This window comes from Pongo pygmaeus, chromosome 4 (assembly GCF_028885625.2).
Source record: "Pongo pygmaeus isolate AG05252 chromosome 4, NHGRI_mPonPyg2-v2.0_pri, whole genome shotgun sequence".
NCBI classification, from domain to species: Eukaryota; Metazoa; Chordata; class Mammalia; order Primates; family Hominidae; genus Pongo; species Pongo pygmaeus.
This window is the reverse complement of record NC_072377.2, coordinates 166,993,076-167,137,254: the sequence shown is the minus strand read 5'-3', so window position 1 is coordinate 167,137,254 and position 144,179 is coordinate 166,993,076. Positions and strand designations below refer to the sequence as shown.

Sequence of the window (144,179 nt, the reverse complement as noted above, 5' to 3'; positions counted from 1 at the left end):
ATATGTAATATCGTGTTTTTCCATTAATTTTGTTATGAGTCTACACAAAACTCTCTTCCTAAGAAAAGCACTAGAATGAACCAAAGGAAAAACAGCAAAACCTGATTCCACACAGCTGGAAAGCTCAAACCTCTTTCTTAACACCCTGGGGAAAATTATTATAAGCAACTAATTATACAACGACTTTTCACAATTATCTTTTTGGAAATATTGTATTAATGGTGCAAAATATGTTATAGTTAAATAAGTGAGGAAATTTACAACAATCTACTTGAAAAGTGGGCAGTATGTACTGCACTTCTACAATGAACCGTTTGGAAATCTTTAAAATTTCACCCAATGGATCACACTGTTACTGCATAATTTATGATGCTAAGTAATGTCATGCTTAGTAGCTCTAAAAAGCTGGGAAAATCGCCAAATAAGCAGGGAAACTATTATAAGAAATGCAATGTTCTTAGGCTTATTTATCTAATTCAATCAATATACTCTGGTTTATTTGTAACAAAGATAAACAAAATGATTGAATACATGGTTAAACTAAAAGGCAAGAACATTGACTGTGATCCAATCAATCAAAATGTAGATACTATGTTTTCTCCAACTCCTATCTGAAATTACTTTTCTCAACAGAATTACATTTAATCAACCAATTTGAGGAATTTTACTCTCTAGTGTGGCATTACTTGTGATGAAATGAATGCAATTGTCTTCTAAAAACATAACCTTTGGTACTATACTTCTAAAAACAAAGCGTAGTCCTCTAAAGTAGATGTTTTCATGCAGGTGGTATACAAAATTTTAAAGTAACCATGGCAGGACTAGATTGCAAATCTTACTCAGACAGACAGAGCAGTGTGTGGAGGCTCTCTCCATGAATTATTATTCCAGAACAACTATAGGAATAAATCAAGAAACCTGAGAGGACCCACAGACCCCTTAATAAAGCAGATTGATCCTGCAGGACCCAGGAGACACCCCAAATACTGTGAGTGTCCAAACTGTGGAAGTGGGAAACATCCACCACTGAACGTCCGCCACTCTCACTGAGGAAACTGAAGGCCTAGATTATGGGAGAAGATTTTGAACTTACCTAGAGCTGAGTCAATTTAAAGAGCAAAGCAAAATGCAGGGGTAGAGGAAGCAGCGGGAAAAGCCCTAGGATCTTGTAGGGTCCCCTATCAAGCTGTTTTTGCCCGGCCATACAGGAGTTCTTTAGGAGGGTGGCCAGTGGTGCTGGGAAACGGCCACAGGGAGAGGGAAATCTCCAGCTGAACTTCATAGCGATTTGAACTGATTGAGAAGTCTCCTGGTCAGAACTCAGGGAAAGACATGAATCCGGTGTGCAGACCTCACAGGTGGGGAAAGAAGGAAAGCCATATATGCTTTTGCTACTGGTAGGCAGGTAGTCTGGGGTAAGTTCTTAGCCCTGCTTGCCCACTGCCTGGAAACAGACTCGGTGCTGTTGCAGGGGACATGGTGGGAGTAAGGCTGGCGCCTTGGATTGAGTGGGAACTGGATGAGGCCTGTGACTACCGACTTTCCCCCACTTCCCTGAAAACCTAAATGACACAGCAGAAACAGTCATAATCCTCCTAGGTACCCAATTCCATTGACCTGGGAATCTCATCCCTACCCCCCACAGCAGCTGCAGCAAAACCCATCCAAGGAGTCAGCTCAGACATGCCTAGCCCTGCCACCACCCAATGGTTCTTTCCTACCCACCCTGGTAACTGAAGACAAAGGGCATATACTCTTGGGAGTTCTAGGGCTCTGCCCACCACCTGTTCCTCCACATACTACTGATGCTCTCTGGAAAGCACCACCTCCTGGTAGGAGGCCAACCAGCACAGAAATAGCGCATTAAACCACCAAATCTAAGAGCCCTCACAGAGTCCATTTCACCCACCTGCCACCTTCACCAGAAAAGGTGCTGATATCCATGGCTGAGAGAACCAGAGAGAGTTCACATTACAGGACTCTGGGCAGACAACCCCCAGTACAACCCCGGAGCCTGGTAGACTTGCTGAATGGCTAGATCCAGAAGAGAGATAACAATCATTACAGCTCGGCTCTCAGGAAGCCACATCCATAGGAAAAGGGGTAGAGTACTACATTAAGGCAACACCCTGTGGGACAGAAGAATCTGAACAACAGCCTTCAGCCCTAGACCTTCCCTCTGACAGAACCTACCCAAATGAGAAGGAACGAGAAAACCAGCTCTGGTAATATGACAAAACAGGGTTCTTTAACGTCCCGAATAAATCACACTAGCTCACAAGCAATAGACCCAAACCAAGAAGAAACCCCTGATTTACTTGAAAAAAAATTCAAGAAGTTAGTTATTAAGCTAATCAGGGAGGCACCAGAGAAAGGCAAAGCCCAGTGTAAGGAAATCCAAAATATGATACAAGAAGTGAGGGGACAAATATTCAAAGAAATAGATAGCATAAATAAAAAACAATCAAAACTTCAGGAAACATTGGACACACTAATAGAAATGCAAATTGCTCTGGAAAGTCTCAGCAATAGAATTAAACAAGTAGAAGAAAGAAATTCAGAGCTTGAAGACAAGGTCTTCGAATTAACCCAATGTAACAAAGACAAAGAAAAAAGAATAAAGAAATATGAACAAAGCCTCCAAGATGTCAGGATTATGTTAAATGACAAAACCTAAGAATAATTGGTGTACCTAAGGAAGAAAAGAAATATAAAAGTCTGGAAAACATATTTGTGGGAATAATTGAGGAAAACTTCTCTGGCCTTGCTAGAGACCCAGACCTCCAAATAGAAGAAGCACAAAGAACACCTGGGAAATTCATCGCAAAAAACTATCACCTAGGCACATTGTCATCAGGTTATCTACAGTTAAGAGGAAGGAAAGAATCTTAAGAGCTGTGAAAAAAGCACCAGGTAACCTGTAAAGGAAAACCTATCAGATTAACAGAAGATTTCTCAGCAGAAACCCTTCAGGCTAGAAGGGATTGGGGCCCTATCTTCAGCCACCTCAAGGAAAACAATTATTAGCCAAGAATTTTGCATCCAGTGAAACTAAGCTTCATACATGAACGAAAGATAGTTTTCTTCAGACAAACAAATGCTGAAAGAATTCACCATTACGAAGTCACCACTACAAGAACTGCTAACAGGAGCTCTAAATATTGAAACAAATCCTGGAAACACATCAAAACAGAACCTCTTTAAAGCATGAATTTCACAGGACCTATAAAACAAAAATACAATTAAAAAAAAAACTAAAACAAAGAACAAAAAGCCAAGGTATACAGGCAACAAATAGCATGATTAATGGAATGGTACCTCACATCTCAACATTAACAATGAATGTAAATGGCCTAAATGCTCCACTTAAAAGATACAGAATTGCTGAATGAATATGAATTTACCAACCAACTATCTGCTGCCTTCAAGAGACTCACCTAACACATAGGGACTCACAAAAACTTAAGGTAAAGGGGTGGAAAAAGAAATTTAATGTAAATGAACACCAAAAACGAGCAGGAGTAGCTATTCTTATATTAGACAAAATGAACTTTAAAGCAACAGCAATTAAAAAAAAAGACAAAGAGGGACATTATATAATAATAAAAGGCCTTTGTCCAACAGGAAACTATCACAATCCTAAACATATGCTCCTAACACTGGAGTTCCCAAATTTATAAAACAATCACTAATATACCTAAAAAATGAGATAGAGCATGACACAATAATAGTGGGGGACTTCAGTACTCCACTGACAGCACTAGACAGCTTATCAAGACAGAAAGTTAGCCAAAAAAATAGTGGATTTAAACTATACCCTGGAACAAATGGACTTAACAGATACACACAGAACATTCCATCAAACAACTGCAGAATATACATTCTATTCAACAGCACATGGAACTTTCTTCAAGATAGATTATATGTTAGGCTGCAAAATGACCCTCATAAATTTAAGAAAATTGAAATTATATTAAGCACTCTCTCAGACCACAGTGGAATAAAACTGGAAATCAACTCCAAAAGGAATCTTCAAAGCCATGCAAATAGATGAAAATCAAATAACCTGCTCCTGAAGGAGCATTGGGTTAAAAATGAAATCAAGATGCAAATTACAAAAATTTTTGAACTGAACAACAACAGTGCCACAGCCTATCAAAACCTCTGGGACACAGCAAAGGTGGTGATAAGAGGAATATTAATAGCCCTAAACACCTACATCAAAAAGTCTGACACAGCACAGACAATCTAAGGACCCACCTGAGGGAACTAGAGCGACAAGAACAAACCAAAACCAAACCCAGCAGAAGAAAGGAAATAACCAAGATCAGAACAGAACTAAATGAAATTAAAACAAAAGAAACTCACAAAAAAGAAATGAAACAAAAAGCTGATTCTTTGAAAATATAAATAAAATTGATGGACTATTAGCAAGAAAAGAAGAGAAAAATTCCAAATAAGCTCAATAAGAAATGAACTGAGAGATATTACAACTGACACCATAGAAATACAAAAGATAATTCAGGGCTGCTATGAACACCTTTATGTGCATGAACCAGAAAATCTAGAAGAAATGGATAAATTCCTGGAGAAATACAACCCTGCTAGCTTAAGTCAGGAAGAATTAGATACCTTGAACAGTCTAATAATAACCAACGAGATTAAAATGGTAATTAAAAAATTACCAACAAAAAAAAAGTCCAGGACCAGACGGATTCACAGCAGATTTTTAGCAGACATTCAAAGAAGAATTGGTACCAATCCTATTGACATTATTCCACACTATAGAGAAAGCAGGAACCCTCCCTAAGTCGTTCTATGAAGCCAGTGTCATCCTAATACCAAAACCAGGAAAGGACAAAACCAAAAAAGAAAACTACAGGCCAATATCCCTGATGAACATAGATGCTAAAATCCTAAACAAAATACTAGCTAACTGAATCCAACAACATATCAAAAAGATAATCCACCATGATCAAGTGGGTTTCATACCAAGGATGCAGGGGTGGTTTAATATACGTGTCAATGAATGTGATACACCACATACACAGAATTAAAAACAAAAATCGCATGATCATCTCAATAGATGCAGAGAAAGCATTTGCTGAAATCCAGCATTCTTTATGATTAAAATGATCAGAAAAATTGGCATAAAGGGATATACCTCAAGAAAATAAAAGCCATCTATAAGAAACTCACAGCAAACATGATACTGAAAAGGGGAAAAGTTGAAAGCATTCTCTCTGAGAACTGGAACAAGAAAAGAAGTCCCACTCTCACCACTCCTATTCAACATAGTACTGGAAGTCCTAGCCAGAACAATCAGAGAAGGGAAAGAAAGGGCAACCAAATCAGTAAACGGTAAGTCAAATTGTCACTGTTTGCTGATAATATAATTGTTTACCTAGAAAACCCTAAAGACTCCTCCAGAAAGCTCATATAACTGATAAAAGAATTCAGCAAGGTCTCTGGATAAAAAATTGATGTACACAATGTAGCACTTCCTTACACCAACAGTGACCAAGCTGAGAATCAAATCAAGAACCCAACCCTTTTTACAATAGCTGAAAAAAAAAAAAAACTTAGGAATATACCTAACCAAGGATGTAAAAGACCTCTACAAGGAAAACTACAAAACACTACTGAAAGTAATAATAAAAGACACAAACAGATGGAAACACATCCCATGCCCATAGATGGGTAGAATCAATGTTTTGAAAATGACCACACTGCAATCTAAAAATTCAATGCAATTTTCATAAAAAATACTACCATCACTCTTCACAGAATTAGAAAAAACAATCATCAAATTTATACGGAACCAAAAAAGAGCCCACATAGCCAAAGCAAGACTAAGTAAAAAATAAACAAACAAACAAACAAAAACAAAAACAAAAAACAAATCTGGAGGCATCACATTACCTGATTTCAAAATACACTATAAGGCCATAGTCACCAAAACAGCATGGTATTGGTATAAAAATAGGCACATAGACCAATGGAACAGAATAGAGAACTCAGAAATAAAGTCAAATACTTACAGATAACTGATCTTTGACAAAGCAAACAAAAGATAAAGTGGGGAAAGGACACCCTGTGCAACAAATAGTGCTGGGATAATTGGCAAGCCACATGTAGGAGAATGAAACTGGATCCTCGGCTCTTGCCTTATACAAAAATCAACTCAAGATGGATTAAGGACTTAAATCTAAGACCTGAAACTTTAACATTATAGAAGACGACATTGGAAAAACCCTTCAAGACATTGGCTTAGGCAAGAAGAACCCAAAACAAATGCAAGAAAAACAAAGATAAATTGCTGGGACTTAATTAAACTAAAGAGGGTTTGTATGTTAAAAGTAACAATCAGCATAGTAAACAGACAACCCACAGAGTGGGAGAAAAACCTCACAATCTATACATCTGACGAAGGACTGATATCCAGAATCTAAAATGAACTCAAACAAATCAACAAGAATAAAGCAAACTGTCCTATCAAAAAGTGGGCTAAGGACATTTATAGACAATTCTCAAAGGAAGATATACAAATGGCCACCAACCATATACATAAAAGGCTCATCGTTCCTAATGATCAGCGAAATTCAAATCAAAACCACAATGTGATAATACCTTACTGCTGCAAGAACGGCCATAAGCAAAAAATCAAAAAATAGTAGATGTTGGTGTGGACGCAGTGAACAGGGAACACTTCTACACTGCTGGTGGGAAGGTAAGCTAGTACAACCACTATGGAAAACAGTGTGGAGATTCCTTAAAACACTAAAGTAGAACTATCACTTGATCTAGCAATCCCACTACTGGGTATCTACCCAGAGGAAAAGAAGTCATTCTACGAAAAAGATACTTGCACAGGCATGTTTAGAGCAGCACAATTTGCAATTGCAAAAATATGGAACCAGCCAAAATGCCCATCAATCAACTAGTGGATAAAGAAACTGTGGTATATATATTTGTATGTGTGTGTGTGTATATATATATGTGTGTGTGTGTGTGTCTATATATGTGTGTGTATATATATGTGTGTATATATATGTGTATATATATACACACACACACATATATATATACACACACACATATATATATGATGGAATACTACCCAGCCATAAAAGTGAATGAATTGATGATAATCAAAGCGACATGGATGAGATTGGAGACTATTCTACTAAGTGAAGTATCTCAGGAATGAAAAACCAAGCATAGTATGTTTTCACTCATAAATGGGAGCTAAGTTATGAGGCTGCAAAGGTATACAAATTACACAATGGACTTTGGGGACTCACGAGGAAAGGGCAGGAAGGGGGTGAGGGATAAAACATTACAAATAGAGTACAGTATATACTGCTCAGGTGATGGGTACACCAAAATCTCACAAATCACCCCTAAAGAACTTATTCATGTAACCAAACACCACCTGTTCCCCAATAAACTATGGAAATAAAAAAAAAATTTTAAAGCCAATAAATCTGAAGGAAAAAGTAGAGAAATTAAAATCAGCTGGATATTTTAACATTTTTTCTATTATCAGTAGATAGTACCAAAAAAAAAAACACCCTGAATTCAGTAGGCTACAGAAGTGAACAATACTATTAACCAATTTGCTCTAAGTGACATGTACAGAACACTATACTCAACAGTAGAATGTGCATTTTTATAACTGCACTTGGAATATTGACCAATATAGATCACACCTTGGGTTATAAAATAAATTTCTGTACAACTCTAAAGAATAAAATCTTACAGAATATGTAATCTGACCACAAAGGAGTTAAACTAAAAGTAAAAAACGTCTAGAAAAAAATAATCTGGCCATATTTCCCTGTTTCAATTTCACTTAAGTCGTTTTAGAAAAATAAGTAAATAAGTAAATAAGCCAAACACCCATGAGAAGGACTAAAATCTTGAAAAGTGACAACTAATATTTAATGGATATAAAGCAACTGGAACTATCATATATTTTTGATGGAACTGTAAAATATTGCACTGTATTTAGAAAAAGTTCTGGTGGTTTCTTATAAATTAAACCTACATCTACCCTATGATGCAGCAATTCCATTATTAGTTTTTTACCCAAGATACATGAAACCATATGCTTAAAGGGATTTGAAGCTGGTGTTGTGCACCTGTAGTCTTAGCTACTCACGAGGATGAGGCAAGAAGATCCCTTGAAACCAGAAGTTTGAGTTCAGCCTGGTAAACATAGCGAGCCCTCATCTCTTAAAAAATTGGAAAAATAATATTCCCAGTGGCTTTATTTATAATAGTCTTAAAATAGATAAAAATTCATTTTCCATGAAAGAAGCAGGGTTAAAATAAAACTCTGATATATTTATATGATAGTATATGACTCAGAGATATAAAAGAACAACTACTCATAATGTGCAGTAATGTGGAAAAAGTCTCAAAAACATCATCCTGTGTGAAAGAAGCCATAAACCAAAGAATACATACGGTTTGTTTCCATTTGTATAATATCTAGAACAGGTAAAACCCACCTATAGTGAAAAAAAATAAAAAACAACAATGATTGCCTTTTGGGAGTTGACAGTAGGAATCTCCTGGGAAGGGGTAGAAGAAAATTCTCTGGGGATAATGGTAACGTTGTATCTTGAAATTAGTTTGCATTACACAGGTGTATGCATTTGTCAACAGTCAGATAATGGTACATTTTGGATTTGTGCATTTCAGTCTATAGACATTTTACTCTTAAAAATGAAAATGAATTAAAAGAATGATGGATAGGTTAATAGATATGTGATAAAACAAATACAGCAAAATTAAAAATGTACCTAACATATGACTGTATTGGTCCATTTTCATACCACTATGAGGAAATACCTGAGACTGGATAATTTATAAAGAAAAGAGATCTAATGGACTCACAGATCCACATGGCTGGGGATGTCTCACAATCATGGCAGAAGGCAAAGAAGGAGCAAAGGCACATCTGACATGGCAGCATGCAAGGGAGTGTGTGCAGGGGAATTGCCCTTTATGAAATCATCAGATCACATGAGACTTGTTCACTTTCATGACAACAGCAAGGGAAAAACCAGCCCCATGATTTAATTACCTCCCACTGGGTCCCTCCTATGACATATGGGGATTATGGAAGCTAAAATTAAAGATGTAATCTGGGTGTGGACACAGTCAAATTATATCAATTATATATTAATGAAGAAAATGACAGAAATGGTTTTTAACATGGAATTAAGTAGAGTTATTACTAAAAATTCTGTCTTTTGTGATTTTAGTATCATTTTTCAAATTAAAATTAAAGCCCAGTAATTTATAGTTATATTCTTTATTGAAAGCATAGGCCTGTGTTTGAAATGAGGATTTTTAACCACTAACTTCATTTTATTTGGATATATTTTTAAGAGATGGGAATCTCACTATGTTGTTCAAAAAGGAATCAAACTCCTGGGCTCAAGTGATCCTCCTGCCTCAGCCTCCTGAGTATCTTAGATTAAAGGCATGCTGCACATCTCCTGGCTTGAAAGATTAGCTTTAAACCAGCAATAAATAAATAAATGAATAAATAAATAAATAAATTAGAAGAAAATTCTGATATTTCTAAAGATTTTGATGAGATTCACCCTCATAAAGAAAAGTTGAGAACAAAGGATACTGTAATAGCATTACATCAATCATGGCAACATAATTTGTCTTTGTTTTAATAGCACCAGTTTGAAAAAAAAGAAAGTAAAAGGCTACATTGTATTTAAATGCTTATTTAAAACTGAAAATGAGCCTACATTTTCGTGTATCTTGTACATGAGAACATACCATTCATCAATTGTACAAGCTCATTTAACTTCCGATTCTGGCACAGTTCTAGCTGAACATCTTGAAATTCTGAATAACACAAATTAAAATTATACTGTGGACAAACTTAGGCTTACAAAAGAAAGGAAATCCACAGGTGCTACAAACAAAGATTAAATAACAACCAAGCAGCAGGAGGGGAGTGCAAAAAAATCCACCATTTTAATCTAGCGGTTAAGGTTTTAACAATGACCCAAGAGTGAGAGACAAATGTTACTGTATATAGGAATTAAGCTTCCTGCTTAAAGCCATGTCACACAATGAGTTATTTTATTGGCTGCTTGGAAATCTATATGTAAATTGTGTTAGTCCCTGCATGATCTCAGGCATCTTATCTTTCTCATCTAATTCTTGCTTTGCTTATTCACAAAATGGAAATTATAGCTACCAACTCTTGGATAGTTTTTTACCAAAAGAAAAATCTATTATATTGGAGAATGGAAATACACCAGGTTTTTTTCTTTATTATACTTTAAGTTCTAGGGTACATGTGCACAACGTGCAGGTTTGTTACATATGTATACATGTTCCATGTTGGTGTGCTGCACCCGTTAACTCGTCATTTACATTAGGTATATTTCCTAATGCTATCCCTCCCTGCTCCCCCCAACCCACAACAGGCCCCAGTGTGTGATGTTCCCCACCCTGTGTCCAAGTGTTCTCATTGTTCAATTCCCACCTATGAGTGAGAATGTGCGGGAAATACACCAGGTTTAATGCGAAGATACAGAATGACAAATCAGTAAATTTGAGATATATATATATATATATATATATATACACACACATACATATACATATGTTTACATTCACATAATTACTTTAATATATATTCAAATATATATTTTAAATGTGTATGTGTGTATATATTTTAGCATATACATTGTATTTAAGCTTATACTTTATATATAAATATTATAGCCATACTTTAAATATATGTATTTGAGCATATGTATATTTCAGCCTCTCTCCATGCTTAAATGAACACCATTACTTTAGCTGTTGGATATAGCGCATTGTATAGATTAGCCATACTTATAATAATCAATCCCTTCTTAATGTCTGTTCCGAACTTTACATTATTAACAAAATTGTAGCAATGCATTTTTTTTTACCTTTCCTTCAAGAGCTTATGTGGACATTGTGTTATACTGAAGTAGACCAATAAATCAATGAATTAGAACAGAAATTTTGGAAAGATACTTTTAGATGTATGCAAAATCATTAAATGAGGGAGGTTGCATACACTTTAAAGGGGAAAATGATTAATGAATAATTTTTGCTGGAGTAAATAATTGTACATATGGAATAAGTGAAATTAGGTCCTACTTTTAAAAATATAAAAATGTGTACATAAATCGGTAGCTCTGCTACACACCAACAATGACCAAGCTGAGAATCAACTCAGGAACTCAACCCTCTTCACAATAGCTGCCGATAAATAAAAAACATAAACATAAAATAAATAAAATAAAAGCTTAGGAATATGCTTAACCAAGGACATGAAAAACCTCTACAAGGAAAACTACAAAACACTGCTGAAAGAAATAATAAATGACATAAACAGATGGAAACACTTCCTGTGCTCATGGATGGGAAGAATCAATGTTATGAAAATGACCATACTGCCAAAAGCAATTTACAAATTCAATGCAATTTTCATCAAAATACCACCATCATTCTTCACGGAATTAGAAAAAAAGAATCCTAAAATTCACGTGGAACCAAAAAGAACCCACATAGCCAAAGCAAGGCTAAGCAAAAAGAACAAATCTGGAGGCATCACATTACCCAACTTTGTACTACAAGGCCGTAGTCACCAAAACAGCATGGTACTGGTATAAAAATAGGCACATAGACCAATGGAACAGAATAGAGAACTCAGAAATAAAACCATATACTTACAGTCAACTGATTTTCAACAAAGCAAATAAAAACATAAAGTGGGGAAAGGACACACTATTCAACAAATGGTGCTGAAATAATTAGCAAGCCATATGTAGAAGAATGAAACTAGATCCTCAGTTCTTGCCTTATACAAAAATCAACTCAAGGTGGATCAAAGATTTAAATCTAAGACCCGATACTTTAAAATTCTAGAAGATAACATTGGAAAAACCTTCGAGACATTGGTTTAGGTGAAACTTTATGACCAAGAACCCAAAAGTAAATGCAACTAAAACAAAGATAAATAGATAGGACTTAATTAGACCAAAAAGCTTCTGCACAGCAAAATAAATACTCAGCAGAGTTAACAGACAACCCACACAGTGGGAGAAAATCACAATCTACATCTGACAACAGGCTAATATTCAGAATCTACAAGAAACCCAAACAAATCAACAACAACAACAAAACAATCCCATCAAAAAGGGGGCTAACACTTTTGATGACTTAGACTATTCTTAAAAGAAGATATACAAATGGCCAACAAGCATATGGAAAAATGCTCAACATCACTAATGATCAGTGAAGTATAAATCAAAACAACAATGCGATACCACCTTACTCCTGCAAAGATGGTCATAATCAGAAAATCAAAAAATAATTCATGCTTGTGTGGATACCATGATATGGGTACACCTTTTACACTGTTCATGGGAATGTAAACTAGTACAGGCACTATGGAAAACAGTGAGGAGATTCCTTAAGGAACTAAAAGTAGATCTACCATTTGATCCAGCAATCCCACTACTAGGTATCTACCCACAGGAAAAGAAGTCATTACATAAAAAGATACTTGCACGCACATATTTATAACAGCACAAACTGCAATTGCAAGAATATGGAACCAGCCCCAATGCCCCTCAATCAACAAATGGATAAAGAAAATATTTTATATATATATATATATATAAATATAAAATTTTCAATGGTATTCTATGGTATATATATATACTCAGCCATAAAAAGGATGAAATAATGGCATTTTCAGTGACCTGGTTGGAATTGGAGACTACTATTGTAAATGAAGTAACTCAGGAATGGAAACCGAAACATCATATGTTCTCACTCATATGTGGGAGCTAAACTATTAGGACACAACGGCATAAGAATGATACATTAGAGTTTGGGAACTCAGGGGAAAGGATGGGGTGTGGTATGGGAATAAAGTCCACACATTGGGTACAGCGTATGCTCCTTGGGTGATGGATGCATCAAAATCTCAGAAATCACCATCAAAGAACTTACTCATGTAACCAAGCACCACCTGTTCCACAAACCTATTGAAATAAAAAAATAAATAACTTGTATGAATGCAAAAAATATATATACAAATTAATAATTACCTTAATATTAAAACAATGAAAACTACAGAAGTGTTACAATAAAATATATAAATAGAGTTTTGCGCGTGGGGAAGACTTTCTTTTTTTTTTTTTTTTTTTTTTTTTGGTATTTTATTTTATTTTATTTTTTTTTCTTTTATTATTATTATTATTATACTTTAGGTTTTATGGTACATGTGCACAATGTGCAGGTAAGTTACATATGTATACATGTGCCATGCTGGTGCGCTGCACCCACCAACTCGTCATCTAGCATTAGGTATATCTCCCAGTGCTATCCCTCCCCCCTCCCCCCACCCCACAACAGTCCCCAGAGTGTGATGTTCCCCTTCCTGTGTCCATGTGTTCTCATTGTTCAATTCCCACCTATGAGTGAGAATATGCGGTGTTTGGTTTTTTGTTCTTGCGATAGTTTACTGAGAATGATGATTTCCAATTTCATCCATGTCCCTACAAAGGACGTGAACTCATCATTTTTTATGGCTGCATAGTATTCCATGGTGTATATGTGCCACATTTTCTTAATCCAGTCTATCATTGTTGGACATTTGGGTTGGTTCCAAGTCTTTGCTATTGTGAATAATGCCGCAATAAACATACGTGTGCATGTGTCTTTATAGCAGCATGATTTATAGTCCTTTGGGTATATACCCAGTAATGGGATGGCTGGGTCGAATGGAATTTCTAGTTCTAGATCCCTGAGGAATCGCCACACTGACTTCCACAAGGGTTGAACTAGTTTAGAGTCCCACCAACAGTGTAAAAGTGTTCCTATTTCTCCACATCCTCTCCAGCACCTGTTGTTTCCTGACTTTTTAATGATTGCCATTCTAACTGGTGTGAGATGGTATCTCATTGTGGTTTTGATTTGCATTTCTCTGATGGCCAGTGATGGTGAGCATTTTTTCATGTGTTTGTTGGCTGCATAAATGTCTTCTTTTGAGAAGTGTCTGTTCATGTCCTTCGCCCACTTTTTGATGGGGTTGTTTGTTTTTTTCTTGTAAATTTGTTGGAGTTCATTGTAGATTCTGGATATTAGCCCTTTGTCAGATGAGTAGGTTGCGAAAATTTTCTCCCATTTTGTAGGTTGCCTGTTCACTCTGATGGTAGTTTCTTTTGCTGTGCAGAAGCTCTTTAGTTTAATGAGATCCCATTTGTCAATTTTGGCTTTTGTTGCCATTGCTTTTGGTGTTTTAGACATGAAGTCCTTGCCCATGCCTATGTCCTGAATGGTAATGCCTAGGTTTTCTTCTAGGGTTTTTATGGTTTTAGGTCTAACATTTAAGTCTTTAATCCATCTTGAATTGATTTTTGTATAAGGTGTAAGGAAGGGATCCAGTTTCAGCTTTCTACATATGGCTAGCCAGTTTTCCCAGCACCATTTATTAAATAGGGAATCCTTTCCCCATTTCTTGTTTTTGTCAGGTTTGTCAAAGATCAGATAGTTGTAGATGTGTGGCATTATTTCTGACGGCTCTGTTCTGTTCCATTGATCTATATCTCTGTTTTGGTACCAGTACCATGCTGTTTTGGTTACTGTAGCCTTGTAGTATAGTTTGAAGTCAGGTAGTGTGATGCCTCCAGCTTTGTTCTTTTGGCTTAGGATTGACTTGGCGATGCGGGCTCTTTTTTGGTTCCATATGAACTTTAAAGTAGTTTTTTCCAATTCTGTGAAGAAAGTCATTGGTAGCTTGATGGGGATGGCATTGAATCTGTAAATTACCTTGGGAAGGATGGCCATTTTCATGATATTGATTCTTCCTACCCATGAGCATGGAATGTTCTTCCATTTGTTTGTATCCTCTTTTATTTCCCTGAGCAGTGGTTTGTAGTTCTCCTTGAAGAGGTCTTTCACATACCTTGTAAGTTGGATTCCTAGGTATTTGATTCTCTTTGAAGCAATTGTGAATGGGAGTTCACTCATGATTTGGCTCTCTGTTTGTCTGTTATTGATGTATAAGAATGCTTGTGATTTTTGCACATTGATTTTGTATCCTGAGACTTTGCTGAAGTTGCTTATCAGCTTAAGGAGATTTTGGGCTGAGACAATGGGGTTTTCTAGATATACTATCATGTCATCTGCAAACAGGGACAATTTGACTTCCTCTTTTCCTAATTGAATACCCTTGATTTCCTTCTCCTGCCTAATTGCCCTGGCCAGAACTTCCAACACTATGTTGAATAGAAGTGGTGAGAGAGGGCATCCCTGTCTTGTGCCAGTTTTCAAACGGAATGCTTCCAGTTTTTGCCCATTCAGTATGATATTGGCTGTGGGTTTGTCATAAATAGCTCTTATTATTTTGAGATACGTCCCATCAATTCCTAATTTATTGAGAGTTTTTAGCATGAAGGGTTGTTGAATTTTGTCAAAGGCCTTTTCTGCATCTATTGAGATAATCATGTGGTTTTTGTCTTTCGTTCTGTTTATATGCTGGATTACATTTATTGATTTGCGTATATTGAACCAGCCTTGCATCCCAGGGATGAAGCTCACTTGATCATGGTGGATAAGCTTTTTGATGTGCTGCTGGATTCTGTTTGCCAGTATTTTATTGAGGATTTTTGCATCAATGTTCATCAAGGATATTGGTCTAAAATTCTCTTTTTTTGTTGTGTCTCTGCCAGGCTTTGGTATCAGGATGATGCTGGCCTCATAAAATGAGTTAGGGAGGATTCCCTCTTTTTCTATTGATTGGAATAGTTTCAGAAGGAATGGTACCAGCTCCTCCTTGTACCTCTGGTAGAATTCGGCTGTGAATCCATCTGGTCCTGGACTTTTTTTGGTTGGTAAGCTATTGATTATTGCCACAATTTCAGCTCCTGTTATTGGTCTATTCAGAGATTCAACTTCTTCCTGGTTTAGTCTTGGGAGGGTGTATGTGTTGAGGAATTTATCCATTTCTTCTAGATTTTCTAGTTTATTTGCATAGAGGTGTTTGTAATATTCTCTGATGGTAGTTTGTATTTCTGTGGGATCGGTGGTGATATCCCCTTTATCATTTTTTATTGCATCTATTTGATTCTTCTCTCTTTTTTTCTTTATTAATCTTGCTAGCGGTCTATCAATTTTGTTGATCCTTTCAAAAAACCAGCTCCTGGATTCATTTATTTTTTGAAGGGTTTTTTGTGTCTCTATTTCCTTCAGTTCTGCTCTGATTTTAGTTATTTCTTGCCTTCTGCTAGCTTTTGAATGTGTTTGCTCTTGCTTTTCTAGTTCTTTTAATTGTGATGTTAGGGTGTCAATTTTGGATCTTTCCTGCTTTCTCTTGTGGGCATTTAGTGCTATAAATTTCCCTCTACACACTGCTTTGAATGCATCCCAGAGATTCTGGTATGTTGTGTCTTGGTTCTCGTTGGTTTCAAAGAACATCTTTATTTCTGCCTTCATTTCGTTATGTACCCAGTAGTCATTCAGGAGCAGGTTGTTCAGTTTCCACGTAGTTGAGCGGTTTTGAGTGAGATTCTTAATCCTGAGTTCTAGCTTGATTGCACTGTGATCTGAGAGACAGTTTGTTACAATTTCTGTTCTTTTACATTTATTGAGGAGAGCTTTACTTCCAAGTATATGGTCAATTTTGGAATAGGTGTGGTGTGGTGCTGAAAAAAATGTATATTCTGTTGATTTGGGGTGGAGAGTTCTGTAGATGTCTATTAGGTCCGCTTGGTGCAGAGCTGAGTTCAATTCCTGGGTATCCTTGTTGACTTTCTGTCTCGTTGATCTGTCTAATGTTGATAGTGGGGTGTTAAAGTCTCCCATTATTAATGTGTGGGAGTCTAAGTCTCTTTGTAGGTCACTCAGGACTTGCTTTATGAATCTGGGTGCTCCTGTATTGGGTGCATATATATTTAGGATAGTTAGCTCTTCTTGTTGAATTAATCCCTTTACCATTATGTAATGGCCTTCTTTGTCTCTTTTGATCTTTGTTGGTTTAAAGTCTGTTTTATCAGAGACTAGGATTGCAACCCCTGCCTTTTTTTGTTTTCCATTTGCTTGGTAGATCTTCCTCCATCCTTTTATTTTGAGCCTATGTGTGTCTCTGCATGTGAGATGGGTTTCCTGAATACAGCACACTGATGGGTCTTGAGTCTTTATCCAGTTTGCCAGTCTGTGTCTTTTAATTGGAGCATTTAGTCCATTTACATTTAAAGTTAATATTGTTATGTGTGAATTTGATCCTGTCATTATGATGTTAGCTGGATATTTTGCTCGTTAGTTGATGCAGTCTCTTCCTAGTCTCGATGTTCTTTACATTTCGGTATGATTTTGCAGTGGCTGGTACCGGTTGTGCCTTTCCATGTTTAGCGCTTCCTTCAGGAGCTCTTTTAGGGCAGGCCTGGTGGTGACAAAATCTCTCAGCATTTGCTTGTCTGTAAAGTATTTTATTTCTCCTTCACTTATGAAGCTTAGTTTGGCAGGATATGAAATTCTGGGTTGAAAATTCTTTTCTTTAAGAATGTTGAATATTGGCCCCCACTCTCTTCTGGCTTGTAGGGTTTCTGCCGAGAGATCCGCTGTTAGTCTGATGGGCTTCCCTTTGATGGTAACCCGACCTTTCTCTCTGGCTGCCCTTAACATTTTTTCCTTCATTTCAACTTTGGTGAATCTGACAATTATGTGTCTTGGAGTTGCTCTTCTCGAGGAGTATCTTTGTGGCGTTCTCTGTATTTCCTGAATCTGAATGTTGGCCTGCCTTGCTAGATTGGGGAAGTTCTCCTGGATAATATCCTGCAGAGTGTTTTCCAACTTGTTTCCATTCTCCCCGTCACTTTCAGGTACACCAATCAGACGTAGATTTGGTCTTTTCACATAGTCCCACATTTCTTGGAGGCTTTGCTCATTTCTTTTTATTCTTTTTTCTCTAAACTTCCCTTCTCGCTTCATTTCATTCATTTCATCTTCCAGGGCTGATACCCTTTCTTCCATTTGATCGCATCGGCTCCTGAGGCTTCTGCATTCTTCACGTAGTTCTCGAGCCTTGGTTTTCAGCTCCATCAGCTCCTTTAAGCACTTCTCTGTATTGGTTATTCTAGTTATACATTCTTCTAAATTTTTTTCAAAGTTTTCAACTTCTTTGCCTTTGGTTTGAATATCCTCCCGTAGCTCGGAGTAATTTGATCGTCTGAAGCCTTCTTCTCTCAGCTCGTCAAAGTCATTCTCCGTCCAGCTTTGTTCCGTTGCTGGTGAGGAACTGCGTTCCTTTGGAGGAGGAGAGGTACTCTGGTTTTTAGAGTTTCCAGTTTTTCTGCTCTGTTTTTTCCCCATCTTTGTGGTTTTATCTACTTTTGGTCTTTGATGATGGTGATGTACAGATGGGTTTTTGGTGTGGATGTCCTTTCTGTTAGTTTTCCTTCTAACAGACAGAACCCTCAGCTGCAGGTCTGTTGGAGTACCTGGCCGGCCGTGTGAGGTGTCAGTCTGCCCCTGCTGGGGGGTGCCTCCCAGTTAGGCTGCTCGGGGGTCAGGGGTCAGGGACCCACTTGAGGAGGCAGTCAGCCCGTTCTCAGATCTCCAGCTGCGTGCTGGGAGAACCACTGCTCTCCTCACAGCTGTCAGACAGGGACATTTAAGTCTGCAGAGGTTACTGCTGTCTTTTTGTTTGTCTGTGTCCTGCCCCCAGAGGTGGAGCCTACAGAGGCAGGCAGGCCTCCTTGAGCTGTGGTGGGCTCCACCCAGTTCAAGCTTCCAGGCTGCTTTGTTTACCTAAGCGAGCCTGGGCAATGGCGGGTGCCCCTCCCCCAGCCTCGCTGCTGACTTGCTGTTTGATCTCAGACTGCTGTGCTAGCAATCAGCGAGACTCCGTGGGCGTAGGACCCTCTGAGCCAGGTGCAGGCTATACTCTCCTGGGGCACCGTTTCCTAAGCCCGTCGGAAAAGCACAGTATTCGGGTGGGAGTGGCCCGATTTTCCAGGTGCCGTCTGTCACCCCTGGAAGGGGAACTCCCTGACCCCTTGCACTTCCCGAGTGAGGCAATGCCTCGCCCCTGCTTCGGCTGGCGCACGGTGCGCTCACCCACTGACCTGCGCCCACTGTCTGGCACTCCCTAGTGAGATGAACACGGTACCTCAGATGGAAATGCAGAAATCACCCGTCTTCTGCGTCGCTCGCGCTGGGAGCTGTAGACCGGAGCTGTTCCTATTCGGCCATCTTGGCTCCTCGTGGGGAAGACTTTCTGAAGGAAAAGCATGTCAGTTCAACTACAATGAATTAAAAAATTCTGTATGCCATAGAAATCATAAAGTTTAAAAAACAGCTGGGTAGACTAAGAGGCGATATTTAAAACGTCTATACTTCTCCAATACAAGTAAAATATGCAAAACATAAAACAAACACCTATCAATGAATAGGACCAAAAAAAACAAGAAGAAAGAAATAAAAAACAACCAATGGTATGGACAATCAATTCAAAGAAGAAATCTGAATGATCACAAACATAAGAAAGGATTTGGAATCTCATAAATTTGTAAAAATGCAGCTTAAAACAAAGAGCACAATTCAAATCCTATGAATCAGAAAGAACATTAAAAAGTTTTAAATAACATTCATCAGCAGGAGTATGAGAAACATTATTCCCTTATATTTTTTCTGGTGGGATTCTAAACTGATGCGACTACTTTGTAGAGAAATGTCAGTGGATAGGAAAACTGATGAACACGACCACTCAGCATTTCTTTCCAACTGTACAGACTGTGGGCTCTCTTTTGATTTGAGTTGAAAACATAATGCGCATAAATTCAGAGGATTGCAGAATCCCTGAAATCTATCCATGAGTATTCTAGAGTGTCCATTAACTTCTGCACCAGTGATCCTTTGTGTATAATTATGTTGTTTGCAAACTAAATCATATAATACATATCTAATGACTAGTAGAGATCTCATAGGAGCTGAGAACAACTTAGACATCTCAAAACTACCTGTAGAGCAAGGAATGGACCTTTCCCTGTTATAAATTTTTCCCTTGTTATAAATTTTTCAAGCTGAGAGGCAAATCAATGACAATAATATTAATAGTTTTGGTATTGATTTGACTTAGTAAATTTATAGATTGAAAGCTGTCTAAAATGTCAATTAAGAAACTAAAACCTAACTTCAGGAAATTTTATATTGTGTGTGTGTGTATATCTACATATAATTATATATTATTATTAATAATTATAATATATTATAATAATATATAATATAGTATGATAATCATATACAATAATTATTATTAACTATTATATATTATAACATATAGTATATGTTATAATATATTAGTATCATGAATAATTAATATATATAACAATGTGTCGTATATATTATACATTAATTATTATTAATAATTATTACATGTTATATATAAATATATTATACAATATATTATATGTTATATAATATGTAGTAATATGCAATATATTATATGTCATATATAATATATATACGAAACACAATATACAATTTCCTTGAATTAGGCTTTATTTCCTTAATTGACATTATATATATATATATAACAAATATATATGTAAATTATATAGAATAAATTATTTATTAAGCCAACCAGGATGGCATACAAAAGGCATGTGCTACATTAGGCATATGTAATACCAACCCCCCATCCTTGACTCCCTGTCCTTTACCATGCAATGCCAATCTCTCAGGTCACTTTATTAATTCAACTACATTTCAAGGAATCATATTTAACTTGCTAAAATTGGCACATAAGATGTATAGTGGCTTAAATGATGGCCCTGGAAAACTAATGCAAAGTAATGCAAAGTGGAAACAATTTAACTTCTGAGGGATAAAATCTCCCAGATGCTCAGCTTAACAGAACAGGAAATCTGTCCCTTAAATGCTGATTAACTTTGCTTCATGCTCTAATAAATAATGCCATGCAAATCCAATCAATTAGCCCTGACAAAGTTGACTACAATGCAAACTATCAGTCATGGCCAGAGAAGATTCTATTCTAGAAATTGTGTACACATTAGCAAGATATTTTGGCAAGGGCACGATATTAAAGGTGTCTTCCCTTCACCTATGTACTGGATCCCATCACATTCAGTGTCCTTAAGGGTCTGGGTCATTTAATACAATTTATTTTATTTTTCTCAGCCTTTTCTTCTCTATTGACCCCTCTCAACAGTATTAAAACCAATAAAAGTTTCTCCCATCTTTAAAATATAAAAATTTTCCTTCACCTCTTTTGGACTCCCTGAAGCTATTCTCTTATCTGTCTCCTTCCCTTTAAAACCAAGTGTCCTAAAGAAGTTGTCTGCAAAAAACTGGGTGTGTCCATTTTTTCACCCTCTGTTTGTGTTTCACACAACTACAACCTGGCTTCTGTCACCTCTGCTAGGCTGAAATAATTGTAGATAAAATCACCATTGACTTCTTTGTTACTTCATTGAATGGAAATGTCTCAGCCCTAGTTTTAGTTAATCTTTGCTCAGAATTTGATGTGTTCATCAACCTTTCCTTACATTGTACTCGATTTTGGTGGGTGAGGGAGCATGTCACACCACATCCTTCTTACTGTGTCCTTCTCAGCCTCCTTAACTAGAATTTTCTTTTGTTTTCCTCATGGTTACAACCTCTTTTTATTCTAAACACTTTTACTCAGTGAACTTATCCATTCCCTGATCTTCATGTACTCTTTTATATTTTAATAATTTAAGCTATTTTTCCAGTGTAAGTTTTACTCCTTATCTCCAGTCCACATATCAAAGTATCTATGGAATTATAGCCTGATGGTAACACTGTACTACTATTAAATGTAAGAATCATAATAATTGAGAACTCACTGTGGATGAGTCTCTCTGATAAATCCATTTGATGAATTATCAACCTTAAAAGGTAGTTTCAAATATCAATTCCCTTTAAAGATAAGTAAACTGAAGATTAGAGATATTTAATAAATTACTCAATACATACAATTAGAATTGAGATGTGTCTTACTCCCAACCCTGCACTATTAGCCACTTTTCATTCTGCTTCTAGTGATTAATATGAAAGGGCTTCTCCACAAAAACTCAAATCCAACAGAACCTAAATTGAAATTTTCCACTTGATTTATTATTGCAATAATTTGCAATTATTCATCAATTTATACACTCAAGAAATTGGACATTTTCTCTTGCAGATCATATGTAATAAATCGTAAGTTTTGTAGCTTATCCTTTCTTAATACCTGAAATATACAGCCCTATCTCTCTATCCCTACTGTTCAAAACACATTAACCCGCCCCATAATCACTGCAGCAACTTCCTAACTGGTGTCCCTGTTCCAGTTCATGACCCTTCCAAACCATTTTTCGCAATGCAGCCTGAGTGATTTTCTCAAGTTAAATCTGGTCATGTCCCTTTGTTGCTTACTTAAAGCCTGTCAATGTCATTCCACTGCCTTCAGGATAAGATCCAAACTCCTTAGTAAGGCATGCAAGGTCATTCATGACCCAGCATTTGTCTAAATCTGTGGCGTCTTCTACCAAACTACTCATTTCATTCTAAGTTCCAACCATTGGACACTATTTGTAGATCTCCAAGCAGGCTGCACTTTATTTCACCTTTAGGATTTACAAAAAGGTTCTTTTCTACTGCCTAACAATGTGACCTTCTCTCTCATTCAGTAGGCTAACTGCACATCATCCTTCATGATTCAGCTTAGATGTTAACTTCCTCTTGTAAGCCTTCTCTCCCTCCCCAAGTTCTCCCTATGATCTCCCAGAGGATATAATCATTACCCTGATCATAGAATTTATCACACTGCATCTTTTCTTTTGCATCTTAATTGCCCACTTTTTTTTGCACAACTGTCACTGAATTTTATGTCCCTTCAAGAGTAGGCACCATGACTTTCTCTTAGCTTAATTTTCCCTAGAAGCAGGGTCTGAAAGAAAGATCCAAGTGCAATAATTTTGAAGGTGATCTTCCTTACTGATGACAGAGTAAGGAAGAGAGACAGGGAAGGGAAAGTAATCAATAAACAGATCATCAAGGACATTACCACTCTGGGTGAGTGGTCTCCAGGAGAGTGTAAAATATGTGCCTCAGAGTTACTCCAGCCTAGGAAAGCGTTACCGTATTCACACACTAACTAGTATGAGCAACTAGCCTGATTGCGCTGAAAGTTACAGTTTTATCACTGAAAGTGCTACATCCTGGATAACCCCTCAGTCCCAGACAAACCAGAGTAATCACCCTAGTACCAACTTCCATCAGTTATGGTTAAAGGCAGCTAAAGGGAAGACAGGTAATTGGAGGAATGGGGGATTGTTATGAATTCCCTGACAATTTTAGCCTGTTATGTGGACAACAAGATAAACTCCAATGACCCAAAAGCCCCCAGGTGAAAAAAAAAAGTGCAAGAGCTGACAGTTAAAGGTTGGGCTGTTGTACATCAGATACAGATGGTAGATTTGGGCCTCAACAACATTGGCTATTACACAGGCTTCTTTCCTGTTCTAGTCTTTATACATCATAATGTCTGCTTTATAACAGATGTTCTAAACCATTCATTAGATAAGTTGTTTTTAAAAGGAAGAGGTTTCTGACTCGTTCTTGTTCTATTCTACTGAAAAGCATCATTTTTATCACAGTATTTCCTAGCTATTTTTGAATGAATAAATGAATAGTAGAATAACAGCCTCACTGAGTGAAGTAGATAATCTTCAGGGTTTTTATAAAATGTGAGAGATTCTTTTATATATATATAATATATATATATGTTTTTAATCATATGTATAGGTATATATACCCCCTTTCCACAGTGTCCTCTATTGTGTCATGCATGGGTGCTGTGGACAGCAAGCACACTATTTAATCATTCTTAATCAATCCACATTAGGAGACAGGAATGTTGCAACTTTCTTTCATCAGCCTCACAGCAGAATAGCTGTGACTAATTGGAGGAGGGCCACCATGACCCAGTTTTGGAGCCCTGGCACTTCTGCAACGTTTAAAATATCACTGTGGGATGGTGGAACATATTGACCAATGCCACCTGACCTCCTCCAATAATGGAAATGTAGAGACAACTCCAGTCTCTAGTGCTATTTCTCTCTTGCTTCTCATGAGCACTTTCTGCATTTTTCAGAAAAAAAAAAAAAAAAAAAGGAACTAAAAGCGGAGGTGTGGGTGTGGGAGGGGCTGAGCCTTCAAATAGCTCCCTGAAATACCATCTGAAACAGGAAGGGTTTGGAGGAAAGGACAAAGGGAATGTGTTTAAACAACAACGGAAAGTAAATGCACTCAACTTCTGGTTTTTAGAACATTTGACATTTTTAAAAAATTTTATTTTTATTTTTTGTTGAATTGTATACGTAGCACTGTGGTCTACTTTGCTGGTAGTGACTTTTTTTTGTATCATTTTTTTTCTTTATATATATATTTTTATTATACTTTAAGTTCTAGGGTACATGTGCACAACATGCAGGTTTGTTTTTTGTATAATTTTTGATTTACTGAGAACAATCTTTTCCACACTGACCACATATATTTTTAAAAATCCAGATTTTTATCATAGACATTTTATAATTTAAGAATATATCAATTTTCTGCTTATAAAATTAATTTGTGTGCACAATTAAAGATTTTAGAAAACTCAGAGGGATATTTTTAAAAATAAAAATCACTAATGGTCTCTAATGTTCCAAACAGCATAAATATTATTAGCGTTTATTTTTCCGTCTGTCTGGCTATCTATCATCTCTCTATCTAATCTATCCACAAAATTTGATTTTCTGATTGAAAATATGCTATGTGATGTACTCAAAATTTACTTCAGGGAACCCACAGTTAGGTTCCCAGAGAAGTTGCAAATAATGATTTGTTTTGAACATGAGAGATTTTTTGTAGTTCATTCTCAGATGGATGGTAAAGGCTTGATGTTTTTTCCTTGCAGAACTCTCTTTCGGAGCTGACCTTCAAAATAGCTAAGATCTAGGCACAGTTTAGCAAGCTATGTGACTCTGGTCGAAATACAGGCTTACCATTCATAAAACAGCGTTTTCAGGTCATCTGTCACAAATATAACCAGTTTATATGTGCCTAATTCTTGATTGGCCAGTGAATATTACACAGATGAGTGTAAATAGCATGAAAGATTTTCTCATTTGGTAAGTTAATGATCCTCCATGGATACACATATAGGCATAATTTTCACAACATTTGAATTATTCTGTTCATACAACTTTTCCAACTACTGAAATAATAATGCAATTTATTTGACTTCTAGTTATATAGTTAAACCCTGTGGTCAACTTATAACATGCATTTTATAAAGTGAACGAGCATAAATCTAAATGAACATAACAATGATCTACTGATACTCTAGAAACTGTGTTCATTATCTTTACTCTCTTTCAAAGGCAGTATCAATAGCTGGGAGATCGATATGAAATTTCACATACAGCTTATGGAATATAAGGTACAAAAGTTAAACTTAGAGTTAATATAGTCCAAGCCCCTCATGAGAAAACTCTGGATATGCTATACTTTTTCCTGAGGTCGCAGTGCTTTTTGTTGAAAAACCAGTATTTAAAATAAAACTAATCTGATTTTCTTTAAGATCCCTTATATTATGCCTCATGGCTTGACAACCAAGATATGTACTTTGATTTATTGCAGATGTATATTGTTTGTTAATAGATATAAAGAAATATATAATATGTATATATGCAAACATACACCTTTATGCATTTTTTTTTTTTCAGACAGAATCTCATTCTGTTGCCCAGGCTGCAGTGCAGTGGTGCGATCTCAGCTCACTGCAACCTCTGCCTCCCAGGTTCAAATGATTCTCCTGCCTCAGCCTCCCGAGTAGCTGGGATTACAGGTGTCCGCCACCACACCTCGCGAATTTTTTTTTTTTTTTTTTTTTTTTTTTACTAGAGACGGGATTTCACCATGTTGGCTAGGCTGGTCTCAAACTCCTTACGTCAGGTGATCCACCCTCCTCGCCCTCCCAAAATGCTGGGATTACAGCAGTGAGCCACCGTGCCCAGCCACCTTTATGTATTTTTGAAGTTTCTATTGAAATATGTATATGTATTGAAAAGGGTACTTATCATACATTTTTCACAAAACAGGTTCAACCTATCCACCTATGTAGAACCCAGATCAAGAAAGAGTTTAATGGTGTTATCAGTATCCCAAAGTCCTTCTCATGCTCAGCCCTTCCCTCCCTGCTCTCCTCCACAACACACACACACACAAGAATTCTCCTCATATCTACAGGTCTTTCTCCGTCACCTGATCTGGAGCAGTGGCATGGTCATAGCTCACTGGAGCCTCCTGGGCTCAAATGGTTCTCTTCCCTTTGCCTCCTGAGTAGTTGGGACTATAGGCACACACCTCCAAGACTTTGCTAGTTTTTTTTTTTTTCCAACTAGAGACAGGGTCTCACAATTTTGCCCAGGCGGTCTTAAACTCCTTGCCTCAAGTGATCTTCCTACTTCGGCCTCCCAAAGCGCTGAGATTACAGGGGTGAGCCACCACACCTGGCTCTTTCTCAGTTTTATATGAATGGAATCTTAGTGTCTTAGATCAGGTTGTCATAACAAAATATAGACTGGGTAATAATGATAGGAATACATTTCTCATAGTTCTGAAGAATGGAATTCTGAGATCTCAGCACTAGGATAGTCAGGTTCTGATGAGCACCCTCTCTGGATTGCAGATTGCCAATTTCTCATTGTATCCTATGTGAAAGAAGGAGAACTACGTGGCTTTCTAGCCTTACAAAAGCACTAATCCCATTCATGAAAGCTTCACCCTCATTACTTACTTCCCAGAGGCCCCATCTCCTAATATTATCACATTGAGATTAGGGTTTCGACTTTTGAATTTTGGGGGCACACAAATATTTAGTGTAGTGCAAATATGATGTTCATTTTGCTCTACATTACAGATGTGAGATTCACACATATTTTAGCTGCTTGCTGTACATTCTATAGTACAGAATGTTATTATGAGAATATACCACAGCTTTTTTATCCATTCTGTATTTGATAGGCACTTTATTGTTTTTGCTATTTGAGTTATTAAAAAAATAGTATTCTATGTCTTGAATGTACAAGCTGGTAAAAATTGTGCTCTGATGAATATTTTTGTAACCATATTTTTGGTGAATACGTTTATGCTTTCATTAGGGGAATTTCTAGGTCATTGGATGTGAATAGTTTAGTCAATTTTTCCAACACTCTTCAAAAATATTGTGCAATTTACATTTCCACAAGTAGAGTTTGAGGGTTTGTATTACTTCACATGTTTGCAACACTTGAAATTTTTTCTTTTTCAAACTAGTTTCAGAAGTCGTACATTGATTTGGCATTACAGTTTTAATATGCATTCATGATAGTTAAATAGATTAGTTGGTATCTCATATGTAAAGAACTCACTTAATATTTGCCAATTTTTTATTGGGTTTTCTTATTATTATTGATTTGTAGGAGTTCATCATACAATTTTAGTGAGACCTTTTCCTACATATGTATCAAAAATAACTCCTAGATCTTCTGTGTGTTGCTTTCTTTAATGTCTTTTGAAGAAAATAAATAAGCCAATTTATCACTTGTTAACATTATGTTTAGCATTTTTTTTGATATATCTTGAGTAAGAACTCTTTTCTCCTTCAAGTACTTCTTACATTTTTTAAGTTTTTATAAGTTATATAACAACATAGCTTTGAAAGAAAAAAATGTGTTAGGAGAAAAATTGAATAATCTTGAAATATGGCAAATATCTAAAATATCAATGTCCACGAAATAAAATTTATTGGAAAAATGTGTATAAACATATAGAGAAACATCTTTTCTTTTTTATTTTCAACTTTTAAGTTTAGGAGTACATGTGCAGGATGTGCAGGTTTGTTACATAGGTAAACATGTGCTATGGTTGTTTGCTGCACAGGTCATCCCAACACGCAGGTATTAAGCCCAGAATCCACTAGCTGTTCTTCTTTATCCTCTCCCTCCTCCCAACCCCACCCTTTGATAGGCCTCAGTATGTGTTGTTACATTCCCTGAGTCCATGTGTTCTCATTGTTCAGCTCCCACTTATGAGCAAGAACATATGGTGTTTGGTTTTCTGTTTCTGAGCTAGTTTGCTAAGTAAGGATAATGGCCTCCAGCTCCATCCATGCCCCTGCAAAGAACATGATCTCGTTCCTTTTTATGGCTACGTAGTATTCCATGGTGTGTATGTACCATATTTTCTTTATCCAGCCCATCATTGATCAGCATTTAGGTTGATTCCATGTTTTGGCTATTGTGAAAAGTGCTGCAATGAACATACGTGTGAACATGTGCATTTTTGTCATAGAATGATTTCTATTCCTTTGGGTATATATCCAGTAATGAGATTGCTGGGTCACATAAGTTTGCCTCTAGGTCTTTGAGGAATCACCACACTGTCTTACACAATGGTTGAACTAATTTACACTTCAACCAACAGTGTAAAAGTGTTCCTTTTTCTGCACAACCTCACCAGCATTTGTTATTTTTTCACTTTTTAATAATAGCCATTCTAACTGGTGTGAGATGGTATCTAATCGTGGTTTTGTGTTTCTCTTATGATCAGTGATGTTGAGCTTTTTTACATGTTTGCTGACCTCATGTATGTCTTCTTTTGAGAAGTGACTGTTCATGTACTTTGCTCACTTTTTAATAATGTTTTTTTTTTGTAAATTTGCTTAAGTTCCTTATAGATGCTGGATGTTAGACCTTTGTCAGATGCATAGTTTGCAAAAATTTTCTTCCATTCTGTAGGTTGTCTGTGTACTCTGTTGATAGTTTCTTTTGCTGTGAAAAGCTCTTTAGTTTAATTAGATCTGATTTGTCAATTTTTGCTTTTGTTGCAATTGCTTTTGGCATCTTCATCATGAAATCTTTGCCCTTGCCTGTGTCCTGAATGGTATTGCCTAAGTTTTCTCCTATGGTTTTTATAGTTTGGAGTTTTACATTTATGTCTTTAATCCATCTTGAGTTGGTTTTTGTATATCACGTAAGGAAGAGGTCCAGTTTTAATTTTTTGGCATATGGCTAGCTGGTTCTCCCAGAACCATTTATCAAATAGGAAATCCTTTCCCTATTGCTTGTTTTTGTTACCTTTATTGAAAATCAGATGGTTGTAGTTGTGCAGCTTTATTTCTGGGCTCTTTATTCTGTTCCATTGGTCTATGTGTCTGTTTTTGTACCAGTACAGTGGTGTTTTGGTTACTATAGCCTTGTAGTACAGTTTGAAGTCAGGTAGCGTGATGCCTCTAGCTTTATTCTTTTTGCTTAGGATTGCCTTGGCTAGCTGGCTCTTTATTGATTCTTGTACCAGTATGGTGGTGATTGGGTTACTGTAGCCCTATAGTACAGTTTAAAGTCAGGTAGCACGATGTCTCCAGCTTTGTTCTTTTTGCTTAGGATTGTATTGGCTATTTGGGCTCTTTTTTGATTCCATATGAATTTTAACTTTTTTCTAATTCTGTGAAGAATGTCAATGATAGTTTAATGGGAATAGCATTGAATCTTTAAGTTGATTTGGGTAGTATGGCCATTTTTCATGATATTGATTCTTCCTATCTGTGAGCATGGAATGTTTTCCCATTTGTTTGTGTCATCTCTAAATTTCTTTGAGCCATGGTTTGTAGTTCTTGAAAAGGTCTTTAACTTCCTTTCTTAGCTGTCTTTCTAGGTGTTTTATACTTTTTGTGGCAACTGTAAATGGGAGTTCATTCCTGATTTGGTTCTTAGCTTGCCTTTTGGTGGATATGCTAGTGATTTTTGCGTATGGATTTTGTATCCTGAGACTTTGTTGGAGTTGCTTATCAGCTTAAGAAGCTTTTAGGTTGAGTTAATAGGGTTTTCTAGATACAGGATTATGTCATCTTCAAAGATAGTTTGACTTCCTCTCTTCCTATTTGAATACACTTCATTTTTTTTATCCTGCCTGATTGCCTTTGCCAGAACTTCCAATACTATACTGAATAAGAGTGATGAGAGAGGGCATCCTTGTCTTGTGCTGCTTTTCAAGGGAAATGCTTCCAACTTTTGCCCATTCAGTATGATCCTGGCTGTGGGTTTGTCATATATGGTTCTTATTTTGAGTTACGTTCCTTCAATATCTAGTTTATTGAGAGCTTTTAACATAAAGTGATGTTGAATTTTATCAAAGGCCTTTTTTGAATCTACTGAGATAATAATGTGCTTTTTGTCATTTGTTTTCTTTATGTAATGAATCACATTTATTGATTTGCATATATTGAACAAACCTTTCATTCTGGGGATGATGCCTACTTGATTGTGGTGGATGAGCTTTTTGATGTTTTGCTGGATTTGATTTGCCAATATTTTGTTGAGGGTTTTTGCATTGATGTTCATCAAGAATATTGACCTGAAGATTTCTTTTATTGTTGTATCTCTGCCAGGTTTTGGTGTCAGGATGATGCTTCCCTCACAGAATGAGGTAGGGAGGAGTCCCTCCTTTTCCATTGTTTGGAATAGTTTCAGTAGGAGTAGTACCAGCTCTTCTTTGTAACTCTGGTAGAATTCACCAGTGAATTTATCTGGTCCTGTGCTTTTTTTTTTTTTTTCCAGTTTGAAGGCTATTTATTCCTGCCTCAAATTCCAAACTTGTTGTTGGTCTATTCAGGGATTCAATATTTTTCTGGTTCAGTCTTAGTAGGGTGTTTGTGTCCAGGAATTTTTCTATTTATTCTAGATTTTTTTCTAGTTTATGTGCATAGATGTGTTTATGATATTCTTTGATGATTGTTTCTATTTCTGTGAGGTCAGTAGTAATATTGCCCTTATAATTTCTGATTATGTTTATTTGAATCTTCTCTCTTCTTTATTAGCCTAGTTAGCAGTCTATCTATTTTATTAATTTTTTTCAAAAAATCAGCTCCATGAGTTATTGATCTTTTGAAGGGTTGTTTTGTGTCTGTATCTCCTTCAGTTCAACCATGATCTTGGTTATTTCTGGTCTTCTGCTAACTTTGGGCATTGTTTGCTCTTGTTTCTCTAGTTCTTTTAGTTGTGATATTAGGTTGTTAACTTGAGAATTTTTTAGCTTTTCAATATGGGAATTTAGTATTATAAATGTGTCCCTCTTTTTTTTTTTGAGACAGAGTCCCACTTTGTTGCCAGGTTGCAGTGCAGCGGCGTGATCTCCACTCACTGCAACCTCCACCTCCTGGGTTCAAGCGGTTCTCCTGTCTCAGCCTCCTGAGTAGCTGGGACTACAGGCATGTGCCAGCACACCCAGCTAATTTTTGTATTTTTAGTAGAGACGGGTTTCACCATGTTGGCAAGGATGGTCTCAATCTCTTGACCTCATAAGATGCCCACCTCAGCCTCCCAAAGTGCTGGGATTACAGGGATGAGCCACTGCTCCTGGCCTAAATTTCTCTCTTAACACTGCTTTAGCTGCATCCCAGAGTTTCTGGTACATTATCTTTTTGTTCTCATTAGTTTCAAAGAACTTCTTGATATCTTCCTTAATTTTATCATTTACCTAAAAGTCATTCAGGAGCAGGTTGTTCAATTTCTATGTAGTTGTATGGTTTTGAATGAATTTCTTAATCTTGAATTTAATTTGATTTTTCTGTGGTCTGAGAGACTGTTTGTTATGATTTCAGTTATTTTGCATTTGCTGCAGAGTGTTTTACTTTCAATTATGTGATAAATTTTAGAGTAAGTGATGTGATGATGAGAAGAATGATATTCTGTTGTTTTTAGGAGAGAGAGTTCTATAGATATCTATCTGCTCTGTTTGATTCAGAGCTGAGTTCAGATTCTGAATATTTTTGTTAATTTTCTGTCTTGATGATCTGTCTAATATTGTCAGTGGGGTGTTAAAGTCTCCCTCTATTACTGTGTGGGAGTCTAAGTCTCTTTGAAGGTCTTTAAGAACTTGCTTTCTGAATGTGGATGGTCCTGTATTGGGTGCATATATATTTAGGATAATTTTGCCCTCTTCTTGAATTGAACACTTTACCATTATGTAGTACCCTTCTTTGTCTTTATTGATCTTTGTTGGTTTAAAGCTCATTTTGTCAGAAACTCGGATTGCAACCCCTGCTTTTGCCTGTTTTCCATTTGTTTGGCAAATTTTCTCCATCCCTTTATTTTGAGCCTATGTATGTCTTCACATGTGAGATGGGTCTCTTGAAGACAGCATACCAATGGGTCTTGGTTCTTTATCCAGCTTGCCACTTTATGCCTGTTAATTGGGGCATTTAGCCCATTTACAATTAAGGTTACTATTGTTATGTGTGGATTTGATCCTGTCATCATAATGCTAATTGGTTATTTTGCAGCCATGTTCATGTGCTTGCTTCATAGTGTCACTGGTCTGTGTACTTCAGTGGGATTTTGTAGTGGCTGGTAATGATTTTTGCTTTCCAGAAGATAAACAGTGCTTCTTTCAGAAGCTCTTGTAAGGCAAGACTGATGGTGGTAACAAATTCCCTTAGCATATGCTTGTCTGAAAAGGATCTTATTTCTCTTTTGCTTATGAAGGTTAATTTGGCTGGATATGAAATTCTGGGTTGGAATTTGTTTTATTTGAGAATATTGAATATTGGCAAGCAATCTTTTCTGGCTGGTAGGGTTTCTGCTGAGAGGTTCACTGTTTGTCTGATGGGCTTCCCTTTGTAGGTGACCTGGCCTTTCTCTCTGGCTCCCATTAATATTTTTTCTTTCATTTCAAACTTAGAGAATCTGATGATTATGTGCCTTGAAGATGATCTTCTTATGCAGTATCTTACTGGGGTTTTCTGCATTTCTTGAGTTTGAATATTGGCTTCTCTAGCTAGGCTGGGGAAGTTCTCCTGGCTGATATCCTGAAATGTTTTCCAAATTGGTTCCATTCTCCCTGTCTCTTTCAGGTACCCCAGTCATAGATTCAGTCTCTTTACATAATCCCATATTTTTTGGTGGTTTGGTTCATTCCTTTTCATTCTTTTTTTTTTCCATTCTTCCCTGCCTGTCTTATTTCAGAAAGACAGTCTTCAAGCTCAGAAATTCTTCCCTCCACTTTGTCCATTCTGCTATTAATATTTATGAATGCATTGTGAAGTTCTTGTAGTGTGTTTTTAGCTCCGTCAAATCAGTTATGTTCCTCTCTACACTGGATATTTTGGCTGTCAGCTCCTGCATTGTTTTATCATGATTCTTAGCTTCCTTGCATTTGGTTACAAAGTGCTCCTTGAGCTCAATGATGTTTGCTTTTAGACACATTCTAAAGCCCACTCCTGTCATTTCAGCCATCTCAGCCACAGCTCAGTTACGAACCTTTGCTGGAGATGTGTTCTGTTCATTTGAAGGAAAGGGGGCACTCTGGCTCTTTGAGTTTATAGAATTTTTGTAATAATTCTTTCTCATCTTTGTGGGCTCATCTACCTTCTATCTTTGAGGTTGCTGACCTTTAGATGGGGTTTTTGTGTGTGTGTGTTTTTTTTTTGTTGTTGTTGTCATCGTTGTTGTTTTGATTGTTTTTCTTTTAAGAGTCTGGCCACTCTTCTGTAAGGCTGCTATGGTTTGCTGGGGGTTTGCTCCAGACCTGAGTTGTCTTGGTTCTTCCAGTATCTGGAGGTATCACCAGTGAAGGCTGTGAAACAGCAAAGATGGTAGTCTGCCCCTTCATCTTGGAACTTCACCCCAGGAAGGGACTGACCTTTTGTTCGCTTGAACACACCTATAGGAGGTGGCTGGAGACCCCAGGTTGGAGGTCTCCCCAGTCAGGAGGAACGGGATCAGGGATCTTCTTAAAGAAGTAATCTGGCTACATTTTGGTAGAGCAGCTGTGCTGTGTAGGGAATCTCTTCAGCCCCTAATCAGACTGGGCTCTCCAAGGCCCAAAGGTTGGACTGACTGATATGCCCAAACAGCAAAGGTGGTGGCCCACTTTAGGCCCTCTGTCCCAGAGAGAAATTAGAACTCTGTTTGCCATAGAACACAGGCAGGGGTTGCCAGAGGCCCTAGCTAGGAGGACCTGCCCAGTGAGGAGGAATGGATCAGGGTCTCATTTAAAAAAGTAGTCTGGCCATGCCTCAGGGAAACAGCCATGCCATGCTGGGGAACTGCCTCTGACCAAGTCAGTTTGGACTCTCCAAAGCCTGCAGGCTGGAATGGTGGAGTCGTCCAAACAGCAAAGTCACAGCCTGCCCCTTCCCCAAGGTACTCTATCCCAAGAAGAGATCAGAGCTCTGTCCATAGAAGACAGGAGGGGAGGAGGGGGTGGCTGGAGGCCCCATCAGGGAGGTCCCACCAAGAGGAGGGATGAATTGGGATCCCACTTAAAGTAGCAGTCTAGCCATGTTTTGGTAAAGCAGCTGTGTTGTGCAGAGGTGGTGGGAGGGGGTCCCTTCCTTGTCTAAACTGTTTGGACTCACCAAAGCCCAGAGACTGGAACGATTGAGTCATCCAAACAACAAAGCTGGTGGCCTGCCCCTCCCCTGGCTCTCCATCCCAGGGAGAGTTCAGAGCTCTGTCTGTAGAATACAGGCAGGCAGCGTTGGCTGGAGGCCCTGTCTAGGAGGCGCATCACAGTGAGGAATGGATCAGGGTCCTGCTTAAAGGAGCAGTCTGTCAACATTTTGGTAAAGAGGCTGTGCTACACAGGGGAGTTCCTTTCTTGTCAGGATCATTTGGACTCTCCAAAGCTTGCAGACTGGAATGGCTGAGTCGTGCAAACAGCAAAGACGGTGGCCCACCCCTCCCCTTGGGTGCTCTCTCCCATCTCAGGTCTCAGGCAGGTTCTACCCTGTTGCCAGTGGCTGGCTGGAATTTCAAGATAATGGGTCTTATCTTGTGTGATGCCATGGAAATGGGGCCTGCAGGCCAATCCTGCCCAGGCCCTGGATTCAGCCCCCTTCCTAGGAGTATGTACAGATGACACAAGACCTAGAAATGATTTAGGCAGACAGCAAGGGTAAGAGAGTCCTCAGCAAGGTTTCTTTTTAATAAAAAGCAGCCCTGAAATCATTTCTTTTCTAACAAGAAGCCACCTGAAAAATCAGGCTGCAAGCATGGATAAGCAAGCCAAAATCTTGCATAGGTAAATGCTAGCAGCTGTGCCAATAGAAAAGGAATACCCGGAAGCCAGGTATATTCAATATGGAGGTTTTCTCTTCCCTTTTCTTTGTTGCTATGTGTGCAGTAAAAAAGCAGGCAACATGGCACCAGCCAGGTAGAGACCACCTCTGCATAATAAAAGATTGGGGTGAGATGGAGAGCTTCTTCACTTCCGATGCAAATGGTACACCTGGTCTGACCAATTTCTTGTGCCCTATGTAAATCAGATACTGCCTCCTCAAGCTCAACTATAAAACCCTGTGTATTTCACCACAGAACCAGAAGACCCACTCGAAAACTCCTCTCTGCAGGAGCGAGAGCTTTTCTCTTTCTTTCACCTTGAAACTTCTGCTCTTATACTCACTCCTTGTGTTTTTCCACATCCTTCATTTCCTTGGTGTGAGGGAAGGAACCTCGAGTATTACCCCAAACAAATGACTCCGCTTCACACACCTCCTGCCTTGCTTGAGTTGCAGTCACCTTTGTTGGAACCCTAGGGCCAGAGTATGTGCGTGCCTGAGCAGCTGCTCTGCTGAGACTCCTCCCAGCTTTGTGTGTCGGACCCAAGGCCCTTGTGGAATGGCACATGAGGTGATCTCCTGATCTGAGGGTTGCAAAGATCCATGACACAAGTGTGGTTTTCCAGGGTTGCACATTCACTCACCGCTTCCCTTGGCAGGAGATACGGGTTCACTTGACTCCATGTTGCTCCCAGGTAGGCCATTATCCTGCCCTGCTTTTCATCATTCTCCATGGGTCGAGTTGTTTACCCTATCAGTCCCAATAAGAGTACCTGGATATTTCAGTTGAAGGTGCTATATTTTCTTGGCCCTTTCATTCCCCTCCATGAGTGCCATGCACTGTAGCTGCTTCTAATCAGTCATCTTGGTCCCCCTGCCACATCTTTCTTAGCATATAATTTTGCCATTGTTGTAATTAAAGCAGACATTTATTGAGTACCAGTGATGAGCAGCATGTTGTGATTAAACTTTGTCATAAACAGATCATTTGGAAAATTATAAATAGTATTTTCTCCTCAATATACAAATATAAATATGTGTTCAAAGTGTTACTAGTGATAATATGAAGACTAATGTAACTTTTGCAAATAAGAATATCATATCCCAGTATGAAGAAATTATTACATTTGGAATTCTAGTTAAATTATTTGTAATAGTAATGAATTAATGGTCAGAGAAGTGTAAGTTCCTATATCCTTTCCCCACTGTGTTATTTTTTCCTCAATATCTCATCTTGCTCTTGGCCTGGGTCTTGCTCTTACTCTCACCCACTCTAAACATGTAAAGATGGCCTATTTCTTACATTTTATATAATGTGTATAAAACCATCAAAATCAGTTTTTGAAGGATATAGACATTAAACAGAATAACCAGAAAATTATCATCCTTTTATTTTTCTACCTTGGATTAAGTATTAAGACATTACGCAAAAAATTACAATAAACTTTCCAAATTGGTTTCAGTGAGGGCTTAAAGAAATTAAGACAATTATAAATAATTGCTAACTTGTTGTATTAGTCCATTTTGTGTTGCTATAAAGGAATACCTGAGGCTGGGTAATATATGAAGAAAAAAAGTTTAATTGGCTCATGGTTCTGCAGGCTATACAGGAAGCATGGTGCTGATGTCTGCTTGGCTTCTGGTGAGGCCTCAGGGAGCTTTCACTCATAGAAGAAGGTGAAGCAGGAGCAGCACGCCACATGGTGAGAAAAGGAGCAAGATACAGAAGGAGGAAGTCCCAGAATCTTTACAACAACCAGATATTTTGTGAAGTAGCTGAGCAAGAACTCACTTATCATTAGGAGGATGGTGCTAAAGCATTCATAAGACATTTGACTTATGATCCAATAATGTCCCACCAGGCCCCATCTCCAACATTTGGGTTCACATTTGCACATGAGATTTGTAGAGAACAAACATCCAAACCATATTATTTATCAAGAAAGAAAGTAATTTTAGTCTTGATCCTTGTTAGAATTTACCTGGCAAAATCTCATTTAAGGAAATGTGTTTCTTGTTTCTCCCCAAAACTAATTGAGTCGATTGGTTGCCATTGATAGTTAATTGCTAAATAACAAATCTCAGTAAGTTGTCTTAAATTTCATGGGGATTTTCAGTAGATACTGTCTTTGATGATACTCTCACATTAACATCTGAGGATTACTTTTGATTATGTTCATCAAGTAGAATAATGGTACTCTTCTGGGGGAAGATTTGTGAAAGGATGCTTTAGAATGTTGTGGTGATTACACACACACATACACACATATATATATATACACACATATATGTATATATATTTATATATATTCTTCCTTAAAAATAAAATAAATAGAATGGGTATTTTAAATAAAAACTTCACAAATAATAGTCCAGTAGCATCCGTTTGACAAACTGTATTTTAAAAACTTCATCTCTCAAGTGGCTGTTATGGGTCAGGCACTGTGTTAGGCAATAAAGATTTAGAAGTGTAAACTTTGGCCCTCACTTTGAGAAGCTATAGCTTTACAAGAAATGTTGCATCAAGTATATATATTGCAAATGCATGGATATGCATGGTGCATGTATATTAGCTTAAAATGTACAATTATTGCTTATCATAGACCAATACAAGTTTGAAAGCCCCAACTTTCATGGTAGCAGCAGGAATTTATTACTTTAATAATTGGTACTAATTCCACAATGCCAAACTAGGGAAGTCAACTATTTAATGTAAAACACCATTGAGAGCACTTTAAGATTCTCTATCGTTTAGTCCCTTGGTAAAAGATCACTATGCCTGAAAACCAATGTGTTTTCAAAAGAAATACATGTTGCCTGTGTAATTTCATATACATACCTGAAAAGACATTTATAATGAAAAAAAAACCTGATTCAATCCTCTAGCAGATACTAGCAATTTTTAAAAACGAAAAAAGTATTATCCTAAGGAAACCCCATGATCCACTACTTTATAGGTTTATTTTCTATATCTAAGAAATAAATCTATTAATATTAATTGAAGAATATCAGCTTAAGCCTACCCCATACATATATATATATATATAGAATTTGGGGAGGGGTGAGGCTTTTGTGATCAGATGTTTACCTCTGCATTAGTAATACTAACCACCCACTGAATTTCACATTTCTCACCTCTTTTTGCATTACATTGTAAATTCTGTAGGGATAGGGCCTGAGCCAATCATTTTTGCCAAGATATCTCCAATGCATAGGGCAGTTCTTGGCATATGGTAGGCACTCAACATACTTATTGAATTGAATCACATCTTCATTGCCTCACAATGACTCAAGTCTTTTTGAAGAAAAAAGAAGAGATTGAAAGAATGAAAGGGGAGATACAGAATCAATGGAGGTTTAGAAGAGAATAGCTAAATTTAAGTGCCATGTAAAATTGTCCTTCTTTTTTGTTCAACAGGGTTCACAATCTAGCCCTAATAAGAACTCAGTTTCTCCCATGACTTTAAGAGGATGAGAAAGCTGTCAATGAGAAAGTCATAGTCTTGTATACTATAAGAGGCTATGTTCAGAGTGTCAGTACTAAGCTAGTCTGTTTTCCAAATGGTTTGCTTTAGTCACTTTAGTTTAAGTTGTCCAAATTAAGTTTTAATTGTCCTTACAGTCATTGTGTTTACAGAAATAGATCTGTGGTTTTGCTATTTTCAGCCTTGAACCCAGTACAGAATTGTACCCTTGGGCTCTCAATGACTCAGAAGCCCTGTCCCTTTTTAAGTTCTGCAATAACAGATGAGAAATATTGGCTCAGAAGTTCCACCCTTTGTGAAAATAGCTCCAGGGTGCTGTGGCCTGCAAATCACTGACTGAATTGGCACCCTTGCCACAGGACTCACCAGAAGGGCATGTCTATTAACCCACATTAACTCCCAGAAAGTGTTGTATAAAGGCATTTGCTTTATAGTTTTAAAGCCTATTGAAAAATTGTTCAGGGTGGACAGATTACCCAATATAAAATATATGGATCTGTAATATTCCAGTGTAATAACTTTTAAAGACTACTTTTTCCATGGCATAGAAATCTATTTGAAAACCCTAAATTTCTTCTTTACTTCAGAAAGTTATGATAAGTAGGGTACAAGTAAAGAAGCTTTCTTTTGTACCACTTATGCTAATTTTTTCTGGATCATTTACAGTCATTTCTCTGGATCCATTCTTCAAAGTTCTTCACCACATGGTGTGCCCCATGAGGCTGACCTCTGGCCCACCCTATCTGCATTTCCCTGTCCACTAGTTTCCATTTGCTTTGACCAATTAGATATACTTTAGATAGGAGAAGAGAGAATTCTGATTACTTATTCCTGCTCTCCCTCCTTGACTGGCCACTGTTGGGCAGTGGCTGTATTAGTTTAGAGTCACAGCTCCTGTTCTACAGCTCTTTCTAGGTCCTGTAACTGTCCCTTCCTTTTGTGCTTTAATGACTAGGGTAGTGTGGTAGGCAAAATAATAGGTCCCCCAAAAATGTCCTTGTTCGATTCCCTGCAAACTGTACATATGATATCTTATGTGGTAAAAGGGAGTTTGTAGGCATGGTTAAAGATCTGGAGACAAGATTATCTTGGATTATCTGGGTGGGTCCAATGTAATCTCAAGGGTCTTTGTAAGTAGGAGGCTTGAGGTCAGAGCCAGAGGAAAGATGAAGGAAAAGGACTGAGTGATGCAGTTGCTTGCTTTAAAGGTGAACATGAGCCACAAGCCAAGGAATTCAAGAGGCCTCTAAAACATGGAAAAATCAAGAAATGAATTCTCCCCTAGATCCTTCAGAAGGAATGCAGCCTTGCTCACATCTTGACTTTAGCCACTGAAATTTCTGACCTTCTGAAACTAATTATGATAATGAATTTGTGTTGTTCTAAGTCACTGAGTTCATTGTAATTTGTACAACGGATATAGGTAACTAGTTCAGTTGATAACTGCTAGACCTGTTGTACTAAACCATCCTATAATTGGTAGACTTTAACCTTGCCTAATCTTTGTAAGTAACCCTTCATTAATTTTTCTTCAATTACTCCTTGGAGTATACCATTTGTTTTCTGCCAGGACTCTAATTGTTAAATGCTTATACATTTTAATTCAGCAAAGCTCATGTTTTAGGGATATATTCTATGAAAATAGAGGAATATATATATATATGCCTGTGACAAAAATATTTTTGTAATATTACTTATAGCAACAAAAACAGTTTTGTAATATTACTTATAGCAACAAAAATAAGAAAAATGCAAATTTTCAGAAATAAAGGATTGACTAAATAAATTATGACACAGTCCTGTGATATAATAATAGAAAGCCGGAAAATGTTATGTTAAATATCCTCACACACACATATATAATAGTGTGGAAAAAATCCGACTTCAAAGCAGATATATGTCCATATCTATACTTCTATTCTTCTGTCTAATCTGTGTGTTTAAATATATGTGGGGAAAAAAACCCTCAGCTATAAATACATATGGAGGAAAACAAAAATAAAAAGATAAATACTATTTTAGTGATTAACTCTTGCTAATGGATTAGGAACAATATTGTTACGTACATGTACACAGTTTTCAAATAGTCTATAGGATTTTTATTGGTAATTATAGAAAGGGGGATTTTGAGCAGTGATGGGACCTCCTTAAACGTAGAGGAATGCTTTTTACACAGAGAAACCCTTTTCTGACTTCACTCACAGTTAGAATAATGACTTATTCTATCTACAACTACTTGTGTGCAGCTCCATTAGAGTTATTTGTATTCTTTTCTGACTCCTGTGTCATATTATGGGCATTTCAGGGCAAAGCATACCTGAAATTTATCTCTTCCTGTACTCACAGGGCCCTATATTAGGCCCATGGCATGAATTTACTGAAAACTTTATATTAAACTGAAAGTATAGATGCTTAATTAAAACCTATTTGATGAGGAACTTAATTCCACACCCATAAAACATACAAGTCTCAGAAAAAAAAAAAACTACCGGGCAAATTTATAGAGCATGGAGATAGAAGATAAACAACCTGATTTAAGATGCAAATTGATAGTGAATTATTTATAATATATTCTTATTACAGCATTGTACATTTAATGTTCGTTTACAAAGAGGATTGGATGAATGTAAGTATTTAGCTAAGATAAACATTAGGATTAGGCCATTCAAAAGTCACATCAAGAACTGGAAGAGATAAAAGAAAATAGCATATTGAACTTTAGTGAAACTGGGAAGATCTTACAGACCAGGTAGAGTCTTTAATTAGAGACTCTTGAATCTGTTGAGCAGAGGAAGACATTCTAGGAAAATTGTGCTTTTTTAGAGAAGTCTCAGGGAGGAAATAAGATAAATGAGCCAAGATACCTGTATGGAGATAAGACAGAGTTTAATAGAGTCAGAATGTTAGATGGTAATCAATAACATCAGGCCATAGCAAATAGCAGAGAAGTGATCGAATAAAAGTCTGCTGGAGAAAAAGGGGCCAAATTCCCTTGTTTACGTAAGAAACTTAATATCATCAAGATAGGAATATTTGGAAATCCCCAGATGTTAACTGAAATTTCTATCCCTGGTCCAGTAACTTTTTTTTTTAATGAGAAAAGAGAGTCCTCACAAATGATGATCAATATTTTTAAGCAAAGTAGATATGGTTCTTGCACCCTGTATTTTCTGAAACTTCATATCCTTACTGAGGAAAATTACTAGCATCCAGTAATTCTTTGGTATTAACTCAGTTTCTCCTTATAATAAAGTCTGAGATATGCACCAATATTATCTCCATTTTTCAGGTGAGAAAACTAAGGCAGACAAAAGTTGACAGGGCTGATATTTGAACCTAGTTAATCTGGAGCAAGAGCCTCTGCTTTTCCAATTAGTTATACAAACCATAATTAGAGGAAACTATTTCTTTATTATCCAAAATGTGGCAAAAGAAAGTTACAACTGGATTTTGCAATTGCCCTATAATCTGTAACCTTAGAAAGAATCATAATAGTTAGGTCATTCCCCACCACTTTGGTTAAATAGTAGAAAGAATGAGGCTGCAGATCCTAGCCATGGAAACTTTTTGGTTGTCTACTGCCACATACCCCAAAGGACAAAGGCTAACTCTAGGTATGGAGTTGTTTAGATGTTTCTTTGAAACAGTATTCTGAAAGCAGTATGGGTAATATTAAATATCAATTGGTCATTTTACATGAGAAGGAATAAAATAAATACAAAACCCATTGACTTCCCTCTGTTACTAGGTATTCTAAAATTCCTGTCTCATTGCAATAAAATGAGTCAAAGTGAGATTTAGATCAAAGAAAGAAAGCATCCTGCAGTTTGGCAGATCCTAAAATATTAACAGAAAGATAAAGTATTCCAGAATTTTACTTCTAAATTCTGAAATACTGTGAGACACGGTGGAAAGAGAAATGCTCAGATGACCCCCTGATCTGTCATTAACTAGCTGTGTGACCTTTGGCAGTTCACTGATCACTGGAAAACATAGCCGAGCTCTTGGTCTACGTCATTCCCCCATATTCTACACCTTTGACAAAGATTCATAGTGACAAAGCATAGAGATAGCAATTTTTGACATAATCCCTGAAGACCACATCATTTGATTAACTTAATTTGACCTTCGTTGCAGACAAAAATTTTTGCTACTAGTCAGAATAATATTGAGGCTTAATACAAGGACTGAAGGCCACATAAAGATATGCACTCAGCTAAAGTTCAGGGCATTGAGTTAGACAGCAGACAACATCTAAGTGAAAATTATATTTTTATAGGTTTGGAAGGTGAGAAATGGATGTTTAAATTAGATGCAGGAAGACATGAGGGGCCAAGAGAATGGGGCCGAGGATGGTTATGGCAGCTGTGTTGTGAAGATCATATTATATTCCTGGGAGAATTTCAAAAGACTTCAAGAAAACATGACATTGTCTCTGGAGTAGGGCTAATCAACTTCATACGTTTGTAAATTTTGGGGGTACGAATAACAGTTCTTTGGCCTTAAAAATAACTAATGTAATGTGTAAATTTTTTTCCAATGAGACAGAAATTTCCAACATATAGTTTAAAAGACTTGCAATACAAATATTTCCTAAAAATAAAATAGAGTGATGTAGAGTCACTTAAAGGCTTATATGCCTAATGCTGGATTCTATTAGGGAAGCTAGTTTGTTAGGATGAAGGGAGCATGACAGCAGTGCATGGAAGGCGTTGGAAGTGAGGGAGAGAGCTTTTGACCATTTGTTGAGTGTCACTACATACGTTAGCATTAGTATATCTAATTTATAGCTGCTAAAATGGAGACTTCTAGCTGGGCATGGTGGCATGCATCTGTAGTTCCAGCTATTCAGGAGGCTGAGGCAGGAGGAACGATTTAGCTCAGAAATTTGAGGCTTCAGTGAGCTATGACTGTACCACTACACTTCAGACTGAGTGACAGAGGGAGACCCCATCTCTAAACAAATAAACAAATACATAAATTATTTTTAATGGAGGATTCTAAAGGCTGAATTGACAATTGTCTAACAACTGGTAAACAGTAAGCTGGGATCCCAACTTTGTCTGGCACTGGAATTAATGTTAATCACACCGAAATTCTTGAGGTAGAGGAGGCTTGAATTTTTACTTACTTTATTACATGTCTGCCTTTCTTCTTCACTCTACAACCCACACGTCTCTCTTAATTTTTTGAGGTGAAGAGTACCACCATGCAAAACACAGTCACACAGCTCACAGATAAATCTCACTGAGAGGGGATTTGGGGAAATGAGACAGGAAAGAGAGGTCACAATCTCTAAGACAAACAGTCCCACCGGACTACTGAGATGCCACCATGGATTAGAATGCAGCATTTTTATTGTAAAAGTCCACATGTTAGGCAATTCCCTTTGTGAAAAGGTTTCCAAATACATAGACAGGGAGCAGCTTATAATAAGTATTAGATTATATATAATATATATTCATATTGCCAATACTATGCACACATTGGAAAGCTAGCTTTTTGTAGTGTCCCCATTACAGAACACATTTCAAGTTGACAATGATACGTTTCTCACCATTGAAACTTGCCAACAACTCTCCCAAAGGGTCAACATTTAATATATTGACAATTCAAAACAAGAAAATAATTCATTCTATTTACATTTGTTTGAGGTTATATACTGGAGCACTGATATATTAAACGTTTGTAAAACTGGCAGCTAAATATGTTTCAAGATTCATCCAGATGACTTGATGATGACTTTACATGGTTTTATATTGACAAAGCCACTCTCTCTTCTTTTCTATTCTTTTTAGGTTATCTGTAAAGTTATACTAGCTATGATTTAATTATGACAGAGTAATAATTTCCATAAAAATAATTAACAAAGGGTGCTATTTTAGAAAAATAAGGATTCAGGATGAGTACATGAAGATAGAGCTCAACTCATCATGTTTTAAGTCTGGAGAAATTGCTTTGTTTAACTACAGTGTAATCTAATGAGGCCACAGTCATTGGCTCAACCTCTATGTGAGTCATTCATTTTTTTTTTTCGGTTTTTAAAAGCTAATCTTCAATACTTTTTCGCACAGAATACTACATTCTGAACACTAGTCAGGTATGAATTTTGCTTATTCCTGTTATAAGTTCACAAACAAAATTGTGGATGGGCAAGGACTGACTCATCCCCAAACCTGGAAAAATAATACACAAACTCTAATTATGCCCTAGTAGATTCATTTCTATACACAAACATAGGACATAAATATTGTTTTAAAAGGAGTATGGACTTTGCCTAAAATAATTTTTTGAAGATGAACATAAATAGCTAAAGTTCTTTGGATCCTACTGGTTATTTTTACAAAATCAAATATCACTTGACAACACCTATGTGAGAAGATGAATCACTGGTTTCAGGCCAGCACAGAGATTTTCCAGAAGCATGTGAGGGCAATTCACTTCAAACCATATTTATTGAGCACCGACTATGTGCCAGGCACTACACAAGGTGCTACGGACCCAAAGAGGAAATGACAAGGATTCTGCCCACAAGGCACTCACAATCACTAGAAGCAGATCTTGAGATGGAGAATAAGTTCTGTTATGATCTATCATCCTAAAAGGAAGAAAAAAATAGCGGCAAGCACATACAATTACTTTATACTCTAGTTATGAAATTGGGCATATTTAGAGGTGGCAAATGTTGATTATTCAGTCTATATTTTACTTAAAGTGTTGTAATATGTCATACAAGGAAAAAATAAGCTGTTCGAATCTTCATGCATGAGGGAGAAGGCAATGAAAATTCCTCCCTCCATTTCCAAACCCAAATCCTTATAATTACATTCAGGATTCTTTTATAGCCCAAGGACACAAAATAAAAGACAATAGGATGATAACTTCAATCCATTTATTTTGGATCTAAAGAGATGCATGCACTAAACTTGAAGCATTCTAAGTTATTGAAATATTTACATCATTGTACATGAATGTGGAGGAAATTTTCTTCCTATCTTGAGATAAAGTTGTAATAGATTTCTGGACTAGACTTTCATATTTAAAGTGAGTTATGGTTTTTCTTAAATGAGGGAGGTATTCTATTGGGATCAAATTTATCACAACTTGACCCAGAGTGAACATAGGGTACAGTTTTGGACCTTTTTTATCTAATTGCATTATGAATCTAGTAAGGATATCACTACTGTAAATAGTCAGGGCTTTCACTGTTTCATTTGCTGTAGCTGAAAAATATCTTATTTGGTTTGAATGTTCTTGCTCTAATTTTACTTTGCCTTGCAGGTTTGAAACACAGCAAACATCAAAGTTCAAAGTACACTAACCAAAGGAGGGCTGGGCACAAACAATATGACATTATAAAATTTACCAGGTTTGGACATAGAAACAAATTCAGATCATTGTCAACCACATAGAGGATTATTTAAATGGACTTAGAACAGACATCTCTCCATGAGACTCAGTGAATAAGACCCATATCAATAAAACCCATACCTCCTCACAGGTAGAGGTAGGAGACCCAATAGACCAGATTAAACAGGCAGAAGGCAGTGGGGAAGAAGATCCGAGCATAGGAGTCCATTTTGGCAATGCGGATATGTATCCTCCCATGTCTCCAAGCTCCTGTTCGACAATCTTCAAAACAGCAGAAAAAACTGGCACAGTCCTTGCCGTCCAGACACTCATAGCCGTACTCTTCATCTCTCTCTTGAAGGTGCGTAGCATTATTCATTTGAATGGTTGCTGATCTTGGGCGGATATCAATGGTAGGGGCCTGGGACGAGGGTAGGGAAGGAGAGGAATCAGTTAATTGTTCTCGAGAGATCCTAGGTTGTTTTTCCACAATGTCACCAATGTGATGATGAATCTGAAAATGGGTACTCAGGAAATTGCTATGACATCATGATCTACAATGGTAAAATTGAACTTAGAAAGATAGCACATTTGCAGATTTCAAATTTTGAGCTTAAGCAGTGCAGCTGAAAATAATATCATCAAGCTAATAGCTATAGCAAGGAGATTGAACACCAAAAGAACTCAAAGTTAAATATTTAAATCAAATTACATGGAATCTTATTCTAGTAACTATTAGATGTGACGTTGGTTACATGAAGGCATTTGATGGTGCTGCATGTAAGTGGAACAGAGAAATAAAAATGCATCAATTCTGAAATCAAATATTGTGTCATGCTTAGTTATAGGCAAATAGAAAACCCATTACACTGTGCAAATGTATTAAATGTTAATAGAAAATGTTAAAATCTATATAAATATAGAATTTTCCTGATTTTATACCACATGGTATGGCTTATGTTTTAAGGGACTATGATACTTTTTCTAATATTCACCATCTATAAGCTTAAGAATGTCAACAATGTTTACCTACATGGGAACGGAAATTGAGAAAAGAAGGTTACTACTTGTCAAATTTCCTGCTAGACCAGTTGGTAAATATCTATACAACTAAATGATATATTTAATGTTAATTAGGATGATTTCATTTTAGGATAATGTAAACAGAAATTCTAATGTCTCAGAATCAGCTATCATATTTGAATAGAAATCTCATTGCAACATATTATAGTAGAGCCAACAGGCCCAGGGATCACTCTGGAAATAAGGAATGGATATTTTAACTCAAAGCCTTTCAAAAAGAATATTGTTCTTACAGAACTTACAGGTAGTGTTCAGAAAAACAGAAATCATTAAGTTTACAAAACAACAATGCACCAATCCATTTTGAATTAAGATTTACAGAGTTAAATTTTAGTTTTAAAAGAGTACAGACTTGGTAGGTGTAACCAGTAAGACTCAATCCCATTTTCATCAGAAAAGAGGAAGCTCATTTTGGCTTTGATGGATAAAGCAGCCAGCAGCCTTCTTTACCTATGACATCTCATAGGGATTATAGCTTTTGAGCTTGGTGTAAGATTAAAACCTATGTGAATTAGTGTATAGTTGCTGAATCAACTCTAGAAGTCTGTAGAACTTTCTCCAACATATTATCTCTAGTAGAATGCTAAAATGTCTACTCATAAAACAAAATAAAACACCATGTAAGCATTAATAGTTAAATTCAGCAGTTGCATGCAGTGAATTTCCATTCCAAAAACATTATACCTTGAAGAAAAACATCCGAAGAAGCTTTGGGTTTGTAGACAGAAAAGAGAATTGCATTTGTTTTTAATAAAAAGGAGAAAAAAAGAAAAGAAAAAAAAAGAGACAAGATAAATTAAAAATACATTTTGAAAACATAGTAAGTGAAATGAACTGAAATTATAAACACAGAAGGAGAGTTCTGAGCTTGGGATAAAGTATTTGCTTAAAGTTAAGTGTAATTTTGTAATTACTAGTGAAATTTTTAATAAATTAATCTACAATTATTTGACTGAAGAAGCCAGAGTTGTTCAATTGCGAGGAAGTTTTCTATTGCCTGGTTCCCCTGTTTAAAAATACCATGATTCTATTTTCTAATTATCATCAAGGATAACTTAATAGGTGAGTCTTGACACAATTATCCAAAAGGCATATTAAACAGGAAAACAAACTTTCAGCTTCTCATTCCTAGTTTATTTTCTTGCTAGTTCTGATAAATCTTCTAATTACCTAAAAAGAAGTGCATGAAATTCTCAGGTAATTTCATTTTCTCAATTTTTTTATCCTGTTCTCCTCTGCCTTTTCTTCTTCTGCCATTTCCATGACCCTGAATAAAGGAATCTGCCTCTATCTTGGCAACAAAATCTACTCTGCAATGGCGTAGCTGACAGAGAGGACCAAGGGGCTTTTTCCAAAGGATTCATCAGAACTTGTTTGAAAGCCAGTCCTCATGTCCTTGTTATAGCTGGCAGGTAATATGCCAACTCTCAATAGAACCACCTTCTTGAGGGAGAGTGAAATGGAAAGTGAACAAGAGGGAGCAAACAAAAACAACACAACAAGGAAAATAAAACAAGGATAGAGAAAATGGAAAGTCAGAGAGAGGCAAAACAGACAGGGAAGGGAAGGACTGCATAAAGCATTGTAAATATTTGAGCAATTAAAGACAAGCATTTTTTTAAATCAAGAATAATGATGTTTCTTTCTTTCCATGTTCCAAAGTCTTACATTCAAATAAACACATTACTCTTGTAGTATTTCACTTGGGTTTCTGGAGCTGCATCAGAATACAACCTAGAATCAGCTAAATTCCTTCCTTACAATTCAACCTCCAAAGTCTCTGGGTTGTATAGCTAGAAAGTATTATGGCTCTCAAAGCAGAAGGCCACGATCCAGGATTGTCAGGTGATTCTCTTTGCCCATATCTTGGAAGGGAATGGACCTTAACTTTCATGGGGACTTCTAAGAGCCAGCCACTTTGTTCAGGTGTGTAAATGGGTAACAACTGTGTGCTCTCCTCAACACTCACAATAAAAAACAGTTGCATTTGTGTTTGTGCCTCATCCTCACTATTTAAAGTTTGGTGGCAAGTAGAAGTCATCCTCCCTGTTTTCAAATTGTGACACTGAAATCAATCCAGGCTGATAACTGTATAAATCATCAATATCAACTATCATCACCAACTACTAATGTTAAGTACATTCATGTGTAGAGTACTATGTAATATTTTGGGATTTTTTGTTTTGCCCTTCATTGCCACATTTATTTCTCATAGCAGCCCCATAAGACAAGTGTTTTTAAATAATAGATATATAAAACACACAAGAAGGCTAACTAACTTGCCCATATAATAGTAAATCATTTGTTTTTAAAACAGAAAGATACATTTTGAGAATGAAATCAATAGAAATGCTCTGATGACAATACCCACACTCCACCTCCACACACACACTAAATCATTTGCAAAAATGTAGTCAGCCTTGAAATTTCAAGGACCTTATAGCTTCCTAGTGTAATGCCTTAGATGGAAGTTTTAATTTAAAACATCAGTAATTTAATAATATTATCATGGCCAGACGCGGTGGCTCACCCCTCTAATCCTAGCACTTTGGGAGGCCAAGACAGGTGGATCACCTGAGGTCAGGCATTTGAGACCAGACTGACCAATATGGTGAAACCCCGTCTGTACTAAAAATACAAAAATTAGCCAGGCGTGGTGGTGTGCGCCTATAGTCCCAGCTACTCAGGAGGCTGAGGCAGGAAAATTGCCTGAACCCAGGAGGCAGAGGTTGCAGTAAGCCGAGATCCCGCCACTGCACTCCAGCCTGAGCAACAGAGCGACACTCCATCTCAAAAAATCAGTGAAACCTGGAATAATAGCAACAAGAAGAAGGTCGCATTTCTCAAAAATGGCTTTAGTCTCCACAAAATAAAGAGAGCAAGTAGTTATATTTGCATAAGAATTCTGACATAGAAAAATAGAAGCAGACTCAAGTCTCTCTCAAGTAACTAATGACCGTAAATGAATCATTATGGCCTGGCTAAACTCATACATGGTGTTTTCATCTTGGAGCCCAAACTGCTGAGCCTTAGCCTGCAGATAGGCTAATGAAAACAAACTCAACTGAAATCATTAAAATTTCAGTGGTCCCAATGGAAAATGATACATACAGGGTTTTTCTTCTTTTTATCTTTGTCCTTGCTTGGTTTCCGGTTGCTGACAAAATAATGCAAGGTGCCATACTCCACCAGAGCAGAGAAGACAAAGATGAAACAAACAGATACAAAGAGATCCATCGCTGTGACATAGGAGACCTTGGGGAGCGATTTCCGGGCAATGGTGCTGAGGGTGGTCATTGTCAGGACAGTGGTGATACCTGAAGAGAGGTGTAATGAAACAGGTCATGTGATTGCATAAGCAAGTTGGGTAACTGAGTCACTCGTGAGACTACATTGTTTCACGACTTCTGACGGGCAGTTTCAGCAATGGGAAAGGAGGTATAAGTGGATTTAATTCACTCTATTTACAAATATTTATTGCCTGTCTACTATGTATCAGTTGAAATGAGAAACACTGATGAATAGATTTGGTCTGGCCTTTATGTTCCTTATATTTTAGTGAGAGAGATATACTGTGAATCATGTCAGCAGAGAAAAGTATAATGTCACAGTATGGTATGTGCCATGGAGAATACAGGGATGGGGAGAAGCTAGTTAGATGGAATGCTCAGAGAAGAACTTTTTGAGGAGTTGATGTTTAAAGTAAAGATTAAAATGTAAGAAGAAACTAACCTTTTGATTATTATTAAATTAAGGGAGGGTTCTGAGAAAGAGAAATCTTGTCTGTTTTTTAAATTTTTAGAAGACCTGGAACCTGCGGAGGGACAAGGGGATTAAAATTATTTTGATAAAAAGGAAGTTATAAAATGTGGCACATGCAGACACTTTACATTTTATTCCAAGTGCAAGGAGAAATTATTCAAAGATGCTAAATAGAGGAGGTGGGTTATGTGTAAGTGACACGCTCTGATTGATGGATTCTTTTTAGATTATTATAGGATTAAAATAAGTGTCTTAGAAGTAACATAATAGGTAATATTTACTGAAAACTTCCTTCTGCCAAGGGCAATGATAAGCGCTTCATATACATCGTTTCTTTGAATCTTCACAGCAGGTATTTTCATTCTGAATTTATAGATCAGAAGAACAAGGCTAAAGGACCAGTACCACATCCAATAGTTGGTAAGTAGCGGACAGAATTGAACACAGAAATTACATGAGTGATTTCAAAGCTCATACCTTACTAATTATACAACAGCACCTATCCAAATCTGTCCTCTCCAGTGGTTATTTAGTGACAGGGAACAATGTCAAGACAACCTATATTTATCAACCAGAGAAGGATGAGGAGCTCTCTTTTTTATTATTATTATTATTATTATACTTTAGGTTTTAGGGTACATGTGTGCAATGTGCAGGTTAGTTACATATGTATACATGTGCCATGCTGGTGCTCTGCACCCACTAACTCGTCATCTAGCATTAGGTATATCTCCCAATGCTATCCCTCCCCCCTCCCCCTACCCCACAACAGTCCCCAGAGTGTGATGTTCCCCTTCCTGTGTCCATGTGTTCTCATTGTTCAATTCCCACCTATGAGTGAGAATATGTGGTGTTTGGTTTTTTGTTCTTGCAATAGTTTACTGAGAATGATGATTTCCAACTTCATCCATGTCCCTACAAAGGACATGAACTCATCATTTTTTGTGGTTGCATAGTATTCCATGGTGTATATGTGCCACATTTTCTTAATCCAGTCTATCATTGTTGGACATTTGGATTGGTTCTAAGTCTTTGCTATTGTGAATAATGCCGCAATAAACATACATGTGCATGTGTCTTTATAGCAGCATGATTTATAGTCCTTTGGGTATATACCCAGTAATGGGATGGCTGGGTCAAATGGAATTTCTAGTTCTAGATCCCTGAGGAATCACCACACTGACTTCCACAAGGGTTGAACTAGTTTACAGTCCCAGCAACAGTGTAAAAGTGTTCCTATTTCTCCACATCCTCTCCAGCACCTGTTGTTTCCTGACTTTTTAATGATTGCCATTGTAACTGGTGTGAGATGGTATCTCATTGTGGTTTTGATTTGCATTTCTCTGATGGCCAGTGATGGTGAGCATTTTTTCATGTGTTTTTTGGCTGCATAAATGTCTTCTTTTGAAAAGTGTCTGTTCATATCCTTCGCCCACTTTTTGATGGGGTTGTTTGTTTTTTTCTTGTAAATTTGTTGGAGTTCATTGTAGATTCTGGATATTAGCCCTTTGTCAGATGAGTAGGTTGCGAAAATTTTCTCTCATTTTATAGGTTGCCTGTTCACTCTGATGGTAGTTTCTTTTGCTGTGCAGAAGCTCTTTAGTTTAATTAGATCCCATTTGTCAATTTTGGCTTTTGTTGCCATTGCTTTTGGTGTTTTAGACATGAAGTCCTTGCCCATTCCTATGTCCTGAATGGTAATGCCTAGGTTTTCTTCTAGGGTTTTTATGGTTTTAGGTCTAACGTTTAAGTCTTTAATCCATCTTGAATTGATTTTTGTATAAGGTGTAAGGAAGGGATCCAGTTTCAGCTTTCTCTATATGGCTAGCCAGTTTTCCCAGCACCATTTATTAAATAGGGAATCCTTTCCCCATTTCTTGTTTTTCTCAGGTTTGTCAAAGATCAGATAGTTGTAGATATGTGGTGTTATTTCTCCTTAGCGCAGTAGGCAGCACGTCAGTCTCATAATCTGAAGGTCCTGAGGAGCTCTCTCATGTAAAAGTTGTGTTATTTATACTAAAGGCAAAATGGATTCAGTATTCAAATAGGTTCTAGCTCTTGCTATAGGAACTTAAGTCATCTTAACACTCTAGGCCTCAGTTTTCTCATCTGTGGGACTAATTCTTTGAAGGTCCACCTAGCTTACCATTCTATGATTCTAGTTTGGCATTTCTAATCCTGAGTGGAGGCATCTTTCTGTACTCTAAAAGCAATAATCCCACACTTTTACCAGGTTTTGTTATTTATATTTCTTACGGGGGACAGAAAAGAAAAATAAAGTTTGCATTATTTAATGATGTGCAATTCTGACTATTACTGCTAACCAAGAGACTTCTAGGGGACAGTCAGATTCTCCTCTGTCAAACGGAAGTGCTAGGGAAACTTCGAAACAGGTCGGGCCAGGCATGGTGGCTCACACCTGAAATCCCAGTACTTTGGGAGGCCGAGGCGGGTGGATCAGGAGGTCAGGAATTTGAGTCCAGCCTGACCAACATGGTGAAACCTCGTCTCTACTAAAAATACAAAAAATTAGCTGGGCTTGGTGGTGGGTGCCTGTAATCCCAGCTACTCGAGGGGCCGAGGCAGGAGAATCACTTGAACCCAGGAGGCGGGGGTTGAAATGAGCTGAAATCGTGGCATTGCACGCCAGCCTGGGTGACAAGAGTAAAAACTCTGTCAAAAAGAAAGACAGATAGACAGACAGACAGAAAGAGAGAGAGAGGAAGGAAGGAGGGAAGGAAGGAAGGAAGAAAGGAAGGAAGGATGGAAGGAAAGAAAGAAAAAGAGAAAGAAAGGAAAGGGAGAGAAAGAAAGAGATAGAGAGACTTGGAAGGCAAGAGAAGATGAAGATACTGAGAAAAGCACCAGTGTCATACAGGAAAAGAGGTAAAGCTTTTATTCTCTAATAAGTAGGTAACTGGTAGAATATGCTTAGAAGAAAACTGAGAAAAGCAAAAACACTCTTGAATAAAGGATAAGTAAGAGGAAATAAAATTACTGTTATCTTCCTAATCAGTTCAAGTCTTTGTCCGAGCCATTTTTGAAGAGTTTAGCTACATTTCCAAGAACCATGTGGTTCTCTTGGGTCATTTAATTGTAGCTTAATATGAAAGTTTCCTAAATACATACTTGTTATGAAATTCCAGAGAGTGGAAAGACTGGTGTTGGTTTAAATAACTATAGAGGAAGGGTAGCCTTTAATACAGGAAAGAGATGATCAAGGGAACTATGTTTATAAATACCATTGGCCCTTTTCTATACTATTCCTGATTATGTAATAACCAATCTCCCTTTCTAGTCTGTATACTCTATGAAAACAGAATCTGTCTTGATGACTACCATAACCCCACAGTGGAGCATCGTGCTGGGGCTCAATAAATGTTTGTTCAATGAATGTGTGAAACAATGAATCAATGCATAGTATATACAAGAAAGATCAAAGATGCTCAGTCTACATTTGAGAATAGGAATCCATAATTATGACTTTTGGGAGATATTTTTAATTGCAAACAAAGTAGTTAAGATTTATTGATCTTTTCCTTTGGCCAGATACTGTGTCAAGCACTTTCTCTCTATTATCTCACAAGATCCTCTTAATGATTCTATAATGTAAGTATTATTATTACTATTATTATTATTATTTTTACAGGTGACAAACACTGAGCATTGGAAGAATAAAAACTTGTTCAAGATAGTAAGTGGTAGAGATGAGATAGAAACCTAGGCAGCCCGACTTCAAATGCTGTGCTCTGAACCACAGTATTTTAGCTCCACAAATACATGAAAAATATGTGGCACGAAGTGCCAGACAGATGGGACCTATTGTAGATTCCTGACTGGGGAGGTGATACGGGTCTGGCATCTTCCATATTATCATGGTAGAATCTTAGGGAGGTTTGAGATCCTCATCTACAAACTGGGAGTGGTGGTCATCTAACCTTGCAGCACCTCTACTTCCTTAGCTCAGCTCTAAAAATTGTGATAATAATGATCATTACAGCAACTTCTACATGCAGGTGTTGTGAAGAAGAGAAAAGACATCGAGACCATATTGAGCATTCCTGACTTACAAATTACAAACAAGTAGAAGCACCTATCTGCTATTTGCTCAAGGGCCTCTCGCTCATTCCAAAACTCACTCACTTTGATCCCTTCTTCCACCATGATCCTTTGCCAGTGAATACTTATTTACTGAGTGGGTTAAATGAGTTACCCAAGAAGTCATGAGAGAGATTTTGGCCAGCAAGAATCCAGGCTTCAAAGGAGAGATTGATTGGAAATCTCTTCCTTAAAATGTTTTTGGGAAGAGGGTGGATTAGAATACATCAATGTATTTGCTCCAGCCATACATAAGTGTTTACATCAATTGAACAATTATTTGAGGTACCAGCCATGTTCCAGGCACTGTACTAGAGATGTACAAGACTGACAGTCTGATGAGAGACATAGAAGCTTGTAATGCAGTATGTATCTGTTCATAGTGACAAGTAATAGTCCTAAAGTAATAGGCTCAAAATATTTGGGGTTTGTTTCAGCATGTAGCATTAGACAAGATATTTTAATTTTTGAGAAGGACTTGTAGCACAAAGTACCACATATAACAGGAAAAATCAAAATAACTTTCTTTTGAAACAGATGGGAAACTAAATTAGGTTTGGAAGAGGACAGATATGCAAATGATGTCTTTTCCCCCAGTAATCACTTCTGCCCTCAGCTTAATAACTTAGTACAGACCATTTTGTCAGAAAATGACTATAGTAGCCAACATTTCTGAGGCTTTACTATTTATGTGCAATTTGCATCGAATACTTTATTTAACCCTAGTAGAACCCAGAAAGTTAGGTACAGGAAATTATACATGTTTTGTATATGAGGAAACTGTGAATTAGAGATTAAACGACATTCTAATGTTATACTAAATGTGTGATGTCAAACCCATATTTGTGGGACTCCAAAACCCAATTTCCTAGCTATTACACCCTACTGACTTTTTAGACAGTTAGCAAGGGATGTGGTTCTAGGTTTTACATAGCTGATGAAAGGGTGTTGAATTTTGTTCATGTCTCACTAGCTTTATTTTTAGTTAAGGTTTTAGTTAAGGTTTTAAAAAGTTTCATGTGTTGGGCTTTGTTTTAGTCTGTGTGAGTCTTCTTCCCCATGTGAAGAAACAGATGTGAAAATTCAAGACAAAGATCACCATACATATTAGATTGAGCAAATTGCAAATAATCTTGAGTTGCTTTTCCCCAAAAAATTTCACAGATTAATATGTTTTCTCAAAAATATTTTTTTCCATGGCTGTTCTGTAAAGAGCCAATTACTTCAAATGTTAAACCAATAATTATTCATGTGGGGAATAGCCAACAGCAAATGGCATGCTGGTAAATGTGTAACAATTAATTCTAGAAAAAAGAAGGCCCTGACTTTTGTTTCCATGTTGTTAATATTTCCTTCTTGGCTGATTTCACATTAACAATGTGACATCACTGTATACCAAGATGGGAAGAGATAAACACAATCAACTTGCATGAGCTGGTGCGAGCAGCTTCAGCATATTACCCAGAGACCTAAACAAACACATTTGTTAATATTAAAATGGTTTTTAAAAAACAGTTAACTAAAATGTCTTAAGAAAAGTTACTCAAGAAAACTTATCAAGGTAACTAAGGAGAACCCAACTATAGAAATAAAAAATCTTTTTTTTTTTTATTATGCTTTAAGTTTTAGGGTACATGTGCACAACGTGCAGGTTTGTTACATATGTATACATGTGCCATGTTGGTGTGCTGCACCCATTAACTCGTCATTTAACATTAGGTATATCTCCTAATGCTTTTCCACCCCCCTCCCTCCACCCCACAACAGGCCCGGTGTGTGATGTTCACCTTCCTATGTGCATGTGTTCTCATTGTTCAATTCCCACCTATGAGTGAGAACATGCGGTGTTTGGTTTTTTGTCCTTGCAATAGGTTGCTGAGAGTGATGGTTTCCAGCTTCATCCATGTCCCTACAAAGGACATGAACTCATCATTTTTTATGGCTGCATAGTATTCTACGGTGTATATGTGCCACATTTTCTTAATCCAGTCTATCATTGATGGACACTTGGGTTGGTTCCAAGTCTTTGCTATTGTGAATAAAAAATGCCAATTCTCTTGAATATGAAACAAATGGTATTTCTATGCAATTGCAGGCTAAATTTAAAGCAGATCAACATAGAAATGGGAATAAAAATTACTTGTATTTGGTACTTATCTTGAGAAACTGCAACATAAACAAAGATTTCTCACCTAAAGATGTTCTGGCTGGAACAGCATCCTTATTGATCCAGAAAGACACCCAGGATAGGACGACAATGAGTGTGCAGGGGATATAGGTCTGGATGGTAAAGTATCCCATTCTTCTGCTCAGATCAAAGTAGACAGACATGACCACATAATCTCCTGGAACAGAACAAAGATAACACCATACAACGCTTTATCAATCACTGGAAAGCATTAAAAATAAGCATGTATTTTTAATAATGTATTTTAATAAATGTGTGTCATGCACACACATTTAAATTAAGAGTTTTCTACAAATGGTATGTTGAAAACTATTTTTGCCCACTTGGGTTAAAAGACAAAAATGAAACACAACCTGAACTGAATCCCAACTCTTTTAGAAGCAATTTGTCTACTAGATGGAAGGAAACATTTTTAGCATACTGATCATATTTTCTTCTTTCTGTGCTTTCTGACGTCCTCTCTTCCTATTTCACAAACGTTATAAAAATGTTTGGTGAGGAGGGTAGGGAACAGTATTTCTACACTGTGCGTATCTTGTCTGCAATTCATTCTAGGTTTTGTAACAATTTCCTCTTATTTCTTAGGATGAAATCTTTATCTATAAAAAACATACAGGAATATCCTGGTGCTTGACACTAATAAATGAATATTTTACTCAGAATTTATAACTAAATTCCTATGATGAGACATTTTTTCACATGTTCATTGAATCACATGGTTATCCTTTATAGCAGTTACTTTAAATTTTAAGTGTTTATTCATTTGTGTGGTGATTTTTGCAGTATCTTTCCCCCTACTGGACTTCATCTGCATGAGTCTACAAACAGTGCCCATTTAAGCCCACCATTGCAAACTAGTACTTAGCATTCTGCATGACTCCAAACAGGCATTCAGTAACATTTGTCAAGTAATTGTGCAAATCAAATAATGCCTTTATAAATCGTACACATAAAATCCTCTAAAAATCAAGAAGATATATTATGGAACATTTGAATTAAAAAGCAAAATTTGGCTGGGCGCGGTGGCTCACGCCTGTAATCCCAGCGCTTTGGGAGGCTGAGGCGGGCGGATCACGAGGTCAGGAAATCGAGACCATCCTGGCTAACACGGTGAAACCCCGTCTCTACTAAAAAATACAAAAAATTAGCCGGGCGTGGTGGCGGGCACCTGTAGTCCCAGCTACTCGGGAGGCTGAGGCAGGAGAATGGCGTGAACCCGGGTGGTAGAGCTTGCAGTGAGCCGAGATCACGCCACTGCACTCCAGCCTGGGCAACAGAGCCAGACTCCTTCTAAAAAAAGAAAAGAAAAAGAAAACAAGAAGCAAAATTTACGTAAATAATCCAGAGAATATATTAAGAAAAACTACTAAAAGAATAAGGGAATAACCATGTAGCCATGCATGAGAACGATTTATTGTGACACAATTTGAAGTCTCTTTTTAAAGTCATGATGCATAAGTTGCTCTTAAAATTCCACGTCATTCATTTTGAATCATCCCAAGTAAAATTTTAAAACATTTTAATTTTTAAAATCAGAAAATATATTACAGAAACACATCCCAGTTACTACACTTTTTAAAAACATTCTTAGAGAATATCAGTTTCAAATATTGTATCTGCATTCACAATGTGAGATGAATAAATGAGATAGCTTTTCTTTTTTTTTTTTCTTTTTATTATTATTATTATTACACTTTAGGCTCTATGGCAGATGTGCGCAACGTGCAGGTAAGTTACATATGTATACATGTGCCATGCTGGTGCAGTGCACCCACCAACTCGTCATCTAGCATTAGGTTTATCTCCCAATGCTATCCCTCCCCCCTCCTCCCACCCCACAACAGTCCCCGAAGTGTGATGTTCCCCTTCCTGTGTCCATGTGTTCTCATTGTTCAATTCCCACCTATGAGTGAGAATATGCGGTGTTTGGTTTTTTGTTCTTGCGATAGTTTACTGAGAATGATGATTTCCAATTTCATCCATGTCCCTACAAAGGACGTGAACTCATCATTTTTTATGGCTGCATAGTATTCCATGGTGTATATGTGCCACATTTTCTTAATCCAGTCTATCATTGTTGGACATTTGGGTTGGTTCCAAGTCTTTGCTATTGTGAATAATGCTGCAATAAACATACGTGTGCATGTGTCTTTATAGCAGCATGATTTATAGTCCTTTGGGTATATACCCAGTAATGGGATGGCTGGGTCAAATGGTATTTCTAGTTCTAGATCCCTGAGGAATCGCCACACTGCAAATGTTGCTTCTTTTTTCTTTGCTAAATTATATTTTGCTCTAAAATACATAGATAATTAAATTCAAATCATATCTTTTAGCTTGATTAGTTGGCTTTGTGCCTACGTTTCCCTACTTACTTGGCTGATTTAATCTGATTTGAAAATAAGGTGCCCTAGAAGCCTCACGCAGAGAAGATTGAATTAGCAGAGTGAGTTGTTACTACTCAGTCTAGTTTTTCTTTCCCACTCTCAAGCTTCACCCCATACCCCTCAAAGCTGCTGAAATAGAAAGGCCTTTATTGGCTGCTCTTTGAGGGAGTAGACTGTCCCCTAACCTTGCAATATTTCCTAAGTGGGGTTTTGAATGCCTCTTAACACTTCCTTTTGGTAGATTGGCATACAGTTACTGGTTTAAGTCAGACCTGGTTGAGGTAGTGATCATGACCTAGCACTGATCAGGGAATTAGGCTTCCAATGGGACATCAGTTTCCTCCCAGAGATCAATAAGTAGCAATTATCTAGCAACTGTGCCTAAAGACTTGAAGGTAGAAATTTTTTATCAACGATAATAGATTTTAGCTAATTCCCACAGCATATGCTTCTCTGTGTTAATTTATTGAACATAAGCTATTTAAAGCCATAGCATTTCGTAAATTAGTTTGGTCTCTGCTTTTGTCCTAATTTAGAATATAACAGACACAGGCTATGATTGGAGAGTAAAAGATTTAATTTGAGATGACTTCTATTAACATCCATCTTTTTCTTTCTCATTTCTTTGATCAGAATACTAAAGGCAAATGCATCCCCTCTTATTCCAGATAGGAAAAGCAAAGTAATAAAGGAAGGTTTTTCATTTAAATAATAATATTCGGGGGTACCTTTTCTCCTATTTTCCCAGTCCTTGAGCTTTCTGCACATTTTAAATGTGTTTAAATAAAAAATTATGAATTATCATGTTTTAAATAAAGCTAGACAATTTTAGTAACTTCTTTTCACCTTATCATGTAAGTGAATGAGGATCTGCACTTTGGTATTAATGATCTGGCACTTTTAAAGGTGAACTTTAATTTTGTCCAAAGTTAACAAGATAATTACCTCAATTCAATTCTCCACTTCCCTTTAGGTCAGAGTCTAAACTTCCATGGTCCACTTATCTATCAATTTCTATTATAAGGTAATGGCTTCTGAGCATCTCTCATCTTTGCCAGCAAGTCTACAGCTTTTCTACCAGTGGATTATGGATTCAAACTTGAGAACAAGCCATTTAAAAGCAAAGCAGCTTCACAGTGACAGCCTGATGCCTGTCATATCTCCAAGGCCACGTCGCTTTTTGTATTCCTAAAAACTCTTGGACTAAAGAGCCTATAAAATCAAATCCCCTTAAAGTGCCGCATCAGTGATTCCCCAAGCCCAAAAGGTTTAAATGCCAAGCAAGTCAAAGGTGGTTACTTCTGCCACTTCAGATTTATTCCTCGTATTGATTTATCCTAAAATACGACATTAAAGTTACATTATTTTATGTATGAGTTTCATTCCTGCTTTGGTCTTAATTTAGAGTTTATAGATGAAGGCTATGATTGAAGAGCGGAGACATATAATTTGAAACATTCATTCATGTTTATCTTTTTTTGTGTGTGAGATTCTTATGTCTAGTTTTAGGAAGAGACTATCAATCGCAGGTTTTCTATTTTTAAGCTGTATTGGTGAATAACCATACGATAGTTTTAAAATTTAATATTTAGTGGAGCATTTAGATTCTCATTTTCTACATGAAACTATCTCATCTTAAAAACTTGAAGATTCCGTGGCAAATCAGTCTTTCCCTCTATTGAACCCCTGAAATAATAGAAAATAATTTTCAAGTTACCAGTCATGAAAGCCTACTATGTGTAGACACTGGGCTGAATGGTTTGCATATATTATCTGTAAATATCCTAAATGCTTTATCAGGATGGTGAAAAAAATGAAGTATCAAATATATCATCACTTTGTGCCTCTCTCGTCATTCTTATTCAACTAAAACATAGTTGAATAAAGTGTATCTTATTCTACTAGGTTATCTTTGAAGGCATAAATAGTGTTGTACTCTTCTTTACATTCTTTTCTCTAGCTCCTTTTTTAAGTCCACAGATATTTTGAATCACTGCTATGCATAGAGCAGTGTAGTAGGTAATGTGGAGATTAAGACATAGGGGGCCTCATAACTGATTCTAAATTAAATGTGTTAATAGAACATAAGATTATTCTTTTTCTACAACCCAGGTAGACAGAGATGTTCTGGGACAATGCATTTGATCTAGCTTTGGCATCCCTCATTAAACACTTGAACTGGGGGCATAATTCCATGAGGCTGATTTTGACCAAAGGCATGCAGGAGAGTTGATTGAGTTTTCATTTGGGAAAATTGTTTTCTGAAATTAGGTCTGTACCTCACTCTAATACACAAAATAAATTTAAGATGGAACAAAGATCCAAATTTATGAGCGAATATAAATACTACAGAATGAAAACTATAGAATGTCTATATAATCTTAGTGTGGAAAAAGCTTTGTCAAGTATAACATAAAATTTAAAACGCATAAAGGCAAAAAGTTATGGGGTTGACTGTGTAAAATGTAAGACTTCTGTGTTATCAAGACTGCAGTGAGGGCGCGGTGGCTCGCACTTGTAATCCCCTCACTTGGGGAGCACAAGGCGCGTGGATTGCTTGAGTCCAGGAGTTCAACACCAGCCTGGGCAACATAGTGAAAATCTATCACTACAAAAAAAAAAATACCAAAAATTAGCCGGGCGTGGCAGCATGCGCCTGTAGTCCCAGCTGCTCCAGGGACTGAGGTGGAAGGATCCCTTGAGCCTGGGACGTGGAGGTTGCAGGTTGCAGGTTGCAGTGGGTGGGTGGAGATCTTTCTACTTCACCTCAGACTCCTGCACTCCAGTGTGGGTGACAGAGTGAGACTTTGTTTCAAAAAAAAAAAAAAAACAAAAAGAAAGAAAGAAAGAAAGAAAATAAAAGAAAAAGAAAGACTGCTATAACTAGTTTCAAAGGGCAAAACACCACATTTGAGTGTGGTGAGATATTTCCAAAATAAATAAGAATTCAAAGGCTAATATCACCAATATATAAAGAATTCCCATTTGTCATTGAGAAAAAAAAACCTAAATTTTTAACTAAGCTAAAAAAAGGAATGAAGAACTTATAAATACAAAATATTTGAAAACTCAACTTCAGAAGGGATCAGTGAAATCCAACATCAAATAATAGTATTTCATTTTTTGCCTGGCAGATTGAGGAAAAAATAAATTCCTTAGTAATGTTTGGTCCTGGAAAGATGTGGACAGGGATCAGAGGTACACACTGTTGGTGGGGATACACAATGATGTGAATTTTTAGGAAGATAATCTGAAAGTATATAAAAAACATTTTATTTTAAAATTTCTTGGATAAACACTACAGAAACAAAAGTTTTCAAATATTTGCATGCAATTGGCACCAAAATTTTCTCATGGTTTTTTATGTGCCTAGAATTCTAGGTAGAATACTCAATCTTTGGGCAGAATCCCAATCCCTGAGCTTAAGGGATCCAGAACATTGTTGTGGATAAAAGATTTCCAAATTAATCAGTTGCAAACTTCTATAAATGCTACTCTCAAGCAGTTTCTGCATTCATCACCTGCCCACCATTCTCGGGGTTGTTTATTCTCTCATTAACTCTTCTGGAGTACATTCAATATCTCCTGCCAACCAGGTCCTGTGAGGTCAAGAGAGGGAAAAAAATATATAGCTAAGCTCTAGCTTTTGCCATCAAGGAGCTGTCAGGCCAAGAAAGTCATATCAGTATACTATCGCTACATAATGGCACAAGAGTTCTCATATAACAGATACATGCTAATTTATCTTACACACCACAATTAAACTTTCTGACAGGCACATCTTTGAAAAATCTGAGTAAAGAAACCTGTCTTCACTAAACTTAAACAGGTCCACGCTCCTCTTCAGAGAAAGCCCAGGCTTCTAAACCTGGCATCAAGGCTGTGGGTAATCTAAATTTAACCTAGGTCTTTCTCTCTTATTATTCTATTTGTGTCCTCTGAGCCCTAGACAAGTATATGTTTTTATTTCTTGCCTCTATGATTTTTCTGTCTTTATTCTTCCTGCCATCATTTCTCTCCTAGACTGCTGAATAATCTCTTTACTCCTTTCCTTCATTCCAACTTTCTGACCAACTGTACCACCACAAGCACCACTACCCCACACACATATATTCCACAATATGACTACACCTGTCCTATCTAAAATGGTAGCCATATTAAACATACTTTAAAAAATTAAATTTAGTTTCTTAGTTGCACAAACCACATTTCAAGTGCGCGAGAGCTACATGTAGCTAGTGACTAGTGTATTGGACAGTACAGATTATAGAGCAGTTCCTTCATCATGGAACATTCAATTGGACAGTGCTAAACCAAGCTTTTCTTTCTAGAATACATGTTTGTTCAGGTCATTCCCCTTGAGCATCTCAGTATGAAATTCGCACTGCTTAACTTGTGATTCTGGCCCAGTTTGCTTGATCCATCCTGAACTATCCCAGCTTTATAATCTCCCTGCTTTTAGCTCAGTCATATGATTTATTTTCTGCTTTTCCAAGGGGAAACTTCTCATTATTTTGACCTTGTTTGCAATATGTAGCTCTCAACTTCTGAAATGTTCTCTACCCTCTGATCATGCCTATACATATAAATACCTCCAGACTCTTCAATAATTGCCCATTGATATCAGGACACACTAAAATTCTTTAACTTGTTCTCTAGGGCTTCATATGTTGTTTTGTTTTGTTTTGTTTTTCCCTCACCATATTCCTGGACTCATATTAAATAGTGATTCTTCACTGATTGGGGTTCTTGTAGTTCTTTACATGCCTTCCTCACCCTGCTTCCTCTTCCCACAGGGTTCTTTCACCTGCTGCCTCCTCTGGCCTCAACTCTAATATCCCATCTTTCTTTACTCACTTCACTCCATTTATTTTTCAAACGTCAATTAATGTATCTCATCATGAAAGAAGCTCTTATTACATCAAATGTCCTCAGTAAGACATCATAGTAAGAGCTCAGTAAGGTCACAATAAAAATATATGATGGTGAATACTGGATTATACTTTAGATTATAATTATTTTATGAGCTCTATAAGGGATGTAACTCTAGCTATTTTGCTCGCTATTTTATTCTGAGCATCTAGCACAGTGCCTGGGACATAGAGGGAATTCCACAATTATTTGTTACATAAATAAATGCTTTAGCTCAGTATGACATGAAGAAAATTCTAGATGAGCTATACACCAAAAGTCTTTAAGACCAAAGTGGAGATCAACATTGGCTTTTAAGATATTAAACTTTTACATTACAAATTATTGCTTCTGGAAAAATTTTTGCTGAACTTAATGTCAATGGACATAAGGTCACAGTGAGCTGTTAGCAATACTAACTGCTTGCCAAGAAAAAAAAAAAAGAGAGAAGGAAAATCAGCTTTATCAGAGTGGCTGCATTATGTTTAGTATTATTTAGTGATTTGAGATTCTCAGCCAGATCCAATTAGTGAAAGAAGAGTACAAATGGGTTTGGCTGCTAAAACACAAGCATCACAGTCTGCCAAGTCTACTAGGTGTGTTTTTGTTTAGAAACTTTGCCGTTCTGATTTCATCTATTAAGTTCGTGAAGAACAAAATAGCAATTGAGGGAAATATAATTTTAAAAAGTGCATTCACATAATTTTTCTGGTTTAAATTTATCCTTTAAAGACTCCATCTGAATATCCACCGAGGGCAGGGGTGGAGAACTACAGTGAAGAATGGGAACTGGTTTGAATCATTTTCCCTAGAAGGAGAGCAGTAATTTGTTCCCTGCAGGCTGCTGAGGAGGGATGGTCTTAGTCTCTTAGCTGAGATGGCTTTATTTTGGCCAATGGTATTTCTCTAGAAAAAGTGGCAAGTAGTGAGCTGTCAGCAGCCAACCCCTAAGCATCTGAGAGATGGGTGTGTGAGTTCAAGGAGGGTGATAGAGTGGCAGGGGCATCAACAGTGTCCACTGCAAGGGCAAATATCAGATTAACTGGGTTCAAAATTCAAATCCTGTCACTAACTGGTTGTGTGATTTCAGGCAACTTTCCTATGTCTCTGAGTCTCAACTTCTTTATCTGTAAAGTAAGAATAATAATAGAATCCACTTCACAGTGATATTGTGAACATAAAAAGAGTTAATATACATACCATTCTTGGTACAATTCCTGGAAAATAGGATGGTACGTCAATGTCAGTTATGACAAAGCAGAGTAATCTATGAAATATGATTAAACACTGTTCTGACCCATAATAAACATAGGAGAAACTTACTAAATATTCAAAAGAGAGTTAGAGTTAGAAAGTGTCTTAGAATAAACCTATACCAACCAATTCTATCCTCTTAAAGATTAAGCAGTTTACGTTCATCAAAGAAGGATAAAGCATTATCCAAAGAGACAGCTACCTAGTGGCAGGCCCAAGAATCCTGCCTTATAAACCCATTACTCCTTCTGTAGAAAATAGCCTCTGCATTCTAAATCAGTGGTTAGGACTGTGATGATAAATCCAAAAAAACAAATAAAAACAATGTGGAAAGCTGACTAATTGTTGAATGTCAAGAATGTGGTTAATATAGAAAGCTGGTTTGGATAACTGGGGTCCTCAATGACAAACAGAGCCTTCGTTTACTCTTGAACATTATATAATGCACATATTAGCTTTAGGAAGCTGAAAACTCATTTGTCTGGAATACCAGCCTGCCTCTGACTCGACAAAAGCAGACGTTTTCTCTTGGCAGAAAGCTTTAGATGAAAGAAAGCTCAGTATTTGCAAAGCCTCCAAATGTAGTGGTTTTCTCTAGGTTCACAGAGCGAGGTCTTTGCTAATATCCCAGTTTTCTGCCTTCCTTTACTAGAAAATTCTCTTTATGCAAGAGGTTCCCTTTCTCACCCCCCAAAAAAGCTACCACAGATGCCTAGCCCATTGTGGAATTTTGTAATGCAATTCATTTGTCTGAGTCCATAATCAAGTTCAAAAAAATCAAGTTCAAGCAAATATGTTCACCTTGGGATATACATAAATAAAACAACTCCAGCTCAGAAATCTAAAACTACAGCTACAAATGAATACATTTGCTACTTTGATCCATCAAAAGAGACAGCAATTTCCCAGTATAATTAACTGTAACTCCTGCAAACATCTAACTAGATATTAAAACATGTTTTACATAAAAGCAGGGCAATTCACAGTAGCAGATCTAGTCCCAGGATTAAAGTACATGCAATCATGATATAATAAGGTACAGAAATGCGGGTAAGTTGTTTAAATTCTCCCACTAAAGTAGGAATAAACAAACTTATTGCTAAGGCTACTGTGAGAAACACATTTGCTAACGGTAGTGAAAGTGTTTTGTCATCTTTCGAACACAGAGTATAGAAAAAGTGGCACACAGAGCTTTTTGAGGACAGTCGATTTGCAAAATAACTTCTGTGACATTGGTAGGTAATATTCCTGTTGAGTGATTTTTTTTTTCCTTTGTTAAAAGGCTACCTTCAGCCTTCAGGAGTAATAGTAAAGTAGCCAATCTTATTCTTGTTTCTGCTAGTATTAATGCATCCATGAAAGCCAGTAATACACTATTAGAGTCACACACTGTTAGAGCCAGTAATACATTATTAGAGCTCACATATTTGCATTAGCAAAATTATGCTGTTTTGTTCAACTCAGATTCTGAGGAACAGACTAATTACATACCAACAGGTTTTGTCAGAGGTAACAAAATATTCTTTTATATGTAGTTAATGTTTGTATAGACTATGATTGTTACACTAACAGATCTAATTTACCTTTTGCAGAAGTCCCATTTCAGGAGAAATTTTAAAATGTGAATTCATATTCCATTCTTAGCTCTCATGGTTCAATGGAAATAGTTTCAGCACTTCAGAAGAGAGGTGCCAATAAGAAGCAGATACAACAGTCTAGTTGCATCTATTAACTTTGATGAGAAAATTAGCTTTAATAGAGAAAATGGGATCTACAGAGGTGTCAATGAAGACCTGATAAATTCTGAGAAATGTTGCAGTCATTTACTTCTACTCAACCTTACATAGTTAGGTAAGTGCTAGATATGCTCCTTTGAGTAAGAGATTATAATTGATTTGTCAGAGTTGTAATCCCAGAGCCACAGAGTTGGGGTTGATATGTTACATTTTGCCCTTCTGACGTAGAAATGATAAGACTGCACTTCACAGAGAAAATGAGTAGAAATTCTCTTTGTGATGTGTGGAAAGAAAAGAATTCTCAACAGAAAAATGCCTGGTCCACAGGTCTGTCCTGAAAAACAGATGCCTTATCCATGGGAAACAACTTTTTCCATCTACTCTGGAGATAGAATCTTGTTCTCCTTAAAAATTGCTTGGTATTCATCAATTTATAAAAACAGGATAGTATCTTTAGTAAGAACCAAGTTCGTGTCCCAAATTGGTCAAAAACTAATTTGTGATATTAGGAGGTTATTTTAACTAACCAATCTGAGACTCAGTTTCCTATTTTGTAAAATAGAGATGACAAAATTCTCCATAGCAACCTGACAAAGTTCTTGCAATACCTGTTGCAATAACTGGTTGTAATTAATCAATACTTGTTGTAATTACCACCATTTTTTATTCTCTCCTAGGTGCCAAAGGCTCTACTAGGAGCTCTGAATGCCACCCAAATCCTATGTCTTACTATTAGAAATATTTCATTGACTAGTATACACAGATTTCAAATTTGTGGTAACTTTCTTATAGCTACTAATATTGGAGTAGGTATCTCACCATGTTTTGACCCTCAATCCAAGGCTTACCAATTATTTTTCAATAATTCTAACAAGTTATCAGCTTCAAAGTTTAGAAGGGCAGTACAAACATTGGGGGACATTTGAATCATGGCATGTGGATTCAGATTATATTTAGATGGATGCTATCTTGTGGATTTGATAGTATGCATGTTAAAAGTCTTTATAAATATTTATTCTATATAAGTTTAGTCTTTATAAATAATTTGTATTCTTTAATAATTATAAATCTTACAAATTTTTATTCTTTCAGCTCATAGCTTATTTCATTCCTTGTTTAATATTCCTACCAAAGTTTGAGAACCACCAGAATTTAAAATATTACAAAAAAGAAAGAAGAGATTACAGTGGAGGAGAAAGAAGAGAATAGTTGGGAATACTCTTAAAGTGATGGTTCTAAGTAATATTTTTTACTGAACATTGGTTTCATAATATGCTAAAAATAATGACTTCTTCAATCAGGAACATTTGATTTTTGTGGAACAGCATGCCATACCACTGGAGGTTCACCATGCACATTAGCACATATGTGCTTCTGCACTAGAAGATGATTGCCTTTAACTTAGCATTTTCCCAAGATATATTATCACAAAACTAGGCTTTTAGGAAACAGTTACTACAGTCTATAGTACACATATTCAGCTGGACTTGCTGTGGGGGACACTCCTCTTTAGGAGTCATAATGTCCTTTGTCTTCCCTCATTTTTTTCCTGACCTGTGAACAGAAATATACGCCCTTTTAGAAGTATTGGAAAGAAAAGATTCCACTGTTTCTCCTCTCACTTTACTCATTTTGGTTATCTAATTGGTGAAATTAAGACACTTCATCACTTAGGTGTTTTCTTACTGAATGGATCTCATAATTCCTTGCTTTTGTCCTTCATTTGATAAGCTCTTTTGAATCAAGGTATGGATTACTGTTTAGATGATGACCTCATGGTCTCTCTCCATGACTTCTATGGGGACTCAGTGGGTGTCAGCCAGCTATTCCAAGCAAGAGTATGCTCTCCCACACCCACATCTCTCTTGAGTTGGTTAATACCAAATATTAGCCTTGGAGGAGGAAAAGTAAGAATCCCAGCTGTAAATAAAAACGAATCCTACAAACCAAGGCTACCTGCAATCAAGATGATATTTGAATACTATCTCTTCAATTTACAACTCTATCTCACAAATGGGTCAAAATCAAGAGATAAAGAGAGAAATGTTACTAATAAATATAACCCCAAACCCAGAAACCTATTTTGGAGAAATAAGCGTATTCGTAGAAGCGCTTTATTTTTCTTGTCATTTTCACCCTTTTGATGAGCCTGGGTAACTTTGCATTTGAAGCTGGACCTGATTAATCTAACCCAGGCACTGACGTTTTCTTAAAGAAAAGGCTCCACAGAGGTAGAGAAACCTAATGTTATCAGAATACCAAGCTTTCTAAAATGGCTTTGAAAGCAGGTAGGAAAAAAAAAATTGTTCAAATTCAGGCAACTGCAGGCAGTGGTTGCAAAAGGTCAAATCATAAAATGTTCCCCAAGATGTCAAATCACTCCTGGGAATATTCTGCAAAATTATAAGTTTAAAAACTTGACCTTACTTGCTCTTTATTCCCAAGCATTCGATTTTAAACTATCACACCCCTGCCCCCATGGAATTCTTTCACCCAGGAAGTTTTTCATTTTGTGAAATTCAAGGATATTTTTAAGATATCTGTTAAAAATCATTGCCAATATATATTTTAAAACCTCTGTACATTTTACCATACTATATAGAGTTGGTTCGAAAAAGCTCAACTTCTCTGAAAAAAGGAAACTTTCTGTGTTGGTGGGCAAAGTACTAGATTCAAAGTCAGCAGACCTAGCTTCCAATTCCTGCCTACATGTGACTTTGTGTGATCTTGGATGAATCCGATCTCTTCTCTAATTCTCTTTCTCTTCCTTATAAATTATAACAAATTCAATTAAATAATAGATCAATGAAAACCCTATGTAGACGTTAAATATAATTTTAACATTAAAAAATTCACAGTGTTGTCATTTAAATTTACATATGTAATATATGTGTCAAATTTTAACAATGGAAGCTCTAAAATTTATTTTTGAAATTTAAGGAATACAACATTTGATGAAAAATTTTAAAAAAATCTGTTATTTCTTAGTTTGACCTTTATTTGCTTTATAATGTTGAGCAAGAAATGTTCCTTTACTTGTCTGGTCTGTTTTTTTCACAGATGAAAATGGAAAAAATTATCATCTGTACCTCATAGATTTGTTGAATGGATTAAATAAATGATTCCTATGGTGTTTTAGCACAAGGACTCAGACCGGGTGCTTAACAAACATTATTGAATGTTACTACCATTTTTTTTTTCACTTTTTAAATGTTTTCACATAACTCATAGGGTCTTATAATCTTGAGAATCTAGTTGTATATCACAGTTCTTTGTTTGGGTTTGCATTTTAATCTTTTTCATGTTAGGAAGATACTCTTAGTGATGTTTTAAGACTTGTGTTCTGAACAGGGAGAAAAACAAACTCTTCCTTTTCTTGTTTGCCATGTATCAACTTTTGCGGAAAATCTGTAACCTTACCCAATGTCAAATTCATCAAGATTTCATGTAGCTTATCTTCTGTAGAAAGGCAAAGAATATTATGGTGACATAAACATTGCTCACAAACTTTCTTGCTTTCCTATGCCAGTTTGGCTATTGTTCTTGTTAAGAAAATACACCGATCAACAACTAATAACATTTGAAAAGGCTTCCTGTGTTTTTAGTTCTAAAATTATTTCTTTAAAATATTATCACTTTAAAGTAAATAAAAGATATGCCAACTGGAAAAAAGAAAGTATATAATAGACTATTTGCAGTTAGAAAGAATATCAAGGATCACCTAATCCAGCTATAACTGCGACTCAGAGAGTTGAAATTATATACCCAGGGTCACATAATTAGTACCAGATCTAGATGTAGACTTTTAGTTGCTTGATTCTTAATTTAAAAATTTCTCACTATGGCATTCCATTAAAAGACATGCACAGAGATTTTGGTCCATGCTACTGAAATAATAACAGGATAACCATGACCACAGAATTATGCACATTTAGATACCGACTTCTTCAATTCTTCCATCTTAGAAATGATGAAACTGAAGCCCCTTGCTTTTCATCCTGCCTCCTCAAAAAGTCGAAGTACAGTATCAGAACTTCACTGTCATAGATAACCATATGATAGAAGAGGGAGAGGAGAGGAGAGGAAGGAGCTCAGCACGGAGGAATATTTATTATCTGCCTGCTGAAAGCCGAGTTTGGAGCAACAGCATTTTGCAAATGCTCATGTTTCCCTCCTGCATGTCAGGAGAAGGGAAGCCAGGGGCATTTCCAGCATTGTTCCTTGAAGAGTTGTGGCATGCTGTTATGTAAAACAAACCCAGACAAGGGAAGGGATGCCAGCAGTCTAACCACACTTAGTCAACTGTCCTCCAGGGAGAGACTGACAGTGTCTCTCTGCCTCCAGCACTGAAAGAACGCCACTTGCTGAATGCGGGTTGAATGACCCAGATGAGAATCTGAGCTGAAATCAATACACCTCCTCACTGTATCTCAGCCAGAAAAGAGAACTAGGGAAAACTTAAGCAGAAGAGATGTTTGGCTTGGCATGCAGCCACCTTCTGTGATCTCCAGGAAAGGAAGGGTATTCAGGAAATTGGGCCAGCAGGTAAAAGAAAAGAGGAGAGTTTCCCTTCTTCTGAATAATTTGAAGTAAAAGCATGATAAATACTGAATTTATATATCACGCATGTTTTCCATTTCTCTGGGAAATGGTCTCTTGATACTCTCTGTCCCATGTGACCAAAGGTTTGCTTTCCACCTCCTGCAGAACTTCACACAGGGCACCTGCCAGACCATTTACCCTGAGCAGCATTCTGTGCTGTCACTACGTCCATGTGGCTTTCAGAGCAAATCTGGATTCACAGCTTGACTCTGGTTCTTACAAAGTGTATGACTTTAAGTTACGGAAATCCTTGGATCGTCAGTTTGTTCATGTCTATGCTCAAATCTTTTTGTGTTGCATTCCCTCCCTTTGATTGATCTGATAGAAAGAGTAATATACTAGCTGTCTAATGATTACCTTTCTTGGGCATTTGCATTGTGGAGGGGATTCCTGAAGACAAAATACTGTTAATTCAGGAGACAACATATTTAATAATGGGGTTTTGGTATCATGGTGCATAGGAGGATAGGATCATATCCAGAGCCCTCAAATTCATTGTCATTCATTCATTCATTAACAAAACAGAATCTCTAATCTGCCCTAAAGACCCAATCTCAAGGTTGCTCACATATGGAGACATGAGCTTCCAGTGATGGTTGAACTATGATACAAATAAAGATACCCCAAATTTTACAATCTTACATAAATCTTAGATTTAGTCATATACTAGAGCATACCATATAGGTGATTAGATGAAGAAAACAAACTAGAACAACCCAATATAAACCTAGAATGATCTTAGTTTTTTTCTAGCATACTTTTAATTTTGGGGAAAAGCCATTAGCCACAAATATCTGAAGTACAGGCACTAGTGAAAAGATGATTTTCATGAAAAAACTACATTTATATTCAAAACACATAGGTTTTCCAGTGTGCAGAGATTTGATAACTTTGCTTTAAAAATTCTTAACAAGAGTTATGAGCTTCCTGCAATCCTGCTATCTTAACCTCCATTACTTATGTGTCAGTACTTAAGACTTTTATTATCTTTCTTTTCATCCTTAAGAGTGCCATGATTGAATTCTAATGATGGTAGGTTTGCAGAGGTAATGGTGCCCGGAAATTTACCTCTGGAATTTTCTAATTGTAAATTTAAAAATGTTCTGGGTGATTAATTACTATGAGAAATTAAATGAACTTATAACAACCAGAATTTGTTGATCACCTGCTATAAGCCACTCCCAGTGGTAGGAAATGTAGATACAGGATAAATAAGAGAGTTCCAGATTGCAAAGTGCCTTGTGTGTACAATGAGAGACTTCAAGGACAAACAGGAGTTTTCAAGGGAGGAATGTTTCAGGGAGAGGAAACAAGTGAAAAGTCCCTTGGGTATGTGGAAGCCTGACTTATTTGAAAAACTACAGGTGGCTGTAATGTTGACTGCTAGAATTAGGTGAAGGGGAAGGTGGAGAAAGATGGGCTTGGAGAATTGAGTATGAAGTTTCATGTATGTCATGCTAAGGTGTTTGGAATTACTCCTGGGGACGATGTGAAGCATTTCTTAGGCCATCTACCACCTTTGGTGTGCAGAGGGAAACCTCATGCTAGGATAACATCTGCCTTTCCCAAAGTTTTAACTCTATCTAAAGACGTCAAGTGGAGTCTCACACTTAATATAATTCCATCCCCCCACAATAGAGGTCAAAAGTGAGTTCACACACTACTCTAGGACAATGATTTCCATAGCCTTTTCTATTTATCAAGGACCCACTGGTGGGTGGAGCACTGGATTGCACACTGTGATAAACATCCGATCCTCTAGAATGCCTTTCCTCATCTGTAGGGGTGAAGATGAAACCACAAGTATGACTTCTTCAGTCACACTCTCAATAGCTGCACCAACACTAGCTGACTTGAATCTACCATGTCTAATCTTAATATGAAATGTCACTACCCCTTCATCTCTTGAAGATTTTAACTATTGGCTCATTATCACATACTCCACACCTTTTGTATTAATTCTTGAGGTTTCAAAAATATGACCCACAAACCTCTGTCTTCTAAGTTTCTTAAATTTCTCTAGATTGATTGTGTATGAGGTTGACCTCGATACTATTTCATTCACCGTCTTCAATGGCATACTCAAGACATTACTATTTTTAAATTAATAACTGTAACCTTTCCATAATGTCTATTTCATGAATCTCACTATGGAATAACATCTTTTATTTGTTTCTAATTAAGCCCCTCTTATACTCTTATACTCTAGCATTCCAAATATTTTTACTTTAAGGAGACCTTTAGTCTATTGATTGTGTGACCTTATAACCCTCCCTAATCCCCTCGGTGGTCTCTCCTTCCTTACTGTGTGTAAGTTCTTTGGTTGGTCATTACAAACACTCCCTCAATTCTCTTGTCTTTCATTATGTTCATCTGACAAAACCACCACTTTGATTAAACCAAAATTTTCTTCTGCTTGATGCCTACTCTCAACCAACCTGAACTTCTTGCTGTTCTTTGGAAAATTGACATGTCTTCTTGCCTTAATAACTTTTCAGCAATTAACAAGCAGTGTTTAAAAACTGGGAATCCTAACTATCAAAAATGGCACAAGACCTCAAACCTTATGCATCATGCCTTAAAGTGAAGTTGCTATCCACATTTGCCTTAAGACCTCAATGATTATATCACCCAAAATCTTGGTGAAAAATGACTTAGTCACTAGAATCCAGACACTCTTTGGTTATATTTCATGATAAAATTTTAAAACGTATTTTAAAATCAGACACTAACAACAAAAAGGATAGATGAGCAAACAACAGGGTAAAAATGAATATCCAGAAGATTAAAAAGAACACTCGCAGCAAACAGTTTGCTCAATGATTCAACTGGAAATAAATAAATATAAATGTTGGAAATATCTTGTCAAATTTTAAAGTAAGCATTTATTTTTATGTGTTTGTGTGTATTCTACAGGAATTAAGAAATATATATCTGAAACTCTTCCAATTTCACAAATTTTCTTATGTTTCTTATGTAATTTAAAGTTAAGGATGTTTTTAAACCTGACTTTTGCCTTCAGTGACACTAAGACATTGGAAAGTTAATGACAGCACTGATTTATTTATGCATGCATAGTTTCTATATGACCCTTTGACTGCTAGCTATTCTACATTTTATAGATATAGAAATTCAATTGCCTTAAGTTACATTAAATGATAATCCCTTGATCTTAAGAGGACACTTTGATGCTCTTTCTATTCTTTCCACAACACTATCAAACCCAATTTCTCCCTATTTGCAAGATTCATTTCAAGTGCTTCCATTTCGTGATCTTTCTTCTAGTTACCTCCTTCAATTCCAGCATGTCTTTAAAAAGCACCTACTATGTGCCAGGCGCTAAGCTAGTTGCTAAGGAGATAACAATAAAATTGGATGTTCGTGGCATTGTATCTACAGTCAGTCTTATAAAGGAGAAACCTTCTTATGAAATACAAAAAGAGCTTGTACTAGGTCAGTTGGTGAAAAGGAATCTTTTATAAGTTATTAAGGAATATAATTTATACAATGTTTCAGATGCATTTTAACTAAAAATCTACAAAATGCACATTTTGTCCACTATTTTTAAAAAAATAGATCCAAAGCTCCTTTGCTTTGAACTAGAGTCTGCTAAGTGGTTATCCAAGTGTCATCATTCATACACAAATCACACTCAAATTCATCAATTTTAAAAAGATCAAGTGTAAAAATTCTTTCTAATATGTACTGTTTTATGAGCATTTACAAATAATTAGCTTACACCTAATTACATGGCCTTATGTAATATTTAAATTGTATCATTGAAATAATAGTTCAACATTCATTAACAGGTTTGGACGGAAACACAACTGACTCTGGATAAATATTAAACTCAGCAGATGTATGTGGACATGCAATGGAATGACTCACGAGCATCTAGTGTTCAAATTGCCACAGACATTGGTCCATACTTTTGACAGAGGGAGGTTTCAGTAAAAAGTGTAGAGCTTCTACAGTTTATAATGATTCGCATGAATAAGTAAAAATTTAAACTTATTAACACTGGAATCCTTGCCTTGTTTAGCTTTGAACCTGATATCCCTTGATACAGTGTTTTATATACAATGTGTGCTCAGCAAATACTAAACAAATAATGAACAAAGTATCTAACTGAATAATATCTTGGTTAAAGAAAGCAATGCTGGCTTTTACTACCAGGTTTTAATGGGAATTCTTAATCTAAACTGGCTACTTGTCTTCTTGTAATGCAGTTTAAATGGTCCTGTGAAGTTATATAGTGCTTTGCAATTGCAGAGCCATTTTCATATACTTTAATCTCATTTAATAATTGCAAGGATCCTATATGGTCAGAGAAATTGAATACTTATTTTCTACTTATAGGCATGTAAACTGTGGCTAAGGTAGATTAGAAACTGCCTGAGTTCATGCAGTTTGCAGAGGTGGCATAAGAGCTCACATGCCATCTCTATTATCTGATGCTTCATCCAGAATCCTCCCAAGTCTATACCTTATGTTGAAAGATGAATAGTCAAGAAAAAGCTATAGTTCTTGACTCCTAACTGCAACTCTCTAATATCTCCACTGTACAGAGAATTCAAGTAGGCATAACCTCAGGTTTAGACATGAAACTTCAATGCTAGAGTAATAATCTCAAAAAGAGCTTAATATTCCCTTTGAGTGTGATCTATCATATTATATTCTCCTAGGCCTCAGAAAGAACCCCTGAGGGAATGAGGGAAGATGGAATTGTTGGACACAACATCAAATGACTATCATATCTAGAATTACAGACAGATGACATATGTATGGGTGCAAAGATTGTGCCTGGTACTTCCATGGGCCAAAAATTGAATGTAAAAGACAGGGAAAGGCAAGTATAAACCATATAGCACCTGACTTAATGTTAAGTTGGCACAGCTATGGAAACACCACCTTTGCCACTGTCTGAGGTTTCAGCAAAGGCTGCTCAAGTAAACCTCAGTTATTTCAGCGTGGAGCTGGCAGATGGACGCTGCAGATACATTTCTCCCACCAGCCTCTGTCTGAGAGGCACTAGGCATGGCAAGCATGGGGGCGATCATTCCAAATGCCAGGAAGAGGAGTGGGTGGAGGTAGGCAACTTGCTAAAATAAGCCCCTGAAACCGTCACAATTAAGAACTACAATAGCTCTTAAACAGCATTATGACTGTACCAATACCTTCAAATTATATTCCAAACATATCTTAAGGTATTTTGAGAAGTTAAGGTATATTTAGGACAATGATTTCTTCATTCAGAAAAAATAAAAATGGGAATGACGTGCTATTGAAGCACGTAGGCATTGATGTGCTCAGTTATAGTAAAAAGCATAGATTTTGGTGTAAGGTAGGTGCTTCATCAGTCTTAGCACATAGAGATTCACATAAAAATTATTTAATGTTCAGTTACATCTGGATCATTGTCATTTCATTGGACTGTGGGCTGCTCAAGGAAAATTTACCTTCTTGAACCCTATTTGGGAACACGGGAGGCCCAGAATAAATAATCAAGAAACTTATCTCCAAAAGGAGGGTAGTAATCATATATCTACTTCAAAGTTCTTCAGAGAATTATGATATACTATAAACGAATTGCTGTGGGTGGTTTGCTGCACACAGTAGTTTTCAACAAATAAAATATGTTAATAATTATTACAACATTGGGTAACTATGAACTCTTGAAGTAAACAGCAATTATCTGGAGAGAAATTTGGAAAGTTGAAAATAGGTTATCAGTTTTCAGGAGGAAATAAGCATTTGTTTCTCTCAGCCCCAGACAGAATAGAGACTAGTGCTAATGCAGAGTTTTGTAATTCTCGTTGTGTCCCTACAGACAGGCAAGCGAACGCACTGAATGTTTTAATATGAAAGGATAATTCTCTTAAATATTTCTCTATATCTCTCTGTGGAGTCTAATTTCAAATTGTTTTTCATCCTATATTTCTTATCTGAAAGTTTAATTTTCAATTCCCAAATAAGTTAAAGGACTGCACTTAACTGGGTCCAGCATTCTCAAATGTCCCTGGGGACTTCAAAAAGGTCCAATGCTACAAGTCCCTTTTTCGCTTTAGGTTAAAGTGCATTAATCCTAGGGGCCAACCCAATACCACCTTCCTCTGTCTTCCTCTGAGTATAGCATTCTTTATCCTTTTCTTTCCACATTTAGCCTTCATCTTTTAATAGCAATTTTACACCAAAGTGGCAGAAAAGTCAAAATTTTGCCTTTTGTGTCGCTTTAATAATACCCTTGATTGTTATCAGCTTGTCATCCTTCTTAAGTCCCGATGACAAAATCTGATCACAGGAACCCAGGAGTGAGAAGTAGGAACTTGAGTCACAATCTCAGCCTTGTTCCTTGTGGAGTTGAGAGAAATGATTCATTTATTTCACGTGTCAATTTGCTTACTGGCATAGATATAGATATAGATATAGATATAGATATAGATATAGATATAGATAGAGAGTTTTGCTCAAATATATTCACATGTTTATAAGTTTACCTGGGACTTAAAGCCAGATCTTTTTACTTCTAGCCTAGTTTTGCTATTATAGCACCTATGTAATTATACCCAGAGTTTTCCTTTGAGACAGATAATATGTCCAGTTATGGGAAGGATTTTAAATGTCCTTGATCAAGATACACCTGTTACCACCTCGTTCTTGTTTCTATAAAAAGAAAACTAGACCTATTAGGTTAGAGTTAATTATCAAAACTCTATTGCCATTAACTGCAGTCAATAAAACCTATCAGGCTGTTACAGTATATAATTGGCATGAGTACCTTGAAAGTAAGTGTTTTTATTATGTTTATTACAGACACACACACACACACACACACACACACACACACACACACACACACCCCATCGGATCCTCTGTGAACATCAATAGTTTGGAGTTTTTTTCCTTGATGAAACTACTACGGATGGCAGAAAAAGAGTTGAGGAGAAAAATAAACAAAACTGCTATACCAAATCACCACTACCTACAAATAAGACTCAACAAAAATTCTGGAGCTGACTCTCAAATCAAATACTGGCTCAGGATTTGAATCTATAATTCAAAAACCTGCAAAAATTTGTCGCAAGTTTACAGTTCTAGTGAAGCGCATAGCACGATGTCTTTCATATGTGAAATGCTCAGCAAAAGTTGGCTTTAGCATTTGCATCATCATCATCATCATCATCATCATTATCATCACCATATCATTACCAACACTACTTATCTGTGCATATATTAATAGTGGCAGATTTTTAGGACCAAAATATCTATTAGTACTCAATTATTCAATGTCAACCAATGAAATGGCAATTCTGTTTTGTACTAATTCAGTCTTGGGTAGAGGAGAGAACAGTTGCTTGGGGTCCCCTACACTTGTTAATTAGCTTTAGTTCTACTCATAACTAGCCATATGGCAATGTTTTAAATTATTGTTAGCACTATGCTTCGTGTACTTTATCTATAAAACAGAGGAACATAATTAAGAATGCTTCATAAAAGAAAAGGTTAAATCATAGCTTAATTGTTAAGATTAAATACAGGAAAACATTTTAAAAGTTGCTTGAAACTACTCTTTTTGACAATATCTTCCTCTTACACAGGACTGTTAGAAACATTAAGGATTTTTTTTTCCATGCAAAGATTAATAACAATCAAGACAATCTGACCTTTACATTATTTTGTAGCCATTCTTTATTAAATCATTTTCAATTACTTCCTCCTACTGACAAGGGGATGATTCTGGTTTATTGTTTCTTAGAAGTTAACACTGACTAATAACTGTAAAATTGAATTTAGTACAGGACCAATATTTTGGACTTGTAATTAATAAAGCTGTTCCGGCAGTACAACAAAGAAAATTTTGCTTATGTTTATAAAATGTGACAGTTCCCATCACCCTACAATCATTTTCATGTTAATATCATGTGTTCTCACCTGCTCTTCTGAAACCAATTTTACATAAATTAGAAATCATGCTATAGGTCTCTGACAGAGTGAGACAGGCTTGACCCAAAACAGTCTCTTTTTGAGAGGATAATTCTCAGACAGACATTTTCATGCTTGGGCAATATTTTCTCTGAGAGCACGGTATCTCTTTCTCTTTTTAAAAGTAACTTATCCTGGCACATGATCTTGAGATCTGAAAATGAACAGAAACTAAAACTGGCAAATCGCAAGCCTGGGACTCTATTCCCCATTCACGTGATTAGGAATTCCTTTCAACCTCTCTAAGAAGATGGGAATCTTTGTCAAAGTTATGGTCTCATACTGCAGAATTAAATGTCATAGAGTATTGCCTGCCCCACTACTTCTAGGGAAGACTCCATGAGATCTGGTGACTGGGCCCCTCCGACATGGCCAGGTAGGTGAGTCATGTATAGTATAAAGGATTATACTATTGTTAATTGTTGGTGATAGTTTTGTAATCCAGATATTTGCTTCCCCTTTCTACAAAGTCCATCCCTATAGAGGCCTTCCCTGGTGCCCCTTTGTGTGAAAGCATTGTGCATCTTATTCCATGGACATCAGGCTTGTTCATGGGATTTGCTTTGGTCAGTAGAATGTGAGTCAAAATTACTTAAGACCCACAAAGCAGAGGTTTTAAGGACCATTTTACTCTTCTATTATTTCCTGTTTTGGCTATGAGAATGATATACCACAGAATAAAGAAACACTGGAGGGAGAACAATTGAGATTGTTCTTACTTTAAACCACTGAGATTTTGAGGGTTATTTGCTACCATAGCATTGTCTAGATTAAGTTGACCAATACGGACTGATTCTACCATATTTATATGCAATCAGCTTAAGATAAATAGATAAAGGATAGATTAGATATGTAGATAGATGGATAGATGCCAAAACTATAACAGGAACATAAATTACACACTAGATAAAGAAATAGGGCCAAGAGTGAGCCTTTCTGGAAACACACACACACACACACACACACACACACACACACACACACACACACACCCCTTGGTGTTTAATTCATAATTGGAATCAGACTGTCTGTCAGGAAAGATGAGTGTCTATTCAGTAACTTATACCATGATATTGCACAAGGTTCTTACCCTCTCTGTCAACTTTTCTACAAGGTTGGTTGTACCTGGAAATTTCATCTGGAAAATGAGCATCACATTATAGAGTGACTGTAAAAAATGAATGAGCTGATGTATAGAAAGTGCTTCACAATGTTCGCACATATTATTATTATTATCATTATTACTATTATTGTAGAGGTAGTAGTGTCATTATTATTTTGACTGCTGATTCATAGGACTATACAAGTCTCGCCAATTTATACAAGTAAGATATTAAAAACAAAATAATAAGCTAATAAATTAAGGTCCTTTTATGCACTCTTGATTGCAAGTCTTCTTCCTGTTTGAAGACCTGAGTATCTTTTCCTTCCTCTCTGAAAGCCATGTCACAGCCACTGTCCTACCTTCACCCCATCCCCAATTTCTCATTCACAGTAAATTCAGTTAGCATCCACCCTTGCTCCTCCCACTCACGACAGGTCTATGTTTTCATGCTGAATTCACTTTATCAGACCTTAGCTAACTTATCAACCATCTCTATGGCAACACCCTGGTCCCCTTCCCTCACCTAAGATCTCCACATGTGACAAAGTAAATCTGTTAATTTCTGAATGTGACATAATAAGAAAACATGATAAAAGTTTTGTTAGGAATTCTAGGGGGCATAGAGAACGCAAATACCCACCATATGTTTGCTTCATAACAGAGATGCTAAATACCAGGAAATATGACACAGTGTTTTAGGAGTAAAGTAAACCTTCAAAATCAGTCTAGTCTGATTTTTATTTGTTTTGAGATGAAGAAATTGCAGGTTCAAAGAGAAAATGACTTCCTTGAGCTCATTCAGCTACATGATACCACAACCAAAATGGAAACCTTTAAATAGGAATCACAGGGTATGTAGAGCTCTATACGCAGCTGCCTCATTTTATCAAAGTAAGTAAAGAATAGGATTTTATTGCAGAACATTAACTACATAGACCTTCAGAAAACTACAAAGGGACAAAGTATCAATCTGATTGACAATGCAAGACTGCTAATGTGCAAGAAAATGGCAACAAAGCAAAACGACAACAAAGCAAAATGGCAACAAACCAAAAATGGCAACAAAGCTTTTAGCTGCTTACATGTGAGTTGAAAAAGAAACTAAAAGACAGTGAAGACTACAGGCACAGAAGTCCATATATAAAACTTCGCAATTTTATTTTTATTCAAAATCCATCTTCCGTGAAAGTGGACAGTAGAGACAAACTGAATGAACTTAATGTGGCTTATGTTAGATATTTATGACACATAAGCCCAGTTGCAGAATGTCAAAAGGAGGTGAGACCTAGATTGACAAAATTCTGGCACTTCTTTGCAATTCACCTAATCTTTATTTTCAGGCAAACTTTGGTTGAGTCATGGTTTTAGCATTCGTTTTTTAGAGTGTCATTTTGTGATAGAAAAATCCTCTTTGCCCTTTATTTATCTCATTTATTTATTTATTTATTTATTTTTGAGACGGAATTTCACTCTTGTTGCCTAGGCTGGGGTGCAAATGGCGCTATCTCGGCTCACCACAACCGCTGCCTCCTGGGTTCAAGCGATTCTCCTGCCTCAGCCTCCCGTTATCTTTTATTTTAAAAGATAAAATAATATTCTTCATCTCTACAGACACATATGCGATCTCATATTAATTATCTCTATTTTTCCCCATTTTTATAGCGATACACCTACACATTGCTTTCCAAAATATGAAAACAGTAACTCAAGAAGAAAACATTACTCCAAAAATAGGAGATAGGACAGGGAGTAGTAGAGACTTTGGTAAACTGGAGATTGTATTACCCACATGTTGAGACAGGTGATAATTCATCTCTACATATTTTTACATGAGAATGAGGGCTTTCTCAGATGTTTAGGATATAAGAATCTTTTAAATTTCCCACGAAAATTATCAGTTGTTTAATATTAGTTGAGAAATAAAATGAAATTTAACTCTGTCCATCCTAAAGACCCTGCTATAGGCAGGGGTCAAATAATGGGCTGCCAATTCAGAAGCTCTGTCTTTACCTCTTTGGAGTAATTTCCCTGTAAGTGGAATTACAACTGTGCTTGGTCTTTAAGATTTAGCCCTAAAATTTTATTTTTATACCAATCCTACTTCACTCTTAGTCACTAATACTGGTAACAGGAAACCACCCCTAAGGAAATGTGATCGGTAGGCGATTACAATTGGTGTCCATGATTGCATTACCTCTTTAACAAGGAACCATTACACAGTTCGTGAATTACACATTGTCTTTGATACTACGTAGCTCTTCACCACTTAGCAATGAACAATAGATGTAATGATGAAAGTACATCATTGGTACATGGTGCTATTAGTCATGTGAGTATAGGCAGATTACAAATTATGTTTGGAAACTAATCCAGTAAACTCACTTGTCTAAACTGAAGCTTTCATCTTTGAGTCTTGTTTGCAATGTAACTTATTTATTGTACTCCAGTGTTTCTAAAGAAAGATATCATCTTATAAAGCTGCTAGTGAAGTGCTTATGGGCAAAACAATTAGGTTTGTAGTTGGCATGGAAGAACTACTAATTTTAAGAGAATAGAACTTTTTAGTATATCTTCTTGTCGTCATTGTGGAACATGGTGTACTGCAAAGAGTAGTTAATTTTGGAGTGGATAAATTGGAAAACAGAGAAATGTGAAAAATTAGACATCTATGATGTGTTTTTCTATGTTAACTGTAAAGCACTGTCAATTTCTTGAACAGCAGAGATACCCTTATATAAAAACAAACCAGGCTGGGCATGGTGGCTCATGCTGGTAACCCCAGAACTTCGGGAGGCCTAGGCAGGTGGATCACTTGAGGCCGGGAGCTCGAGAACAACCTGGCCAACATGGTGAAACCCCGTCTCTATTAAAAATACAAAAATTAGCCGGGCATAGTGGTGTGCGCCTATAATCCCAGCTACTTGGGAGGCTGAGGCACGAACCTGGGAGGCGGAGGTTGCATGAGTCGAGATCTCACCACTGTACTCCGGCCTGGGTAACAGAGCGAGACTCTGTCTCAAAATAATGATAATAATAAAATAAAATAAAAAACAAAAGCAAACAAAAAAGTGACATTGTAAACTATGTTTAACATATTGGTCAATCCTTTTTCCTTGGGGTTTTACTATCTGTTTCTGTTTTGCTGGATGTACTACTAAAATTAGATGTTCTTGATCTCTTAAATGAAATATATTACGTGAATGGCAGGTGAAAATGGTAAATAAACTCTAGTCAGCCCTTAATCTGTATGCCCAGCAAATTCTTTTCTAGAATGTTGTGCAACACAATGTTGTGGCCTTCATAAAAATCTCCTTTTAAAGAAAAGAAGGTAAAATATTTTAAAAAGAATACATTATTTTCCTCATTGCTATTTGCTGCCCATTTCCAGTCTGTGATATTCTTAAAAGTGCATATCTGCAATGCTGAATAGCATTATTTTCTGAAACTGCAAGAATAAGATGAAGGAATCATTCACTTACATCAAATAGGGTAAAAGCAATCTTCAATTAGTTTATGTGTAGAGTATCATCTCTGAAGGCTCAGTCTTAATTCTCTCACATTTTTGCATTTTCAAAAAAAATGTCTTTCAAATTTATTTTGGGGCAGTAACTGTTTAGGAGAGATCTATTAGTTACATCAGTCACACTGATGTAATTGTCTCTTAAATGTAGCAAAATAGGATTTTCAGCTGGGTTAGAAAATACCAACAACTTGGATAAAAAAAATGCTTTTTTGATCTAGTTGGTTTTGACAGACTGTCAAAAATATTGATTTTAAAATTTATCGTAAATAGTAGTCATGCAAACCTTTCATTATATATTCTCTCAAATTGATTTTTTTTCAAAGAACAAGTTTTCACAAATACACTGGATTCAACAATTTTTGAATTACAGTCAGATTTGAATGGTCATGTGTAGATCCACTTAACTAGTGAGTAGTACTGACCACTTAACTAGTAAATAATACTATCTTATAAGCAGTAAATAACTTTTATGAAAAATGAAAGGATATAATTGCTAAATTAAGTTTCTCACTTTATACTTTTGCTGTATCTAAATATAATTGGTATTCCTACAGGTTAACATATTGGTGATTCATATATATGGCTACCATATTAAGTGCTAATACTTCATTGTTGCATGTCTCTGTAAAAATAGCTATAATAAAGCTTAGAAATAGTTTTTATTTTAATTCATTTCTTTATGGAGTAAAAATTGTGGATCTGAATAAATAACTCTACCCATTGAATATCCTTGAACAAATGACTTAGCCCATCTAAACTTTAGTTTCCTCATCTATCAAATGGAAAAAGAATAATATCTTTCTCAGAAGCTTCTTGTGAGAAATAAAATACCATTGTGTATATTGCATAGATGCTAGAAAGTCATAAAATCCATTGTCCTTTCCTAACCCCAAATTGAGCTACATTTCCCAACCTCATTTTATCTCTATGGGAATATGCAACTAGTTCTTGCCAATGGAACACAAGCAGAAATGACACGTGTCACCTTGAAACAAGACAATTTTCCTTTGATTTCACAGAACTTTATGCCATCTCCCTCCGCCCCTTAAAAACTATCTCCCTGATAGATAGTGTGAACACAACCTTGGAATTTAAAATCACCAAATGTGTGATTTTTAACATAACATACGAATATTCCAGAATCACAATGGAAAGAAAATAGGTTATCATTTTTGGTTAACATTTTTGTTTAATGTGTATAATGACATATCACTAAGAACAAAATAGATAGAGGTGGAAAACTGCTTCCTCTAAATTAAAAATCTAAATCCCAAGGAGTTTGTTTTTGTATTTGTTTTGAAATTTTATTGAAAACTTGATCACGGAAAAACATTCTAGAAAAATATTCATTTTTAAAGAAAGTGGCTCTTACATTAGGACACTGACAGTGTAACCTTGGTTATATCAGGGATTATGAATAAATGCTGAGGACAAGGACTTTAGAGAAGCATCTAATCAAATGTATTCCTTTTATAGATAAGGAACTTTCATCCCAAGGAGGGAAAGTGACTTCCCCATGGGTGCTCTAGGCCCAGCTCTATTTACATAATTCATACACTTTTCTCTCTTGAGACCAAAGCTAACTTTCTAAATTGAAGCTTAAAAATAAAATTAAAATCTATTACTGTGCAATCATCCACTGGTTTATTTTAAGATATTACGCTGCTTCAAGTAGTTTGAAAAATTTAGTATTGACTAAAATAGGCTCACAACTCACTGAGACTCAGGAGTAACAAGAGAATGTAGGATTGGTGCTGTAGTTGTTTATTTCTCTTTTTTCATTTAGGTTTTATTTTCATTTAGTTTTTGTTGTTGTTGTTGTTTCCCTTCCAACCTCTTCAATTTAAAAAGTACCATTAACTTGTATTTTTTTAACTTTCCTTTTTTTCTGCCAAAATAGATAATCTAAATGATGAGTCAAGTTTTACGCATGTCTCCTTAGTTTACCAAGGACATTTAAATTAAAACAGCCTAAAAGGTGGAAGCTATTGTTCTCTATTTGAGGAAGCATTTTATTCATATGTAAATATTGATGTAGGCAGAGAAGGTTGGACTTGAGCTTGATATTAAATAATAAAGTAAATCGGAGCAGAGACTTTGGGATAGGTGTAACATAGCAAGAAAATCTCAGGGAAGGGAACAGTATGATGGGAGAATGACGCCCAACACTTAAAGATATAGCATATGGATATTTTAGAAATCAGGCAACAAGCACGAACTTCATCCATGGAGCTGATGTTTCAAAATTGTGATCTGCATGTCACTGGTGGAAAGGAAGATAAATTTAGTGGTACACAGATTTTTCATTTTCCTAGTTATATATTCCTTGTGATAAAAATTAGGAAAATATAACTAGAACATGGAATCTAAGAAAAAAGTGGGATTAAAAACAACAAAAACAGAAAATAATTTACATGATTATGCCAAAAATAATTATGAAGATGTTTCATGAAACCCTGATGTTTTGGATGCATTGCTAAAGACAATATGACAGATTTAATGGTATTCTGATTTGGGAGAAATGTGGTATATTTCTTTGTGATTCATTATGATGGCAGGAGGATCCCACCAATGTAAGTTTCCCATAAGAAACACATTTGTCCACTTTTCCAGCCCACATCTCAGGATGACAACAGAGAAGAAAAAAGAGTCAAAAATTATGGATAGAATTTGATGAGCTGGCCGTGGCAACATGACAAAAAGAATAAACTCTTCTAGTTCAGAGTACACAATGAGCAAAGGAAAATATATATGATAGCATTCTGCATTATGTATTTCACTGATGAATGATATACTGTTGTATCAATGTAATTGTCACAAGTGATTAATACCACTATTATCTATAATCACCTTTAAGTCAGCCACCGGTTAATAGTCCATGATGACTATTAGTCTGGTGACTGGCTTAGAGATGATTAAAAGAAGGTTTCTGTTGTGGAGCTTATGTAGTGGAGTAAGGGGTCAGGGACTGAGGAGTAAAGCAAGTGTCCAAGCAACACAAGGCAGAAATCATGTTTTCTTTTTATATAAATATATATATATATATATTTTATTATACTTTAAGTTCTAGGGTACATGTGCACAACGTGCAGGTTTGTTACATATGTATACATGTGTCATGTTGGTGTGCTGCACCCATTAACTGGTCATTTACATTAGGTATATCTCCTAATGCTATCCCTCTCCCCTCCCCCCATCCCACAACAGGCCCCGGTGTGTGATGTTCCCCTTCCTGTGTCCAAGTGTTCTCATTGTTCAATTTCCACCTATGAGTGAGAACATGCAGTGTTTGGTTTTTTGTCCTTGCAATAGTTTGCTGAGAATGATGGTTTCCAGCTTCATCCATGTCCCTACAAAGGACATAAACTCATCTTTTATGGCTGCATAGTATTCCATGGTGTATATGTGCCCAGCCATCCCATTACTGGGTATATACCCAAAGGAATATAAATCATGCTGCTATAAAGACACATGCACATGTATGTTTATTGTGGCACTATTCACAATAGCAAAGACTTGGAACCAACCCAAATGTTCAACAATGATAGACTGGATTAAGAAAATGTGGCACATAGAAATCATGTCTTCTTAAGGTGGATGAAAATGCTCTTGGAGGAGTTAATGGAATAATAATGACAGTGATAATAATAGTAATATTGTTGCCTTCCATTTGCCAAGTCCTTCCCATTTGTCAGGCACATTTTTAATGCAGTATGTTTCTTAATCCTTGGAGCAACCCTGTTGACACTGGTGATATTGGGCTCGGGTGTATTAAATGATTTATATAAAGTCACACCACTAGTAAGTGGCAAAGCTGGTATTAAAACCTGAGCTGTCTGACTCCCGTGGTGAACATTCTTAAAAATCGCTTCAAGTTGTTTTGGTATCAAGATCAGTGAAGGCACTGTTGAAGAGATGTCATTGATTTAAGCCTTAAAGTCATAGAGGTGAGATGGTAGTGATGCATTAAGAAGCCATTCAAAACAGAAAGAGATTGAGATTCAATGGGAGTGTAAGACTGGTTAGTTAAACACAGAAACATATTAATAGATCGGTTCTTTCACAAGCTGAGAAACTGTAGAAAACAAGGCTGGAAAGTTCCTGAGACCAGATTCTTACATACTAGAAACAATAGCTTGTGCTCAATTGAATCTACTGAATTATTGAGACATGATGAAGGGATATATCAGGAGCTCACTGGGCCATGATAGGAGTCAAATAGTGTTGTGATTAAGAGTATGAATCTCAGAGCAGACCACTTGAGTTTCTGTCCCAGTGCTTGCCCTTGATTCCTGCAGGTAAATGAACCCCTCGAAGTCTCAATTTTCTCATCTGCAGCGATACCATCAGTGTTAATAGTAAATGTAACTATGGTTATGAGAAAGCAGATCACTTACACATAGTGCTTGCTATGGTGCATGTAGTTAGTGCTTAGTAAGTGCTAGCTTTTATAATTAAGGTGAAAAGCATAGACTGGAGATGAGAGAGAAATTGACAGCAGGCACATAACTTAATAAGCTACTAACACATTCCAGATGAGAACAGACAAAATCATGAACTAGGACAGTGGCAATGGCAACTGAAAAGAGGACAGTTACACAAGATATTTCAGAAGCATAAGTGCCTTCATGATTCATTAGATGTGGGAGGCAGAGACATGACTCTGAGTGTTCACGCCTGGCTCACTGGGGCAATGGTTGTTCTTCTACCAGATATAGAACAATCAGGAAGGAATTATAGTTTGAAGAAGAAATTATGGATCCAGAATCTGTTCTAGCATATTGACAATGAATTAAAAATATTCTTCCAATCTTATCGACCCGCCACAGGGGAAATATTTTTCTCAACTGTAGTACACATAAAGTAGTAATAAAGGAGATGATTCAGGTGGTGGATGCAAGGACTCTCACATAGCATTAAATTTCCTGGAGAGCAAATTCTCTCCTATAAAATGCTTCTATTTTTCTGTTTATATCAAAGAGAATGTTTGGATTTGGTACTAATTGCTCTTTACTTAAGCTCTAATATCCTTTTCTCTCTCTTTCTCTCTTTGTCAACATATTCAAAGTCTAGGGAACACAAATATATGCACTTAAAGTGGAAGAGTATTCACTTGTTTTTTAATCATATTTTTATATCACTTATATTTTTGTTAAATGCCCTGGTTTTCCAATTGTGGTCCTTATATTAACTTTCCTTTAAAAAATTAACTTCATTGAAAAACCATGTATCAAAGAATACTATGCAGCCACACAAAATGAGAACATGTTCTTTGCAAGAACATGGATGGAGTTGGAAGCCACTATCCTTATCAAGCTAACACAGGAAAAGAAAACCAAATACTGCATGTTCTCACTTGTAAGTGAGGGCTAAATGATGATAACACATGGACATATAGAAGGGGACAACAGACACCGAGGTCTTTGGGAAGGTAGAGGTTGGGAGGAAGGAGAGGATCAGGAAAAATAACTAATAGGTACTCGGCTTAATACCTGGGTGACAAAATAATCCATACAACAACCCCCCATGACACAAGTTTGCCTATATAACAAACCTGTACATGTACCCCCGAACTTAAAAGTTAAAACAAAATAATAAAATTCATTATGCATTCAAGAAAAAAAACCACATGAATCAATTTAAAGAAAAAAATTAGGAATCAGAAGTACATTCACTACTTGGATATAACAAAGCTTGAATGAATAAAGGTTGGAAAATCCTTCACTAAGCTATGTCACAATTTGGCAATATTCTCCCCCAGTTACAAAAGAGGCATCTTAAAGGGAGATACGTTTACCACAAATCTAAAAGAAAGTCACATTATAATTGGCTAAGATTGAGCTCCTGATAATTTCCCAAGAAAGTTGTAAACATAACTTCCTTGTAGACGTTCATTAGTTACACAGCTATGCTTTGAAGATAAGAATAGCATCAAAAATCAAGCAAATATCGAGCAAAAACTTCCAATCACTAAAAAATCAGCTGTCAGAGAAATCAGGCTGCCTTTCGTTATCAACAGTAATGTTCAATTCAGCCCTTTCTCTTCACCGAGCCCATTGAAATAGTACTACTCACAAAATACAAACCAGCAGGGTGAGGAGTGGGAGAGAAGGCCAACTGTGAAGGCTATTCTCAGTATTAGGACCCACAAAGGAGTTGATGAGATGAGTTACATGATGGTACTCAGTGTGAAATGTAGTATCTTTTCAATACTGTTTTGCTGTGATTTCCTTAGGAAGATTAATAGCCTTGTGAGACCTTGTTAATTATTTTTGCTATGCTTAAAGTAAGTAGATAATTTTCTCCCACAAGTGTCTCCTAATAGATAGTAAATTCCCTAGATGATCCTCCACACGAGACATTGGGGAGGTGGTAATGTTAGGCTCTGTGATGTAAAATCAACCTTCTGTCTCCACCATTAGTTCTTCATACCACTCTTGAGCTCAAAACAACTAAACATGAAGTCTTCTAGTCACGAGTTTGTGGGTTCTGTTTTACAGTGCTGGAATAATTATAGAAATATGAATATACAATAGAACTTAATGCCCAATTTCTCATTCTGGAAGCATGAAGAATTGGAGATTAATTTTATGTGGTGTGTGTGTGTGTGTGTGTGTGTGTGTGTGTGTATGTGTTTTCTTTCGCTGATGGAAGACTCCAGTTCTAAGGCAATCCTGAACTTTTCCTTTGTGAACCAAATGAAAGGTTGTTCTAGGCCTGGTGTGGTGGCTCTTGTCTGTAATCCCAGCAGTTTGAGAGGCCGAGGTAGGCGGATCACGAGGAGATCGAGACCATCCTAGCTAACACGGTGAAACCCCATCTCTACTAAAAAATACAAAAAATTAGCCAGGCGTGGTGGCAGGCGCCTGTAGTCCCAGCTACTGGGGAGGCTGAGGCAGGAGAATGGCATGAACCCGGGAGGCGGAGCTTGCAGTGAGCAGAGATCTCGCCACTGCACTCCAGCCTGGGAGACAGAGCGAGACTCCTTCTCAAAAAAAAAAAAAAAAAAAAAGATTGTTCTACTAATACTTGAGGGTCAGGTTTCTTGCGAATAATGGAACAGAAGGCCATTTTAAAATAATATACTCAAGCATTACTATGACCTTCTTTCAGATTCTTTTTTCCAAATAAAAGAACTTTTATGAGACAGTTGCAAATGCTCAAAACAATGTTACAGCCAGATAATTCTTTGATTTGAAGGATGGTACTTTTGAAAGTAGAATCGAATCATAAATTTTCATATTTGTGTAGGTCCTTTATTTGCTTCTCTCTGTAAAGTAGATGAAGGCCTGATGCCAAATTATTCCACACGCAAAAAATATTTCCTATGAATTCTAGAAAATAATCAGGTGTTTGTGACTAAATCAACAGAAAACAGCTCAACTCTTGGAAATATGTTTCAAATGACATCTTAATAGATGGTAAGCTGAGAACACAATGTTTGTATTTGAAATTTGAACATATGTAAATTAGCATAATTTTAAAAGCAGTAGTTAGATTAATCTACATAGAGGATATAAGCAACATTGCTGAGAGTTCAAACTGGCCACCCATGAGACAGATCTGGTCTGGAAACATATCTAACTTGCCCGACAGAGGGTTTTAAATCAATAATTGATACTATTACAAATCATGAGATTTAATATAAAAATATTTACTTTTAGCTTGTCTGAAAATAAATCTCAATTCCTGACCATATTATCATGCACATCGATAATCATAATTAATATTAGTAAGAGCTACTATTGAACAAGTGCTCACTATGTGCCAGCTATCATTCTAAGCATTTCATTTCATTTATATTTTGCATACACAGTCTTCCTGTGATGCAATTTTTTTTTTAATGCACATTAGGTATCTGAAAAAGCTGATCTCAGAGATTCAATACATTTGCCCAATGTCTATAGCTTATAACTGATGCAATTGGAATTTGAACCCAATCCTGTCTGATACTGAAGGCTTGTTCTATTATCCACTGATGGATAAGTTTAAAATATTAAACTACTGAATGGAGAATGGGTCCATATCCACTATGCTTACTTTTCTGCATTTGTAAAAAATTCACTCTTCCTGTGTGAAATGTGGCAATTTCACTACATTATGAAACATACTTTCTAAAAAAGGTACATCTAATAAATATTTTATTTTTTCATAATTGATATTCATTTTTCCTTAAATAAATTAGGGAATAATTTACTAATCCAATTTGAATCCAATTTTCCCAAATTGGTAGAATATATTTATATTTATCTATTCTACTTGAATTTCAATTATAATTTTCTCTAGAAAATTAAAACACTTCATTTAATTTTCTGATTATCATTCATAGAGTGGTATTGGAAAACCTTCTAATTCATATATACCAAAATTTCAACTCTGGAAGGGTCACTTGAAATTCTTTGCAAGTGCATCTTACCAGAAGTTGTCTTCACTACTTCGGTGGTATTTCTTAGACCAACAAATGAGAATTGATAAAGCCTCCAGGATCTTGTGTCGCCCACTTCAACAGAACTTCGCTTCCATTGATAAACAATTTCTTCACGTGGATAGCCATCTGCCGTGAGATAGGAAAGCTCACATTAAAAATGATTATAAATTAGCATATGTAGCAACCATCTTCTATGAACATGACACTGAGGTAAAGACTGAGAAAGATAGTTACAAGCTAAATGAGGATCTTGGACCAAAGGGTATTGCAATGAGGACATAAATTACAATGACATTGCATCCTAATGGGAAGTTAGATTCAAAAATCCAAAGGTCAAATATACTCTTGAAAATAATTTAAATGACATAGAAGATATACTACATGTGGTTTTATATATGCTGTATGCATACTTTACATCATCTGGAATAGTGCATACCGAGTGACCAGTCTATAATAAATAGAAATACAAAGTCTTGTATCACAGTGAAAGGCAGTTAACAGAGCAAGATTTTGAGTCACATAGAAACAGAAAATAATACGACAGTACAGACTCAAAACTTCTCCAAAGAATGCATTTGAAGTGGAAGATAGTTGGAAAAAATAACCAAAATTATTTATTATCTTTCTTTCTCAATTTGTCGGGACTCCATTTTAATATACACAGAAATACACAATTCAAAGCAGTAGTAAGTAGAAATGCTAAGAGGAAGATATCAATGAGCTTGTACTAATAGAACAGACAGTATTCATTGAAAACATCACACTGGGGAGGTGAGATAAAGTAGAGGTTATGAGTACCATTTCTCAGCCATTCTACCCTGGACAACTGTATATTTTTCCTCCTAAATTGTTTGTCCCCTTATAGGGAGGATAATAGTACTTATCTCATGGAATTGATGGTCAATGTATATTTGTTGAATGGATAAACATTATTACGCAGTCAACTGCAGAATTAACTTTTTCAAGAAAATAAATAAAAATCAGAAATCGTTTTAACAGTTTGTCTACTAATAATACTAATTATTATGTGATAATAAATAATAATGCCATGTAAAGATTAGTTTGATTATGAACACTGATTGAGTACTTGGAATAAAATCCCACATAGTTCCTCCTTTCTGTTCCTTTTGATGCAGCTTTATCTATTATATGTTTATATTAATTAAAGAGGGAGGAAAAAAAAGAGAGAGTCCCTAGAGGGGATGGAGGGGATGGAGAGGGATATGATAGTAGGTGATGAAAATTGAGGAAAACAGTGATAATATCCAGCTTGGGCAACATGGCGACGCCCCATCTCTACAAAAAATACAGAAATTAGCTGGGTATGGTGGTGCGTGCCTGAAATCACAGCTACTCTGGAGGCTGAGGTGGGAGGATCACTTGAGCTCCAGAAGCGAAGGCTGTAGTGAGCCGAGATCACACCACCACACATTCCAGCCTGGGCAACAGAAAGAGACCCTGTCCAAAACAAAACAAAACAACAACAAAAAATGATGATATGAGGCAAATTTCTGCAGAGAATGTGCTGGTGACTGAATTGTTCTGATAGCAATAAGTAATATTAAATTGTGTTTGGGTTCAGAGGGCCATTTTCAACTGGCCACCTGATGGCAGAGAAATCAACAGTTCTTGAATTTTAGCTGACACAAGAAAGAAGTAGTCCCACTTGGAATATTAAAAGAAAGGAAGGTTTATCTCTCTAAAGCTCAGGGAAGCTTTAACTTTATAATTAAATATATTTCATTCTTGGGTTCAGGAAAACATGAAATAAGTTTCATAATGAGAATTTTTCTAGATAAATATGATGTCCAGTGATTTTTTCCTCTGGTTTCCTCTGGTATTGATGAAGTGATAAACAGGTGATTACTTCTCTGATCATCAACTTTTTTCAAACTGTGATTACTATGACTTGGTGGACTCCCTGGTTGAGAAATTACATTTCTACAAACATACTTTTAAAATCTATAATCAGATTTTTATTCTGTGCAATATGTACAACTGGCAGACAAAAAATGTAAAAGAGGCGATTGACCTTTCATGGATGCTGAACAAATACTAAGGAAAATGTTTTGGGAAATTTAGGTTTGCTTGGCTTTGGTTCAGGCAGGAAATATTTGTAAAGGTTACTAAAGCATAATCTATGTTAGATTATCATGGATCCTCTTGCTACATTCTATTATCTATCTGATAAAAATAAGAAATGTAAAAATAAAGGTTTCATATTTGATCTTATTGTGTGTCAAGTAGTGGTTCACATATATTTTATCAATAAAATAATTGTCCTGTGGGGCAGCCCTTAATTAGCAATGTGCTGCTATAGTCCCTTCCTAGGCCCATAGGAGAGAAAGGAAGAGGATATATAATTAAAGATTGCACCTTTTCTATTGAGTCCAGGGTTGGCTTTACAATCCATTATAAAAAAAAAAAAAGGCTCTACGCAACCAATATGTTAAAAGTTTGCAACTCAAGGAAACCTACTGTAATTCTTAATAAAATAAGTCCTTCTTTTGCAGGAATCACCCTAATCAGAGCAAGCTGGGATTAAGATGAAAGAGACTGTCAAAATCATCGAAGTCAGTAACATAACTTAATACAACTTTGAAATTCATTATGCTTCTTTCAATTAATTAACATGGCAATCAGAAAGACTGTAGGTGAGGGAGGATACAAATGGAGAAGGAATATTACTTACAACTAGAGAACTCCAAGGGGCAGGAGTGTTCATCCATTGGGAAGTTGTGCAATTGTAATTGGCACTCAGCATCAATTGTCAACCTAAGTAGAAAGATATTAAACATAAGATGGATTTTAGACATAATTTTAAATTGTAAATTTGCACAATTTTAAATGATTTTTTTTTCTAGAGAATATCTCACATTCTAATTGAAAACACAGAGTGATCCCCAATGAAGAAATCCACCAAGTCCAGGAAAAAATTACATAAGACGTAATGTACTCTGTTCATTTTTACAGACCAAATAATAACACCTCACTTACCTCAACTATATTTATTGAAAATTTATGATCACTTAAGTTTTTGGTTTTGGTTTTTCTCTTTACAAATTAATTGTTCACGTGAAACTGCTCAGTGAATATATTTAACAGAGCCAACTGTTTTAAGAACTTAAGCTCATTTACTGTTTGCATGTAAATGAATGTTGATAATTCTAAGATCTTACCTGCTAATTAAAGCAGGACCTTCTGTTTGTAAGAACTGGGTAGCTGTTAGCTTTAATTTCTAAAGGTGAGTGTAAAAATACCTGTGTTGCACAATGGTGTGGCATTAATTCTACACTACACTGTCACTAAATAGGATCTTCCAGAGGATGTCATTAAATAGGATATTATAGAGTAGAAGAATATCTAATGGAAAACAAGAAATGTTAGATGCACATACACAGACATATTTGAAAAATGTTTGCCAGTAAATCTTAATTAGTTTATGTCTTATTAGTTAGTGCTTATTAAAGTATACAGATTTTCTCAGTCTCAAGTCCTGGGCTGGAACTCCAGGAGGGAGAAGATTTGAAAGTCGATGTCTTGACCACCTTTGGATAAATATGAATATAATCTCAAATTGTAATGGTAATGGGTTGAGGATTTTTAAAATTTCATATTTTTAGCTATAATTCTTACATTGTACAGATATTGTTGATGTAATAAAAGTATTATTTTAGGAAAATTTATTAAGAGATTTTCTAATTAGTATACTTTTTAATTGAAAACAATTAAGAATCTATTATTCTATGATATAATGGAGCAATTACTGATGTTAAAATATATCTAATAATTATTGAGCCCTTAATTAACTATGAAACACTGGGTAGAGTGAATTGTTTCCTCATTTAATAAGTATTATTATGCATTTATTGTACCTGAACTTGTCCAAAGTCACATAACTAGAGGCACAGTTGAAATTTGGACCCAGGATTATCTACCTTCAAAGCTGGAGGTTTTAATCATTGTTACTATATATTTATATGCTCTTCAAAGGGAAGAATAGTTTTATTCATAAAGGAAGCTACAATTAAATTTGATATTTTATTAGTATAATTACTCCAAATTAAACTGGAATTATTAAAATTGAAAATAATATAATTGCAGATACAAACATAGATACAGATCTAAATGTCTTTGGGCATGCACGAAACACACAAACACATTCATAGTTCATTTTAGATAGCCAGAGCTAAATCATCTCTCTATGTAAACTGGTAACCGTTCAAGCTTTGATTGAATCTCCATTAGTGACACTTTTGAGGTGGCTTTCATAATTAACTAATGTAATGATTCCATAAATTAAGTCCCAAAATGACTACAATGTTATAAGAACAATAAAGACACTTGAGATAGTATGATTGACTTCATATTTCAAAAGCTGGACTGAGCTCTGATGTATCAGGGGAATTTTGTACCCACTAGATTCTACGTTCAGGCATTGGCCAGATGCCATGGCTGGCGCCTATAATCCCCAGACTTTGGGAGGCTGAGTTGTGGACCGCTTGAATCTAGGAGTTCAAGATCACATGGGCAACATAGTGAGACTATCTCTACAAAAAAATACAAAAAAATTCTTTTTTTTTTTTTTTTTTTTTATTTTTATTTTTATTTTTTTTTATTTTTTTTTTTCTTTTATTATTATTATTATTATTATTATTATACTTTAGGTTTTATGGTACATGTGCGCAATGTGCAGGTAAGTTACATATGTATACATGTGCCATGCTGGTGCGCTGCACCCACCAACTCGTCATCTAGCATTAGGTATATCTCCCAATGCTATCCCTCCCCCCTCCCCCCACCCCACAACAGTCCCCAGAGTATGATGTTCCCCTTCCTGTGTCCATGTGTTCTCATTGTTCAATTCCCACCTATGAGTGAGAATATGCGGTGTTTGGTTTTTTGTTCTTGCGATAGTTTACTGAGAATGTTGATTTCCAATTTCATCCATGTCCCTACAAAGGACGTGAACTCATCATTTTTTATGGCTGCATAGTATTCCATGGTGTATATGTGCCACATTTTCTTAATCCAGTCTATCATTGTTGGACATTTGGGTTGGTTCCAAGTCTTTGCTATTGTGAATAATGCCGCAATAAACATACGTGTGCATGTGTCTTTATAGCAGCCTGATTTATAGTCCTTTGGGTATATACCCAGTAATGGGATGGCTGGGTCGAATGGAATTTCTAGTTCTAGATCCCTGAGGAATCGCCACACTGACTTCCACAAGGGTTGAACTACTTTACAGTCCCACCAACAGTGTAAAAGTGTTCCTATTTCTCCACATCCTCTCCAGCACCTGTTGTTTCCTGACTTTTTAATGATTGCCATTCTAACTGGTGTGAGATGGTATCTCATTGTGGTTTTGATTTGCATTTCTCTGATGGCCAGTGATGGTGAGCATTTTTTCATGTGTTTTTTGGCTGCATAAATGTCTTCTTTTGAGAAGTGTCTGTTCATGTCCTTCGCCCACTTTTTGATGGGGTTGTTTGTTTTTTTCTTGACAAATGGGATCTCATTAAACTAAAGAGCTTCTGCACAGCAAAAGAAACTACCATCAGAGTGAACAGGCAACCTACAAAATGGGAGAAAATTTTCGCAACCTACTCATCTGACAAAGGGCTAATATCCAGAATCTACAAAAAAATTCTTAGCAAGGTGTAGTGGCACGTGCCTGTGGTCCCAGCTACTTGGGAGGCTGAGGTGGGAACATCACTTGAACCTCTGGGAGGTAGAGGTTGCAGTGAGCCCAGATCATGCCACTGCACTCCAGTGGGTGACAGAGTGAGACCCTGTCTCAAAATAAATAAATAAATAAGTAAAAATAAATTCAGTAATTACTATATCTCTAAGTTTACAAAAGCCATGATAAATATAAAATGCCTGGAATGAATTTATTTTGGAATTGTGGCTTTTTCTAATAACTGATATAATTAATAAAGATTTTGGTGCCTATTCAAGTATTATATATAAATATATAATATATATATTTATAATATATATCTGAGATATATTATATATATTATAAATATATATCTCAGATATGAAGATTTAGAATTGCATTATTCTTATTTTGATTGAAAATGTATAATTTTAATATTTTCTATATTTACTATGTATCAGACTCTATGTTAATCACTTTACTTATCACCCTATTTTGTCCTTATAGCAACTCCGTAAGGTCAGAAGAACTGTATCTGTTTTATAGAAATTAAAGAAATGAAAGATAAAAGAGTCTACTCAGTTGTGGTGTCAAGGTGGGGGGAGAGGAAGAACAGGGTGGGACAACGTGGTTGTGCTTTCTTTCCCAATAATTTCCATCAGTTCTCACTTAATTTTTCTAAATAAAAACATAACCATGTAAAAACATCATGCTTACTATGCAAACAAAGCTTCTAACACTAAAAGTCCTGCTACCAGATAGCTGCCCCTAAGTCCCTTTATATAGAAATGCTGGTGCATTGCCCTAGTTCCTACAGATAGTAAGAGAGAGAGCTTAGAACCAAAGTCAGATGTCTGATTCGTAAGACTATGTACTTATATATTATTCTGTCTAATAATGTACTCCCACCAATGAGAAACTTCAATGTAAAAATGTTTTAAATGCAAAGTATGAAGTGATAAGATAATGGCATAAAATAATTATTTCATTAAGGTAGCATTTCACTCTAATTTCACAATTTAATTTCAGAATTTAATTTCAGATGCTGAACCATAGCTCCTTCAACTTTCTCCCAAGTATGTCTATTCCCAACATAGACAATAAATTAATGTAAATAGCCTATTAACATAATGGGAAGTGGGGTGCCAGGAGATGAAAGATAATAGATTCTAGGTGCTTGCTATTGTGAAGCTAAAAAGAGAAGGATGTATGGAGACATACACTTCAAAAATTCTCTTTTAGCAACTATTTCCTTGGAAATGAAGATATTTCCAAGCATAAGAGTGCAAAGCGTAGGTGCAAAGGTCAGATGATCTTGCAAGACAAAGGAAATTTCTGGTCAGTTGTGACAAAAAATAGTTTTCACAGCAGTTGTGGAAAATAAGCTTTGTCTATAATTAGTGCTTTGAAAAAGCTCATTGATAACAAAAAGAAAAAACTAATGTTTTGATGTCATATACTATTTGATAGCATGCCAACCCTGATGTAGTCTTGAAATTTATTTCCCTTTTTTCTCTTTTAGAGACTTATGGTTGATTTTTTTTTTTGATATGTTTTCTTTTTTTTTTTCTTTTATTATTATTATTATTATTATTATTATTATACTTTAGGTTTTATGGTACATGTGTGCAATGTGCAGGTAAGTTACATATGTATACATGTGCCATGCTGGTGCGCTGCACCCACCAACTCGTCATCTAGCATTAGGTATATCTCCCAATGCTATCCCTCCCCCCTCCCCCCACCCCACAACAGTCATCAGAGAAATGCAAATCAAAACCACAATGAGATACCATCGCACACCAGTTAGAATGGCAATCATTAAAAAGTCAGGAAACAACAGGTGCTGGAGAGGATGTGGAGAAATAGGAACACTTTTACACTGTTGGTGGGACTGTAAACTAGTTCAACCCTTGTGGAAGTCAGTGTGGCGATTCCTCAGGGATCTAGAACTAGAAATACCATTTGACCCAGCCATCCCATTACTGGGTATATACCCAAAGGACTATAAATCATGCTGCTATAAAGACACATGCACACGTATGTTTATTGTGGCACTATTGACAATAGCAAAACTTGGAACCAACCCAAATGTCCAACAATGATAGACTGGATTAAGAAAATGTGGCACATATACACCATGGAATACTATGCAGCCATAAAAAATGATGAGTTCATGTCCTTTGTAGGGACATGGATGAAATTGGAAATCATCATTCTCAGTAAACTATCGCAAGAACAAAAAACCAAACACCGCATATTCTCACTCATAGGTGGGAATTGAACAATGAGAACACATGGACACAGGAATGGTTGATTTTTATGTTTGTTTGTTTGTTTGTTTTCTTCCTAACAATTACTCCTTTCCTTTTGCAAAAGAATACCTTAGGGTGTAGAGCACTCGACCATCATTCCAAATTCTCAGCATCCTGTTGGGGGTGGTGATCCAGTGTGCATCAGCCTTTTTGGAGTTTCTGAAGAAAGTGTCTGGAATCCAGATTTTCCCCACCATGTTGCTGTTCAATCGGAGGACTTTAATGGTGCTGTTAAATTTCAAACGTCTGTCATACCATGTTTGCGCAAAAAATATATCAATAGTGTATTCCTGTTTTAATAAAATGATAAACAGAAAATTTGTACACAGTAAGATTATCTTTTTAAATATTGGTATATTTCATTCGTGTTTTCTTTGCGAATATGAAGCAAGGCTATCTTGGCTTTGAATAGTCCAAAAGAAAGTTAGAGTTTTGCTGAGGAGGTTACTGTCTCACCCATCTTTTGTAGCTATGTTTGATACTTTTATGAAAAAGTAGATCTGTCTAAGTGAGTTCTGGAAAAACAGCATAGCCTTGATACAATCCTTTACTTTCCATGTCTATAGAGCAGAGCATTGTGTTGTTTTGAGCCAGCTAGTTTCTTGCCATGAGGGCTGTCCCGGGCATTGTGGGATGTTTAGAACCATCTCTGGCCTCTACTCATTAGATGACAGTAGCAAACCCCAAGCCCATACTCAATCCTGCCAAGTAATGACAACCAAAATTGCCTCCAGACACAGTCAAACATCCCCTGAGAGGGAAAAAGAAGTCCAGATTCACAACCACCACTGTAGAGTGAAACAAAGTACAGAATATGCAAAAAAGTCCTAGGCAGGAGATCTGGAAAGTCAGTTGGCCTAATTTAAAATAGGGATCATAAAGAACCTAACTGGGTAGGCCGTGTTAGGATAGAAAAGGGCAATCAACAAAAGGTGCTTTGCATTATGCCTGGCAGAGAACAAACCCCCAAGAAGAGGGTTTTCTTTCACTATTTACTTATAATGTTCTTTTCTCTAAACAAGATGAAATTCACAATTAAAAATAATTTATAATACTCCGCTAATCTCTATCATAAAATGCATTCTTAAGTGCTATAGTGACAAATTACTGTAATTATTTCCATCAAGTATACATATCACTAAACTGGAGAGTGGTTGACTTCAGTAAAAAAAACCACCCTTGTTCACCATTTAGTTTCATTTTTACAGTCTACAAGTAATGAGAAAAGAACCTGTTTTATGAAATCCTTTGTCAACCAATTAGTGATGTGCCAGTAGAAAGAATAATTAATTAATTTATATTCTACATTTTGTCAAGAAAAGCCATGAATAAAAAACTTTGATTCTTAAAACTATTATTTCACAAACTTTGATCCTAGAACAATTCTGGGGACTGTTATTCTTAAAACAAGAAAGTTCTGCATTTAAATAAACTATCTGTATAGCTTCTGCTTCTTAGATATTTATAATTTATTTCAGAACTCTAAATATTCTGAGAATTATGGCTATAAAGAAGTTAGAATTTGTTTAATGATTAAACAAGCTAACTTATTAGCTTGGAGTATGCAGGTGACGATATATCACCTCAATTGGCACATCAATCTCTTTCCGACTTAGCAGAGCATCTGTATTGCTAGCTTGGTAAACATGATTTTAAACTTATAGTTTCACTATATTATATCATATATAATATTGTGTAATATAGAATACTGTATTACATTATGTTATGTTGTACTCCATTCTGCTCTACTCTATTTTACATTCTCTATTATATCACATTTTGGACTCCAGTCTAGTTTTGTATTTCACATTTGGGTAGAAAGTGTTACATAAGAATAGAATTACATTTATTATTACATCTGACTATTTTATCTGAGACTATTTTATCTGAGAAACATTTCTGATTTGAACCAAACTATCAATGTTCTAATAAGTAGTTGAGTACTATATCCTATTTTGTAGTAAGTAGCACTTGGCAAGTAAACACCGATTGTTGAATTTCAACAGCATAGCATATTTACACAAATTAATTATATATATAATCCTATTTAATTCTCATAACAAAAATACTTAACATTTAATTATCTTCATATTACAAGAAAAAAAAGGATCTGGAAGACTATCTTTCACTTCTAAAGTTTTAAACTTAAAGTTTTTGCTGGCATGTTTTTTGCTATTTCCATGACATCACATTTTCTCTCAAACATGCTAATAAAATAGACAAAGAATTTTATTTGGAAACTCACCATATTGATAGCATTCACTGGACCGATGCTATTCACATACATGTCTGTGTGAATTAATGTTGGCTTCACTGTAAAGAGAAACATAGAAATGTGTGCACATAGAGAGGTGCAAGATTTTAATGTTTTAATCTTTGTTTTCTAGAATAGATTTATTTAGCTACATTAGAAGTAATTTATTCACAACTAATTTGGTACCAGTTACTAATTCACCACATTTGAATAACTATTTTGTTTTCAAAGAAATATCTTTTTTAAGCATGCACATGCACCAAGCATGCATAGTAGAGTTTTGAAACCAATTATCCTTTTAAAACTAACATAAAAATGAATAAATTAGAAAATGCTGCTCTTAGCTTTTCTCCATCTTTCTCTCAGATATCTTGAATTTTACCATGTTTCCTTCAAGCTCTGAAATTGACTTGAGCATGTCCCTGACTGGACCCATATAGAAAAATAATTGCTTAATAACTCAGGAAAAAAAATATGCATTCAGTACATGAAGCGGACATAAAGAGCAAACTGGTAATATAAATTAGTTTTGGATCACAGTTCCCTGTTGATTCCTTTAATGACCACATTATCCTCACACACCTCTCACCAACACAAAATTAATCTTCCTTGATGATTTATTGTACCCTGTGATACCACAGATAATATGAGAAAACCACATGGAAACCCATTATGTACCTATTTGTCAGAGAAGACTGATATTAAAAATCTGTAGTATAATATCCATGACCAAATGCATGGTCTCCATTTTTATTTAACATTTAATGAACAACAAGAGCTTTAGTCTTTATTTTTTTCCTTGAAAATGTCATGTCCTAACTCACTGTGGTGGACCGGCATTCACATCCTTGCCTTCTCCTGGATGAGGCTATTCCTCTGCCTCTCGACTTTGGGCTAGATCATCTGATTGGCTTTGGTTAATAATATATATACAAAAGTGAGTGTGCCAGTGCTAGGCCTAAGCATTCAGCCTCATGAGCTTCTGCTTACTCTCTGGCTGTTTTCTACCACTGTGAGAAGGGTTATCTTAGATACCTGTTGGTCCCAGGAGTAGAACGAGAAACATGTAAAGTACAGTTGCCCTAAATAAGCAGCTCCAGCTTGCTTTAGCCTAGATTAGTATATCTCTCAGGGGAGTATTACATAAATGTTTATTGTCATATGTCATTGAGATTTTCTGGTTGTTTGTTACACAACAACAGGCAAACAATATATCCTCTCTTTACTATTATTGTCTTGTTTGATTTGTTTACGTTGCTTCATAAAGGGGTCATTGCTTTTTTTTCCTACAGCTTCTATCTGAGATATCTAGCAATATTTGAATTTCTAACTCTAGCTCTCAAGCTTCACTTGAAAATAATATTTCTTCATTTTGAATGTATTGACACCCCTCCCACTCATAGGCCTGAATGCTATTTAAACACTACTTTTACAACATATAAAAAAGTATAATTTAATTCTTCCTTGTTCTTGAACTACACTGATGTTTTCATCTAATAAAGTAGACATGTTCATGTGCTCCTATCTATAGCACAACACAAAAGACTTTAACAAACCTCCTATATCAGGCCGAAGTTTATTGTCATATCCTTCCAGCAGGTTGTTTAAGATGACAGTGACATCACCCTCAGGAACTTTTGGAGTCAAGACCCATGTTTTGTTAGAAGCATAATCTTCATAGTCATCATCAGATTTCTGGCTAGTGAAGCTAAGAAAAAACATATTGGTCAAAAAACACATAGATTACACAAAAGTTAACTTTTATCCAGAGACCACCAGTGGAAAAGAAGAAATAAAACAGGATAAAAGCAATGTTTAAACTGAAAAGTCTCACTTGAGGGTTGTTCTAATTAAACTGCATAGATGAAGACTAACTGTATTCAAGTGTACGCTTCAGGTTTTCAGAATTCTTTGCCCTCCCATGGACAAATAAACCATGTTTTGCCAGTTATTTTTACTTTTCCCATATTTGATGTTCTTTCTGCCTACTTCCCAGTCTCCTGAAGGAATTATAAGAAAACTATTTGTGTGAAAATGGCGGTTAAAGGATCATATGTAGTCTAAGAATTCAGGTATAATGTCTGCTCTTTCCTTCTTTGAGGAGTTCACTTGCCCCAACTTATTAATGAAAGTAAGAGACTGATAATTAGATTCCCTCCCACGAACTGCCAGACATGCCTCTCCCCGCTAACTTGAACACTAAGGAGAGAGCTCAGTCTCTTTGCCTTTGCTTCCCCCAGGGTGTGTTTATGTGTATTTTTTCCCCTCACTTGCACTGAAGGCAAAGGTGGTTCATTTATCTTTGGTTGTTAAGAACCTGGTAGTATGAAGAAAAATGTTACAGACTTTAAACCACCCTTTATCATGGCAAATGCAATGGTTAATATACTATAATTTTAGAAATGAAATGACTTGTTATAACTGATCAAAAAGCCACCTAATATTCTTTCATTATATTCGCTATGCCCAAAACTTTCGGAAACGCTTTCAGCAACTGGGCCACCTGAGAATGACTCTGGAACGGGACTGGAATTCCTATAGCTTACCTCTCCCCCTAACCCAAGTCCCAGGGCAACCCCGCCAAGATAATGATATTTTCCAGATCCGGGGGCAACACACACACCCTTGCAAAAGCTGCCATTTTCATTTTTATCAGCACTGAATGAATATTGGTTACTTTTGTAGTTTAGAGCAAAATTTTTAAAAAATACAAACTTAAAATATAACATTTCCCACCCCTGCCCCCATCTTTACCTTATTTTTCTAAACATATAGTATAGAATGAATTTTGTCAGCTATGACATAATTGCCACATTTACCTTGAATAAATAAATGTCTATATTCATATATTCTCAAACTGGATTTATCACCTTTCTTCAATCATAGTCATCAAGTATATATACATGTACAGACAATGTAGTTAAATATACATACCTGTGTGTGTATGTATGTGGGTACACATGAATGCACATATATATTTTATGTACATCATATATATATCTTGATGACTAAATATTGCAGAAGATGATTATGTAATTAATCTGGTTTGAGAATAAGAATAGAGGATGAAGTCTTAAGAGTAATTATTGTCATGGGTCAACTTAGTGGTTACAGTAACCTCTTTTTTTCATTCCTTTAAAGCTTTATGACTAGGAAACATCATAAAAATACATCTGCAAAAGGCCTAACATACCCAGTGTCTTACATCTTGCACTTTAGTGAGCATAGGAAGTTTAAAGGAGCATTAATTTCACAGAGTGCTCATAGAGGGTACAATGGGCTGGGGGCAATTCTTCCATCAGCTCTCAGAGAGAAAAGCCTCCATGCAAGCAGAGGCCAGTGTGCTGCTAGAAAAATAATCCCTCTTGGGCTTCAATTCATCATTTCTCCAGAGCACTGCTAAACTCTGCCTAATAGAGCTTTAATCCTCTGACCCAAATCTTACTGGTTTAGGGAAAGAAAATAAAAAAGCTCTCTGGTAAAGTAATTTTCAAATCCCTCCAATAACTCATGAGAAAAGGATATGGTTGGCTTGTCAGATGCCGTAATAAAATATATTATGGTTTAAATTGTTCATGCAAAAGTGCCTTTTTAAATTTTTTTTGTTATAATTTAAGTTCTAGGGTACATGTGCACAACATGCAGGTTTGTTACTTTTCAAAAAAATCTCTCTCTTTGTCTCTCTCTCTTTCTCTTTCTCTCTCAAGACACATGCACCCTATTAAATTTTCTTCAAGAAAAGGGAATATGTACTAAATTGTTTGGTTTGTTTGTTTATGGCACCTCCTCATGCCAACAAATAAATGAGTCAAGTATAATGGTGCTGTATTACTGTTATTACTATTATCTGGCAGACCAGGAGGGAAAATACATAAAGTGAAAAGATAAGGGATACTTTTTTAGAAGTAAGACTGATTTCCAGAATTTCTCCAACAATTCCCTCAGAGTCATCACCTAGTTTTTTTTCACACTTCAGGATGTCTACTTGGCCATTGACAGGTAAAATAGAGTACTTAAGAGTATATATTTGGGAATCAGGAAATGCTAGTTCTGCTTTCTGGATTCATGGCTTGCCTGGCACTTACTGTTAACAACTTTGGGGAAGTTATTTAACCCTGCTGAGCCTCAAAGTTTTCAACTTCTTATAGGTTTAATATTAGTTCTAATATTAGTTCTCATATTACATTCTCGTGTAAGGTTAAGACAATGCTTAAGTGCTTAGCACAGTGCCTAACACACAGTAATGAAAACAAGTCCATGACAATTATTATATTATTAATTAATCAATAGCATAATTCATTAATAATGGAACAAATATTATTATAAATATTATATTAATCATTTTATAAAGTGACCACTGATAGATTTATAACACCAGCTCCAAACATGTAACAAAAAACTATATCTACATATGCTGCTTCAAGACTTTTAATACAATATGGGCTGGGGAGAACTAAAAACAAATGTTTTTCAAGAAGAAAAATAATGGCCATCTACATTATAAATAAATGAAGTTTTTCTTTTCCACGGCTCTTCTAGCTGAGGTTTAAATTAAAGGAGCTGATGCATAACCTGGGATTGTTTCTAGATTTGTCTTAAAAAAGGAACTTCTTTTATTAAAGCTATGCTGTTTCTTTCTCTAGAGTGCTTTGGACATAAAAACCTCTGCATTCACAGGTAGGCTATCGAGGAATAATGAAGTCTCACCACCAGATGAGACATTCTGTGGAATTGTGGACTCTGTAAGAATGTCTGGGCAGAAACAGATTGATAATGATTTGAGGAATTCACTCAACAGTTGAGTGGATAGAGAGCAAACATAGTTGAACTTCTGGCTAAAGGTACCTAGCTGCATGGAACAGCCTTTAGAAGTTATTACCCCTCCTGGTAACTTATAATTTAAGAAAATATTCTTATAGAGGAAAATAACTGAAATTAAACTTATCCTTCAATTAACTAACCATAGTAAAACATTTTTGTCATCTGAGTGGTAGTTTCTGAGTGATAGTGCCAGAAAAGAATGTGAAGTTTTCATCTTTGAAAACATTCAAAAAAATGGTTACAAAATCATCATAGTGAGAGCCTGGGGCCACAGCAGCAACATCACCTGGGAGCTTGCCAGAAATGCAGAGCTCTGGGACCCACCAAGACCCTGGAATCAGAATTGCTATTTTAACAAGTTTCACAAATGATTCATATACATATTAACATTTGAGGATCTCAGTTATAGACTGGTTAGATCAGTGGCACATATTCCTGGCTCTGTGTGTTTGTGTATACGTATGTGTATGTGTGTGTGTACTTGTACATGTATGTGTTGGGGTGGGATTTTTTAAAATAAAAATTCTCAAAGTTCTTGCTTTAGATCTAAATCTGAATCTCCATGTTGTATATTAGATTATTCATTTTTATTCTCATCATTACAGTTTTATGCATAATTTGAATTTAGGATGATTGCAAACATGAATTCATACTTGTAATTAGAAGTAAAAATCAATCCTATTTGGAAGAACAAAAGTGGCTTATAAAGCACAACAAATACTACATAGAGATTGTTCGATGAGAGGTTGCTCACAATTTTAACAAGATTCTATACATTTTAATTTTGATACATATTCTGGATGTTTGCCATTATGAACATTAGTCATGCAGTTTCTGGAATTTTTAATTTCCACCTAGGTATTTCAGATTTTGATATATTTAATAAAGCTCTAAGTTTAGGGGTAGAAGAGGAAAATCTAGTCATGGCCCAGGATAGTAGGACAGCAAATATTTGGATGAGAAATACAGGCATTTGTCTGTTTGTTCAGGTATATTTAAATCTATTGGTGTTTGGCATAATGAAGACTGAATATATATTTATCCTTCTCTAATGCAGGTAAGTAGTTGAATTTTAAAAATTAATTATTTGTATTCTTAAACTATTTTTACATTTTTAGTGTTTCCTTCTTTCATAACATTGGTTTCACTAAAATTTTCTTGGTACAATTTTTGGTTTACTTTTTTATAAGTGCAATGAGCTCATATGCAAAGTATTTTATAGGTCAAAATAAATGTCTCAAGACATACACATGGGAAAATGATATCTTTGAACTTTTCTAATAAAAATTCCCATGCATTGGATTTTCTGCTCCATTGTCACCTCTAAATTGTGAATATCCACTACTTATATCTCATAAATCTCTATTCCTTCCTTTACCACATGCACAGGGACTCACTGCTACTCCAGATTCTCATGAGGCTGTAGAGTCCACTGGGAATCCCATGCCCCGAAAGTATCATTAATACAGGAATCTCTTGTTCCCTACATCGTCATGTTACCCGAGAATTAATTAAGTTCTGGAAATCAGGCCAAACTCCAGAACCTTTGCATGTAACTGTCCTTTCTGCCTTCAAACTTTCCTCTGCTCCACTCCTCAATCTACTACTTAGCACATTTCAATACAAACATCCCATCATAGAGACCATTTCTGACTATCTTATCTACATTTGTTGCCCACCCACCCATCACATGTTCTACCAGGAGATTGTTTCATAGAATTTATCACAGTATGCATTTATTAACTTGTCTATTGTCTGTCTTCGTTACTAAACTATAAATTTCATGAGTGTGTGCTCAATGAAGATTTGTGGAAATAATTTTTGCTCACCAGTTTTTCTCAGAGAAGTCATAATATTAAAAATATTCACTATGTTCTAGGTATAACTTTAAAGATTTCACATACATTCTCTCACTTAATCCTCAGAACACTGATATTCCCTTAATTATTCCTGTTTTACAGATAAAGAAGCACTGTTACAATCATAATAGTCACTTTAGTTGGCCAAAACTAAACATTTAACCATTATTCTTCATGGCTTTGAGAAAGAAATTAGGACCAAAGAATCTAAAGCTATACATTCATTAAACAATAAGATCATCCAAAATAAATGATTGTTCCATCTCATTTTCCCTTAGGACAATAAATTAATTTATGCCTGAGTCCAATAAAAGACATGATGCCTTTAGCACAAAGTTAATAACATTCAGGTTTCATAAACTTGCCACTGCAGATACAAATGATTTGATCTCCCCACACTGAGGAATAAAAGCAAAGCTTGCAATTTAACATAATGGATGTGATCATCTGCCTCATTTAAACTCTTTCCTCTGTTTGGACAGCAATGTATATAACAGAGACAAGGTACACATATAAGCTAGTTCAATTTAAAGGATGTCCTTCAGCCACTGCAAAAGGTGGGCTTTGGTAAACAGTGTAGGAAAAGGCAGAGTAGGTGAGTGTACATTCTCAGAAGGCAAAGGGAACTCAGTATATGATCATGGGAAGGGTGACTCCACTCAGCACTATCCAGGACTGGCTACTCTTTAGAGACATAGTGGTGTTCAATGGACGGGGCCATTGGGGCGCTAGTTTCTCCTTCATATAGGTCCTTCAATGGCCTGGGGGATTTTATTCCTCCCAGTAAGGACATGCAAATTCTCTATGCAGAACCTGTTCAGAGGGTGCTCTATGCATGAGTGTGTACATATGAGTGTATACAGGCAAAGAGGGTAGAATTAGAGCAGGAAAGTAAACCATTCTGCTAACAAATTGTCCTACTTCAAATAACTTTCTCACCTCACATCCTGTTTAATTTTTTTGATATTAGGCTAACAGCTGTTGTTGTGTTTGGCTGAATCAATTAACAGACACTTAGTTTGCAATATATAAAATGCAAATTGTTTACTTTATTAACAGCCACAAATGATGCATATCGAATAAATGTCTGTGGGATTTTATTAGCTAAGATGAGTTCAATTGTAAGTATCACAACATTCAAACTAAATTGGGAGACACTGACAGGTATAATTGTAAATCCTAAGGTAAAATGAGCTTCTGGGAGTTTCGACTCAGTTCCTTAGCTGTGTATTCAAAGCCTTAGAATTTTTTCTATCTCTCTCTTCTATCCTCCATATAGATACCCAAAGAAGTATCTATGTGGTCACAAGATTCTGGCAACAACTTTTCACTTCTGTGCTTCTTTGTATGTATCCACAAAAATAGAAGGATAAACTTTTCCAAAAGCTCTCTCTAAAAGAGGAAAATAGCCACTTTTCTAAAAGCCCCCCAAAAGCCTCCTGTTTTCTAATATCACTAGCCTAAATGAGATCAGCCACATGAAAATGATATCAGTGGCTAGAGAATGAGAAAATGATAAATATTTAACCTTCATTATATAAACCTACCACTAGCATAAAATATGAAAACAGCTTCCCCAAAAGCACATGAGCTTCACAGATACCAAATTAAAATTATGGTAGTTCAGAAGGTAAGGAGGGAAAACGTGGAGAGGCAGTGACTATGCTCGTTGTGGGGAACAGAACAGAAAAAAATAATCAATGTCAGGTTATGTTCTGAAATTATCTTTGTAGTCTATTTTCTATGGATTACACCTCCCTATCAGAGTTTATTGTTTTTATTCTTTGCTTCAACCCTTCTTAAATAAAAGGGAAAAGAAGTAGAGAAACTAGGACTCTATACTGCTGGAGGGAAAATATTTTGGCATTATCTGCTAATAATGAACATTTTCTGTACTCTATAACCCAGAAATTTAATCTCTTGATTATTTCTAAAAGGAAATGCATTCACACGTCTACTTAAAGACATGTACAAGAAAGTACATGGTTGCATTATTTGTCACATACAGGAAAAAATAAAACAAGTCAACAGTAAAATTGATAAATAAAATATGGCTTATACACATAATGAAATATTGTACAACAGTTCAAATTTGTGAAATATTGCTACATGCAGCAAAATAAATTTGAAAAATAAAAATCTGAGCGAAAGATGTCTAGACATTATATACATGGACAAATATGTAATACTTCTGTTACATAAAATTTAATGACAAGAAAAATTATCTGTAGTGCTCAAAGTCAGGACAGCAGTTATTTGAAGTAAGAGAAAGAGGACAGAAACTAGGAAGGAAAGAAGACGTTTTCTGGGACATTGGCAATATTTTATTTTCAGACACATTTTGTAATTACATGGGTTTTTATTTCAATTTTTGATAATGCATTGAGTTATATTTTAATCTTATATGCTTTTCATAACATTAATACTTCATAAGAAAACAAACTAATCAAGTTTAGCTATGAAGGTTAAAAGCAGAGCATTAAGCACCTAAGGACAAGAAATGCTTCTGTCTTCAAAGGTGTTGTTTTCTAAAACTTTGTAAGTGTTGGGCATTTGGCAAGGCACCCAATGAATAGTTTTCAAAACATGAGTATGAATTTTTTAAAAGAAGATTCAATATTTGTGGAAATTAACTTAGTAAGTGGCTCACTCTCTTTATATATGTGCCCATGTAACAATTACAGTTAATACTAAAAGGAGCTGCCTATATAACACGGTATTGTATGGTTGCCATTGCTCTCTTCAAGTGCTGATGATTCTCTGCATGGGAAAACTCAAATGACATATATTTAAAATATTTTTTAGACCATAATGAAACAAAGCATGCACAAGTATGTTTATTGTAGCACTATTCACAACGGCAAAGACATGGAATCAACCTAAATGCCCATCAGTGATAGACTGGATAAAAAAAAAAGTGGTACATATACACCATGGAATAGTATGCAGCCATAAAAAAAACAATGAGATCACGTCCTTTGCACGGACATGAATGGAGCTGGAGACCACTATCCTTATCAAACTAACACAGGAACAGAAAACCAAATACCGCATATTCTTACTTATAAGTGGGAGCTAAACAATGAGGACACATGGACAAATAGAGAGGAGCAACACACACTGGGGCCTTTCAGAGGGTGAAGGGTAGGAGAAGGGAGAGGATCAGGAAAAATAACTGATGGACACCAGGCTTAATACCTGTGTGATGAAATAATCTCTACAACAAACCCCCATAACACAAGTTTACCTATATAAGAAACCTGCATTTGTATCACTGAACTCAAAATAAAAGTGAAAAAAAAAGTAAAAAAAAAAAAAAAAAGAAAAGTACTAAAAAAAAAAAAAATGAAACAAAGCCAAGGTTAACACAAGAACAAATCCTAAAGTCATGTCAACAGTCCATGGCTACTGGGTAGGACAGAAAGAAAAATGTGCATGTTAAATTGTGGTTAGAAAGAAATGTTAACAAATGATTATTAAACTGGAATATTTCTCATTTATGTCTTTATAAAGCACTTCAGTGGAATTATTTACAACATGTTAAAAATAGTATTTTCACTTTCTCATTTATGTATACCTTGCTACAGAATAAAAGCTATGATGACTTCGTTCCACTTACTATATGTACAAGGAAACTCACAGTTGCATTATTTGTCACATACAGAAATAAATAAAACTCAAATCAACAGTAAAATGGATAAATAAAATGTGGCATGCACATATAATGAAATATAGTACAACAATGCAAATTTGTGAAATATCGCTACATACAATATTGACGGCCTCATAACCTGCATGACCTTGGGAAAACTGGGACAGCTTGTCTTGCACACTGCACACTAACATGGAAGTTTTAAAGGCAGTAACCTGAAGCGGGTTCATAAATACGTTGGTCTCATGCAGCATTTTTTTATCAGATGGTAGAACTTATACACTATACTTGTTATTGGACTACAATGATAACATGGTGACAAAGTCAGTGTAATAAAGAAGGCTTCCTCTCCTTCACTCCAGAAACACACATGGACTGCATTTCTTGCCATGTTCTATGAAAATCCAAGACCAATTTTAACCAGAGAAGATATGCAAACCATAAAAGAGAAGGACGTAATTATTTACCATCAAGAAATGTATCAAGTAGGAAATACTTTGTGTGTTTTCATTTGTATGATGACAAACATATTATAAATATGCAAGGTGCAGCATATACTGAATTTTCAAAATAAGACATAGGCTAGTCATTCTTAACCCTGGCTGTGTGTTAATATTAAATGGAGGGCTTTAAAAAATAAAATAAAATAAAAAAAGAAATGCCAGTCTGAAATCCTACCTCTTATACTGATTTAATTGGTCTCTATGAGACCAAGACTTTGGTATTCAGCTGATTCTAAGGTGCAGCCGTAATTAAGAGCTACTGCAAGAGAGTGTGACAGAACCACCTGGACTTTCTTTTCTTAGAGTAAATAATTACTTTGGTAACTGCTTTTAGGCAAGTCAGATGTCACTTGCTATAGTGTTTCATGGTAAACTGAAAATTCAAAATAGCATCATCCTCAATATTTTTATGATATTAAGATAGCCCCATATTAGCATTTCCTAAAGCTTGGGACATCTGCTCTAGTACACAGACAATTTTAATTAAGTGTCACATAGGTATGGTATTAAAAGACATTGAAACATATAATTAGAAAATTTTTCCCTTTTTAATTTTCCTTCAGCATATCTAATTATATTGAGGGCAAAGTCTCCAGTTTATTTCTAATTTGTCTTTAGCCACTCTTTTCAATTTGCTAATCTGCCTTCTGAAGAGAGCAAGAGCAAGCTTGGCATATCTGGGAGACAAAATGCATAATTAAAATTTGATAACATTGTTCTGTTACTATTGAATTTACTTTGCAGTTGTCTTCTAATATGAAAAGTGACACTGATTTCCAGTTTGTATTGTTTTTATTAAATGCATTAAATAAAATAATTTTACTAAAAAATACTTTGTTTTATGAAAAAAGTTCAGTCATAAATGACCACGTATTACTTAGATGTGGCAGAAAACATTGAATTTGGGAAACAGCGACTTATAGATGTAGATTTCTTGATCCTTCATTAAACGGCTTATATTTGAGACTCTTTTTTGAAAACAGTTGCAGATGGAAAGAAGTACAAAGTATAATGCTGATATCAAAACACTCCTGATCTATTTAAGGAGACAACTACCTGAACAGCTAGAAAAAAAACAACGCTTAAATAACAATGCAAGACAATAGCAAAAACGTTCTCACATTGTAGAACATGACTTAGCTCTGTCAGGATCTCCAACTTGATATTGAGGTTGTTTCTATCAATGTTTTTCTTCATTCATTTTCAAATCTCAATTTATGTGGGTAAGAAGAAAGTTTTCTTCTAGAATACAAAATATTTTGAGGAACCGATAAAACTTTTGATTTTTTCTGTAGTAAAAACGTTCGTATATACAAACATGAATAATTTTTTAAATATTTGCAAGGAGTCCACAGATGGATAGGACATTTTCTGTGCACTGTGACATGACACATGAAGAAAAGATTAAACTGTCTCAGATTTAGAATCATTTAAAGGTCACTGAGAACAAGTGTATGAAAATGAAGGCTGGTTCCATATTTAGGCAGACATTCAAATGTATGGAATGTATTTGAAAATTCATATTGCTCTATGGTAACAGGAAATGAAATATTCCAGTTTTATTTTCATGTTTAGATACTCGAAGTGATGGAGCAAAATTTCTCAGATAGTTGATTAAATTTTCATTTTCATACACTAGTTTTAACAACATGTGTACATACATCTGAATGACCACAATTCTGGAAATTTTTCTTCTTCATCTTTTTTAATACTTTTCTGTTTGTTTCTTTCTTTTCTAAAATTGTGCTAAAAATTCATCTTTAGATTCAAGGTAAACAAATGCCAAATCTGCCCTCGTGGTCATGGCCAATTCTAGAAGACTACTACTAAGTTTTCATCGACTCTATAGATAAAATATTTTCTAAAAATCAAGGTTTTATTGTTCACTTTAAAAGTTAATCAAGTCTTATCTTTTCGTCTTGTTGTTAGTACTGTTCTTGTTCCTCCTTCCTCCTACTCTCGTTATATAAATAGCTTATTTTTATCTCTATATAATATGAATTTACATAACTAGGAATTATGAATACTCCAGATTATAGAAATTTGTGTTCATTCACTCATTTGTGTTTATTCACAGACATCTCTTATGAGCTAAGCACTATTCTTAGCACTTAGAATTATTACTTTTTTTTAAAAGTTCCATATCGAGAGTGAACAAATTAGTTCTTCATGAACCCATTTTGGAAAGTCCAAAATTACATTTGTTCCTGGAATTCTGGAACAATATAAAAAATCCCCAATGAAATTTGAAAACATTCTAACTTCACACCAATTTTAAGCATATGTTACGTCAAAAAGGTTTATATAATAGAAGAGGGCTGTTTGTGTAATTTACAGATTTACAAGTTTAGGTCTTTCAACACACAATAAGGCTAAAAGCCTTAAGTTTTTATGAATTCATATTACAAAATGAGAGTGCCTTAATGAAATAACAAGATAAAGTACTGTCTTTTCTGGCAGTATATTATCATCTCTTACAAACAGCTGCAACACTAATGTGCATATTGTAAAATTAGGCTCTTATAGAATCCATGCTTCTTCCCCCATCTTCCCTATTATTACTTTCTCTAGTCTTTGTGATATCCATTGGGTACATAATCACCAGTAGTATCAAGGCAGAACACATAAGCACTGAAAAGTTCATAATTAATTCAATCAAGTATGTACTCTCGAGGGAAAAAACTTCATTTTTTCAAGAAAACTGAATGTGATCATTTTTTATGTAAGCGTTTCTGGAAAAAAAAGCTTAGCTAGATAGTCACTGTGTTTTAAAATCTGTTATTCTGTAAGATAAGTTTTTAATTATCCCATGTAAATATTTAGGAGTGGAATTACTGTGTAATATGTTAGGTGTATGTTTAACCTTATAAGAAAATCCTAAACTGTTTTCCTGAGTAGCTATACCATTTTCATTCACACTAGCTATGTAGTTCGAGTTGCCTCACATCCTCACCACACTTGGTCTTGCTAGAGTGGTTTTTATTTTGCCCATTCTAATAGATGTGTAGTGATATCATATTATGATTTTAATTTGCATTTGCCTAATGGGTAATGGCTAATGATGTTGAACCTCTTTTCCTGTGCTTATTTGACACCTCAACAACTTAGATGAATCTCAAAAGTATTATGCTAAATGAACTGTATGTGTCTCTAATTATATTCTTGAAAGAAAAATCTTCAATGATGAGTAACACATCAGTTTTAAGGAGTAAAGGATTTTGTTGTTGTTGTTGTTTACTTTCATTTTGTTCTTGTGAGTACCATAAGTACCACTCAAACCAAGAATACTGATTTGGGCTGTGCTTATGGTACTTGAGAGAACTAATATATGTGTTAAAATGTATGTAAGTATAAACTAAGAGGTCAATTATGCTGTATGATAACTTAAAAATACAACTATTATTCTGTAACCTAATCATTAAACTTTAAAAAATATTCTCTGCCATTAGATATTTGTGGAAATTTCCTAATAATAAAGTATGAGATAATTGGGCTTAAAATTTTAAAAATTTTTTGGGGAGAAATAAAATTTCATTAACGAACTAGTACTCTGGTTTCCTATTAATTTTGTATACAATTTTTAATCTCTTTTTTACTATTTGCCTGGATTTAAACACAGATTAAGTTAAATAACAAATTTTCTCAGTAGGAAATAAGTATACTTTTGTCAATGGTCTCTATGAGAATCTCTTAAAATTTTAAACATTCAATTAATGCACAAATCATAATAATTAAGTTGGAATTTAGCAATAGTCTTTGCCATTTATCAGATGCAAAGTATTTAGCTCTGTAAAAACAAATCTATTTACACACATTAGTTAAATATAATGCAATAATTTCATTACAATGCCATAAAATAAGTGTGTTTTAAATCATTGACATAATAGTAAAATCAATAGCTGGTTCTTGGTCTCGCTAAGATTTTGCAGTAGGATGTAGAACAACACGTTATATAACTCTGATGAAGCTAAAAGTCAGCACTTGAGTTAATTGCCAAGCAACTGAAAACTGGTAGGTAAAACGCAACCCTCACCATTCCCCAGATCATATAGGTACACTTTTCCCTAAGAATGAAACTGACGGTATTAGTATATGAAGTCTTACCCCTCATCCAAACTCCTCACTTAGAATACAATTCAAATTACTTAAAATGGTTTTGAGACCATACATTAGGAAATAGCTTTCTGCCTCCCAAGTTCTTCCCCTGGACTTTTTCATTCTCAATCAATCTTCCAGTCACCTGGACCTTCCTTTCATTCTTAAATTACACCAAGTGCTTATTTCTTTGGGGATCGTTGTACCTGCTGTTACCTATGATGATAATGGTCTTCCCTTCAACTTTTTCATGCTGGGTTCCTTTCCTTCTCTCATAGTCTCAACTTCTTATCCATTATTCATAATTGCCTTTCCTGGCCAGTATATACAAAGTAAAATTTCCTTGATTATTTTCAACACACCACACTTGTAAGTTATTTCCTCAACACTATCAGAATTTGAAGTTTATTTAGTTTGTTTGTTTACTGTCTGCTTTCCCCCAGACAGCAAGGTCTATTTCCTAGTACAGTGGCATGCAAGTATTAGAAACTCAATGAACATTTATTGAAGACAGGAAGACAGGAAGCAGGCAGGAAGGAATTTGTCCACCTTGCATTTATATTCATTCTACATTTAACACAGTACCTCAGAGCTCAACAAGGGCCAAATGGTATCTTATGTTAGCTTATTTCAGGGGAAAAATGAACAGGATCATGTGCGTTTATGGGTTTAAAAATGCAAAAATTAGCTGAGCATGGTGGTGCACCCCTGTAATCTCAGCTACTCAGGAGGCTGAGGTGGGAGAATTGCTTGAACCCAGGAGACAGAGGCTGCAGTGAGCTATCGCACCACTGCACTACAGCCTGGGCGACAGAGTGAGACCCCATCTCAATAAAAATAAGTAAATAAAATAAAAATCAATAATGTTTGAGTATAAGATGTATATCTTGGTACACAATTACCTTGTATCAGAATCAATAAGTGAAGTAAATAAATATATAGGTATGACACTGTCTATAAGTAAACTTATAAAAGCAGTGTTATATATTATCACATTATATATAATATATTATTTTTAAATTATGTCCTTCTCCTAGAATATAGGCTTTACAAGAGCAAGGATTATGTTTGCGTTGTTCAGCACTATATCTTCAGCAGCTGGCATGGTGCTAGCAACATAGTGGGTAGGAATTAATAAAACGTGATTAACAAAATAAATAGGAATTCAGGAGAGTATAATATAGTGTGTGTGGGTCACCTGAACCAGAGTATAAACTACAATCTCTAATTTTGCGCTTTATGTGCATTTTCACTTTTCTGATATATTTTATTGAAACTTAAACAACTGTTAAGAAATCTGCTTGGTATATATCACTTACAACCTGAAGTAAAGGAGACTAAAATTGAAGCAAGAAATCTCTCCATCCTCATATGACTTTCTAGAATTTACTGTGATTCTTGATCATCAGAGAAATTGAGCTGCACGTGCAAATGGAAGTCAGTCTCCCAAGAAGACGTCCATCATGGACCATGGAAACTGTAAATGGCCTGTTGACCACAAGAGTACCTGAAAAATTACAATCAACTGTAATAGATGTTTTGAAGAGTATGTGAGTACTCACATATTTTTGTTTTTATGACACTGAGTTTATTTTATTTCATTTTTAAATTATTAATTATATAATATTAATCTATTTAATTTAAACAAATTTAATAAATTTAATTATTAATATATAAAAGATTTTTTATGAAGTGACATGCAATGTGACTGAAAGGTTGTAGATTTTTGTTTATCTAGACAAAGTCACTTTTATTATTTCAGGCTTTAAAACACAATAACTCACTTAGTTAAATATCATTCCATGTATGACCTCACTTTTTGAACTTTAAATGGAAAATATCTATAACAAAATTATATCTCAAATCCTGAGCCATCACGCTGATGAAAATTCTGTATTGAAGATGACATGCTTAAAAAATAATAGATGAGGGGTGGCCGGGTACGGCGGCTCATACCTGTAATCCCAGCATTTTGGGAGGCCAAGGCGGGCGGATCACGAGGTCAGGAGATTGAGACCATCCTGGCTAACACGGTGAAAACTCGGCTCTACTAAAAATATAAAAAATTAGCTGGGAGTGGTTGCAGGCACCTGTAGTCCCAGATACTCGGGAGGCTGAGGTGGGAGAATGCGTAAACCTGGGAGGCGCAGCTTGCAGCGAGTGGAGATCAGGCCACTGCACTTCAGCCTGGGCAATAGAGCGAGACTCCGTCTCAAAAAAATAAATAAAAATAAATAAATAAATATATATATATATATATATGTATATATATGGTAAGATGCTCTGTAAGTAATGCCTGTAAATAAAGGTGACAGGAAAATAAACCCAGTGTTTACAGGGATCTGATTAAGTTTAATTTGGCATAACACTATTTGTAAGGATACAATGAGAAGAGCAATTTGCAACCCAGAAGGCCCTCACCAGAACCCAGCCATGTTGGCATCCTGATCTCAGACTTCCAGCCTCCAGAACTGTGAGAAACACATTTCTGTTGTTTATAAGCCATGTATTCTACGGTGTTTTGTTTTAGTAGCAGAAGCCGACTGAGGAATCAGCTTCATGTAGATCCCTCCCATTATGCATCAGGATAGGTCTGTATCACCAACAGCATATGACAGAAGCGATGGTGTATAATTTTTGGCACTTTCGTGTAAAGACTATGGCTTTCATCTTGAAAGCCCTCTCTCCCACTCCCTTCCTCCCTCCTTCTTTCCTCCCCCAATCCTCTCTGTCTCCTCTCTCCAACTCTCCAACCCCATGTAGAGCTCAAAAGGCAAGAAACGGGAACTTCCTTTTAATAGCCACATTGGAGTGAGCATGAAAGTCGATTTTCTAGCACCTTAAGATGGCCAGGACCCTGCTAAACAACTTGACTGCAATCTTATGAGAGATCCTGAACTGCAATTACTAAGCTACCCATTACTGGATTCCTGCTCCTCAGACACTGCAAAATAAGAATGGTTTCTTACTTTAAACTGCTAACTTTTGGATAGCTAGTAATGTAGTCATAGATAACTAATGCAAAGACAGATGATATCTAAGGTTGCAATGACTTAAAGTAACTTAAACTGTCATACACTGAAATAGTGTTTTGCTAAATTTCTTATAATAAAATACATCCATGCTACGTCCTAGACATTTCATCAAGAATAATAACAGATGCCTACAGCAACACTTGTACAATAACTTTCATGACAGTTTGTTTTCAATTAGCCTCAAACTAGAAGCATCAAGGGGATACTGGGTAAATGTACTGTAATTCATACCATGGAATTCATAACAATAAAAAAGAACTCATATGCATAACTATTATATCTCAAAATATTATGTTGAGCAAAGAAGCTCGGCAAAAAAGGTAACCACATTGTTAATTTCATTATTATGAAGTTGTGCAACAGAAAAATATAATCTATGATGAAAGAAATTGGAAAAGAGGCTACCAGGGGCAGGCAGGGATTGGAGAGAGGAAGAATGATGATTACTAAAGAAGCACAATAAAACATGCTGATGTGATAGAAACATCACACACACACACTCACACACACACAGGGGTGGTTGTTATAATGCTGCATACATTTGGAAAACACTTCATCTAACTGTATATTAAATTCTGAATAATTTATTGAATCTATATTATGTCTTTATTTAAAAATAGTTGCAGGGGAAAAGTCTATTGTGTGGTGAGTGAATTGGAAGGTAGCAAAAACATATTCAGAAAGGTATTTTGGGCAGTGTTGTAGTGACCCAGGTGACAGATGATGTCAAATTTTGTTATATGATCAGATGTATGAGGCACAAAGAAAAATGAAAAGTTAGTCATGACCCCGAATAGCAAAATACCAGCTTAGATTGTTTCCTTCCTCATCACTCTCCAGACTCCACAACCCCTGCTTCCACTTCGTGCTGTCCAATATAGACCTGACCATCAAGAGTAGCAACCTGAGTTTGCTCTGAATAACGAGTTGAATAAATTTGCCTAACAACTCAGGGATAATGTTTTACAATGTCTTTGGGAAAATATCCTCCTTTACATACAGTGACAAAATTATCTTCAGGAGGGAGTCTTGTATGACAGGATATATTTTCTCATTTGAATAGAAGCTATTCCACATTGTTAGAGATATTATTAAATTCAATGTTTATACAGGCATTCTCAAAATTCAGGGACCTCTACCCAATTTGCTTATCTCGTGCAAGTCAAAGAAAGAAACTGAAGAATTAGAAAAGTTGTATTTTAAAAAATCCCTCTTCTACACTCTCACAAATTCAGAGTTTAGCAGGGATGGGGAGACTACTTGTGCCTCCAGTGATACATCAGGGGATAAATAATGTCCTGTATTAATAATAAAAACAACAATAACAATAACAGTAACAAAAATAACACCATGTAAAGGTCATTTACTATGTGCCCCTTAATAGGTATTATATCAATTCCTGCTCAAAATAAACTTAAGAAAAATTATTATCTTCCTTTTTATTTGAGACGGGGTCTCACTCTGTCACCCAGGCTTGAGTACAGTGGTGCAAACATGGCTCACTGCAGCCTTGAACTCCTGGGCTGAAGTGATCCTCCTGAGTTAGCCTCCCAAGAAGCTAGGACCACAGGCGTGCACTACCATACCCCGTTAATTTTTTTTTTTTCTTGAAATAGGGTCACACCATGTTGCCCAGGCCAGTTTTGAATGCCTGAGCACAAGAGATCCTCCTGCCTCAGCTTCCCAAATCTTCCTTTTTTTATATGAAAAGATAGAGTGAAACTGGTTGACTGAGGATCATCAAAATGAACCCTGATCAAGTGTGTCTGAATAGCTTATGCTATTAACAAGTATACTATGCTGTGGAAACGGTTTGTTTCTTCATTTTCTTTTCTTTTATTTTTTTCCTGACAGCCATATATGCTGACTTAGAGTGAGATACTGTAAAAAAAATATTTTCCAAAAATATTTCCTTTTTTGGAAAAGAATAAAATTTGGGGGAAAATGAGTGCAATTTTTATTACTTAATTAAGCATATAATTATTGAACATCTGTTAGAGGCTAGGCATGCTATGAAAGGTGAGTTCTATCAATGGCATCTCTTCCCTTGTGGGTCCTGGCTTCTAGCTGAGAGAGATAAAAAATAAAAAAGTAAAAAGAATAAACCAATAAATAACTTTTTTTCTGATTAATTACTAAAGGCTATAAGTAAGTACTACGACAAAGTAAAGCAGAGAGGATTAGAGGACTTAGGAGTACAGGGTGGAGTGGAGTTTGCAATATTACACTGAGTGGTAGGTGCAGGCTTTATTGAGAAGGCGAGATCTGAGCAAAAACTTCAAAAAAGTGAGTTAATCAGTGGATATGTGAAACACATTGCACAGGGAACGCAATATTATACAAAATTTTCCCTATGTTATCATGACTAATTTCCTGATACTGAGAAAAGAAGATGACAAACATCATATTCTCATTTAATATAGATGTGGTACACTGCTAAGAAGGAATAGAACTTTCTATAAAAGATTAATAAAACAGCCCTCAGTGCCTTTTCTTTCCTTCCCCCTCCTCGCAGCTATGTGATAGAAGTTTAAGGATTAAATGACAGAGGAGTACTTGTGGAAGACGGTTATTGGCTTAGCAATAGAAGTAACTGTTCATTTACTTATCTCCTACCATAGTGGGAGGTAGCTCCACTTCTGCCTATGGAAATCAGGTAATTCACTCATAAATGTCCATCATAAAAAAAGACTAAGAGGCCAATTTTTATCTCTACTACAAACACAAAAACTTTTACAACCTCTTAGCATTCTCTAAACAAAGAGTGGTTAGAAAACTACTGGGGAAATTTGGCCTGTATTCTCTGTAATGCAAAAATCCCAGAATTGGCTCAAATGATATTCGTTTCATAAATTAATTAAGAAATTATACATTAACTTCTACTTTTATGGTTAGAGTTGCTTTCCTCAATTACATATCTCACGTGTGTTTTCAAAAGCAATTTATAAAAAAGAACTGATAACCAACAAAAAAGGAACACATGAAAGCATCAATCATTTATTTTTTCCTATCAAGATTATAATGACATATTATATTCAGCTTGTTTTTGCCATTTTATTTATATAAATATACAGTAAGTTCTGCAATTTCTTTAGATGCATTTAAGCAAATACACCCTGTATATTTGTCTTACTAGGTAGACTTTGGCTTTACAGCAACACTTGGGTTCATGGCAGGGTTTCAATTATAACAAAGGATCTTTGCTTTAAAACAACCGTTGTTTTCTCCACGATTATGTTATTTGGTACTTATATGGTTTTCTTTATGAATGGGTGGAGAGTGTTGTATCAGTGCTACTTATTTAGCATTTACATGGTATTTTATCTATGCGGAGTTATACAATGATTTTTATAATAATATAGAATTATTGCCATAGTTTGTGCTCTTATATCATAATGCTGTAGGGATTAATATGATTTAGAGTTAAGTTTTATTTTTACCCTAAACCACTAATGTGTAACTTAAAATGAGCTTTTTATTTCCTTTTTTAAAGGATATTTATTCTCTAGTATGGGGAACAAATGAATGGGAAATAACCCTCCACAGTAATGCAAGTTAGAGAGGACTTTTACATCTCTAAACAACCAAAGTATTTTCTTACATTTAGAAAAAAAAAGCCGGGGGGTGACTATACTTGTGCAATGTGATGTATTGCGCTATGAATTCAAGGAAGGGGTCTTAATTCTGTTCTATAGCTAATAGTAAAGGATCCTTGAAGAAGTCCCTTAATCTCTCAATATCTCATTTTCTACAGTTGTCAGAAGAAAATATTATATTTTTCATATAACTCATGAGTCTACTGAGAGAATAAAAGTGTGAATGCAAACATTTCTGTAAAACTGTAAAATCCCTATTACTTTCTAGAAATTATAACTTCTTATTACTCTAGAAATTAAAACTTAAGAGCTTTTCTGTTGTTACCACATAGTAATGTTAATTAACCAGTTGCTAGTATGATTGGGGTGATTAAAAATATGTCATCATTGACTATATATTAAAACTATACATATCCAAATATGAAGTTGTAATATTATTTCTACTTTAATATTGAGTATCGTTGCTTCAATTTTGTCTTCCACTTTTCTAAGAATTTTTGTAAGAAAACTGGAGGACAACATTGAGCAAGTTTCCTATAGATTTGCTCAATAAAAAGCAAGGTCTCCTCTTTAAAAATGGAATGACATGCTATAGTTAAGTTTCTGGATGAATAATTAAGTGAAGATTAAACTATGCTTTACTTACATAGACACAAACAATGAGGAAATATATATTCTAAACATAATATTTGTTCAGCTCTAAATAATTCCATTTAATATGCTCTTAAATTTAAAAAAAACTGAATTTCAGACTGCTGCTAAGCATTTCTGTCTAGACTTTTCAATCAAAACAATAAGATATAATGTAATAGTGATGTCATTGGTGGAGACTGAGTATCTTAAACTATGTCCTTCTATAGATTCGACATTTTGATTTATTCAGTGGGCTGAATGGATGTAAAGTATCTGTTGTAGATTCTATTAACTGAAGACAGAATGAGAGAATCATGAATATTAAAACTAGTAAATAACTTATAGATAATCCAGTCCACCTATTACACTTCTAGGAACACTATTGACGGATTGAGACCCCAAACTGATTAAAAAAACACAGAAGATAATATTGACAGATCTAAAAAACCAAGTTATTATGATTCATATGTATACACATATATAAACATCATTATATATGTATACATGTTTACTTATATCCACATTCATACTTATTATATTACATTGCTTCTAATTATCTATTCTGTTTAAGTAAGTCATTTAATCTATCTATAATCTTTGTTTCCTAGTCTCTCAGATGTGGTTGATGATAAATACTTTGAGGAGTCACAGTGAGGATTGTGTCTGTGTATGTGTGTTTGTGTGTGTGTGTATTATTTGATTCAGTGTGTATGTATAACATGACACAAGCAGGGCATAAAATTGATATTATCTTATGGCTATTTGGTTTCTGGCTTTGAAGTGGTCACATAGGTGTCTGATCCCCTGGCAGCAGAAAGACGCATTGTCTTCTGCATGTCTACCTGAATAAAGTATCACATCTGGAATATTCATCTCAATTGAAATCCTGAATCTTTAAGCATTTGAATTGTGCTGACTCCCATAGGGGTCAAACAATCTCCAAACTACTCTGATTATAACTTTTAATTATAATTCAATCTTCTATAATCAGACAATTTGGCAGAAGTATTTGGAGAATGATAAGTATGTATAATTCCAGTAAAGCCTACTTGTACCTAAACTGAAAAGCCTGTCTTTGAGTGGCTGGGAAATTGTAGTAGAGAGGTAGCCAGGACCCTAGCAACATAATATTTATAGCAAAGAGATACAGTATCTAAAATTAGTCTTAACTTCTTTCCAATTTGAACGGAAATCCTTGGAATGAACAATTTTTTGAAGTATAGAACAGAGACCTCTATCATTAAAATATATATGCTTTAAATCAATTATTTTGAGGAAATTACCTGATCTAAATGAATCTAGGACATGAAAGAGACATTTATATAACTCATTATTTAAATTACAAGCCAATTTTCAACTTCTGCCTACAATTCAGGTGTTTTGTTTAGGTAGTAGTGGGCGACTGGATTCTGGGAAATACTGGGTGATGAGTATTTACTTTCTGTTTTTCTTTATTTTTTTTTTCAGGTTAATGGCCTCAGAGTAACCTTTGGAATTTGAAAGGTAGAGTCCCTACCATTCAAATAGTCTACCCAGTCTACCTCAGGATAGACTATTTGAAGTGTTTTGTCTACAACTAAAGCAATTTAGTATGCCGAGGAAATAAATTTTTTTCTGGTGGATACCAGATGGGGCATTTAGAAAGATAGGGAATAACAAGCGTGTCTGTAGAGATTAATTCTGTAAACAAATAAGGATATATTGAAGAATCAAAATATTTTTTTCTACATTCATAGTCCTAGCCGGTTAAAGAAACATGTAAAATAAAATTATGGAATACAAACACTTTAGTAGCCCATAAGAAACATCATGAGAAGCATCTTTGTTTAGGCAACAGACAAAAATAGAAAATATGTATAAACCTTTAACTGTATATTCTTTTTAAAAATTCAGAACGAGCACTTAAAAGTAAAGTTTAGACGGATCATCAAAAATTCAGTCCATTTTATTTCTGCTCAATTTATCCTTGAAAAATAATTATTTGTCACTCTAAGTATATTACAAAATCTTGTTTTATTCTAATAAAATAAAAACATTTTATGTTTCAGTTATTCTTATTTACTCTAAATTATTTTTTATGTTTTTCTATATGTTTTTTTCCCTTTAGGGTATTTTTACTCTGAGATGGAATAAAATTACACTGAAAAAGTTTGTAAAGTTGTAAGATTTGTTTTAAAATCTCTATGCATATATATGTGGTATATATATAGTTTTTCAATGTAATCACATACACATTTATATATGTATGTATGTTTTATTTTTTTGGAGCCAATATCTTCTCATAACTAATGTTGGTGTATTCTTTATACTATTCCTTATGCTTTATTATATGTATAATATTCTCAATGATTTACATACAAATAAAAGATTATTGATGTTAAATTGATTCATTCTGCCCAACTGAATAATAAAGTATGAATAATCAAAACACCTTTAAATATTAAATATGATGATAAGTAAACTTTTGGAAGTCAGCAAAGTATAGACCACTTTTCTTCAAAGTGAGGTCTAGGGTACTTGTTGAAAATATTCCTGTTGAATATTCCTTTTCTCCCCAGACATGATGATTCAAAAGCATTCAGTGTATAGGGTAGGAATCTCCATTTTAGTAAGTTCTCCAGGTTATTTTTTATGACAGCACAAGCTATGTGAATGTTTCAAAAATTTTGGGTTTCAGAAATTAACTATTTCACTTATAAGAAAAGATATTAGTTATTAATATTCTCACTACGATGCTTTGTTTTTCTCTTTGTTTTAATTTCGTAAAGACACAGACTAATAAATTTTGTCACTTAATGAGGGCGAAAACAATCTTTTGAGTTACATAAATAAAAAACCGATTAATTTTTTTTTATTTCTCTTTAACTTTCCAGGTGGTTCTGCTACTACTGTCTACCACAAAAGTATTATTTCATAAGTACCATTTCCTATGGGCTCCTCATGTGTCAAATATTTCCCAGTTATTTATCGTCCTTCCTCAGGATCAACTTTAGAAATCAAAGCTTCTATTTACCTCCAGTCCTACTCAACGATTCAAATGACTTTTTTTATGGGATCGCAGCAGACTGAAACTCTGATCACATTCTCTGCACCAAAGAGCAATGACTCCATTCTCTGTCACTATGAGAGAATGTAAAAATTACCACTTTGGGGAGTTTCCATTACAGATAGCTCATATTTTTAGAGCTCTTTTAAAAAACTCATCTAAGATAGTCTGATACAAATTTAAAATTAAAATGTATCATCAAATTTACTTTTTATAAGACATTGAAATGGAAAAGGTGGGGCTGTGGCAACAAGAAGACATCTTAAATACTATTTTCTTATGAACTATAGTAAAGTTAAACATGTTTAGGTTAAAATAGGGTTACTGGAGAGAAAATACATAATATTTTATCTATTAAGTTAGACAATTGTTTACTAAGATGGAGATGAGTCAAAAAGAAAGACACTCCCTTGTGTCTTGTCTAGATTTTAATCCACAGGTTTCATTAATGGTAGAAATAGGGGAAATATATTTTCTATTAGTAAGTAACTATTTTCTAATTTCTGAAACAAATTAATAGCTGTCCACAACCTTAAGTATAAAAATGAGTTCAAATTTTGAATCAAAAATTTACTTTTTTCAGGATTTCACCAAATTGTATTACATATAAGACTGTTTCCAGTAAAAGCCCCTCTCATATTCTGAGAAAGCTACTGAAATCTTATAATCCTAGTGAAAATACATTCTATTTTTATAGTAAATTAGGCAGGTATAAAAAGTGCTGGAAGAGTTAAGCAGACCCTTTCTCTGTTTAGAAACTCCAAAGTGAGGCTTTCACTCTTTGTTCTGCCTGGGTCTCTTTATCATAAATCTATCTGTCTTATTACCCATTCTAGAGAAGAGGGGGCCAGAGAAGTTGCCTAGTCTCAATAATTTTTTTGAAAAACTAGTTTAACCTCCATCCCTTTCAGCTGCTTTTGTTACAACTACCATGTAAGATTGTCAACTCACAAAAAAATGTTAGGGCACTGTCTTGATATTTTCTATAGCTAATTTTTGTTTGTGTCTTTCTTTACATTGGTAGGATATGAGAGGTATATTTATACAACTTTATTTCAAAATGAAAGTATAGAAGAATGCAAGTAATGTAAATAGTGGACCTCTAACATGCCTTTGGTCCTAGTTAGAAAGCTTGGAGAGCGGGGGAGGTGCTTAGGTAGGTAGACGAATGGTCAGCTAGGCTGCATGGATGGTTGCTCCTCTAATACTCTTAGCTCAAGGAAGTTCAAGTAAATTTAAATGTCAGGCACTTCAGAGCATACACATTCTCAGGGTTTTCAGGAGTCCAGTCTCCAGCCTTTCCTTTTTTTCTATTCAGTGCAGCAAGGTTTTAAAACATTAATGTGTACTTCACGATTTTGGCATCACATTCACCTGGTTCAGCATATTTTCCAACACTGCAGCAAGGCCAACTCTTTTCCAGACGTATATTCCCCTATGCAATCATTTAACTACGTTCTCCACCCTATGCCCAATAGTCCCCTTCCCATATGAAGGAGGGAGTAGAGGTAATCAGATCAGGATCTCTATATTTCATTAGTGCCCCGTGGCTTCATTGGCCTTCTGTCTGACTCTGTGGATGCCCTGAGTATATTTAGAGACGTTCTATCAGGTTAGACAAGCCTCCGTCCCTTTGGCCCTCACCAGGACTGCTGTCCCTGGTGCTGAACCATGTTTGCACACGGGGAGTTGGCTGTTGGGTCAATGGGACTGGATGCAAAACCTGGCTGACTGACCTTAAGAATGCCAGGTGCAGAAGCAAGCGATGCCTTAGTACACAGGAACAGGGCCGCCCGCCGCCCCTCCCCCCAACTCCCTCACACATATCTCTCCGGTGTGCGCCAGGACCCATTTGTAAATTTCTCCATCAGACCCCCACCCAAAACACTTGCAACACGGCCTCAAATGCCGGCGTGTATCATCAGCACAGCCCACTCCGACATCAGATTGCAATAATGTCAAAATGTTACTCCCTAAATATTTAGTCTTTATGAGGTTACCTTTTCCACTCTAAAACCAAACAAAAAATAAAATAAAATCCAATAAATGAATACATTAACGAAAGTGACCTTCCACTTTCCTCCCTCCACTCCCCGCCCCATATATTCACTCTCCCCTAAATTATAAAGCCTCACATCCTAGGAGAGTGTTTTAAATCTGGGTGGTCTCCCGAGTTACCCCTCCCCACACCTTCTCCCCACCTCTTCAGAACAAAACGACGCCAAAAAGGGCACATCTTACCCAGGGTAGAGCGACAGCAGGAGCAGAATCCACACCGTCATTTTCTGTGAAAATACAGGAGTCGAGTAGACTGAGCTTCCTGTGCTCCATATATTTGGCGAACTCATCGCTTTTTTTTTTCCCTTCTCTCGCCTCTTGCCTCTTGGTTGCAGAAGAATCCCTCCCCTTTGTATTATTCTTATGCTTATGATCTGATGGTGGCTCCCCCCACCTGCCTCTAGTAGGTCCCTTCACTGGGGAGATGGATTGCTACCAGATTTGGGAATTAATATTCAGGGGGCAGAGATAAGATCAGCACAAACGCTTGCAGATACCATCAAAGCGTCACTCTGGCAGCGGCTTCCAAGTCTGGGGGAGTAATATCATCGAGGCAGGGGGAGGGTACAAGGAGAGACTCACACGGAAACAAATAAGGGAGAGGGAAAGACACGCACACTCGTGTATACTCATGCCCCTCACACTTACGCGTCCTCCCCGGGGTCCATCTCTTTGGGGTTATTTATTTGTTTGTTTTGATTTTTTTTTCTTTTACAGGGGGCAGAGCCCTGTAGGTGTGCGTATTTAAAATAAATAGGAAAAAAATCACTAGAGACTCTGCGTGATTAACTATCACGCAGATTAACTATGAGGTCAAAGTGGAAACGATGCACGCTGCTGCAGCACGAATTAACACATGCGTGGTGTCTTTCCAAAGCTTTTTAACCCTTTACTGCACACACCAGCGTGCAAGGACTGGCATTCATGGGGACAAGAGATGCTTTAGCAAGCCCAGAAACTACATCATCAATGACAGAAGGTTTGTGGTCGTCAGATCTGCCAAGAATCCTTATTTTAAACTCGTACAGTCTTAGAAATCATGGTTGCATTGTTAGAGCTGGGGGAGCAGACAGTGGGGGAGGTGTGAGTGTCTCAGTAAGTCATCCTGTAGGCAGACAGATTTGGTGAATTCAATTTGAATGAGAGAAGAAAACATTGATAGAATTAAAGGACATGGAGAAATTCTGTGCTACTCAGGATTCATTCCTCCCTTGTCAGTTCTCCAACCCCAGTGAAAATGCACAGACACAAAACTGCTTGAAGTTTGACAAATGTAATTGCGTGGAGATAGCTGCTTGAATAAAGATTACACACCACAAAATAGGAGGGCTGTTTTTTGAAGGAAGGGTGGGCAAAGGGGTATAATCAGGAGGTCATTTAACAATGCAGAGGGATTTCTGTTTGTCATGTGGGGGGTTGATTTTTTGTTCTTGGTAACAATCTTGAAAGTTTTTAGGTTGGATAAATGGTATTAGCATGCTTCTTTCTTGCCTAGAATGTTACTATAGATACTAATATATAGAAGATACCCCCTTTATACCAAACCAGTTCATCCACCACAGAGGAAATCCCTTCCATTAATTATGAAAAATAAAGTGGGGGAGTGTTTCATAGTTCTTTAAAGTCAAGATACCATACTGAAAGTATGCAGGAAGCAGTACTAGTGATGAGGAACATTCTTAGCCCTTTGTGGAAAGTGACAAGGAGTTTTTTCAAAATAAGTGCCTTTTCTGCAAGAAAAAAGTCTTCCAGGAATGGAACTTGAGTAAGGAGTCCAGGAGACATAGGAATAGAACATGAGAAAATTAGGTCCACACTCCATCACTAACACTAAAGTATACCCAAGGAAAGCAGAAAGAATTACCAGTGGCTGCTGCCCATCACATGGGCTGAGAAGATGCGTCCTGACAATGAAGCAAAAAAGGCCTGACAGATCCACCTGGAATCCTGCATGGCTTCATAATTCTGCCTTAGGCAGAGTTATTCTTAAGGCATTTAGACAAAAATCCAATGAAAACCACATTCAAATGCAGTTTTGACTTTTTTCCGTTGTGACTAAAATGGAGGCAGAGCAAACATAAATCCCCTTTTTATATAATTTTCTTGTTCTTTGCTGCACTGTGAAGGTATTTTCCCTTTCTTTAACTTTTACTTATTTGTTTATTTATTTAATTTAGAGACAAGGTCTTGCTCTGTCACCCAGCCTGGAGTACAGTGGGACGATCATAGCTCACTGCAGCCTCAAACTCATGGGCCGAAGCAATCCTCCTACTTCAACCTCCTAAGTAGCTGGGACTATAGGACTACATCACTATGCCTGTCTAATGTCATGCCCCTTCTTATGTTCACAATTTTTATTCCAAAGAGCCTAGTTTGTTTATAGCTGTATATATTTTCTTAGTGAAATTATTCAATCACACTTTTGTAGGCTAAGACGTGTGTGTGTGTGTGTGTGTGTGTGTATTTACTTAAGTGCCTACAAAACCCAAGCAAGTGAGATAAATGGAAGACATTGGCAGTTTATGAATCAGTAAAGTGGTGGAAACCATGCACACTGAAGTGCCAATACTCCATCCAAATGGAGCTGCCACTGTTCAGTTCCAGTCAGAATTGCCAGAAGAAATGGAAATAAGAATTGCAGAATAAAATGTTCTAATTTTTAAAATGCAAAGGAGGCCAAACCAAGTAGGCATCCAGGCCACAAGGTTGCAATTTTTATAGACTATATAAAATATCTACCATGCATGACATTTCCAATTTTTTTGTGTTAAGTTTCTAAAGTGAGTTTATTTATTGTCAAGCATAACGAAGCTGTGAAAATGAATGCTGTCATATTCACAAAGAAGTGATTCATATACTAATCCCTTATCAGTCTTATAATGGCCCCTATAAATTAGAAGCTATTGAATGATGGAATTTTGCCCAGCATGTTAAGAGAAACCATAGAGGTAATTTTACTATTTATAGTATCTGAGTACAAATTTAATTGTGCCATTCATAGCTAGTAGGTGTCAGTATGCTTCTGTGGATCTTTCTTATCTGCTGACTGCTGTCTTAAAAAAAAGTATTTTCATATTTTTTCTAAGATTTTACAACATGTGTTATATTCAATGGTGTTTATAAGAGATCTAATAATTACTTTTGTTATCAACTTTGAGGTATACTCTTGCCCCTTTTTAAGATTATACTTATAATCAATAAAATAACCTTTATTTGATAAACATGATGCTATCTTCTCATTGCACACAGTATATATGTATATATTATAGAGGAAATATATAGTATATTTTCCTATCCAATACAAATTCTATGTCTGAGATCCCTATAACAAATGACAGATTAACAATATAAAGGCATAAATATTTATTTCATACAAATTTTATGTGACATGGGAGCCTTTAGAAATGAAAGCTCAAAAGAAACAGGGAAAATTGTATATTTTATGCTAAATCAAATAAAGAAGTGGATAGTTGTACAGAAACATTATTGGACAAAAACAGATATGATCTAAAGGGCATAAACGAGGAAACTCAGAGAGGCCTCCTAGTTCAGATTCTTCTCCATGTCTGTGTCTTCAGAGATAAAGACATTGTTTTTCTCCAGGCACAGGGAGGACATCCCTTGGATGAGGGCCTTATGACCTATTTTCAGGGGAAGGTCAACTAGGTTTTATGGCCCACTGCAGGGGAAAAGGAGCGAAGGAAATTCTCTGTAGTTTCTATGGCCTGATTCAGGAGAGAAGGGGTGCAGAAGAAGGTCAGAAAGACCTTCTTGCTTCTGTGGTCTTCTCAATTTCCTTCAGTTTAAAATCCTCAGTATGCCAAGTTGCCCCATATATGTGTACATGTGTGTGTATTTATTTAATTATACTAACGTTTGAAAAACATTGGAAAATCAAAGAAGAAAACTACCATCCAAATTCACTCATCCAAACAAGCCTTGCCAATATGTTGGAAAATTGTTTTACAAGTTAATTCTCTATGAATAAAGTTTTTTTTTTTTTTTGCTTATAATTTGACATTGTATTATTACTACTATTTTTGTGATAGTTACTACACCCAGAAGTGAATTATGAGGTTATAAGTTGGACAAGTTTGGTTGTTGATATCAAATCTCTCATTACTTGGAAAAGTAAAATGTATTATTTATATTCTACTTCTGGTAGTGACAAAGTTGACTATTCTGTAGGTAATAATTATTACTATTGGTCAAAATATTAAATAAGCAAATATGTGAAGTAGCAGGATGCTACCGAAAGGAGGCAGAAAGTGTGAAGATATGGCCAATAAGAGAGGAAATTGAGGCTGGGCGAGGTGGCTCACGCCTGTAATCCCAGTACTTTGGGAGGCTGAGGCAGGCGAATCCACTGAGGTTCAAGACCAGCCTGGCCAACAGAGTGAAACCACATCTCTCGTAAAAATACAAAAAATTAGCTGGGCGTAGTGGTGCGTGCCTGTAGTCCCAGCTACTTGGGAGTCTGAGGCAGGAGCAACGCTTGAACCTGGGAGGCGGAGATTGCAGTGAGCCGAGATCATGCCATTGCACTCCAGCCTGGGCAACAATAGCAAAACTCTGTCTAAATAAATAAATTGAATTGGATGAGATCTAAGATTTTGTGGCTTTTCCCCTGTGGAAACTTCCTGGTTTTAGCACAGAAAGTCCAACGTCCAGGAAGCCCTTCCATCCCAAAAATGCAGGATGGTTAGAATCAGCAGAAGGCAGCAATCTTATTGGCTTGAGGTTTAAGAGGAAACTTTGGGGCTACCAGAGCTGCTCACATGAGCGGGGAAATCACAGACAGAAGTATAAGACTTCACATCTGTATGTAAACTTCCCTTAAATTTTGTTTGCTTTTGTGTGGAAAAGCAGAAAAGACATCAAGAAGCCCAGATGAAAGCAAAAATTGAGAGACTTAAAAAGTTGAGCAAATATTTCAGCTTCCACTCACTGCAGGAGACACAGAGTCTGAAGTTTGAATTTCAGTAAGTGAGGGGGTCTTCATAAACCTCTCTGACATTCCTTCAAAACCCTAGAAGGACCATAACTTTTCTCTGTTCTATAACAATGGATTTACTCTAACGACGAAAATGAGATTGACCAACCTGAAAAGAGTATAAAATGAATCCTCCACAAGATTAATTTATCAATAATTTAACTCATAATATTGATAATAAAAATCAATAGGAATCAATCAGAGGAATATAACAAATCAGAATGCCATTGATATACAAAATGTCTTGTACATTGTTTAAAAAAAAGCCACAAAACAGTATAAGATTATAGGATAATATATATACATACATATATTTGTGTATATGGGTATGTATATATTTTTTAACACGGTCAATAGAAACAGGCAAAACCTGAGATTCTCCAGATACTGCAGCTGGCAGATAAGGATATTCAAGCAGCCACTATAAAGTAGTTAAAGAACTTAAAGAAAAATTTGGTAATGATGTTTTTATGGTCAAATAAGTTAGCAGTAGTGAATCTCTGCAGATAAATGGAAATTATTATTATTATTATTATTATTATTATTATTATTACAGAGTCTTGCTGTGTCACTCAAACTGGAGTGCAGTGGCATGATCTTGGCTCACTGTAACCTTCTCCTTCCAAGTTCAAGCGATTCTCCTGTCTCTGCCTCCCTAGTATCTGGGACTACGAGTGCATATCACCATGCCTGGCTAATTTTTGTATTTTTAGCAGAGACGGGATTTCACCATCTTGGCCAGGCTGGTCTTGAACCCCTGACCTCATGTGATCTGCCGGCCTTAGCCTCCCAAAGTGCTAGGATTACAGGAGTGAGCCACTGAGACTGGCTGGAATGACTTTTTTTTTTTTTTTTTTTTTTTTTTTAAGCAAAATAGAAATTGTAGAACTGAAATTTATAAGGCCTGAAAGGAACAAGTCACTGCATAAGTTTTCATAGCAGGTTGGCAATTACAGAATAGCAGTTGAAGAAATGATCAGCAAAACTTGAAGACAGATTAATAAAAATTATCCAATTTTTTAAAAAAAGAAGTATATTAAAAAAATAAAATAGATAATGGCTAACTGTGAGATAGCATCAAACATCCTAATAAAGTTGTGTAGAGGGAGAAGAAAGGAAGAATTAAGCAGAAAAATATTCAACGTAATAATGGGAAAAATTTTCCCCAGATTGCTGGAAAATATTAACATATAGACCCAAGAAGCTTCGTAGACCCAAAGCAGAGCAAACACTGTAAAATCGACATGTAGGGACTTTATAGTCACACGTCCAGAAACTAAAGATACATTGAAATTTTGGAAAGTACACAGAGAAACATGAACCACTACAATTGCTAGAGAGGCCAATAATACAGTGACTTACCAAAACAAGTGAGCCCTGGAAATAGTGGATGACAACTTCTTTTCTTTTCTTTTCTTTACTCTTTTCTTTTCCTTTCTTTTCTTTTCTTTTCTTCTTTTCTTTCTTTTCTTTCCTTTCCTTTCCTCTTCTCTTTCCTTTCTTTCTTTCTTTCTTTCTTTCTTTCTTTCTTTCTTTCTTTCTTTCTTTCTTTCTTTCTCTTTCTTTCTTTCTTTCTTTCTTTCTTTCTTTCTTTCTTTCTTTCTTTCTTTCTTTCTTTCTTCCTTCTTTTTTTTTCTTTCTTTCTCTTTCTTTTTTTGTGTTGCTATGTTTTCCAGGATGGAGCACAGTGGCTATTCTTAGGCACAATCATTGCCCACTACAGCTTGGAACGCCAGGGCTCAAGCGATTGTGCCTCAGCTTCCCGAGTAGTAGTGATGACAGGCATGCACCACCATGCCGGCTTTTTGGATGACAACATTTTTAAAGTGCTGAAATAAAATGTATACATAGAATTCTATATCTAGTAAATAAATCCTTCAAAAATAAAAGCAAAATAAAGACATTTTCAAATAAATGAAGGCTGAGAGAATTTGTCACCAGTGAAACTGAACTAAAAATAATGCTACAGAAATTCTTTATGCTGAAAGTGAGACCAGATGGAAACCCAGATCTAGAAAAAGGAGTGAGGAGCACTGAAAATGGTTAATATGTGAGAAAACAGAAAAAGAGGATATATTTTATCTTGATATCTTTAAAAGGCACCTGACTTTTTAATGCAAAAACCGTAACAGTGCGTTTTTGAGTTTATAACACATATAAAATATATGTTAACAATAGCACAAAGTAGTGCCACAGGATGAAATTACAACAAATTTAAAGACCTCAATTGGTTTTATTGTGATTCTAGAATTAGGCAATGCTTCATTTCATGAAGTGGAATCTGTTCCAATGAGAAGAGATTGGTTTCATAGAGAGGGGCTGAAGGAAACAGAAGTGAACAATGAGTCAGTAGGCCTTTCAAAGTTTACTTTTCTTGTAAGCTGGGGACAGGGGGAAAAACAATAGAAAAATAACGTTATTTAACATCAGATTACTTGAAGCTAACTCTTTTGTTTTGTTTTATTTTTTAGAGACAAGGTCTAACTTTTATTGTCCAGGCTGCAGTGTAGTGGTATAATCATAACTCACTGCAGCCTAGAACTCCTGGGCTCGGTTAATCCTCCCACTTCAGCCTCCCAAGTAGCTGGGACTACAGGTATGCAGCACTACACCTGGCTAATTTTTATTTTTTTTTAAAGAGATGCAGCCTCACTATGCTTCCCAGGCTGGTGTCATACTCCTGGCCTCAAGCAATTCTTTTGCCTAAGCCTCCCAAAGTGCTGGAATTACAGACATGAGCCAGTATACCCTGCCTTGGTTACCTTTTTGTGTGTGTAAAGATTAAAGTAGAGAAAATTTCATTATCTTGTCACCCGAAGATTTCAATTGTCCTCTTCGAGAAGTTGGCTGTTATCTGTCTCTTCTCATTTCTCTAAAGGTCAGATAACAACTTAGTTTAGGTCTGGTAATCTGGAACTTTAGCATAAATTACTCCAATTTGATTTTTATTCTGGTCTGTTAGGGTCCAGTGTAAGAGCTTAGTCCAAAAAAATAGCCTCGTATAATTTGTACTTAACATTTTCTGGAGTTGGAGATAAATAAAATTCTACTGTTACAAGTTTCTTGCTTATCTCATGAAGTGATATGATAGTAACTATAAATAGACTTTGATACATTAAATATGAAAATGGCAATCCTGAAAGTACCAATAAAAATAATACAAAAAAGATATATTTAAAAACACAGACATTAAAACATAAAAACTAAAAAATAATTTAATATACAAAAAAGAAGGCAGAAAGTACAGAGCAGAGGAGGAAAATAATGGGACAAACAAAATCAAAATAGCAAAATTGTGGCTGAAAGTAGATATGAATCTAAGGGGTATTATGAAAGATAATGAGAGGTTTATCATAATGATAACAAGATTAACTCACCAAGGAGACATACAATTATAAGAAATTATATGTCTGATCATAGAGCTTCAAAGTAAATGTAGTAAAAGCAGTGAGAGCAGGAGAAATAGACAAATCCCATAATCATACTTGGAATTATTAACAGAAGTTTTCTGACCTGACATGTATAGAATACTACATCCAAAATTGCAGAATAAACTATAAGATGTGCATTATTTTCAACTTCTTACAAAATAAGCCTCATGATTTGGCTCTCTATTTGTCTGTTATTGGTGTATAGGAATGCTTGTGATTTTTGCACATTGATTTTGTATCCTGAGACTTTGCTGAAGTTGCTTATCAGCTTAAGAAGATTTTGGGCTGAGACGATGGGATTTTTTAAATATAAAATCATGTCATCTGCAAACAGAGACAATTTGACTTCCTCTCTTCCTATTTGAATACAATTTATTTCTTTCTCTTGCCTGACTGCCCTGGCCAGAACTTCCAATACTATGTTGAATAGGAGTGGTGAGAGAGGGCATCCTTGTCTTGTGCCGGTTTTCAAAGGGAATGCTTTCAGTTTTTGCTTTTTATACTCACTATAATAGTCACAATGAATTACCTGGTAATACCAATTTAATTTTGAGGATATAGAGTAACAAAAACTGAAACACTTCTGGTGAAAATGTAAAATGGTACAACAAATGGCAAAATATGTTGGAGCTTCTAGCAATGTTAATCACTCATTTATCATAAAACGAAGTGATTCTACTTCAAGATATTTATTTTTTAAGTCAAAATATATATCTCTAATAAAGCCCTTCTAATAAAGATTTGTATAGATATATTCAAACTGGAAATGTCATCAACAGGAAACCAAATAATCAGATTCCAGGATACACATACAATGGAATACCATTCAGCAATAATCTTATGAAAAACTCATTAATATTACACATTCAATCACATTGTTCAACATCAAAAATATTATATTAAACAAAGAACAAAAACAGTACATATTGCCTAATTCCATTTATATAATCTTCAAGAGTAGCAAAATAAGTCTATGTGATTAAAATCAGTACAGAAGTTGCCTATAACAGGTAGCAATTCACTGGTTGAGGCACAGGAGAAATTTATTGAGTGAAGTAATATTCCACATTTTTATAGGAAGTTATAAATAGGTTTAAATACTTATAAACTAATTGAATTATACACTTAAGATCTAAGCATTTTCACTATGTGTCAATTTAGTCTTGATTAAAAATTTGATTAATAAATATCATCTTAATCATTAAGCATTTTTTCTATGCCAGGCTGAGTGCTAGGTGACAGACCTTATTTGATCCTTATTTAAAAATTCCTACAAAGCAGATACTATTATTATTAAAGTTTGCTATACAGAAGATTAAAGTTTATGAAGGTTAAATTGTTTGCCCATAGAATTCATATAGTTCATGGTAGAGCAAGTTTTAAACCTGGATAATCTGATTTTAAAATTTGCACACTTAAGCATAAATGTATACAGTGTTTTAATAATATGATTGTAATAAATAGCATTTTTATCAATTCACTTCTCTAATCATTAGCTATAACAAAAGTTTAGTGACAACATGCTGTGATACAGAAAGTATGTAATTCAGAGTCAGGAATCTTGATTCTGTCATTAACACTGTGACGCTGAAAAACTTACTGCATTTTTCAGATATGATTTTCTCATCAACACAATGAGGGGATGGTATAGGAGATAGACACAAATCTTAAAGTTATAGCATTCACTGACCATGAGACAAAGTATCTGTAACTCCTCCAGATAGATTAGCTCATTTAATTAGACCATGACATTAATGGGGTCAATGTCCATGTTATGTCACTAAAAGAAAAACTGGAAAAAATGCTTTGCTTAGTCATCTTAAGCTTAGTGTTCTTAAATTTCATAGGAGAGTCAAAGTACTTACCCCATGGCTCAGGAGAATACTAGATAACCCAGATTGAGAGGTCGACTCATTTTTTCCATGCTTTGAGCTTGGGCTGCCCTCATGATTTGCTTTGTTCGAGAGAATATACAGATACGTAAGTTCTGAAGTCTGGATCTCCAATGGCATTGCCTCTTCCGTCTTTGTTCTCATGCTCCTGCCATCATGTGAGAACGTCAGTCTTCTGTGACAACAGGGGCTTTACTTGTCTTCAATGCAGCACCTACAGCAGGGCCTGGCACAAACTATATATGCTCACTGAATATTTGTTGAAGTCTAAAAGTTGACCCATAAAATATACTCCAGAAATATTGTCCATATACATTTGAAACAGAAGTGTGAATGCCAATTTGACCATTCTTTTGAAATCACGAGGTTTATCATTTTTTAAAATGCCAAAAATATAGTCTGAAAACTTCTAGCCATTCTCAATATTTTACTTGGTATGGCACACAATGTAAAAACTTGATCAATGCTGTGAATTACCTTGTAATGATTCTAAGATGTTCTGGGCAATCACTACACACTTAAGCAAATTTTTCCCAGGCTGCCATCTTATTGCTAATGATATTCCTCCCAAGGACTTCCTTGTAGACATTTGAGTCACAGAAGTGCCTGTGAGACAGACAGGCACTGGAATTGTAGTGTGAATTACCTTTCTAATGGCTTCCCAATCTCTTCAGGTATCCCTACAAGAGGATTTTAAACTACAGGGACAAATAAGAGGCAAGCAGAAATGACAGTACACAATCATAGTGATCATTTATGGCATTCTTGGAATATACTTTAATTAATTTCCTTTCCTTTTTTCAGACAAAAGGTGGATTTTTTTAATTGATACATAATATTTTATTTGTGTTTATGGGACATGTGTGATATTCTGATACATTCATACAATATGTAATAATCAAGCAGGGTATTTAGAATATCTATCATCTTGGACACTCATACTTTTTGTTTTGAGAACATTTCAAATCTTCTCTTCTAGTTATTTAAAAATATGCAATAAATTATTGTGAATTATAGTCACCATATTGTGCTATAGAGCACTAGAATGTATCCCTCTTATCTAGTTCTGGGTTTGCATTCCTTCACCAACCTCTCCCTGTTCTCCTTTCTTCTCTATCCTTCCCAGCCTTTAATAACCATAGTTCTACCGTTTACTGCTGAGTACAACTTTTTAGGTTTCACATGTGAGTAAGAACCTGCACTATGTATCTTTCTATGGTTGACTTACTTCACTTAACATAACTTTGTCCAGGCTCATCTCTGTTGCCATGAATAATAAGCTTTCATTTTTTAAATGGCTGAAGTAGTACTTCGTTTGCATGTATACAACACATTTTCTTTATCTATTCATCTGTTGATGAACATTTAGGTTGATTCCGTATCTTGGCTACCGTGAATAGTGCTGCAATAAACAATGCGGGTGCAAATATGGCTTTGATATACAAATTTCATTTTCTTTGGTTAAATACAGCAGTGAAATTGCTGGATCACATGGTAGTTCTATTTTTAGTGTTTTGAGAAACCTCCATACTGTTTTTCATAGTGGCTGTACTAATTTACATTCCCACCAACAGTGTGTGAGTTCCCTTTTCTCTGTATCTTCACAAGAATGGCTACAATCTAGCCATTGGCTAGCTTCACATAGAATGGCTACAATAACCTATATTCTAAAGGCAAAAATTACCTTATTTTTGTCGTTTTGATCATAGTTGTTCTAACTGTGGTGAAATTATATCTCATTGTGGTTATGATTTACATTGGAAACGTGAATCATTTCTTAAATGATGGATTTAATTTAAAACATGTTTAATTTTTGTAAAAACATGATTATAAATAAAAGCATTATTGAACCATCACAATTTATTTGATACAGTTTGCATCAGCAGAAAACAAGCATGAAAACTTAGAAAATACAATATGAATATATCGAATTGACTTTCAGCTTAAGAACATCAGACTATTTTATTAAGGAAACTAATTTTAGCCCCTCAAATTAATATTTTAAAGAAAGCATGGCTCCTTTAAACTTAGAGAAAATATCTTAAAATATTAACTGCCAAATGTTAATACTACTGTCAAAAAGTGAAAGGTTTCACAAGGAGAATTAATATATATTTTAAGTCTTATCAGAAATGTTAGTATCTTTTCTAGGTTACAACTTATTAAGAATTTTTACATTTGTCTTTTCTGCATAGGAGTCCATAATAATACTAAGGTCATGGCACTTCATGGATTAAAAGATTAACATGCGTAAACAATTTATACAATTCTTGGCCTATATTATATGTTCAATAAATATTATCTTTTAAAATAATTATGACTTTTTTTTATTATTCTGCAACATGTGTTAAAATTTATTAGTACCTACTAATTACCAGGCATTAATCTAGTCATTATTTAAGCAAAGTTGCATTGAACAAATTTCTTGCCCTTGAGGAGATAATAGTTTAGTGATTATTATTTTCTACCATTCTCACTCCTACTGGAACACTAAGTAAGCACTTTGTTCTTCTGCGTTTTGTAAACAAATAACCTCTCCCTCATAGATCTATTCCCAGAGCAACAAACTCGGTACACCTAAAACTTAGATTCTTATAAAATCTTTCCCAAAAAACTTCATTTCCACTTTATCTGTGGACAAATTCTTCCCGTGTCCACATGATATCCTGGACATATCTCTCACAGTTTTTCTGGCCGTGTCAGCTATTAATGAATGGGTATTTAGGAGGCATTAAGAAGTGCAATTCAATTTACCACAAAACTCGAAATGCTTCCCAAATGAAAGCATGTCTTGCTGTAATGGAAAGGTTTACCCCAGGAGAAGAATGCTGAGCAGAGGAGGGAGAATTAATCAACACTTCTGCTTTGTCTTGGTATATCTTCCTCCATTCCATCCCTGAGAAGTACACACACCCCACACATGCAAGCACACACGTGCACACTCTGAAGCTGCTTTTTAACAAGAAAGCAGAAAAGATTTCGTTTAATAAATACATTATAATCTGGTGCCAGGACCTTGGATACACAATTACTGTCTCTTTTATAAAACACTTTTGAGAGTTCATTGGCTATCTCCACCAAGAACCATTAAAAGATTTCTGTTGCAGAGAGTGTATCTGAGTAGTGACGATGATCTCCCTCAGTTTGAGATGTCAGTCTCTGCACTGATCAGAAGTCCTTTACAGTGACCCACAGCCAACTTCCTTTCCTGGAAATCACATCTAACTCAGAAA

The 144,179-nt window shown here is 35.8% G+C and overlaps 1 protein-coding gene across 3 annotated transcripts; it reads right to left on the bottom strand.

Moving 5' to 3' along the window:
* Positions 1 to 44,027: 44,027 nt before the first annotated feature.
* GABRG2 (gamma-aminobutyric acid type A receptor subunit gamma2) lies at positions 44,028 to 137,138 on the bottom strand. 3 transcript variants are annotated; one of them, XM_054489352.2, is made up of 10 exons: positions 136,986 to 137,138; positions 104,889 to 105,040; positions 103,324 to 103,391; positions 101,148 to 101,368; positions 95,791 to 95,873; positions 93,087 to 93,224; positions 57,174 to 57,326; positions 50,233 to 50,438; positions 47,806 to 47,829; positions 44,028 to 46,459 (listed from the first exon to the last, which is right to left on the bottom strand). In XM_054489352.2, exons 3-10 carry the CDS (start codon positions 103,363 to 103,365, stop codon positions 46,184 to 46,186), a joined length of 1,143 nt encoding a protein of 380 aa, XP_054345327.1. In that variant the 5' UTR covers positions 103,366 to 103,391; positions 104,889 to 105,040; positions 136,986 to 137,138; the 3' UTR covers positions 44,028 to 46,183. The 3 variants fall into 3 exon arrangements, with proteins under 3 accessions (XP_054345327.1, XP_054345325.1, XP_054345326.1); XM_054489350.2 differs by lacking the exon at positions 136,986 to 137,138 and adding an exon at positions 130,814 to 131,319; XM_054489351.2 differs by lacking the exons at positions 47,806 to 47,829; positions 136,986 to 137,138 and adding an exon at positions 130,814 to 131,318.
* Positions 137,139 to 144,179: the final 7,041 nt, after the last annotated feature.

Coding starts and splice junctions, on each gene's coding strand:
- GABRG2 (XM_054489350.2), bottom strand. CDS start 130,920: ATGAGTTCGCCAAATATATGGAGCACAGGAAGCTCAGTCTACTCGACT. Junction 101,369..103,323: donor CAGTGAATGCTATCAATATG/GTGAGTTTCCAA, acceptor TTATTAAAACAG/GAATACACTATTGATATATT. Junction 57,327..93,086: donor AGTAGTGAAGACAACTTCTG/GTAAGATGCACT, acceptor GTTCTGTTCCAG/GAGATTATGTGGTCATGTCT.